This window comes from Chionomys nivalis, chromosome 12 (genome assembly GCF_950005125.1).
Source record: "Chionomys nivalis chromosome 12, mChiNiv1.1, whole genome shotgun sequence".
Lineage (NCBI taxonomy): Eukaryota > Metazoa > Chordata > Mammalia > Rodentia > Cricetidae > Chionomys > Chionomys nivalis.
This window is the reverse complement of record NC_080097.1, coordinates 72,714,778-72,858,956: the sequence shown is the minus strand read 5'-3', so window position 1 is coordinate 72,858,956 and position 144,179 is coordinate 72,714,778. Positions and strand designations below refer to the sequence as shown.

Sequence of the window (144,179 nt, the reverse complement as noted above, 5' to 3'; positions counted from 1 at the left end):
GAACAGAAAATGGCAAATTTCACCACTTTAGAATTGTCTCTCTGTTGGATTTCCGAAAACAGTGAAGTCCAACCTGTTTTAACAGGACTTTTTTTTTTTTTTAACATTGTCTTAGTGAGTGACTTCTGGAGCTCTAAATAAGATCCTGCCTACAGATTTGGTCTCTGGGTTAAAGAAGGTTATGGTGAAGTAGAGAAAATCAAAATGTTCATAATCAGCTGCAGTATCATGGCAGGCGAATGGAAATCCACATACACAGTGCTGGGAGATGGAGGGAGAAGGGATGCCAGCTGCAAAGCAAGGGGCTTAGACCTGTCTCTAAATGGCAGGAGGACCTTGTTTGTTAAGTCATCCAGACAATGAAAGCCACATGGGAAAGACACAGGTATATTCCTTCCTGTGTGGACTGTGCAAAGCATCTGAGTACAGTGTGTTCCACATATGTGTCACTGAGAGTCGTAAAATAATCCTGAGCTGGGTAAGACCTGAACATGGGTCAAAGCCATGCTACAGAAGGGGCTGTGGCAAAGGCAGCAGTCAGGAGTGAGGTGAGAACACTGGGGTTCAGAACAGTAAGAAAGACACCCCCAGGCTGATGTGGTTAGTACCAGATTTTGGAACATGGGTTCGCTATCTCTGCTTTAACAACTGTGAAAAAACAGTTGGTACTGGGTAACAAGCACCCTTGCCGCCTCATGCTCTGTGATTCCGAACGCCTCATTTTCAGCAAGCAAAGCTCTGGATGGTTTAAGTCGCCCTTCTATTAGTATAATTACTGCTGCTGCTACTACTACTATTGATTCTTTGGGAATTACACATCATGCACCATAATCCCACTCATTTCCCAGTCATTCTGTATCTACTCTCCACCCTTATAGCCTTCTCTACAAAAGAAAAAGAAACACACACACACACAAAAAAAAAAAAAAAAAAAAACTTCTTGCCAACTCCTCTAGGCAACAACCTGCCCCTCTATCAATCCCTGACTTCTCTCACACCAACCAGTCAGAGTGGTCAAGCTTCCAGTTCCGTCATACATGTACCGCTTGGCTCCTCCATCTTTCCTGCCCCTCAATCATATGTCATCTACAGTAGTGGCATTGGGAGCTGTGGTGTGTCACATAGTATCCAAACAGTGCAATGAGTCACTGGTGTGGCTTCTGCTATTTTATCAGTACTGAGCCCTTTCTGAGATCTCAGATACCCTGCTGATGCCCAGAGTCATGGCCATCCTGGGTGTGGCTCCCCGCCCTGCTCCTTCACCTGCTACAGCATTTCATCAGTGGGGTAAGTGTTCTCCTCACCCTTCTAATTCCCCAAAATAATGGGATTCTGTTTTGCGAAGTCAGATGCAGCCAAAGGTCCTTATTTATCTGGTTGTTGTTTTAAGACAGGGCTAAGATGAAATTCTTGACTTAGAACTTAATTCTTCTTTTGAACTGATGTCTGTTATTACTGCTTCCCAAGCATGACGTAAAAGCCAAAATTTATCTTACTGGGTTTACAGACATGAGAAAGCATTTTTAGAGTTCTGAAAATGTATGGGTGTCTTAGGTTACATATTAATAAACACAAGGACTTGTGTCAAGGGCAGAGACCAGATTTCATGACTATAACCAAAAATCTCAGGCAACAAATGAATCACATAAAACATCACTTCAGTCGGGCAGAAAGCAAATGTATCTTATGGTTAGTATTTATCTAGGAATGCTTAGAGAAATCTAAGCAAACTGAAGGAGCCCTCAGGTCTCATCCTGTGTGGGGTAAAATGCTCCAGCTCAGACTCCAGCCAAAACACCAACCTTTTGTTCTCTGAGGGTATGGGAAGGATATGGGAAACAAGGATCCAGCCATGGAGAAGATTCAAGGGAGAAAAATGAATCATCAGCTACCAGGAAACACCAGGAGCTCTCTAAATGGAGTGAGATCCTGTGCTGGCAGGGGGCCAGGAGGAAGGGCAGGGGAGACCCTCTAGCAATACAGTAAAGGAAAAAATCCAAAGCCACATGAGCTTTGGAAGGCCGTAGTGACTTCCCCCAGCAGCTTGCTGTCCCCAGTGTCCATCGTGGGCAGCATCATCTACTTAAATATGTGAAGAATGTTTCCACTGTTCAGACCATGTCCAAAACGGATCCATGAATGAGGAGGCAGCTCACGCAGGCTGCACATGTGCCTCCAACCAGCAGCCCGGAAATGCTAACCTCTGACCTCAACAGGAAGAGCTAGGGCCCCTGCGACTTTTTGACAGTCCGGATCTATAGCCTGGGAAGATTTTCAGCAAGCTTTGCTAACTTCAGAACCCCGGAGCATCATGGAATTTGAGCTGGATTACAAAAAGCAATTTGTTTTATTATTTTTAAATTATCCTTACACTAAACTGTCTTCATTTTGTTTGGGCCTCCTTTGGTGTTTCTAAATTAGTTCTTTTTTTTTTTTTTTATAAAATAGCCCTTAACATTGACAGTTTAAATGTATAAAGATTAGCAAAGAGATATGATGAACTGACATGTTGTAACACATTTCTTCAAGTATTCTGTGAAATTTGTTCTGCTCCTGTCCAATTTTTATCCTAGGTATACTAAAGCAAATTTCAAATGTTACATTAGGTCATCTGTAAGTGACTTGAAACTAACTGGTAGCAAGTAAAGATTTTTTTAACATAACAATATTGCTATTGTATGTAATGATAATGATTTTTGTATCATAAAATATCCAGCATTCCACTTGCTTTTAAACTTTAGAGGAGGCAGCCATGGAGGTCAGAGGGAAACTTGTAGGAGTCAGTTTCTCCCTCACCATGTGAGTTTTGGGGATTGAATTCAGGATTCCAGGCTTCTTCCTACTGAACCATCCTGGTGACCCTCTACTGATTTTGCTTGTCTAATAAATCCCTTACAGGTAGGTTGTTTGAGATCCATGTAAGGTCTACGCCAAACATTAGTTGCTGTCCTTTTGCCATGCTGTTCATTTGCAAAAGGAATCAGGCCATAGGTCATCGGAATCGCCTGCATTTCATACTGGCTTATTGCATTCTTGTGTTTTTGCAAGGGATCCTCATTCCTTTTAAATGAAAAGTGGACTTATAGATCACAGTCCTTGGTCAAGGGATACCCCTTGTTTCTAAATTGTCATTGTTTATAATTTTTTGTTTTGTTTTCAGAATAAACAGAGTTGAAAATTTTATGTTCACTTTAAATGAGAAATAAAAGACTTTCTTTTGGGGGGGACGAGGGTTTCAAGACAGGGTTTCTCTGTAGTTTTGGAGCCTGTTCTGAAATTCTCTCTGTAGACCAGGCTAGCCTCGAACTCACAGAGATTAACCTGTCTCTACCTGCCCAGTACTGGGATTAAAGGCGTGCCCAACCACAGCCCAGAGAGAAACAAGGACTTTCTGTCTTAACTTGTTTAAAAGCTTGGATTGCCTAATAGTGACAGATGTGTACTGCTTTTGTCTTACACACACCTGTAGCTTTAAAGTTCTCAGAATTCATGTCACTTACCATGAAAGTTTTAAACACAGGTGTACTGGTTAGAGTTTTGTCACCTGGACACAAATTAAGGTTAACTGGGAAGAGGATCTCAGCTGAGAAATTTTCTCTTTGTGATTGGCCTGTAGGGGCCTGTGGAACACTTTTTTTGATTAATGATTGATATGGAGAGGGCCCAGCCGACTGTAGGTGGTGACACCCCTGGGCAGGAGGTCCTAAGTTGTCTAAGAAAGCAGCACTAGCCCACGGCCTCTACTTCATTCCCTGCCTAGAGTTCCTGCCCTGACTGACCCTCATATAATGAACTGTAAGCTTTAAGATAAAATGAAGTCCCCGGCCCCCACCCAAGTTGCTTTTGATCATAATATTTATCACAGCCTAGAAACATAACTAGAACTCAGGGTAAGATTTCTTTTCAGGAGTTCTATAGAGACACTACCTTCTCTTAGCTATCCATTGATATTAATTACAGTGATTTCTTTTTTAGTAACTTTTTTTCATTCTTTAGTCTCTATTTTTTTTTTTTTTTTTTTTTTTTTTTACTTTTCAGACTTCTTTAAATTGATACTGAAACCTGGCTGTGTTTCAAAGGTAAATCATACTAAAACATTAGTGTTAGTAATAGGAAGATAATTGTAACAAGTGCAAAAATCAGAGTGACATATAACAGTGCCAAGGTGTCATGTTTATGTCTGAAATGTTGGACTGGAAAGATGGCTTAGAGGTTAATAGTATCAACTGCTCTTCCAGAGGTCCTGACTTCAATTGCCAGCAACCACATGGTGGCTCAGAACCATCTATAATGAGAACTGGTGGCCTCTTCAGGTGTGCAGGCATATATGCAGACAGAATCCTGATGGAGGAGGGTCATCTGTCTGTGTGTTACTTTCATTGGTTAATAAAGAAACTGCCTTGGCCCTTTGATAGGACAGAAAATTAGGTAGGTGGAATAAACAGAACAGAATGCTGGGAGGAAGAAGGCAATGAGGCAGTCGCCATGACTCTCCTCTCCAAGACAGACGCAGGTTAGGATCTTTCCTGGTAAGCCACCACCTCGTGGTGCTACACAGATTACTAAATATGGGTTAAAGCAAGATGTGAGAATTAGCCAATAAGAGGTTGAAACTAATGGGCCAGGCTGTGTTTAAATGAATACAGTTTCCATGTAATTATTCTGGGGCTAAGCTAGCAGTGCGGGAGCCAGGTGGGATGAAAAGCAGGCCCGCAGCTCCTTCTACAGAATCCTGTAAACATAATAAAAAATAAATCTTTTTTTTAAAAAGAGTCATTGTGACCTTGATTTTTCTCTTAATAAAAAGAACTTTTTTTTTCTGTTGTACAATGCTGTGAATTAAACTCATATGAACCAATCCCCTACTAATACCAAAGGATAACTCTGAAATCAATATGAGTTTTGGCTGGATAGCCCAAGCATCTCAGAAACTTACCTTTTGATGTCTACTGGGAATGAAGCTATTTACCACCTTTGTTGTAAGCAAGGCAAGACAGTGTGGGTGCCTGGTTAGGAAGAAGGGATAATTTATTTTTTGACAACTGTTTTTTGTTAGAAGTTTACACCCAAGTCAGGTGGCAGTGGTGGAACTCACCATTAATCCCAGCACTCAAGACGCAGAGGCGGAAGGGTCTCCAAGTTCCAGGACAGTCGGGGCTATGGCACAGAGAAACCCTGTTTCAAAACAAACAAAGACAAAAATCAAACAAAAGTTAACATCCCAAAAGAACATTTTTCTGGTGTTGTTATTAGAGAATGAGCCTGTAAACCATACTCAACATCAAAGGAAGATGACCCTCTTTGTTATCTGGAGTTTGGACTGATATAACCCTTGGGTAACTGAATTTCAAGTTCCTGAACCTGGTTGGGCTTTTTCTCCAGTCTGGGAACCAGTTTGCCTAGAGACAGATGAATAATTTCAGAACACCCCTCCAAAGGGGGAGAAAAACTTGAAAACAAAGCCAGGTCGCAGCTGGGCGAAGGCCAACCCCACAGGATGAATGCTGAGGGGCTGCCATCAGTACAGAGAGTGGGGTTCCACAGAAGCAACAAGCTTCAAATATACAGAGGCAGAAAGGGTCTGTGCATGCGTGTGCGCTCGTGTGTGTGTGTGTATTTGGGATACAGATAAATATTTTATTTTAAGTTTTTCTCTTTTTAAGCTATACTTACTAGTTGTACTGGTTGGTTTTCTGTGTCAACTTGATACAAGCTATAGTCTTCAGAGGAAGGAGCCTCAGTTGAGGAAATATCTCAGTGACAGGGTCCAGCTGCAAAGCATCTTCTCATTTAGTGATCAGTGTAGGAGGGCCCAGTCCATGGTGGGTGTTGCCATTCCTGAGCTGTTGGTCCTGGATTCTAAAAGAAGGTGGGTTTAACGAGTCATGGGAAGCAAGCCAGTAAGCAGCTCTCCTCTATGGCCTCTGCGTCAGCTCCTGTCTCTAGGATCCTGTCCTGTTTGAGTTCCTTTCTTGACTTTTTTCAGTGATGGACAGTAATGTGTAAGCCTAATAAACCCTTTCCTCCCAAACTTGCTTGGACTTCCCACAGGGCAGAGAACCCTGACTTCTCTATGGACTAGAGAGGGAGGGATGTAGCAGGAGCAGCAGGCTACGTTCCCACCCGGATCCCACATGGCTAGCTTAGCCCCATAAATAATAATACACAAATTGTATTCTTTTAAACACTGATTGGCCCATTAGCTCTAGCCATTTACTGGCTAGCTCTTATATCTTGATTAACCCATTTCTATTAATGTGTGTAGTACCACGAGGTGGTGCCCTACTGGGAAGATTCTAGCCTACATTCATCTTGAGCCGGAGCTTCATCATGTCTGCCTCACTTCCCTTCTTTCCATCATTCTGTTCTGTCATCCCCACCTACCTATGATCTGACCTATCAGGCCAAGCAGTTTTCTTTATTAATTAACCAATGAAACAACAGATAGACAGATGACCCTCCTCCATCATTTCCCCTTTTTCTGTTTAAACAAAAAAGAAAGGCTTTCACTTTAACATAGTAAAATTACATATAACAAAACAGTTATCAAGCAAGAATTACAGTTACAATATTTGTATCTACTTTATCTTTTATCATAACTAAGGAAAACAATAACTATCTATCTATTCTTCAACTCCATCAAAGACTCCAGAAGGATATAATATTACCTAAGTAAACAAGAAGTAAGCAACTTACAGAACTCTAGAAATGACAGAGACATCTCGCTGTCTGAACAGTCACTCAAAGTTCTCTGTACTGTTGGGGCATCCATCTTCAGCCTTCAGGCCCATAGTATCCAGAAGACATTTCCATGAAGCAGGAAATTTCAAAGGCAGTTCAGTCATTTTCTGCTGTGTCCTGCAGAATGTCTCTCAGACTCTTTCATGGGTCAGGAACCCCGAAAGATCATCCCACCTTTAGGCAAGTTCAGCAGTCCTCTTTCTGTGGGTTCTTTGTGTCCAGTTTATGCGTCAGTCCAGGCAAGAGCAGTTACTTGCCCAAATGGCTAACCAACTCTTTAAGGAGCCTCTTTGATACCCATCGTCCTCTTGAAGTAGCTGGTGCTGCCAGGAGCAGATGTGTGTCATTGTTATGAAAAGCCCTAAGTTATTAAAACATTTTAAATGCCATATTCTGCAGTCTTTGAAAGGTATGAAGAATGCCTATCTAACTGAAATATATATATATATATATATATAGAAAATCTAAATAACATGACTACAAGCTTTACTATTATTGATGATTATCTATTAACAACCTATATTTCTTAATTATACATTACATTCTTAAATGAACTACACAATACCTTAATCAAGATTAGAAATACATATACATATAACAAGATTGACCTTAAATTTATATCAATAGAGTAAAATTTATACCAATGTAAATTATTCATATCTATATCATATCCCCCTTTAAATGTAAAAGAACATTTATAAATAATATTTGGGAACATGGGCACAGTTTTTTCTCTCCAAACTGCTTCATGCTGTATGGGGGCACTGTTAATCAGGTCTTTTATGGTGTAAACTGTGTGTCAGATTCATCTCAGTTGGCAGTTGAGTGAAGTAATTTTTTGAGGGTCTTTACAGCAACTTTTCAGAAGGGTGCGATCTATCATACCATATTGGGATAGAAGCAATCCACAGGGTCTCATCCTCTGTGAAAACAAAAGAAGACCCTCTCCAAAGCATCATATCCTTAGACACAAATTCTGAAATCATAATACCTTTATGATATCCATTCTGGTTTAGCTTTGCAACCCATATAATGAAATGTCTCTCTGTACTTAGCTCCTTTACAGTCAAAAAATTTAAAGAAAACACAATAATACACAGAATCCAGGCTCTCTGAGAATTTTCCATTTTTAAGTGGCTTATTTTTCTTTATTTCTTTTAATCTATAACTAACTGTACTCTGTCTCTTTAAAGACTTTACCTATTTTTTAAAGCATTAACTTTATTCTCTATATTCTTTTTCTTCTCTCTTCCAAGCCTACATACACTCATCCAACACTGTGACCCATTTAAAGGTCTTTTATGTCTGAATCTGTCCTATTATGAATCTGTAATTTTTTATCATCCAGGAGCATTTCTTAAAATATTAAGCACTTCTTAAAAACTTAAGTTGCGTATGTAGAGGTAATACGGTACCGCCTGTTTACTGCCAGTCTAAACTTTAATTGTGCTGTTATTAGGATAATTACGATAGTTCCTGCCAGAGACCAGCACAGTTCAGCATGGCAGAGCTGAGCCTCTCCTGCCTCAGAGCCATTTGGTGCCCCCGAGCCGTGCACAGTTCCAGGCACACAGCAGTCCACATTGCCATCAAGCAAGCCATAGCACTTTACTCCAAATGCTCCATTCAAAAGCTCTGTCTCCCGCAGGAGCCAGACAGAGATCGCAATGGCGGCACAGCCCCAAGAAGTCGGCATTTTTAAACAACCAGTTTTTTTCCTGCTGCTGAGTAAGGAAAATTTCTTTGCGGCAAGCCACCCACAAACAGCAAAAAGCTGTGTTAAACTCTCTCTTTCTCCTTTTTAAGCCCTCTCAGGTTTTTAAGTGGATTTAGTCCATCATGTTGGAGTGCCAAATGTAGAGGGGGGGGGAGAGGGAGGGAAATGGGAGGAGGGGAGGAGGTGGAAATTTTTAATAATAATAATAATAATAAAGATAAAAAAATAAAACATTTGCTGAATTTTTGAAAAAAAAAGAAAAGAAAAGAAAAGAAAAGAAAAGAAAAGAAAAAAGAAGTCCTCTTATTATGGACCTTGGTGTGAGCTACCAATTTGTGTTTAGCAAGTCAGGGCTACAAATCAGAAATGAACAAGGAACAAAGGTAAAGAAACACAATAGAGGATTAAGTATAGCAAAGAACCACAGCACTGTAAAATAATTCCAAATAAAATATACTACTAAAAATGAGAAGCAGTCCAGGAAGTCTGTGCTCCTTTTCGGGACAAAGGAGGTTAACACAGCAGCAGAGAACAGAGCTGCGCCTCTCCGCAGAGAGCACTTCCTACAGGCTAAGCAGGACAGCTGGGATCTAGTCAGCCCCTAGTTGGGCCTTATGTAGCAATAAGAGCAAAGTCAGACTTGGGTGAGGTTGTACTGGTAAGCCCAGAGTAAGTTGGAAATACATTCCTTACATCTACCCTACATAAAACAAGAGTTTAGAAATGGGGCACCCTTCCCTTTGTGATTGTCCTGCTGACGGGGACTCACTGTTGCTACCTAGCATCAAAAGAATTACTTGTACAATTAATTACCCCTAGCCCAGAAAAAGATCAAAATTTGAAGTTTGGTTTCTATTGAATAGTGGTTATTTTACAAAAATTGTAAAGTAAATCAAAACAAAAATACACAACCAAAATCTTATAAGTCAGTTCCTCAGGAGTCTCTACTGTACATAAAATGCAGGAAGTCAGCATTGGCCTCCCCAGCAGATGGGAAAAGGGTTGATCAAAGTATACTATATGAAACATACAAGGAATAAATAAGATATAACAAGCCGATAATGACAATAAATGTGCCTCTCTATACACCTTTAGTACAGTTATTTTTTTCAGACATTTTTAGTATGTAATTGGTTAAATGTAAAGAACTGAATTTACAGATACTAAGAGCTGACGGTGTTTGTACTACAAAAGTTAGTAAAAGCTAGAAATTGGACTCTTTTCTTTAAAAGAACCAGGTATTAAATATTTACAAGCTCTAAGCCAAACCATAAAACTCTTTGAGGAAAAATCCAGGGACAATCAAGCAAGCCTGGCAGAAATTCAAAATTACGCACCAGCCACTTCCCTTCACTACCCCAGCCTAATACAGAGGAGCAGCCTCAGAGACCTGATTAGCCTGGAGCAGAAACTACCCAGGCACTCTGATTCAAACCTGAGAAGATTATGGTATATTTGCAGGATAGGACTCCTTCCATGAACTTGCCTCTAAGAACAGAAGGAAACTTGAGCTATTCCTTTAAACTTAAAATGAAAACAGGAAAGAGAATGAGATCAATGTGCCCTTTGTGGCACTTGAACTTGCAGAGGAGAGGTCTGGATTCCTTAATTATTTTTCTCCAACATCTGCAGCTGCCTTTAGTGGAATTGCAGATGGTTTGTTATCAAATTTTTAATGTCTGGAGAAATAATTCAGTTTTCAAAGTAGAATGATTAAAATAATTCATGTGGAATATAAAAATGTTTCACACTTTCTGGACATCAACTTTCCTGCATTATCCTAAATTCCATGTTTACCTAATTCACTTCCCTCCTCAGCAATTCTTGGGATAAAGCAGGCAAGCAGGCACAACTTCTCCTGAGAGAGTTTTGGTAGGAGAATAATTGTTACTAAAATAAAATAATGGTTGCCGTCTTGTACTCCACTTCCCTTCACCATCACTGCGATAGAAATATATTACCTGTTAAATAAGCACTTCAACTTTAGTCTTTCCTCTACAGTTGAGTAACTAGTTCATCCTTTCCCATCATCATTACGTTAGTGAATATGTCTTTTAGTAAAGGCTTTTCTTTCTTAAAGTTTTTAGCATAGAAAGTAAAGAATTTATGACTTTTTTGTACACATATGTCATTATATTTTGTTTCCAAGACTTTGTCTTCTTGCAGTCCTAAAAAAGGACGTTGCAATGAAGGGATACAATGTAACTGCTGTAAGTGCTGAAAGACTGTATCTCAATAGACCTATCCAAATTTTTGCACTAACCTGCATTTTGTGAAATTGTGTTTCATGCCACAGTAAGCAAAAATAACTGTATATAATGCACTTACATATGTTCTATATATGTATATTGCTGATTCTATACAGAATGTGGTACCTTCTAACTTAGTGTGCATTCTTCTCCTCCACCAAGAACCCAGCTTTGGTCTTGGAAATAAACAGAATAACACTGCTTCAAAAGGATGGCCACAGTGAACGTGAAGGCAGCTGGTAGAAGCAGGAACCCAGAAATGCTCACATTGACTGGGAAGATTTGAGGAGCTGGATACCTGAGGACAGGATGAACCAGAACCATGGAGGGGGAGGGAGGGTTAATTAGTTCTGCAAAAGCCTGAAAGGCTCTATCTGTGATGCAGAGCTGATAGCAAAAGCCTCAAACAACTGGCTCCCGAGAATGCTAAATAGGCCTGTGTTGCAGAGGACCTGAACAATTTCTCCATTTCTCTATCAGCTTTTCCCCTAATTAATCCCATCAGCTTGAAATTTCTCTTGAAAAAGAAGTTTTCCATAACCCTCTACCCTGACCTGGATCATAAATTCAACTCACAGAAGCAAGGATTCAAATTAGACTCTTATCCCATGGACCTGGGTAATAGAGTTTAAATTAAAATCAGCTTGGACAGGAAGAAGACATCAACAGGGCCAGTTGTGCTCCAGAGCCAAGGATAACACAGAAGGGGTCAGTGCTCAGTGCCCAGGCTGTTCATTATTAACTTGGAGCAAAGGGCTTCTCATATGTTCCTGTGAACACTCCATGTAGTCAAAGTTTGCAAGGCAAAAGGATGTATGAAATCTGAACTCTCATATCACTGGAGTGCACTTAGCTGCAACACTCTGTGGTGGCTGAACTTGAAGTTCTAGACTACATATGAAATCTACTGAGATGAGGCATTTTTATAGGTTGCCAGCTTCTGGAATTTGGGGTTTGAGCTTTTTGCTATGCAGGAAACTGAGGACAAGAATGAAAGTTAAAATTTGTCTATAAGGTAATAACCCCTGGCTCATCATCAGCAAGTAAGCCAACCCTAGCCTGCTTTTGTGTTGTCTGTGAGCGAAGAGGTGGTTGTTGGAAACTTAAAAGGTTGAGAAGAAATAAGAAAAAAAAAACTGCATGAAATTCAACTTCTAATGTCCACAGATCAGACTTTATCAGAGAACAGACAGAATCATTAGCCTAGGTATTATCTGAGGCTGCTTTTCTGCTACTGTTGGAGAGCTAAGTAGTTACTGTTGTGACAGAGATCTTTTGTCCCACAAAATAAAAGTGTTTGACTTCTGGCCTTTAAAAGAAACATGTTTCTAGCTGCTGATGGTCCACATGCCTGTTAATTCCAGCACTCGGGAAGCTTGAAGCAAGAAAGTCCAGCATTTGTATGTATCCATCCTGAGGTATATTAAGACCCTGTCTCAAAACAAACAATGACTGGAATGTAGTTCGTTGGTGCTTGTCTGGTATACAGAAAACACAGAGAACTCCTAGAACTTGGAAAAGAAAAATGTTTCCTGATCCCTGCATTAACACATTTAGAGATGTGGCCTCAAGCAGAATAACGTCCTTATCAAGTAACTATCCACAGTAAAGGATGAAAAGGGGGAGCAGGATGAAAGAGAGGGAAGGAGGGGAGACTGGTGGGATTTGGCACAGAGTGCTACGTAGGGCTGCTGCTGTGTTCGGCAAGGTAAAGAGAGACGTTCAATACGGTATCAGAAGAAAGAATTAAAACCCAGCTAGGTTTTACTAGCTCAGGAAGTAAAATGCCTGCCTTGAAAGCTTAAGGAACTGAGTTTGATCCCAGAACACACGTGAAAACCAAGTATGGTGGGACCCATCTGCAGTCCCAGTGCAGGGGAGGTGGTGACAGACCGGCAGTTCCTGGGGCTTGCAGGCCTGATCAGTGAGCTCCAGCTTCAGTGGGGGATCCCATTTCAAAAAACAAGGTAAAATGCAATTGAGGGAGACACCTGACTTGACACTGAACTTTGACCTCCACACACATGCATACATGCACACATATGTACACATTTACAAACATGTGAATACACATAGATGTGTGTGTGTGTGTGTATACACACACATGAAAACTAATAATGTGAAAATGGTCAAGTTGAATTAGACATTCATTGTCTGTAACAAAACCCTTCAGTTATAAAATAAAGAAGGACTGAGAGGAAGGTGTGTGGCATTAGTATTCTGGTGATATTGTTCAACTGTCATGTTAGATACTAAATTATGTCATATCCTCCCATGGACCAGCTTTAGCTCAAAAGTCATTCCTATCAACCTGAAAGCAGGTCTTCTTTACTGAAGACAAGGGTGGCACTTCTCAGTTCTCATTGACTCACCAGTAGGATGGTACCTGTATTTAGAGCTGTGTTATAAACAGACGTGGGACTGAGATTTCTACAAAGGGGGTTGTCTGTATGGTGCTTTAAAAGAAAATGGTCCCCAAAGGGAGTGACACTATTAAGAGATGTGGTGTTGGAGTAGGTGTGGACTTGTTGGGGAAAATGTGTCACTGTGGAGACAGGCTTTGAGGCCCCATATATGCTCAAGCCACACCCAGTGTCTCAGACCACCTCCTGTTGCCTATAAGTTAAGATGTAGGACTCTTAGCTACTTCTCAAGCACAATATCTTACATGTCACCAGATCGCTCCATGAAGATAATGGAGTAAACCTCTGAAAAATGTAAGTCAACCCTAATTAAATGTTTTTCTTTTATAACAGTTGCTGTGCTCATGGAGTCTCTTCATAGCATAGAAACCCTAACTAAGCAGTCTAAAACAAGACTAAACAAGCTAGTACATTTTCTGGGGATGGTAAAAGAAGCAGCTTTGACACGATGGAGCAAGGGCTGGATGTGAAAAAGAAAGCTTGATTTCAAGCATGGCTTTGCCACATACCAACCATGAACTTTAATCTTCTCAAATTTCCTTGTCTCTGAAGAAGGAACAGTTCCTTAAGTGATTCCTGAAGAACTCCATGAGATAACATTGAAACAACTTTGTAAAAGCACCTGGCAAATGAGAGACCCTGCCATTGTTGGAAACACAGACTGCTACGATAACATCTGGAGTACTGAAGAATTATCTCCTAAGTTTGGGGTTTGTAGACATTCAAAGTGCTCAGGAAAGGTCTATAAGATCTCCCTAAATTGCTCTGATTCAGATTGAACTCACCAGGATGACTATTTCTCAGCCTCGCCCTTCCCCTCACACTGCTGTATCATCTACTGGCAAGAATGCCCAACAAGAAAAAAACGCACCCTCCCCTCCTTGGCTCTCAATTTGTGTGTGAGTACACAGAAGCATTATGTTTTCCAAGGGCAGCAAAGACGATGGCACTGGATAGGTATTTCCTTTTCTACAGAGAAGATGAAATAGTGCTGAACTTGCAGAAGAAGAGGCCAGGCAGGCAAAGCTGGTGTCTGAGACACTTGGCAAGGCAATGCAATATCCACCTTGAGACATTTTTTAAGACACATTGGAAACTTTCTTAGTAAGCATTTGCTTACTATTCTTCTGATTCTCTGAGTCTGTCACTCATCCTGAGATTAAAAGACACAGATAGGAATTTTTAAATTTTTACTTAATTATCTTTGGGGGGAGGACGCCAAGGACTAAACTGCAGGCCTCATGCATTCTCTAGAATGCATGCCATATACTAAACGCATCTACAGATTTCCTTTAACTTAGGGCCTAAGTTGCCCACACAGGACTTGAACTTGAGATCTTCCTCCCTCAGCCTCCTATGAAGCTGGATTTATAGGCCTGCACCACCAGGCCTGGTTCTTCCATAGTGCCTTCCTAGAAATAAAATTGTTTCCTTGGCTTAGACAGATAAGCATTTACCAAATATCAAACTGTTCTGTGTCAGTGATAGGACGGTAGAGAAAAACTAGAAGAAATGTATCTATTTAAAGTTTTTGGCAATGTCTGTGTCTTGCAGAGATATCTAACTTATGCAAACCTTTTAATATTTTGTTGGTGAATTTATACTACTTTTTAGCTAATCAGCAGGAAGTACTTCTAGGGTGAGGGTGGTGCTTGTCTGTAGCAGTGAGAGGAAGAGGATGAGGAGGGAAAGAGTGACACAGTCTACAGACTTCAACAGTGAGGATGCTGCATAGTCAGAAGTTGAAGGACACAGTGAGGTGCCAGCTTTAGCCAAGTGTAACTGTCACTCACCAGTGGGTTCATCTCCCCTTCTGGGAATCTTGAGAAATTTGCAATGCAAACCAAGTGAAATAATGGCTCCTCTGCTGAGTACTTTATGCAGAGCACTCTGCTTCCAGCACATTATAAAACAATGACGATGATCTCATCATACACACAGATTCGCACAACAGGGGGTAGCAAACATCCAATACCTAAATGCTGCTTAAAAGGAAGGTATTCAGTGACTTACAGGGTTTCTCAGTCTCCTACCTCCTTCCTCCCTTATCCCTCCCTCTCTCCCTTCCTCCTTTCCCTTCTTTCTTTTCTTCCTCTGTTTTTTAATTTACTTTGGTTGAGACAGAGTCTTACTATGTTGCTCAGGCCAGCCTGAGTTTCACTGTGTAGCTTAAACTAGCCTTGATCTCCTGCTTCAGCTTCTTTGGTGTGGTGATTATAAGTATGCCTGACTTAAATAGTTTAAAAACAATTATTATGTATCAATTAAAATTGTTAACATTTTTTGGTAAAATTTTTTTTCAGTGGCATTAAAAGCATAGAAAAAGACAGAATTTAACCTACTTTGGTCATCCCTCATTTCAATGTGCTTAGTCTTTTGGGAACTATTTTCATCCCATTACCAGACAAATAATAGTTTCCATCTATATTGAGTGCCCACCTTCAGAAACTTATACTTAAGTCAGGAAAGCAGATCATATATATTCAGAATGGAAAATACAAGTGTATTCCGGCTGGTGGAGGTGGCTCATTTGTTCCCAGAGGCCCAGACTCAAAATAACTACACAGAAAGTCTATTAATTACAATACTGCTTGGCCTATTGGCTCTAGCTTCTTATTGGCTGTCTCTTACCTCTTAAATTAACCCATTTCTATTAATCTGTGTAACACCACATGGCTGTGACTTACCAGCAAGGTTCCAGCACATCTTTCCCCTGTGGGCACCTCCATGGCATATCCCTGACTCTGCCTTCTTTTTCCCAGCATTCAGTTTAGTTTGCCCACCTAGCTCTACTCTGCCCTATCACAGGCCAAAGCAGCTTCTTTATTTATTAGCCAATGAAAACAACACATATGATGGAGGAGGGTCATCTGTCTATTGGTTAATAAAGAAACTGCCTTGGCCCTTTAATAGGACAGAAAATTAGGTAGGCAGAGAAAACAGAACAGAATGCTGGGAGAAAGAAGCCGAGTCAGGCAGTTGCCAGGACTCTCCTCTCGGAGACAGACACAAGTTAAGATCTTTACTGGTAAGCCACACCTCATGGTGCTACACAGATTATTAAATATGGATTAAAGCAAGATGGGAGAATTAGCCAATAAGAAGTTGAAACTAATGGGACAGGCAGTGTTTAAAAGAATACAATTTATGTGTTGTTATTTCGGGTATAAAGCTAGCCATGCGGGAGCCGGGTGGCGGGATGCAGGCCGCTGCTCCCACTAATTCCCACATCATCTCCCCTTTTCTATATAAATAAAAAGGAAGGTTTTTAACTTTAACATAGTAAAATTACATATAGCAAAACAGGTATCAAGAAAGAATTATATTTACAATATTTATAACTACTTTATATTTTATCATAACTAAGGAAAACTCTAATTATAACTATCTGTTCTTCAACTTCATGAAAGACTCCAGAAGGATATAATATAGTCCTTCTGTATATGTGTTGCTTTTATTGGTTAGTGAATAAAGAAGTTGCTTTGGTCTATCAGGGCAGAGTAGAGCTAAGTGCAAAAACTAAACTGAATGCTGGGAGAAAGAAGGCAGAGTCAGTGAGAAGCCATTTAGCTGCCCACAGGAGACATATGCCTCCACAAAAGCCCACCTAAATGTTGCCAGTAGGCCATGACCTCATGGTGATGCACAAATTAATAAAGATAGATTAGTTTAGAATATAACAGCTAGCTAGAAATATGCTTAAGCTAATGGTCAAACAGTATTGCAAATAATATAGATTCTGAGTGGTTATTTCAGGCCAGGAAAGCAGGAAATAAACAAGCAATCTATCCCAACAGAATTAGAGCCAACAAGATCAACCAAATCCACCTAAAAAACTGAGAGAGCTTGGAAAGGAATTCTAGACACACACACACAAAAACAGAGTTTAATACAGCTTTTGCTCTGTTTGCTGACAGAAACCAGAGACATGGCTCCTTTGAGAAGTTTCCTGACTCAGTTTTAGCAGTCAAAATTGTGCAGCTTCTTTAAAAATGGTGGCTTCCTGGTTCACCAGCCCAAACCACTCTGACATTTTCAGGAGGTCCAGCTACAGAGCATTTAAATGTGTTTGTGAGCAGAGTGATACAACTTACCTAATGGCAACATAGACCCCCTGTGTGCCTGAAAATGGGGCTTAGCATGGCTCCCAGAACTGGCACTGAATAGACCTCAGCCATGCTGACCTGGGCAGAGCCAAAAGGCAAAGGAGCCTTAGTACTAGCTACACCACTTAACATTTTAAGACATGGTCTTAGTCTCAAAACAATTAAAACAGATATGTAATAAAGACAGATTCAGACAGAAATAAACCTCTGAATGGGTCAAAGTGTGTTAAAAAATGTATATAGGCTTGAGAGAGAGAAGAAAAAGAATATAGACAGTTATAAAAGAAAGTAAATGGTTTTAAGAAATAAAACAAAATCTTTAAAGAGGCAGAGTAAGGTCACAGATTTAAGGAGTAAAGAAAAATAAGCCATGTAAAGATAAAAAATAGACAGAGTCTGGATTATGTGTATTATTATGTTTTCTTTAAATTATTTTGACTGTGAATGAACTAAGTACAAGAGAGACATTTTATCATAAAGGCTGATAAGCTAAACTAACATATATACTTTAAAAGTATCTTGACTTTAAAATTTGGGTCTAAGGATATGTTGCTTTAGAAAAGAGGTTCTACTTTTGTTTCCACAGAGGGTGAGAACCTGTGGGGTCCTTCCAGACTAATGTGGTTTGATCAAACAAGACTGCCTGAAACAAAGGCCCAGTTGGTCCAACATTCACAACGGCTTCAGGACTGATGACTGAGATGGACATACTACACAGGACACCACATGTCAGACCTGATTAACAGCACCCCCAATCAGCAGGAAGTCTAGACAACAATACCCAAATTCCCTAAATGATTGTTTATAAAAGTTTGTTTACATTTAAAGAGAAAAATATTATAGAGATTTGCATTGGTATGAATCTTGGTATATTGATACAAATTTAAGATAAATTTTGTTGTATGTATTGTATACATATAACAATGTATACATAGTAAACAATGAATAAGTATCTTGGTCAGAGGTAGAAATGTATAACACAATATGATAAATATATCCTAAAATTGTATCAATATACAAATTGTCTTAAACAGAGATAGAAACATGTATGCATATAATCTGACAAAATAACCTTGCATTTGTGTACAAATATTGTAAACAGATATAGGAGTATATTCAATATAGCAAATACAATTTGAATTTGTATTAATACGCAAGAATCTATACCAACATAAATTGTCTCTAAATAATAGCTCACAAGTATTCACTCTATTATTCACTATTATTATTATTAGTGTACGTTCACACTAATCTACCTATTATCCCATCAGTTTTCCTTTTTTTCAAAGAGATCTCTGAGCCTACAAAATTTCCACTCCAACCCCCAACCCTATACCAGTAATAATCAACCCCTAAATGATGTTCCTAATCCTGAGGACATAATCCAAGTAGTTCTCTTTCTAAGATTAATTCTATTGCATTTGGGAAAGTTGTATTAATCTCTCCTAAAAAAAATATTAGCACAAGTTCTTTGCCAGGGTTCATTGTCTTCCCATAATTTTTTAATTTTATCATTAGTAAAAGGCAATATAATCTCTGCTGGGTCTATTCCTGCTAGTTGACAAAATCTCAATTTTCCTTTTATAATTAATTCAGAGACCTTTTCCACATAAGTTTTTAATTTTTTACTTGGTTTATGGGGTAAAAAGTTCCATTCTAAGATAATATCTTCTCTCTGCATTAAAATTCCTGTAGGGGAAGTTCTGGAAAGCAGTATGACTAGAATTAAATTAATATTTGGATCTACCCTATCAACATGAACCTCCTATAATTTATCTTCAATAACAGTCAAATTTATTTTGGTTTTTCGAGACAGGGTTTCTCTGTAGCTTTGGTGCCTGTCTTTCCCAGGCACTCAGTTTGTTGTTGAAGCTGGGGAATGAGCTCAGCAATTCACTGGAGGAGCACCAGCAGCCTGTCACAATAGCATGGTCAGTTAAGTTTTATATGCCTGACTGGGCTAAGGAATGCCTAGATAGCTAGTAAAGCATTATTTCTGGGTGGCTCTGTGAGGAAATTTCCAGAATACATAGTGTTGGGAATCAATAAACCAAGCAAAGAAGATGCCCTCACCAGTGTGGACCTTCCAATCCCTTGAGGGCTTGAGTAGAACAAAACGGCAGGAAGGGGTCCTTGGGCTGAGCAGGAGCGTGTTTCCCCTACCCTGGGGTGCCAGCACTCCCATCTCTCTTGTCTTTAGACTTGAACTGAGGATCCAGATGAAGCTGTTTCATCTGAAAAAGAATGAAAAAAAGGAAAGAAGGTGTTTCATCTGATACTCCAGATTTCAGAGAGTAGTATGTGCTGTTCAGCCTCCAAATCATGTGGCCTAATTCCTGCAAAATCTCTCCATGTCTCTCTCTATCCCTCCCTCACCCTGCTTATTCATCTCTGGAGAAACCTAACCAAATAAATTGTGAAAAACAATGTGTACAATGGGTAAGCAGACTCAGATGAGCTGGACATCTTCCTGATTGAGAGATGGTAAGAGAGAACTGTGGGCTGTGATGATCAAACACAGACTTTTTTTCTCTGGTATATTTGCTACCCTTACAATTTTACTGAAACATACTTTATTAAATTTACACATATTTAAACCATACTTTTTAATATATAGTCTTACTTTGTGAACCATGATGGCCTTGAAATGACTATGTAGCCAAGAATGACCTTGAACTTCTGATACTTTTGTCTCCACCTGAAATAACAGGCAATCTTTACCATGTTTACACAGGGTTGAAGATTCAGCCCAGGGCTTCGTGCATACTAGGTAAGCATCCATCAACTGCACAGTCTGTAACTACATTCCCAGCCTTGGATAACTGTTTTGCTTGTTTTTATGTATTTGTTTGTGTGCCTGTATACATGTATATGCCCTGCACACAGGCAGGAACCTGAAGAGCTTAGAAATCAGATCTTCTGGAACTGGACTTACATGCTGTTATGATGTGATGCTGGGAAGGGAACCTGGATCTTCTATAAGAGCAGTAAATTCTTAACTGCTGAGCCATTCTCTAGCCCCCTCAGTTTTGATATGTAGACTTTCATGAAATTAACACTACAAACTAAGCAATTAACTCACAGATAGAGGACTGGATATGTCAGTATACGGGCTATGTCTAACATGGATGGGTTCACTCCTCTCTACAATTTGCTTGAATGAAAAGAGAAAGAAAGATGCTGAGTGTAGCAGTACATGCCCTTAATCCCAGCACCCCAGATGACACCCTGTCTCAAAACAAACACACATAACCACAAAGGCTCCTGTTATATGTGTGTTGCATTCATTGCATTCAAGAACCCAGCTCAAGCTGGGCAGTGGTGGTGCATGCCTTTAATCCCAGCACTCAGGAGGCAGAGGCAGGTGGATGTCTGTGAGACCAGCCTGATCTACAAGAGCTAGTTCCAAAACAGGCTCCAAAAGCTACAGGGAAACCCTGTCTCAAAAAAAAAAAAATAAAAATAAACCCAGGTCAGAGTTAACATTATTCTGAGAGCTAGAGAGGTGACTCAGTGCTTAGGAGAGGGTGCTGTTCTTTAGCCAGGACTGCTCTCAACTTCTGACCATAGTTTTAGTAGCATTATCTGATGTTCAGAATTTGGATGTCTGATTCTTTAACATTCTTCAGCGGATGTCCACCAAAACTTGATATTTACCAATATCAGTTGGTGAGACATGCAGGATGTAAGATTTATGCTTCTTTTGTGTATATTTTGGAATCTTATGAAATAGTAGGTTTCCATATGGTCTTTTCAAACATCCTTAGCTTAAGTATCCCCATTTCTTCCTCCACCTACTCTCTTGATCTCTGTCCCCATAAGATTTATTCTTTAAACTTTCCACTCCTACTGGGAACACCTAAGAGGAACTGTTCCAAGCTGCTGACACAGGTTGGGCAGTTATGAGTCAGGTGGTACTTGCCACTTCAAGACTAGAAATTAGCCCTCCTTAGATACCAAAAAACACTCCTGGGTCAAGGTACACTGTGCAATCACACGATACCAACCCACCAGCTTCTAGCAAGGGCTAACAACAGCCAAGGGGCTCAGAATACTTCCTTCTCTCTCCAATAAGAGTGCCTCTCTTGGCTCCTTCCATCTCCTACTTTCCTCCTCTGTCTCCTCCTCCCTCCTCCTCTCCCTTCATTTTCCCAAGGATTGCAAGGACAATGGAAAAGGGTACCAGCCGAAGGAAGAGAGTTAATGGGAGCTATGTGGACACCAGCTCCCCAGAGTCAATGGTAGTGTCTGGAGCCCTGATCAAGTACCTTTGAGCAACTCTGAGTAGAGGTGAAGCTGCGATGACCCCAGGCCCAGAGTATGTCTGGACACTGTTTCCATCACATGCCACCACCTCCCTGAGCTCCTCTGTGCACTCCTGTATGATTATGCTTGTTTCCCCATTTTCAAACCCCTTGTTAATTTAGTTTGGAACATCCCTATCAGTATGTCCTGCCACTGTGCTCGGTTGATGTCCTGTTCATCATATCCCGTTCTGCTCTTTCACTATAGACAGTCTGGTATTTCCCAGTAGGAGGACACTTCCTCAAGCATGAGGTCTGGGGTGGAGAGCAGAGGTTGTAGGGACGACCATTTGTACTTTATTTATTTATTTATTTATTGGTTTTTCGAGACAGGGTTTCTCTGTGGCTTTGGAGCCTGTCCTGGAAAGGTCTAGTCTAAAAAAGACCAGAGCTATTCATGTGGGCAAACCTCTCCTCTGCCAAATCTAAAAGCTTGGGCCTTTGAGAGCTTCTGAGGAGACTCTGTTCCAGAAGGGGAAAAGAAATAGCTTCAGAGACACCCGCAGCACGAACTTCTATCTCATTGCAGGAGAGACAATAAAGGTGGCTGGTTCAAATCCTGTCCCAAAAGAAGAAAGCTTTAGAAAGGTCCTAACACAGGCTCAAACCAGTGTTTCCAAACCTCCTATGGGCTCTGCTCAGGTTCACCGGAGACATGTGGTAGTGTGACAGAACTGAAGGATTCCCAGATCCATCGTTTCTGTATGAGGTGAAAGGGACACCATTCCTGTTCCAGAGCACCTTGATGGCTTGCCACCCCCTTCCAACATTCAGGTCCCTTGGAGTGCCTATAACAGTGCATCTTCAAGAACTGGAATAACTTTGATACTAAAGAAGAAAAATATATAAATAAAAACAAAAACAAAAAAAACACTATGACATTCTCTAGCTCCAATATAAGAAGACTATAGGATGGAAGCTTAAACTATAACACAATCCTGCAGTTGAACCTGTAGCAAGGGACAAAGCCCAAGATGCCTTATATCTAGGCATTTTTATCCCTCTATCTGGATGGACAAGGGATAGGCAAAGGAAGATGAAAAAAGGATATATCTGATATCCTAGACGACCTATATTTGTGGCCGAAACTCATTTTCCAAAAGGAAAGCACAATCAACAGGGTTCAGAAAATGAACTATCTTCTCACGTGTTGTAGAATCCCAAACCACTTCTGTATACTCCTTCTATCTCAAGTTATCAGAAAAGAAGAGAGGTCCTGCTGAGCAGCCAGGAGCTTTATAGTCATGCATCTGCTCCTACACATACAGTGCTCCTCTGAAGAGAGGCTCAAAAATCCTCTGGGACAAATAAAATTCATATTTTTTTAACCTTGAACTTTCAGCAATGCTAGGATAAGCCAGAAAGCATCTCTGAGAAGCCGCTGGGACTACTAGTAACTGTCAGACTTTAACTTAGGCCTCTGATCTCACATGAAAGAACCTGTACTTGATCCTCAGTACTTGCTGTACTCTTAGGGAGAGGCAGGATGTGAGAGAAGCAAGGAGACAATCTGGTCAACTACCTGCTCACAATCCCAGTGACTATCTGCCCGCAGTAGAGACCTGAGAAGCCTGCTGCTTGTGATTGCAACACACAAACAGGGACCCACAGGGAATCCCCATGTGGGGAATGTAGAGGCCTCTTCAAAGGGAAGAAAATTGCCCCAAGAACCTGGAAAGCCTGATAAGAGCATCACTGTTACTCAAAAAAATGGGGGAAGAATCCTGCCCTGTTTCTCAACAAGCTAGCTGAAGAGAGTAGAAAATGGAGTTTGCCTCAGCTGCTCGATGCTATACTGTTTATCTCTAAACCAGAGGCAGGTCTGTACAAGAAGCTCATGTTTTGAACTCTTTATTTCTTTCTGGCTTCTGCTTGAACCTTATCAACAACTGGATTAGGCTCTGCCTTTGGGAACCATCTAAACTTTGTACCTAGTCGCTCTTTAGAGTGGTGTTTTTGAAGTGCAGTGTTTGGATGAATACACAGCCTCCCCCCCCATTTTTAAAGTTTTCTTTATGTACAACTATAGATGCATATGTATTGCTATGTATGCCTCTGTCTTTACATTATTTACATGATACCAAATTAGCTCATATATAAGTGGTCATATAAACTAAAATTAGTAAGCTAGTCCAAATTCCTTTTAGTTAACAATGTAACTAAGTTTTAAGGCAAACATCCTGTTTTAAGAAGCCCACAGTGGGCCTGAAGAAATAGAATAATGGCAAAGAACAAAGAGAAGAACTTAATAACTGTAGCCACAAAGGAGAAGCAAAGAGATCTGACGACCTCAGGGTTGTCTTTGGGTATAAGCAGGTTTAAACAGAAAAAGAGCTTCAGAGATGCTCAAAGCAGGGACTTTTATCTCATTGGAGAAGAGACAACAAATGTGATTGCTACAAATCCTGGTCTGGGAGAAGAAAGCATAGAAAAGTTATGGCCTTAAACCAGTGTTTAACTTCCCATGGGATATGCTCAATTTAAACATAATTTTTTTTTAATTTCAAATAGAAAAAAATTAAAACAGTGGGCAAGAGGTTTGCATAACTGGGACATCTTGGTGAGGCATAGTTAATCACTGTCTCTATTCTGGTTCTTCAAGATTGTCCAAAGAAGACCCTATTGTCAGAAGAGTGACCTGGTTGTCAGGTAGGAATGCTCCTGATGAAGTTGTAACTTGCAGGGGTGGGGAAGTTGGTTCTATTGTTTCTGTAATCTAAGATGTCACTCTCTGCTTTTACAATCTCATGCAAAGCAAGTAACCCAAAAGAATGGAGATGAACAAAAAATGAGGGCAGAGATTAAAAAAAAACTTTGTCCTCTTTAAAAAGATATATTGTAGCCTGGTGGGACAACTTAGCCTACAAAGGTTTAATGACAAACAGGTTTGCCCTGATCACTGGAACCCTCATGGTGGAAGGAGAGAACCAAACCCTGCAAGTAAGTTGTCTCCTGACTTTTAGATACACACCATGGTGTGTGCATATCCACACATATGTACACATACATAATACATAAAAAATGTAAAAAATATTTTAAAAAATTTCCCAAGATCAGATCTGGCTACTTTAGATACTTATTTTGCCAGTCAGTGAGCTACAGACCCTCTGAGTTAATGTTTAAATTTGGTTTTTGGGGTTTTCAATAACAAGAACCAAACATCATCCTAAAGGCCCAGGGAAGGAATGACAGGTAAAGAACATGCCCAAAGTGAGAGCCTTAGCCCTGAAACATTTCCCCAATGATACAATGGTCCACCACCTCACAGAAATCCCAGGCTGAAGAAAGGAATCTAGAAGGTCAATGTGTACCACAGCTGTGGGAAAAGAGGGCACTGGAGAATAACTGCCCTCAACAGGGTTCTGGAAACATGGCTTTGCCCCTTTTACGAAGAGAGAAGTCACACAGAGAGGATGACCTTCATCTCCGATGCCTGTTTTCCTGTTGAATAAATTTCCAGAGAACCATTGAGGAACCTTGAATAACTCTTGACATGGTAAGTCAAAATAGGAAAAAAATGTGTATTTTCATCCCAGTACTGGGGCTTTATTCTCTGCCTTAATCAATAATCTAGAACCTCATATAGAAACAAGCATATCAACAAAAAATAATATAAGTGAGCTTGTACAAAAACAAGTGTTTATAGGAATGTCCCCTAAATCAAATGAATTATTATCTCAGCTCCAGTCTTGAAGACACCCTGTATATGGCCCAATAGCAAGGCAAAACATTGGACATTGCTCTTCTTGTAATAAGAAAATGCCAATTGACCAGTAGCTAGGCAGCAAGTATAGGTGGGGCAACCAGATAGGGGAATTCTGGGAAGAAGAAAGGCAGAGACACAGTCATCAGACAGATTCAGAGGAAGCAAGGTAAGAATGCCTTACTGAGAAAAGATGCCAAGCCACATGGCTAAACATAGATAAGAATTGTGGGTTAATTTAAGTTCTAAGAGCTAGTTAGTAATAAGCCTGAGCTAAGAGGCCAAACAGTTTGTAATTAATATAAGCCTCTATGTGTTTATTTGGGACTGAAAAGCTGCAGGACCAGGTGAGACAGAAACTTCTGTCTATGAACATCCTCACTTAAAAGCTAAAAGACATTCCTAGAGCCATGGTTTACTTCTCCAAGACTCTTAACATGGATGGTTAGGATGCTTACAATTAATGGCAGCTAGGGATGGCAAGATAGCTCAGCAGGCAAAGGTGCTTGTCACCAAGTCTAGTGAGCTGAGTTTGATCCCTGGGACCCACACCATACAAGGAGAAAGCCAACTCTTTAAGGAGACCCACATCATAGAAGGAAAAAGACAATTGAGACAGAGTTTCTCTGTAGTTTTGGAGCCTGTCCTGGAACTCACCCTGTAGACCAGGCTGGCCTTGAACTCACAGAGATCCATCTGCTTCTGCCTCCCCAGTGCTGGGATTAAAGGTGTGCGCCACCACTACCCAGCTGAGAAAGACAGCTTTCTAAATTGTGATCTGTCCACCACATGCATGTTATGACATTTGTGCATGTATGTATACATATAAATAAATGCAAACATGCCATGCTGATTGATGAGCCTTGTCAAGGATATCTTGACAAGTATCTTGTGGAGACATATATACTTTCTTGGGGTTGATAGAGGATAGCCCCCCTGAGACTAAAAGAGCTAAAAGTGTTAGTCTCTATGGAAAAGCTCTCCTTTATAACTCTCCACAGTGTCCATAATTCCTCAAAGATCTGGCTGCTCACACCTGAAAACTGATAAAAGGCTAAAGAGGCTTGAAATTTGTCTTCAAACAAGAAAATTGTATTGAGTAACTTAAAATACAAAACTAAGACTTATTTATAAAGTGTAATGGTAAAATAAAAATGTTGCGGATCCCCAGCAGTGGCAGGCAGGAGAAATGCTTCAGGTCCCCAATCTGTGGCAGCAGGCTATGTAGCGACAGGCAGGGAGCCCTGAGAGCAGCCAGTCCCAAGTAGGGATGGCTGCATGTCCCCTAGCGGTGGCGGGCAAGAGACAGAGACATGGATAGGCATGCCATACAGAGTGAGGTTGGATATTTATTCAGTGAGTTATAAAGGGGGGAGGAGGAAGGGAGAAGGGGAAAAAAGGAGAGAGAGGGAGAGAGAGAGAGAGAGAGAGAGAGAGAGAGAGAGAGAGAGAGAGAGAGAGAGAGAGAACAAACAGAAGGGGGAAGAAGAGAAGTGGGGAGAAGCAGAAGCTGCCTCTTTGAGAGGAAGAGGGTAAAGAGAGTCAGGCTACAAGCTGAAGATCAGCATTTCTCATCAAATGGGGGGGAGGGAGTGGGCGTGGCTTGTCTCTTAAAGAGACAGAACAGATCATTACAATAAGTCCATCAGCAGTAGTAGCCTTGCTGTATATCTTGGTTTTCATCTTTGGGCAACATTGATACAAAAAAATATGCATTACTATTTCATATTATTTCCCTAAAGAAAAAAGGCATGGAGGATGATTGATAGGGCTGCAGAGATGGCTTGGCACTTAAGAGAATGCACTGCTCTTGCAGAGGACACAAGTTCAGTTCCAAGCAGCCACACTGAGTGACCCATAACCATCTATAACTCCAGAGAACAACATGTCCTCTCCTGATCTGCATGAGAACTTGCATTCACATGCATATACCAGTCCTTCAACATACACAATTTAAAAAATAAATTTGAATAGGTATAATTTTTTATTTTGAAAATGAGTGTGTTTATGTGAGCATGTGTGTGTACATGTGTGTTGTGTACACGTGAGAGTAGCAACCTTGGTAGGCAGAAGAGGGCATAGGATCATGCCTTAGGGTTTTTATTAATGTGAAGAGACACCATGACCATAGCAACTCTTTCAAGGAAAACATTTCATTGAGAGTGGCTCACTTACAATTTCAGAGTTTCAGTCCATTATCATCATGGTGGGGAGCATGGCAACATGCAGGTAGACATGATGCTGGCTACCTCTTGATCAGAAGACAACAGGGAGTCAATTGAGACACTGGGCAGCAGCATCAGCATAGGAAATAGCAAAGTCCATGCCCACAGTGACACAGCACCTCCAACAAAGCCACACCCACTTCAACAAAGCCACCTTTTAATAGTGCCACTCCCTATGAGATTATGGGACCCAATTACATTCAAACTACCACAGATCCTTGGAACTGGAGTTACAGAGGATTGTTAGGTATCTGACATGAATGATAGGAATCAAACTTGGGTCCTCTGCAAGAGCAGTAGTTGCTATTACCACTGAACAAAATCTCTGTTCCCCTATTTACCTTTGAATCTGCACCATGGTCATGGCTTTCCTGGTTCTTGCTCCTTTAAAGGTTGTTGATTGAAGTAATCAGTTACTCTGTGGATCTTATATTTCTAACCCATTTCCTTATAAAGTTTGTGTTCTAGTGTACAGAAGTTTCAGACTAAACTCCTGTGATTCAGGGACTGAAAGTCATTCCAATTCCAGGAGCCCAAGGCTTCCTCAATAACTCTACCATAAATTAGGGCGAGCCCTGTGGTTCCTCTCAGCCTGGGACTATGTCCTTCAACATGAAGGAAATCATTATAAAAACAGCACATCATCACACTTCAGTTCCCCCAAAATATTTCTGGGACCAAAGCTCTCAGAAAAAGTTGAGGGAAAATAGAGTAGAGTACAAGTTCCAAAAGGCACTTTTTTTTATTTTTATTCTTTTTTAATTAAAATTTCCACCTCCTCCCCGTTTCCCATTTCCCTCCCCTCCTCCCAAATATTTTCCCCTCTCCCCACTCCCCTCCCCCTATTCCCACTCCTCTTCTCCTCACCCCACACCATTCCCCCTCCCTCTCGATACTGAAGAGCAGTCCAAATTCCCTGCCCTGCAGGAAGACGAAGGTCTTCTATCTAGGTCCAGGAAGGTGAGCGTCCAAACAGGCTAAGCTCCCACAAAGCCAGTTCATGTATTAGGATTGAAACCTAGTGCCATTGTCCTTGGCTTCTCATCAGCCTTCATTGTCCGCCATGCTCAGAGAGTCCAGTTTCAACCCATGCTTATTCAGTCCCAGACCAGCTGGCCTTGGTGGGCTCCCAATAAATCAGTTCCACTGTCACAGTGGGTGGGTGCACCCCTCGTAGTCCTGACTTCCTTGCTCATGTTCTCGCTCCTTCTGCTCCTCATTTGGACCTTAAGAGCTCAGACCGTTGCTCCAAATTGAGTCTCTGTCTCTACCTCGATCCATCGCCAGATGAAGGTTCTAAGGTGATATGTAAGATATTCATCAGTATAGGATAGGGTCATTTCAGGTTCCCTCTCCTCAGTTGCCCAAGGTACCAGCTGGGGACATCTCCCTGGACACCTGCGAACCCCTCTAGAGTCAAGTCTCTTGCCAACCCTAAGATGGCTCCCTTAATTAGGATATATACTTCACTGCTCCCGTATCCACCCTTCCTATATCCCAACCATCCCAATCCCCCAAGCTCCTCCTATCCTCCCCTTCTCACGTTTCTCATCCCATTTCCCCTTAGCCCCATCCCACCTCACCCGCAAGTTCCCAGTTTTTGCCCGGCAATCTTGTCTACTTCCCCTATCCAGGCTGATGACTATACGATTTTCTTTGGGTTCACTTTCTTATTTAGCTTCTCTAGGATCACAAGTTATATGCTCAATGTCCTTTATTTATGGTTAGAAACCGATTATGAGTGAGTACATCCCATGTTCCTCTTTTTGGGTCTGGGATACCTCACTCAGGATAGTGTTTTCTATTTCCATTCATTTGCACGCAAAATTCGAGAAGTCATTGTTTTTTACTGCTGAGTAGTACTCTAATATGTATATATTCCACACTTTCTTCATCCATTCCTCCATTGAAGGGCATCTAGGTTGTTTCTAGGTTCTGGCTATTACAAACAATGCTGCTATGAACATAGTTGAACAGATACTTTTGTCATATGATAGGGCATCTCTTGGGTATATTCCCAAGAGAGGTATTACTGGATCTTGGGGTAGGTTGATCCCAAATTTCCTGAGAAATCGCCACACTGATTTCCAAAGTGGTTGTACAAGTTTGCATTCCCACCAGCAATGGATGAGTGTGCCCCTTTCTCCACAACCTCTCCAGCAAAGGCTATCATTGGTGTTTTTGATTTTAGCCATTCTGACAGGTGTAAGATGGTATCTCAAAGTTGTTTTAATTTGCATTTCCCTTATCGCTAAGGAGGTTGAGCATGACCTTAAGTGTCTTTTGGCCATTTGAATTTCTTCTGTTGAGAATTCTCTGTTCAGTTAAGTGCCCCATTTTTTTATTGGGTTCATTAGCATTTTAAAATCTAGTTTCTTGAGTTCTTTATATATTTTGGAGATCAGACCTTTGTCTGTTGCAGGGTTGGTGAAGATCTTCTCCCAGTCAGTGGGTTGCCTTTTTGTCTTAGTGACAGTGTCCTTTGCTTTACAGAAGCTACTCAGTTTCAAGAGGTCCCATTTATTCAATGTTGTCCTTAATGTCTGTGCTGCTGGGGATAAACGTAGGAAGTGGTCTCCTGTACCCATATGTTGTAGAGTACTTCCCACTTTTTCTTCTGGTCTCCTGTACCCATATGTTGTAGAGTACTTCCCATTTTTTCTTTATCAGGTTCAGTGTGTTCAGACTAATGTTGAGGTCTTTAATCCATTTGGACTTGAGTTTTGTGCATAGTGATAGATATGGATCTATTTTCATTCTTCTACACGTTGACAACCAGTTCTGCCAGCACCATTTGTTGAAGATGTTCTCTTTTTTCCATTGAATACTTTTAGCTCCTTTATCAAAAATCAGGTGTTCATATGTTTGTGGGTTAAAATCAGGGTCTTCTACTCGGTTCCATTGATCGACTTCTCTGTTTTTATGCCAATACCAAGCTGTTTTCAATACTGAAGCTCTGTAATAGAGTTTGAAGTCAGGGATGGTAATGCCTCCAGACGATCCTTTATTATATAAGATTGTTTTGGCTATCCTCGGTTTTTTGGTTTTCCATATAAAGTTGATTATTGTCCTCTCAAGATCTGTGAAGAATTTTGATGGGATTTTAATGGGGATTGCATTGAATCTATAAATTGCCCTTGGTAGAATTGCCATTTTTACTATGTTGATCCTCCCAATCCAAGAGCAAGGGAGATCCTTCCATTTTCTGGTATCCTCCTCAATTTCTTTCTTCATAGACTTAAAGTTCTTGTCAAATAGATCCTTCACTTCCTTGGTTAGAGTTACCCCAAGATATTTTATGCTATTTGTGGCTATCGTGAAGGGTGATGCTTCTCTGATTTCCCTCTCTGCTTCCTTATCCTTTGTGTATAGGAGGGCAACTGATATTTTGGAATTGATCTTGTATCCTGCAACGCTACTAAAGGTGTTTATCAGCTGTAGGAGTTCTTTGCTGGAGTTTTTGGGGTCGCTTATGTACACTATCATATTGTCTGCAAATAATGAAAGTTTAACTTCTTCCCAAAAGGCACTTTTAAAGGCTGAAAAACTAGCATGCAAAAAAATTAATGGCTTTTGTCTGTGAGGTCCTTGGCCAGCAAGGGGCCCTGCTCCTGTACCAGGAGGTCCATAAGGAGGGGTAAGCGTGTGCCCTCCCAGCAGACCAGATGACCCAGGAATGGAGTACAGGCACCTTCCAGTCCCCTAAACTTTCTAGCCATTCAGTGGGGCTTTTCCCCGGCTACTGGCTTTCACTATCTATCCCACTGCAGCTTGATCCCAAGCACCCCTTTCCATCTTCGGGGTCCTAGGATCCCCAAACTCAGCCTGCTTCAGGGATGAGGGTCTGGGGACACAGTGGTGAGTGCTAGTGCTACAGGGGTTTCTTTGTTCCACCAAGTCTACACCTACTAAGTCACCCTTTCGTCTGTGAGGTCCTTGGCCAGCAAGAGGCCCCGGTCCTGTATCAGGAGGTCCATCCGGAGGGGTAAGTATGTGCCCACCAGGCTGGCCAGATGCCCGGAGAATGGAGTACAGGTTCCCTCTAGTTTCCTAAACATTCCTGGCCATTCAGTGGGTGTGTCTCTGGCTACTGGCTTTCTCTAGTTACCCCATCCCATCTTTCCCCCAAGCATTCCTTTCCATCTGCAGGGTCCTTAGATTCACCACCACAGCCTACGTCAGGGTGAAGGGAATCTGAGAGACCACTCCAGTGCTGAGGGGTTCTAAGAGAGGGAAGACCAAGAAGAATCCCCAAATACACAGTTAGCCACAACAAAGATTGGACCAAGACACTAAGACTCTCCTGACCACATTTGAAGGAAGAGACAGGCAGGCGCCAATGCAAGAATTCCTCCAACAACCTGAAAAGCAACATGATAACACCAGAATCCAGCAAAACTGCAACAGGAAGACTTGAACACCCTAATCCAGAAGAAGTAGGAGAAAATGACTTTAAACATAACATTATGAAAGTGATAGAGACCCTTAAAAAGGATGTAAAAAAAACTCCCTTAAAGAAATGGATGAGAAGACTAAGAGAAAAGTTTGAAGAAATGAATAAATCCCTCAAAGATACCCAAGAAAAAGCGATCAAACAGGTAATGGAAACAGTTCAAGACTTGAAAAATGAAATGGAGACAATGAATAAAACACAAACCGAGGGATGGCTGTATATGGAAAATCTGGGTAAATGAACAGGAACTACAGAGATAAGTATAACCAACACAATATAAGAAATAGAAGAGTCTCAGATTCTGAAGATACTATAGAGGAAATAAACTCATTAATCAAAGAAAACAGCAAATCCAACAAATTCTTAACACAAAACATCCAGGAAATATGGGACACCATGAAAAGACCAAACCTAAGAATAATAGGGGTAGAAGAAGGAGAAGAATTACTATCCAAAGGCCTAGAAAATACATTCTACAAAATTATAGAAGAAAATTTTCCCAAACTAAAGAAGGATATTCTTATGAAGGTGCAAAAAGCATACAGAACACCGAATAGACTGGATCAAAAAAAATCCCCTTACCATATAATAATCAAAACACAAAACATACAGAATAAAGAAAGAATATTAATAGCTGCAAAAGAAAAAGGTCAAGTAACTTATAAAGGTAAACGTATCAGAATTGCTTCTGACTTCTCTATGGAAACCATGAAAGCCAGAAGGTCTTGGATTGATGTGCTACAAAAACTAAGAGACCATGGATGCAAGCCCAGACTACTATACCCAGCAAAGCTTGCATTCACCATCAATGGAGAAAACAAGATATTCCAGGACAAAAACAAATTTAAACAATATGTAGCCACAAACCCAGCCTTACAGAAAGTAATAGAAGAAAAACCACAACCCAAGGAAGCCAACAACACAGACATCTAACAACCCTCTACAAGCACAACTCAAAGAAGGGAAGACAAAGAAGAACCCCCAAATACACAGTTAGCCACAACAAAGGTGGACCAAGACACCAAGACTCTCCTGACCACCAAAATAAATAAATAAATAAATAAATAAATAACTGGAGTTAACAACCACTGGTCATTAATATCATTTGATATCAATGGACTCAATTGACCAATAAAAAGGCACATGTTAAGAGAATGGATATGAAAACAGGATCCAACATTCTGCTGTTTACAAGAAACACACCTCAACCACAAAGACAGACATTTACTCAGAGTAAAAGGTTGGGAAAAGATTTTTCAATAAAACGGATCTAAGAAATAAGCAAGTGTAGCTATACTAATATCTAACAAAATTGACTTCAAACTAAAATCAATCAGAAGAGATGGAGATGGACACTTTATACTCATAACAAGAACAATTCATCAGGAGGAAGTCTCAATCCTGAATATCTATGACCCTAATATAAAAGCACCCACATATGTAAAAGAAACATTACTAGAACTCAAAGCACACATCAAACCCCACACACTAATAGTAGGAGAATTCAACAGTCCTCTCTCACCAATAGACAGGTCAACCAGACAGTAACTTAACAGAGAAATAAGAGAACTAACAGAGGTAATGAATCAAACGGACTTGACAGACATATATAAAACATTCCACCCAAATAGGAAAGAATATACCTTTCTCAGAATCTCATGGAACCTTCTGGAAAATTGATCACATACTCGGTAACAAAACAAACATCCATAGATACAAAAAAATTTTAGTAACCACCTGTGTCTTATCAGATCACCATGAAATAAAGTTGGAATTCAACAACAATTCTACCCCCAGAAAGCCTACAAACTCATGGAAACTGAACAGTCAACTACTGAACCACCCCTGGGTCAAGGAAGAAATAAAGAAAGAAATTAAAGTCTTCCTTGAATTCAACAAAAATAAAGACAGAACATACCCAAACCTATGGGACACTATGAAAGCAGTGCTAAGAGGAAAGTTCATAGCACTAAGTGTCAACATTAAAAAGAAAATGGAGCATTATTTGTAATAGCCAGAACCTGGAAGCAACCTAGATGCCCTTCAATAGAAGAATGGATGAAGAAAGTGTGGAATATATATACATTAGAGTACTACTCTGCGGTAAAAAACAATGACTTCTCGAATTTTGCATGCAAATGGATGGAAATAGAAAATACGATCCTGAGTGAGGTAACCCAGACCCAAAAAGAAGATCATGGGATGTACTCACTCATAATTGGTTTCTAGCCATGGATAGGGGCCACTGAGTCTATAATTTGTGATCCTAAAGAAGCTAAACAAGAGGGTAAACCTAAGGAAAAACATATAGATATCCTCCCAGCTACGGGAAATAGACAAGATTGATGGGCAAAAAATGGGAATCTTGGGGGGTGGGGTGGGATGGGGATGAGGGGAGATGGGGAGAGAAAAGTGTGAAGGAGAGGATGAGGGGAACTGGGGGAATCGGGGTGATTGGGGGTAAAGGAAGGTTGGATGGGGAGCAGGGAAACTCATACCTTAGTTAAGGGAGCCACCTAAGGGTTGGCAAGAGACTTGAACCTGGAATGGCTACCAGAAGCCCAGGGCAATGTCCCCAGTTAGCTCATTGGGGCACCTGAGGATAGGGAACCTGAAATGAACCTATCCTATAATCATACTGATGAATATCTTGCATATCGCCATAGAACCTTCATCTAGCGATGGATGGAGATAGAGACAGAGACCCACACTGGAGCACCGGACTGAGCTCCCAAGGTTATAATGAGGAGCAGAAGGAGAGAGAACATGAACAAGGAAGTCAGGACCATGAGGGGTGCACCCAACTACTGAGACAGGGGGGCCGATCTATTGGGAGCTCACCAAGGCCAGCTGGACTGCTACTGAAAAAAACATGGGATAAAACCGGACTCTCTTAATGTGGTGGACAATGAGAGCTGACGAGAGGCCAAGGAGAATGGCACAGGAACTTTCATCTGGCGATGGATCGAGAGAGAGACAGAGACCCAATTTGGATCAACCGTCTGAGCTCTTAAGGTCCAAATGAGGAGCAGAAGGAGGGAGAACATGAGCAAGGAAATCAGGACCACGAGGGGTGCACCCACCCACTGTGACAGTGGAACTGATCTATTGGGAGCTCTCCAAGGCCAGCTGGACTGGGACTGAATAAGCATGGGTTGAAACTGGACTCTCTGAACAAGGCGGACAATGAAGGCTGATGAGAAGCCAAGGACAATGGCACTAGGTTTCGATCCTAATACATGAACTGGCTTTGTGGGAGCGTAGCCTGTTTGGATGCTCACCTTCCTGGACCTAGATAGAAGTGGGAGGACCTTGGTCTTCATGTAGAGCAGAGAATTTGGACTGCTCTTCAGTATCGAGAGGGAGGGGGAGTGGACTAGGGGGAGGAGAAGTGGAGTGGGGATAGGGGGAGGGGAACAGGGGGAGGGGGCAATATGTGAGAGGAGGGGGAGGGAAATGGGAAACGGGGAGCAGTTGGAAATTTTAAGTAAAAAAGAATAAAAAAAAAAAGAAAATGGAGAAAGCTCACATTAGAGACTTAACAGTACAGCTGAAAGATCTAGGAAAAAAAAGAAGCAGACTCACACAGGAAGAGTCGAAAACTGGAAATAATCAAACTGAGGTCTGAATCAACAAAATAGATACACAGAAAACAATCCAAAAAAATCAATGAAACAAAGAGCTGTTTCTTTGGGAAAATCAGCAAGATTGACAAACACCTATCCAAACTAATCAAAAGGCAGAGAGAGAACACCCAAATTAATAAGATCAGAAATGAAAAGGGGAACATAACAACAGATACTGAGGAAATTCAGAGAATCATTAGGTCTTACTACAAAAGCCTGTATACCACAAATTTGGTAAATGTAAAAGAAATGGATGTCCCCTGCTAGGTCCTTGGACAGAAGAGGAGGGTGCCTGAACTGGCCTTGTTCCATAGTCACACTGATGAATGTCTCAAATATCACCATAGAACCTTCATCTGGCAATGGATGGAGACAGAGACAGAGACCCTCATCAGAGCAATGGACTGAGCTCCCAAGGTCTAGTTTAAGAGCAGAAGGAAGGAGAAGTTGAGCAAGTAAGTCAGGACCACGAGGGGTTGGTCCATCCCCTGAGACAGTGTGTCTGATCTAATGGGAGCTCACCAAATCCAGCTGGACTGCGACTGAACGAGTACGGGATCAAATAGGACTCTCTGAATGTGACTGACAATAGGGGTTGAATGAGAAGCCATTGATAATGTCACGGGGACTTGTTTCTACTGCATGTACTAGCTTTTTGGGAGCCTAGTCTATTTGGATGCACAGCTTCGTAGGCCTGGATGTAGCAGGGGGAGGGCCTTGGACTTCCCACAGGGCAGGATACCCTGCCCTCTCTTAAGACTGGAGGGGGAGGGAAGAGGATGAGTTGGAGAGCAGGAGGGGAAGAAGTTTAATTTTTTGAATGGAAAAATAAAAATATAAAAAAAAATTTTAAAGAATGACAAAAAAAACTTTAATGGCAAAAAAGAAGGCTGGGCACTTCTGTAGAGCAGTCTGTAGTCACAGGCACAGGCTCAGTGACAGTCATGTCTATAGGTGACTCACGATAAACTACATATAAGAAAACACGTATGAGAAAGTCTGCACTATGCAAATGATTCCCAAACCTGCCCCCACCCACCCAACCACCCCACCACTGGGCCTCCATCTTTCGTGTACCATTGCCATTGGCCTTCTAAACATATCTGTGCTTTAGCCCATTTCCTTCCTTAGGAATATGTTCTTTCTTCATAAATTCTTTTGCTTTGCCTGTCTCTGTCTATGTGTCTTATCCAATTATTTGTTCCAGGAAACAAGAAACTGGAAATCCCAGTGGGTCCACAGAATTCCTGATATTGAAATAGTAATTTTCCGGTCAACAGATATCTTGAGAGAGAGAAGGAAACACATTATTACAGGCAGGCTTGCTGGACAGACTTGCGCCAAAGACAGTTTCTAATCTCTGGCAGAATGATGAATTATAAGACTTTTGGCAAGCTCCATTCTTGCAGCTGGACTCTGAATGAGCTGTGAACTACAGAGAGCTAAAAGTTGTAATAATCAGAGAAGCATGGAGTGGAAGTATCTGGATTGCTAAACAAAGTAACATTCAGATGTTTGAACAACCAGTGGAGCCAAGGGCAAGAGTATTACCCTGTTACTGACCAGCATACCTCCTTGAGAGGACAAGCGTCGTACCTCCACATACCAAAGCTAAAGTTGTGCCCAGTATGTCTGGTTTACCCCAACCTGAGAGGAAAGTCTAGACAGAGAAATAGCCTAAATAAGATTAGCCTGTGGGTATGTCTGTCCAGGGTTATCCCATGTATTAACTGACGCAGGAGTGTCCAGTCCACTGTGAGTGGCACCATCCCTAGCCAGGTGGGTCTAGACTGTATAATAAAGCTAGCTCGGTATGGTCCTGAGAGTGAGCCAACAAGCAGCATTGTGCTATGCATTCTGGTTCAAATACCTGCCTTGATTTCTCTTAATGATGTACTGTGACGTAGCAATGTAAGTCAAACACACCCTTCCCTTCCTAAATTCCTTGTTGCAGAAAAAAATGAAACTAGAGTATCCACTAACAGACATGTAAGCAACCAAGATTCTATGACTCTAAAGTTTCTGTGGTAAAAAACAAAAAAATATTTTAAATTATTATTATTATAATTAGTTTTGTGAAACATGGTCTCACCATGTAGCCCTGACTGTCCCAGAACTTGATATGTAGTCTGGCCTCAAATTTAGAGATTCACCTGCCTCTGCCTCCAGACTGCTGGCATTAAAGTCATGTGGCACCACACCTGACTAGAGCAGATCATTTTAAAAGGAACTTTTAAATGGGGGGGGGGGGATGAGAGTTCCTGCAGGACTTCTACTTTAAGAAATGAATTTCCAGCTGGGCATGCTGGTGCATGCTTTTAATTACTTGGGAGGTGGGGCCAGTGGATCCCTGAGTTCGAGGTCAGCCTGGTCTACAAGTGAGTTCCCGAAAAGCCAGTTCTATACAGAAGAACCCTGTTTAGACAAAAAAAAAAAAAAGAAAGAAAGGAAGGAAGGAAGGAAGGAAGGAAGGAAGGAAGGAAGGAAGGAAGGAAAAAGAAAAGGAAATGTATCTTCTTGGTGAGCTCAGCCATATGAATTCATTAAAAAGCTTATCTTAAAATAAGCCACTTATTGTAGCAGCTACATGAGGCTTCAATGGTAAGTAACAGAGATCCTGACTCAAGTGTCCTAAGCAGTAAATGTAGACTATGTGGAATTACATAGTTTTAGCATCTATAATTTTGATTAATATAGTGTCTAGAAGAAACATCAAGAGTTCATAGGTTTCCCTAGTTTCCACGATGCTGTATCAATCATAACTTCAGGCTGACCTCTAGTAATAATATACTGTCTAATAGTTCTAAACAATCAGGGATGGAGAGGTAAGGTTAAGAGCACTGACTGCTCTTCCAGAGGATCCAGGTTTGATTCCCAGCACCCATATGGCACCTCACAACTGTCTTGGGGGATTCAGCATCCTCTTCTGGCCTCCCGAGTACCAGGCATGTCCATGGTACAGACATACATACGGTCCAAACACCTATACACTATACACATAAAAATGTAACAAGTCCTTTTCTGTCCCATCAGCCAGCTCCCAAATAATGACAAGTAGAACAATTATTAATTATGAAGGTTTGGCCATAGCTTAGGCTCTAGATAGAGAACTCAAGACAGACCAAAGTACAAATAGCACCAGAGTCCAACTTGGTGAGCCAATGAGTTTTACTGGAGTTTACAGAATATGGGTTACTTACAGGAGCTGAAATGACACAAAGACAGCTGCATTACCAAGGTCCACCCAAGCATGGTTGACAGCTCACAAAAGCTGGGGAGTCTTGAGTACACTGCACAGTCTGCAGGCAGCACAGCAGATTGGAGCATCCTTTCCAAGTGACTCTGGTCTAAACCTCTTCCAGGCACCTGGTCTGGGCTCAGAGTTTTCTCTGCAGCTTCTCTCCTTTCAGAGTCTTCTTTGTAACTCCACATTCCTCTGACTGACAGGGACCCTCAGCTTTTAATGCTTACACTGGAAGAAGGGGCCTAGTGAATCTGGTCAGTTTCAGGAACTTCCTAAAGCGATTTTGAGCTGTTTACCCCACTACTTAAGGATCTTCTCTGCAGGTGAAATGTACAAATCTAGAAAACTGTTATACAGCACTCCAGTACCCTCCACAGATGGACAGAAGGCGACATCCCAGATCACCATCCCATATCAAACAGTTGGGTTACAAAGATAACCTTGGTGAAGCACTCTGAAAGTCTGCTGTCATCTGTTCTTAGTAGAGCCTGAGTTTATCTCCTCAGATCTGCTCAGAACCCAAGGGGAACATGATATTGTTCTCCCGATGCACCTGCTGGCCCCGTAAGTCAGAGTGGCCCTGGGGTGGAACTGGGAATGTAGCTGTAGCTGTTGCCTCTGCATTCTCTGCCTGGCTGTTTGGAGAGGGAGTCCTGACTGGGCAAACCCCTAGCATAAACTTTTCCTGGAGGGAAATACTCTTCTCAGTGTGGAATGGTAACAACCCACTCCAGGGACAGGCTTGACCATCCTCACCTGTATTCTGCTATCACGGGTGTGTTCTCTGAATTGCTCCTCAGGCTTTAAAGCCCCCAGAAGCCCCTTAGCACACAGTTCAGCTTTCTATCAATTTTTTTTTGGATTTTTCGAGACAGGGTTTCTCCGTAGCCTTTGGTTCCTGTCCTGGAACTAGCTCTTGTAGACCAGGCTAGCCTCGAACTCACAGAGATCCGCCTGTCTCTGCCTCTCAAGTGCTGGGATTAAAGGCGTGTGCCACCACCGCCCGGTTTATCAATTTTATCCCTTAGGAACTCCAGCTAAATCTTACCACATTTGTCTTTGAGGAACTCAAATAAACTTCTTCCTCTGTTTCACCTTTTTCTTATCTCCTCTAGGCTTCTCTCCCACTTATGGATACTCTTGGCGTACTGGTCAAAGTCTTTCCTACTTTATAAAGATCTTGCCCCACCAATGGGCTTAGCAAAGCTGCTAAAGCTCCACACCAGCCTTGCGGTCCCAGCTGGATCAACATTTTCTTTATCTCCTCTGTGAACACAGTTCTACCTAACTGAGTGAACTGGGGTTCAAACATGGAATTCCTTATTCCTAGTTCCCTCAATAGTGCCTTTCCCTCATCTACAGTCCTTTATTCCTGGACATATATGAGGAGTTACAAGATAGTACAGAAGACACAGGTTATGCAGCCTGTGCCTTAAGGAAGGATGGGAAGTTACACTTATCAGTTTTCCTGCCTCCACAGCCACACTGGGTCTGTCCACTCCCACATCCCACAGCCTTACAAGCCAGGCTATGACAGGCTCTTTCACTGCTTGTTTAAAGTCTTCCCTAATTCTAACAGTTTGGTTGCTGAGTATTTCCTGATCACACTAGTTTCTTGAACTGGACCATTGTAAAGGCCCCCATCTGTGTGGAGGACCACAGCTGTCCCCTCTTTTTCTACTAAAAGTCAGACTTGAGAAATGTCTTCTACTGTCTTTATTATCTCTTGTTCATCTTCTTGTTTTTCTAATTTACTTGCCAAATCTGAGGCTAACACAGGATGCTGGCTATAGCTCTTTTTCTTTCTGCAATTGCTCCTTTAACACTATCCAATTTACTTGCCAAATCAGAGGCTAACACAGGATACACAAAGAAAGACTCACTTTACACAAACAAGCTCCTGCTTGACCACCATCTCAGCCTCAGATGCATTCCTGACTACACACAACAGAGACTGGGCAACCTCTGTCACTGCTTACCAACAATCTTGATCCACATGTAGGATAAAAGTCCAAGCTCACTTCTAGGTTTGAAAAACCCACCAATCCTTGAGCTCAAAAATCCCACCAATCCCTGGGCTTGCCCCAAGCTCAGGATTTGAAATCCCACCAATCCCCACCCTGGACATTTCCATTCTGGAAAACTCCACCCCTAAGAAACTCTATATAAGCCTGTCTCCAGTTCAAGTATCCTGCTGCTCCTCACAGGGCAGAGGCAACCACTCTCTTGTGTCTCTCCAAAAAATCTCTGTGTGAGGTTTGTTGTGTGGTGTAACTTTCTGTGGCTCTTGACTTCCAGGATACCTTTCCCTTCAGAGTTGTAACACTTGTATAGGGGAAACCTTTCCCCTCAGAGTTACAATGCTTGAATTGAAGAAACACACCTGTGCACTAATCTCAAAGACTGCAAGATTTCCTCTGAATCTTTAACTCTTTTCAGGGTATCTCTGTATTAGCATGGTGGATACCAATCACCAACCTACCACACAGATGAATACTGCCACCCTGGGATTCCTCCCACACAAACTTCTAAAACTGATGACTCAGTCTTAGTTGCATGTCTCACTATCCATCACAAGAACCATGCAACTTGAGTACCACCTCATCTTTGTTCTGTCCTGTCCCTGTTCAGGCACAATTATGTTGTACCCCAACAAAACTTTTTCTGGGGAGATATAATACATACAGCTGTTGGTGGAAACTGCTTGTTCATTTCTGGCCACCCAGACCTGAAATAATCACACAGAAACTGTATTAATTAAAACACTGCTGGGCCAATCACTTAAGCATATTGCTAGCTAGCTCTTACATCTTAAATTAACCCATCTCTATTAATCTGTGCATCACCATGAGGTCATAGCCTACTGGCAAGTTTCCTGCATGCTCCTGTGGGTATCTTTCTCCTTAAGCAGCTACAAGGCATCTCTCTGACTCCGCCTTCTTTCTCCCAGCATTCAGTTTAGTTTTTCCATCTAGCTCTGTTCTGCCCTGCCATAGGCTGAAGCAGTTTCTTTACTAACCAATAGTAATAAAACATATTCACAGCATACAGAGGGGAATTCCACATCAATACATCTACTCAACTCAGAAAAGGGAACCATAACAGACCAAAGTTATGTGCCACCAAAGTCTTCCTTGGTCAACCAATAAGTTTTGGTGGGGTTATTTACAGGAATATGGGTGAGGGGTTACTTACAGAAGAAGAATATACTCAAAGCCAGTTGTATTACCAAGGCCCACCTCAGCATGGTCTCATAAAAGCTGGGAAACCTGGAGCTCACTGCATAGCCTGTCAGCAGCATAGCAGGTTGGAGCAAGTCATTTCCAAGTGGCTCCGGTCTTAGAGTCTTCCAGACATCTGGTCTGGTCTGGGAATCCTCTTTGCAGTTTTTCTCCTCTCAGAGTCTTTGCAACTCAGCTGGTCTTCTTGGAAGCTTGACTCCCAGCAGAGAGAGACTCTTAGCCTTTAATGCTTACTCTGGCAGCGAGGGACCTTGTGAGTCTGGTCAATTTCAAGGACTTCTGAAGCTATTTTGAGTTGTTTGCCTACCTACTTAAGGAGCTTCCACGCAGGACTGAATGTTTCAATCTTAGCGTAAACTATTGTACAACAGTGTACCAGAGAAATTCTATAGTAGATGCTTAGTCTATAAAGTGCCTGCTTCACACACATGAGGATCCTAGTTCAGATCCCAGCACCTATTTTTAAAAAAGCAGGCCATAGTCATATGCATCTGCAACTTTAGCACAGGGAATCAGAGACCAGTGGGTACCCAAAGCTGACTGGCCGATCAGTCTAGTCAATCTGAAAGCACTGGGTTCTTCAAGAGAACCTGTCTCAAAAGATAAAGTGGAAAGTGATCAGTGAAGACACCTGATAGCCACCTAGTCCTCAGCACATACACATACACACACACACACACACACACACACACACACGAGTGCTAGTATTTGACTAGCTTGGGGTATGTAGACTGGGTGCATTACAGGCTCATAGCAGCCCTGGCAACAAAGAGGCAGACAGCAGTAGCAGAGAGGAAGAACTAGAGCTTCCCTAATACTGGAGGGCCTTTATGTCTCGTTCCTTCCCCAGTCTTCCAGAGCCACAGCAGTGTCTAGAATCAATCTTCCCTCTCTGGCTCCTGCCACTCCCTCCGCATGCTTTAGCAACAGAGAGCAAGGACCCCCATGGCCCTTCCCAGAGCTTCCCAAATGAATGGTGTTGAGCTCCTCCAGGGATCAAGGATTCCATCAGGAGTGTGAGCTTGATGCTCTCTGCATGATGAGTGAACTGAAGGGAACACTTGGAGATGAACAGGAAGCCAGCTGTGCAGTTGTCTGGGCTCTTCTTGCCACAAGGCAGGAGTATTGCCACCAGTGGTCTTTATTGCCAACGGTGGCCTTTCAATGCTTCCTCAGAGCCACATGGCAGCATTCCCTTCTCCCAGGTCTGTTACATTGCAAGAGCTTAGCTACTTTTGTTTTTAACAGGAAAGGATGAAAACCTTAAGACATTTGCAGGAAGAAGATCCTACTGTTGGCACTGTGTCAAATTCTTTGCTCTGGGAGAGGATGGCTGTGGAGACAGGGTGGGGTGAGTTCAAAACGTTTTCTAACATGGTCTGGCTCTGGGCCCAACTTTGTTGAAAACTGCTCAGAGGAGAGACCCAGAGCACTAGCATTTGGGACTTTAAAACTATCTTTGTTTAGATGTTCAAATTTGTTTAAACAGTTTCTCAAATGGAAACAAGGGAAGAACTTGAATAGAAATGTTCCCCCACAAAACAAAACCTTCCCTAACATGGTATTATTATCTTTATCAGTGTTTATCCAAAGAAATAAAAGATGCAAGATTCAGCTGAGATTTGTAACCTCAGGGTTTTTAGCATTAACTAACAATTATCACTTATTTGCTGTTACATTTTAAGTGTTTTATGTATCTCAACCCTTCATCTTTTTAGTGATCCTTTTTAGGGAAAGGGATCAAGGGTCAGTATAAAGCTAGGCTAGCTTCAAGCTTGCAGTCTTTATGTCTCTGCCTCCTTCCAAGTGTTGGGTTTATAGCCTGACTGCTGTGTCTGACTTGTGACAGTCCTTGCATTACATATGTATTCCAAGTATGGGCAAGAAGCTGGAGTCTCCGCGGCTAAGGGAAGTGGTGCAGCACAGTGATTCTTAAACTTTCCTGCTTGCAACCCTTTTCTTTGAGAAATTTTTTTTGGGGGGGGGGCAGTTGGATTTTTGAGACAGGGTTTCTCTGTGTAGCTTTATAGCCTGTCCTGGAACTTACTCTGTAAACCAGGCTGACCTTGAGTTTACAGAGATCCTCCTTTTTCTGCTTCCTGAGTACTGGGATTAAAGGTGTGTGCCACCACTGCCCAGCTCTCCAGCTCTTTTAGAAACTTTTATATGAATTTGAACATACACATGTATAAAACAGTTATACAAATCAAACATTTACTGATAATGAATAATAATGTATTTTTAAAGCAAAGTTTTGGTTTTATACATATATCTTCACCAATTATTAAAGAAAAACAAATTTGCATGCTAATGAGATTATGTGCTTTTTTATTCTTACATAAAGAATTAAAATCCTGGGTGAACATTTAATATTGCTGAACATAGTATTTTTCATTATTTCTACATTTTTCAGAATTGATAGGTTTTGACTTTATAATACTAAGAATATTGATTTGAATAAATACTAGCTGACAACAGCGAAAGTTTAGAGCCATTTCAGAAACTGTTGGAAAATTCATTACAGGATTGCCAAAACTCATTGCATGATTTTTCTTAAGAAAGTTAATTCAGCAATTCAAACAGCAATTTTTGAAACCAGACATTTCAACAAAATGAAACCCAGAGCTGCATGGATTTGACACTTACATGCTGAGGCACAAGGGTCAGATAACAAATATTAAAAGCCTTTGTTGTCTGTAATGAGACCACTGTGTTTCCATGACAGCAGAGAGCTATAGAAAAAGCGCCATTCATAGCACACAGTAGTCTTATCTCTAAACCCAAGAGCTTCACTGGGTGCTCCTTAGTCTTGCCAACATGACATACATACTGTGCAAAATGATCAAATCTTTTATTGTTGCCAAACATTGAGTAATCTCCAATATAAGTAGCCAGGTTTAGATTTAAAAGTTGATGAGGGGCAGAGCTGGGATGCAAATCTAGATTTTTGTTTCCATTTTGGGTTCTATCAGTGTGCTCAAATGAGTGTTTACCACCTGAGGCTCCGGGAGGGAAGATACTCTGTTTCATGATGTTTGTGGCTCCTATCATATAGATACCTCGCCATTGCTGATCTCAAGTTACTAACTTGATTGCACTGAACAGACTTGTGAAGAAATGCACCAAATATACTCTTCGTGACTCAGCTGTTGTCCGCACACCAAGCTCACCTTGTATGTTCTAATATCATCAAATACCCTGAGGAGCCCGACACACTTGTGATGTCATCCGACTCTGTACTCCCCTACACTCATTCCGACAGAAGTCCTTCCTAGGACACTGCCTGCGAGAACTCAATCAGGCAGGCACTACCCTGAAGGTTTATATGGGTATTTCCAGCTTATATTGACCATAGTCATTTCAAGGAGACAATATTGTTTTCCTTATTCCATTAAAGAGAAAACAGAGGTCCAGAGAGTTTAAATGATTTGGTGAGCGTCACACAGCATACAAGTGAAGTGTCTCTCACTTCAACCTCATAGATGATGAACTTTAGAGAAGGCACTGAGAGGAAATAAAGGACTGGGGAGAAGTAATTTCAGTCAAGTGATAGATGTTGGTTTCCCTATATGATACCAACAAGAAGCACTAGTTCCCTGTACTAGTGATAGCAAACATCAGGATATTTGACTGTGTTTATATTTTCAAAAAATCTGGACTTTCCATGGGTGTAGCGACGCACACCTTTAATCCCGGCACTCTGGAAGCCGGTGATTTTGAATTTGAGGCCACCTGGTCTACACAGCAAGATCCAGGACAGCCAGGACTATGTAGAGAGGAATCCCACCCCCATCTATAAATAATAAATACATAAGACAAAAATCTGGATAGTCTAATAAAACACTTCTGATAGAGAAACAAAGATCCCTAGTTCACAGTCGGCTACCAGAAGTTTCATCACTAAAACTATGTAGTTTTGAGTTTGGCGGTCTGTAGTAGGAGCTGCGGGCCTGCTTTTCGTCCTGCCTGGCTCCTGCACGGCTAGCTTTACACCAGAAATAACAACACACAGATTGTATTCATTTAAACACTGCTTGGCCCATTTCTATTCATGTGTGTAGCACCCCAAGATGCGCTTACCGGGAAGATTCTAGCCTACGTCCATCCTGGGTCGGAGCTTCATCGCATCTGCTCTGGAGAGGAGAACATGGCGTCTGTCTCTCAGAGGAGCTGCCCTGTATCTGCTCACTTCCTCTTCTCCCAGCATTCTATTCTGTCTACTCCACCCACCTAAGGGATGGCCTATCAAATGGGCCAAGGCAGTTTGTTTATTGACAAATGACCTTCCTCCATCATTTCCCCTTTTTCTGGGCACCACTCTGGTGTAATAAGAGCGGCAGGGCTGCGTCCCCGGCACCCGGCCGCCTGCATGGCTTATGCCCCAAAATAATTACACGGAAACTGTATTCTTTTAAACACTGCCTGGCCCATTAGTTCCAGCCTCTTATTGGCTAGCTCTTACATATTGATCTAACCCATTTCTAATATTCTGTGTAGCACCACGATCTGGTGGCTTACCAGGGAGATCTTAACCTGTGTCTGTGTCTGGTGGGCGAATCATGGCGACTCCTGACTCGGCTTCTTTCTCCCAGCATTCTGTCTGTTTACTCCACCCACCTAAGGGCTGGCCTATAAATGGGCCAAGGCAGTTTCTTTATTAAATGAAAGTAACTCCTCCATCAGCGGTCTGAAAAGATAACTAAGTTTATTATTTTTTTTTTTTTTTAATTTTGAAATAGGCCTTGACTATGTAACTCTGCCTGTCCTGGAACTCCCTATGTAGACCAGGCTGAGCTCAAATTCATAGAGACCTGTTTGCCTCTGCCTCCCAAATATTGGGAGTAAAAGCATGCACCTGTACATCCAGCTTATGATAACTGACTTTTAAAAGTGTTTTTAGATTTATTTTATGTGTATGAATTTTACATATTTATACTGTGTGTGTGTGTGTGTGTGTGTGTGTGTGTGTGTGTGTGTGTGTGTGTTGCCTATGGGAATCAAGAAGCGGGAGTCTGGACTCCTGAAACTGCATTTAGGGATGGTTATGAACTACCACGAGAATGGTGGGAACTGAATCTAGGTTCTCTGCAAGAGCAACAAGTGTTCTTAACTGTTGAGTCTTCTCTCCAGCCCTTATAACTAAACAAAATTCAGAGATCTTAAAAAAAAAAAAAAGGCACGTCTAGGGCATGTCAGACAATCCACCTAGAAAAACAAAAACAAAAAGAAAGACAGACAAACAGGTGTGATGGCGAGTGACTGAAATTCCAACACTGAAAGATAGACCTTAGAGACTCTCTGTCAGCCAGCCTGGCTTATGAGCTCTAGACCAGTGAGAGATCCTTTCTCAATAAAAAGAAAAAAAAGGAAAGCCACACCTACAGTCATTGTGCCCACCTACACCTACACCCATACATGAAGAAAAGAGAAGGAAAGAAAAGCATACCTGCAACCTACAAGAGTGGTGTGGGGGTGTATTCCTGTAACCACACAATTGAGAAGCTAAAAAAAGAAGATCAAGAGTTTGAGGCTATCTTGGGCTATACAACAAGACCTTATTTGTTTGTTAAAAACAAAAAACAAAAAAAAACAAGGGGTAAGGGATGTCTCAATTATTTGTTCCCATGGCACTGAGAAGATGGGCTTGGCACTCCTGTCCTTCCACACAGCTTGATCTAGTAGTTTCTCCTGTTTCTTAGGCTTTTCTGATTTTTGCTGATTTTAGCATTTCAACAAATGAACTAAATATAGCTCAGGCCCCTTCGTGGGGTCCTCATGCAGCATGGAATTGGGAGCATCCATAAACGGGTCTAGGGAAGTTTTTCTCCTTCATAGCTACACAGAAACCACAAGCACTCTTAGGTTAAGAATGTCTGTGCAAGAAATAAAATCCTTCTCATTTTCATCTGACCATAAAGAATGTTGAGAAAGAAGAGCCTGGTTTTGCATCCCTGTGGATGTGACTTGCAAACGAGCTTAAGTAGTACAACTTGTGTAAGAAGAATTCTTTGGGTGTGCTTACTATAAACAAAGGGTCCTTGGCACAAATAGAACTGAACAGCTGCAGCTGCAAGAGATTTGCTTAGACAACCAGAACATTAAATACTCTTGAGACAGGAGACAGGAAGAGAGAGAGAGAAAGAGTGAGAGAGAGAGAGGGAGAGGGAGAGGGAGAGATTTAGTGATCCAACCCCACATTTTCATTAGAATATACTAGAAGAACAATTGTTATTATTTTAAACCATGGAATTGTCAAAATTAATTTAATTAATTTAATTTTCAACTTAAAAATAGTAAATTTATGCTCTACTAAAAATATAATAAATAGATTATTGAATAAATATTACAAAGTCACCAGAAAAAATAGATTGGATCTATTCGTTCTAAAATAAAAATTTATATGAGATTATTATGAAATGATTTTTAAATATTCTCAAGTAATGTATACAGAATGCCATCACTGGAAAAAAAAAACTTTTTTAAGGAGTAGATGCTAATGGGGTTAGAGTGTTGGTTCAGAGGTTAAGGGCATTTACTGCTCTTCTGGAGGACCCAAGTTGAATTTCCAGAGCACACATGGCAGCTCACAACTGTCTTACCTCCATTTTCAAGGTATCCAACTTCCTCTTCTGATCTCCAGGCACACGTGTGGTGCACAAACATACATGCAAACTAAACAATCATACACATAAAAGTAAATAAATAAATATGCTTAAATATAAGCTAGTGTATAAAACACAAGAGAATCTGTTAACCAGTAGCTAGAACCAGAACCTGAGAAAAAGTGGTTATGGTAAACTTATATGTTCTATAAAATAGTTCTATAGCTTATTATCATTGGGTTGTTTTCTTGTTTTTGTTTGTTTTGTTTTCTGTTTGCTTTTCGAGATAGCGTTTTTTGTTTCGTTTTGTTTTGTTTTGTAGCTCTGGTTGTCCTGGAACTCAAGCTATAGAACAAGCTGGCCTCTGCCTTCCAAGTGCTGGAATTGAAGATGTGCACCACCACCACCCAGCTTTTATTTGTTTATGTAAGAAAGTGTCTCCTGAGCCAGCATGGAACTCACTGTGTAGCCCACACTGAACTCAAACTCCCAATTTTTGGGGCTCAGCTTCCTGGGTGCTGATATTAAAGGCATAGGTCACTGACTCTGGCAATACGTTATCGTTTAATTTGAATAACAGGTATGTATCACCTTTGAAATAAAATAATCATTTTATTTTAAACATCTGAATGTAGAGATAGCAAGTAGTCATATAATAATAGTCTCAACATCAATTCATCACTAATTATTGCAATTAGAATAGTACAAGTTAAAATCAAAATGTAATACTATTCCATACCTATAATCATGACAGGAGGATAAAGTAGTGAATACACCCAATGCTGGAGCAGATGCACCAAGGGCAAATCATTTACACAATACTGGAGGCTGTAAAGAGGGTACAGTTACTCAGGCAGGTTTTGTTAATAATAAACATATAGTTAGTAAATGACCCAATTCCACTTCTTGGAAAAGGGAGATACTTATTTTTCACACAAAAATCATACATAAATATTTGTAACTGATTTATTCACAAATATTGCCATCTGGGAAGCAGCTCATGTCCTTCAACTGGTGAACAGATAACTGTGACACATTCATGTAGGACAATATTTGGGGGCAACGTAGTAAAATAAGCCACCCTTATCTGCAACTCCATGAATGAAGGACAAAGGATTATGCTAAGTGAAAGAAGCCAGATGTCAGAGACTGTATGCTCCCATTTATATGATGTTCTGGAAAAGAAAAAAACACTGTGGAGGACTGGAGATCAGAGTCAGGATGGTGTGGTAAGAGGAAAGTTAGTCAGATACTAGTTAAATTGTTCAATCATGACTGAAATTGTTCAGTCCTTCAACTTCTTCCACCTACAAACACTCTGAAAAAAAAGCCACTTCACAGCCAGAGCAAGGTACTTCTCCTCTGACAGATTCTGGACTGAACTCGGTGTATCTGCAAAGGCACTTCACAGCCAGAGCAAGGTACTTCTCCTCTGACAGATTCTGGACTGAACTCGGTGTATCTGCTTAACCTCAAAAGCATGACTGAGAGAGCCACACCAGAGTCTCTGAGAGTGATCTCCTCGGTTGTTAGCATGTCTGCAGTAAAGTAAAAGTGTTGTTTCGGGTTGCATGTTTCCTTTTACATTCATGTAGAGTATAGAGTGGCAAAAAGAGCAAACCAGAGCAGGGGAAAGGGAGAAAGGGAGCCCTAAATACAAAGCAAGGAAAAGGGAGAAGGAAAGGGGGTCTCTAATAACAATACAGAGTGAGAAAAGAGAAGAGAAAAGGGGGTCCCTAGTAACAATACAGAGTGAGGAAAGAAGAAAAGAGGGTCCCTAATAACAATTCAGAAGGAGGAAAAGGGAGAAGGAGGAAGGGATCCCTAGGTAACAATACAAAGGGATCTGCTGAGCCCAAGGCTCAGCATCCTTTTTCAGACTCTCTACAGAAGAATCACATGACTTATTAAAGATTCATGCCTAAGAAATGAGGTCTTGCAAATAAAAGAGGCAGAAACCAGCTGTTCCATGTAAATATGTCTTCAAAATGGAAGCCTAGGTAATGATTATGGTGTACCACATTTTCTTAATGAATTGTCCATTTCAGACAATTACACACTCAAATTCAAAGCTAATGGAGCTATGGTTCCCAAGTGCCTCCTACCATTGTCTACCCTTGTCATAAACCACTTCTTTCTTCCTGCCAGATACCAGCAGCTGGAAGTTTGTCCTGTGTTCTGTTCCTTTGAGTCTGTAATTGTTTATCATGGTTGCCAAATGTGTCAAGGAGCTGCTGAAAGGGGTCTGTGCAATTTCAAAGATTCATGGCTCCTATGCATCAACTACAGCCACTGACCAGCTGGGTTGCTCTGAGCATATCACCTGATGTTTCCACTGAGTTACTGATGCATATCGCTCTACAATGTTGAGATGAGTTGTGTGAAGCAATACGCATCAAAGTGTGCATAAAAATCACTAACTCGGGGCTGGAGAGAAAATTCAGTAGTTATGATCACTTACTGCTAAGTGGCCTCCCCCAAGAGACGGGTTTGTTTTCCAGCATCTGTATGCACGACAGTTCATGATTGTCTGTAACTATAGTTTCAAGGGATCCAATACTATTTTCTGACCTCTGGGAGCACCAGGAATACATGTGGTGCAGGTTAAACACTTACGCACATAAAATAAAAAGTAAATAAATCCTAGATCACAAACTCCTCTACCAATGTACAAATTGTTATAATTTTATAAGATTTTGAACCAAAATCTTTGGCAGAAGTATTTCTAAAGTGAGACAGCTTGTTGTGGAATATTTGTTTACATTATAAAGATGTATCTTTGCCAATGTGCCTTCTGATTGTTTTAATAAAGACCCGAATAGCCAATAGTTAGGAAGAAAGAAGTTAAGTGGGACTTTCAGCAACAGAGAGGACTCTGGGAAGAAGAAAGGTGAAGTTGCCAGCCAAATTTGAAGAGGAGACAGGAGGTGCCAGATGGAAGAGAGGTAATGCCATGTAGCAGAGCATAGATTTAAAAATATGGGTTAAGTTATAAGAACTAGTTGCGGCAAGACTAAGTAAGCTAAAGGCCAGGTTTTCATAATTAATAAGTCTCTGGGTCATTATTTGTGGGTTGGCAGTCCAGAGACAGCTTGCTACAAGAGCAGCTGTCATGACATGCTGAAACACTTTGCCTCTTAGAAAATGACTTGAGGTTGTTGTCATGCATGTCTACTGAATGTGCCCATCTGCGACATTTTGCCCTTTTAACCTGCTTTCATGTACATAACCTCCACTTCTTCCCATACTCTGAAAGCGCATAGGCCATGTACCCCACACTGACCTCGCCCTTTGTTCTTCATAGCTGTCAAAGGCTGACCTCTGACCTCTTTTCTCTCAGATATGTCCTGAATGCTAGAGCAAGGGCACCCTCAAGCAAGGCAGAGGCTGAAGATCTGTAGAATAAGTAGTTAGCAGCACGTGAACTCACAGAGACTGGGCCATGTGGACTTCATGAAGAGAGAGAGATTGGAATGAGGCAGACACTCTGCCTTTATGACAGGAAAGGTCCTGAGAACTCACAGCTGTGCAGTGACAGTGAGATGGAAAGGGGTGAGAACCTTGTGGAGAGAAAGTCTGTGACCATCATTCATTCAACATTTTTTGAGCAGTTTTTGTGTTAGAACTGGGAATGTCTCAGTGAATAAAATAGGATAAATCTGGGTCTCTGAGTATTTAGGATCTGAAGCCCTTGTAAAGTAACTGAACACCAATGAAATGGAAAGTAGGAAGTCATAACACTATTTCCAGTGGGTGTTTGGGAGCACAGTGGTGCAACAGAAAACAACAAAAGGCAGGTGACAGAAGGGCAGGGAAAGTGGCACGAACACATCAGTGATCGACACAGTGAACGTGAAGTGCCAATGGGTAGTCCAAGCTTTGTTCTCAAATGAAACAAGCTCTATAGTAAACTCCTGCATGATTTATGTCAAGTTCCAGTTTCCCAAAGCCTAATTCAGGGGAGACCCATTTGATTGAAACGTTCACCAAGTGCAATCCTTAATGTTTGGGAGATTTTTTACCTTTTACATTAATATGAGAATAGTCATTAAAATAGTAATGTACTTGAATATACCTTTCCAAAAAACTGTCAAATCAGTTTTCCTCATGAAGATCTGTTATAAGATTGAGGGCCAGCAAGTAAAGGCATTTGCTACTAAGCCTAGCAACTTGAGTCGATTCCTGAATCACACATTGTAGAACAGGCCAACACCCACAGTTGTCCTTTGACATCTTCACCTATACATGTCCACACACACACACACACACACACACACACAAGTAATTAATAAATGTAATGGAAATTTAAAATTGAAAGCCTGAAAAAAAGTAATCTTAACTCAGGCAACATGCTTTTCTGTAGGTGATAAAATAGTGTGATCTAAGTGTCTCATCTTCCTCTGACCTAACAAGACAGAGGCAGAAGGAGCAAAAGGGTGCATCCTTTGACTTTGTCCCAAACATCAAGAACGCCCAGAAAACTACGACTACTAGCTAGACTTTGCTTAATTTCTGACCAAATTCTCCACTTGGTGCCTGACACGTCGTATTAGTGTGGTGCTTGACATGGCAGTATGAAGTGAGTCCCATCAGAGGTCACTCTGTAGGTCATAGATATGTGCTAACAGTTAAAATATTATTAGCAAAATGGAGAAGCTTTTTATTGACTTCTACAGAATCAGACGTAGGCTGAAAATCATCATATGACATATGACAAAAATCATATTTTCTTTGATCAGAAAATTTCATCAGTTCTGCTCAGATTCTTAAAGAATTAACTTAAATCTTACTGCTTTGAATCCATCATAAACTTTTTAAAAAGGACTATCTTGGAAAATATTTTGAAATTATATTCTATCAATTAATACTTTGACCAAAGAAATCCTATATATCAGGCTTCAATATAACAGTGGCTCCCAGCTTTGGCTATATTCTGAATCATCTGAGGAATTTGAAACTCAACTAATGTCTGAAGTTCTGATGGAACTGATTTGAGGTTTGGTCTTGATTTTAGGATAAAAGTTTTACTAAATGGTTCTCACTTACACCTCTTGTCCAAGTGCAAATTGTCTCTGAGGTCTGCTGTAGTGTCTTGGTGATGAGGAGCACCTTCGACATGATAGGGAGAGCTCTTCCCCACTCACATTGGCAGTGGGAAGTAAGGCTTCTGTAACTCATAAAGAGTCTTTCTCAAGTGCATAGCTCTTTCATTTTCTACCTCAATTAACAACCAGATAATCCCCTACAGTTGACCACAGACCAACTTAATCTAGATAATTCTTCATTAAGACCACTTTTCTAGGTGATTCTAGGTTGTGTCAAGTTGACAGTTAAAACTAACCAGCACAAACTGGGTGTGGTGGTGCACATTTTTAATCCCAGCACTTGGGAGGCGGAGACAAGAGGATCTCTGTGAGTTTAAGACCAGCTTGGTCTACAGAGTGAGTTCCATAATAGCCAGGACTATTATGTAGAGAAACCCTGTTTCAAAACAAAACAAAAAACCCAACAACAAAAAACCAAAACAATAACAACAACAAAATTAACCAGCACAATCTCACCTTTGTCAACTTGACACACAAATATATCACCATAACCTTCCTATATTTGTATATGTATGTGTATGTATATATATGTGTGTGTATTTATGTATGTATATAGTGTGGATGTATATATTTTTTATTCCAACTCCTGGTACCAATTTCTGTTCTAGTTTCATTTATATTGCTGTGATAAAAATATCCTGACATAAAGCAATTTAGGGAAGAAAGGATTATGATGAGAATGTCCCCCATAGGCTCGTATGTTTGAATGCTCAGTCACTAGGAAGTTGAATTATTTGGGAAAAATTAGGAGATGTGGCTTTGTTGGAGTAGGTATAGCTTTATTGGAGGAAGTGGGCTTTGAGGTTTTCTTAAAGCCCATAGTAGACCTAGTGTCTCTCTCTCCCTGCAGATCAGAAGATAAAGCTCATAGCTACTGCTCAGTATCATACCTGTCTGCTTCTCACCATGATGATCATGGGCTAACTCTCTAAAGCTGTAAGCAAGCTCCCAATTAAATACTTTCTTTTACAAGAGTTGCTTTTGCCATGGTGTCTCCTCACAGAAATAGAATACTAAGATTGGGTTTATTTGGCATATATTTTCTGGCAATAGTCTACCATTGTAGGAAAATCATCGAAGCAGGAACTTGAGACACTTGGTAGAAACATATCCATAGTCAAGAGTAGAGAGAGAATATATGCATGAATCCTTGCTTGCTAGCTTTCTTTACTTTTATACAGTTTTTTGAGGACCAGCCCCAACATAAAACATTTCTTACCAGTATAGAGGCGTGGGAAATATGAAGACACAATTCACACAACAGTATCAGGAGGGAGTTTCGGGGATTATTCAGCTGAAAACAACAGAAGGAGCAGAACCACATTAGCATATCCCGACCACTTTCAGGATGGCACTGGGTTTGCTTTGTAATCAAAGGAGCTAGGTGACCACCTCCTGTGTCGGGGATGCACCAGTTAGTCTCACAACTATTCTGTCAGATGAATGTGGGAATTATGGCTTGCATTCTTGGCTCCCACACAGTCGAGGGCTTAGTCTTGGGAGTGATGCTGCCCACAGTGGGCTGGGTCTTCCTACTAAGCATTTAAACAGAAGAGCCTATGGAGACCATTCTCATTCAAACCACAACAATCCCTTCTTCCCTAAGTTGTTTTTGGTCAGGATATTTTATCATAATGATATAAATGAAGCTAGAACAGAAATTGAGACCAGGAGCAGGATAATTGTTGGGTACTGGAATAAAAAAATTAATCAAGCTAATCTCCCCCCCCACCCCCGCAACATGCCTATAGTCCAACATAATCTAACCAATTCCTAACTAAGACTCTCTTTGCTGGTGATTCTCAGTTGTGTCAAATTAACAGTTAAAACTAGCCAGCACAGACCAAAACAAAGAAGAAGAAAAGCAGCCTTAGAACACAGCCCCTTTCCATCACTGAGAAGGGTGAGAACTCACTACTGCCCAGGCTAATCCTGGCAATAGTATTTCAGTAGGAGGAGACATAAAGAGTGTATGATGCGACTATTCTACTGCCGTGGAATCTGTCTACATCAATAAAACCGAGCACTGTGCAGTGTGTGGAGCCTTAAACCACTCCCCATTTATCTGTTATTTTAGGGTTTGGTGCTTTGTCTGATGTTCATGCTTGGAGGAATTCTGAGAATTTTGAACTTTGTCATCCTGAGTGGCTTACAAATCAGATTTCTACTTCCAGATAAATGAAGGATAGTTATGTTTATGTGTGATGTGGCTCTTTGTGGCCATTTAGATCCTCATTTAACTACTGCTAGTCTTTGAAGACTCAGCAAGCCATTTAAAATTTCAGAATCTCAATTTTCTACCTCATAGGTTGTGGTGAGACATTGCAAATGTTTTGTAATGTTTGTTGTTTTTTTAAAAAAAAAACATGTTTTTTATGATTTTTTTAAAATTTATTTATTATTTATACAATATTCTGTCTGTGTGTATGCCTGCAGGCCAGAAGAGGGCACCAGACCTCATTACAGATGGTTGTGAGCCACCATGTGGTTGCTGGGAATTGAACTCAGGACCTTGGGAAGAGCAGGCAATGCTCTTAACCTCTGAGCCATCTCTCCAGCCCCCTGTAATGTTTATTGTATAATACATTTTCAATATTTATAACAATATCATCAATAAATCTAGAGTGCAGACTTTTATTGTTTGTTTGTTTGTTTGTTTTTGAGACAGGGTTTCTCTGTGTAACCATCCTAGCTATACTGGAACTAGCTCTTGTAGATCAGGGTAGCCTTGAACTCATGGAGACCCGCCTGCCTCTGCCTCCCAAGTGCTGGAATTAAAGGCGTGTACCACCACTGCCTGGCTGATTACAGGCTTTTAAAGGACACAGTGTCATACTTTCTCATTCTCAGAATTTAGATAGTTACAGTTCTCTAATGTTTATGGGGTACATCCAGTCAAGAGAACATAATTCTAACTTCATGACTAATAGGGAACACAAGAACATTCCTTTACAGACCAGCAGAATGAGTGGTTTTGCTGATGCCCATGTTTTTGAGGAAGGTCACTGGCTGATCACAGCATCACAGTCAGTCTTAGGAAGTTTAGAAGTCTGGATCCTTGGAAGTTTAGACGTCTAGATCCTAGATTCAGATAGCTTGGGCTTGAATTTTGCTTTTCACTCTTGCTTTTCTTGATGAAGTCACTTAATCCTTCTCTACTTCATTTCTTTATCTGAAAACTGGGCATGTTCACTGGATGAATAAAACAGCCAACAGCCCTCAGACTGAACCCTGTATATTACTGAAGGCTCAGTTAAAACTTGCTATTGTTATTGTTGGTTTCAGGAGCATAGTTCTGACTCAGGTACCAACTTCAAGAGAAAGTGTCGGTGTCCAGCAGGTCAAGTGCAACAGAAATGAGGTGATCTGATGATGGAGGAAGGTCATTGGCTAATAAAGAAACTGCCTTGGCCCATTTGATTGGCCAGCCTTTAGTGGATGGAGTAAACAGAATAGAATGCTGGGAGGAAGAGGAAGTGAGCTCAGATACAGGGCAGCTCCTCTCAGAGGCAGAAGCGATGAAGCAAGCCGCCAGGTCAGACATGCTGAATCTTTCCTGGTAAGACTGATGCTACACAGATTATTAGAGATGGGTTGATCGGGATATGAGAATTAGCCAGTAAGGGCTAGAGCTAATGGGCCAAGCAGTGCTTAAAAGAATACCGTTTGTGTGTCGTTATTTTGGGGCATAAGCTAGCCAGGCAGCCATGAGCTGGGCTGTGGGAAGAGGCCCGCAGCTCCCTACTACAATCTGATTTGGTGAGAAGTGCAGCATATCTAGGAAAGCAGCACAGATAATCCAAAGACAGCGGGAAACATAGCTGTTCTCACTACCCAGTGCAGACTCCTCGCACTGATGTCACTTTTGGGCAATCACTCAACTCATCAGAGGTTGACCAGCCCTTGTTTACAGAATACTTCACAGGATAGCTGTGAGGTCTTAAAGGAAGTGAAAAGTAAAACCTCTGAGGAACATGGAGTCCAGGACTGGACATGAAATCTTTATGGAGGACATAGAGGCTGATGTAATATGATTATGTATAATTTGTATGTGTTTGCATATTCTTTCTTTCTTCCACAGTCCTATTTTTTTCTCCTAATAACAATCAAGAATGTAACAGGAATGCAGAGAATCAGGGAGTGGATTATTCAGGAAAAGCTGTGGGTGTTAAGAAAGCCTTCTTTGTAGTATTTTTTTTCTATTTATGGCAGTAGAGCTTACTGAACAGCTCTGCTTGGCAGGTTCTGTGCTAAGTCTGTGAAACGTAAGACAAAAAGATACTATGTGTCTGTGACTGTATTCCAATGACCATGCAGCACCATTAAGGAATACATTTATAAGGCCCTTTTCTTATCCTGTAATCAGAAGAAGAAGCATTCTGAAGTAGAGATAGAAGGCAGATAAGAGCATTAGCGAGAGGACAGTGGTACAGCACTATGAAAACAAAGAGAAGGGGAGGAGGGAAGTGGGGAACAACAACGGCACATCCTCAGGTGAAAAGTGCACTGCAGGGTGGCTGAGGACGTAAGGCCGGAAAGAACAGGACAGGACAGAGGTGATGAATCTCTTCCTAGGACTGAAGGACAGCGTCCGTCTTCCCTGAACATGCTGGTTTCTCCCAAGCATGCAAGACAAAGATACATCATAGACAGATTTGTTTAAAATTCATGTAGAACATGGATTTAGGGGTAGAGTGTGTGAAAAGTGGAAACTGTTCCATGTAACAGTAGCTTAAGCCAACTGGGTGACAGAGAGTCAGTGCCTGGTTCAGATATTCTGCTTTCTGCATTTTGGCTGTCTCATGCTCCATTCTCATAGCGACCATCTTACCATTAGAAGATGGTTGTTGGGCTCAACACATTACATTTGTGTTAGAGCTGCAAGAACGGGGAAAGAGCCAACGATTCCTTCATCATCGATTTTAAAAGCCCTTCCACAGACTCTCAGCAGATTTTTGGCAGTAAAACAGATACTATCCCAGATGATCGCCTTTGGCTGTAAGAGAAGCTAAGCAAGCAATAAATCTCCTTCTATGGAAGGTATGGATGTGGAAAGTTGGAAAGAAGTAATGAACAGGTCAGGTGTCGTTTCTTCCACCAAAGTTAACAGGTGAAAGACAATGAGGACCTGCAGTGGGATAATTGTAACCAAAACAAAACAAAACAAAAAATGTCTATTGCCTTTACAGGAAACTCGGAACTTAGACAATCTGATCCAGTTCTTTCTGATGTGGTGATCAGGAGCCATCTCAGAAGTCTCAGGAATGGGAGAAAGGGCCATTAGAAGAGTCTGGACACTCAAGGATGGCACGGGAAGGGAAGAGTAGTAGCCTACTATAATGACACACTTCTGGGCACTGGAGGCAGAAGATGAAAACCTTAAGGGATACTCTGTAAGGATATGGTCAAAGAAGTCAAGGGAGCAGAGAATTTCTAGAAAGAGATCCCAGCAGGGCCAGAATACCAACAAGGCCCCACACCAATTCTCGCTGTGTTTAAAATCTACATCTTCAGTAACAGATGACAAGATTGTAAGGCTCAGAGTCTTTATACACTGTACATTTACATCAAATACTTTCTTACTCCATGGTATTTCTTAAACCCAACATAATTTCCTTTGATCCTGAGTCTGGGAAAACATGGCACTTTGCCCACTTCTATTTTTTCGCAAACTAGCACACCCACCTTGGAATATAATGGGTAGTAAAGTTATGCAAAGAATCCCTGACTGCTACAAGAACTGGGCTATATATAGAGTATGCTCATCTGACCATACATGGAGCATGCTCATCTGGCTATGCAGGAAGCATGCTCATCTGATTATGCATGGTACGTGCTCATCTGACTATACATAGAACATGTTTGTCTGCCTATGTGTGGAGCATGTTCATCTGACATCTGACTATGCACAGAGCACGCTTATCTGACTATACATAGAACATGCTTACCTGGCTATGCATTGAGTATGCTCTTGAGTACTTGCATCTATCTGCACACTGAGGAGTGAATGTGCTTTTATTTTCCTGATCAAAATAACAGGAAGTATCATCATTCTTGAGATCTTGATGTTCATAACAGAAATGCAACCATAAAAAAAAAAAAACAACTGGGAAAGTTACTGGAGATCTATAGGGAAAGCATGGTATTTAGTACAATCCCTAACTTGAAACAGATACAATAATCTCCATTCTCAAACAGTGTTCAGTCTACTGTAAGAATCCATTGCATGAAGGCTAAACATTTCTACAGGAGTTCTTTACAACTTCAGTTTGAAGGGGCCTCTACCTTTTCAGCCAGCTGGGGAGGTCATGGAAATTCTACCCTTGCAAAGGGAGTGATACAAGAGAAGCATTTTTTCCTTCTTCTCTGACTAGTGAAACAGCTATAACGCTTTTTCTTTTCCCCAACATACAAAGTAACCTTTTAAAAAGGGGAAGCCACTCTCTTTCAGTGCCAAAGTTGTTTAAAAAAATAAACTGAATAAAAGCTCTAAGGAATGTCTGTTTAAGCACAGTTGTCCAAAGCCTCATATTTTAAGAATTCAGGAAAATAGGGCTGTTCATTTCAGCCATTTCTCTCCTAAATCCACTTCCTTGTACTCAGATTGCATTAGATTCAAAGCTACTGCTATCTTTAGTTTCTAAGGTCAGGTTTGCCCACATTGCTGGTGTATGCATGGAATGTTGTACTTGTGCTCTTTTTTCTGAACCTGATAATGATCATGAGCTTGTAGGGTCAAGGGCCAAGTCATGAGTGTTATGGTAAAAACAAAACACTGAGGTTCTCTGAGGGGTACAACAGCAGGCCACAAGGGGCAGTGGGTCCCAGGCAGGGAGCCATGTGGCAGATGAGAGACAGAGACCTATTAGGCATGCCATAAAGAGAAAGTAGGTATTTATTTAGTGGGTTATGGAGAGGAAAGGGGGAAGGGGAGAAGAGCAGAGAGAAGGGCAGAGAGAGAGGGGGAGGAGGGAGGTAGGAGAAAGGAGAGAAGTGAGGAGAAGGGAGAGAGGCAGAAGCTGCCTCTTCAGGAGAGAGACAAAAAGGAAGAAACTCAGGATGGAAGCAGAAGGAAGATCTACTTGCCTCAGTGCATGGGGGAGGGAGTGGGCAGGGCTTGTCTCTTACAGGGACAGGACAGACCATTATATTCCCATCTCTTTTTTATAATAGAAAGGTGAGAGGTTAGGCACAACAGGTTAAAGGTACTGGGATGGCGGATTCTCAAGACTACTTCCTGCTTATTTGTGGGCATCATCTTTGGGGGGAGTCTGAGAAGGCTGGGTGCTGGTCACAACCTGGGGTAGGTGGTCTCTTTGTTCCTGTCTGGTGTTTGTGATATGGAAATGTCTGGTGTCTCTTACACCTGTTTAAGGTATTGGCAGAACAGAGGACAAAGTTAAGTTTAGGGGGAAAAAGTTTAGGACCAGGGAATTGAGAGCGGTGTATCTGACCTGTTTAAGGTGTTTAATTGGGCTCCCTGGAACTCACAAGAATTTTGGGGGTTTGTGAAAACATAAGTTTTAAACAGTAGTATATTTATATCAGAATGAAAGTATTCTTAAGACCATGAAAGGCAGCATGAGAGAGAAATTTAGTTCTTGTATTTGTCCTCACACGTTTCAAACTTGCAGGTACACATCTTAGTAACTTATATTTGTATTTTACTGAAATTTACTTGGTGAGGCTGTCCTTTTAAACTGACAAAACCTCTTAGCTGTCAAACTGCATCAGAGATCTTTGATAAGGATAAACTTTTACTTGAGTTATTGATTAAAAAATGACAGTGAACTTACTTGGTTGGTACCTAGTCCTCCATGGTGACTGAGGGTCATAATTTCCTTTTTTCTATTTAGTGCAGGGCCTGCCAGGCTCCAGACAATCCTGTGGGCTAAGAAATCTGTAGAAAGACAAACCTACCTTGACCTGAGCAGCTAGGCTGTCAATTTCAGCAATTCTGTCCAGTGTTTAGAGATCTTCAGTTTAGATAAAAGGCAGTTTTTCCCAGTGGTCAGCACTTAGCAGTTGAAATGAATTGTGAATGGACGTTGTTCTGTGCCCATTTGTCTTCTGTCTTCTTTGGAGAAAATAGAGTGCTGCTGCTAGAAGCCAACCTGTCTCTTTTTGTTATGAAAAGTCTTTTAATAATTAAATATTTAAATGCCATATTTCCCAGATCTCTGAGCAGTTGAGGGCTGTTTATCAGGTATAACTACAATAGAGAATCTACCTGGAGAGCTGGGTCTGAGCTTGACTATAATGGCTTTCAACTTAACAGGTAAGATTTATACTTGTAAAAAGACAGAAAGAAGAAAAAACTGCTTGCAATAAAAGGATAACAGCAGAACTGACAATAGTAGAGAACAGCTTCATATATTTTAAAGCAGGGTTGGATTAAGAAACTAAAAAGTACATTCCAATTTAAAACGTGAGGCTTATTGCTTTGTAGTCTGGAATGAGATACAATTATAACATTTAAGTTAAACACAGGTGCATTTAAGTTACATGTATGCACACACACACACACACACACAGTGAAGAGCAATTGGGTGAAGTGGATGCTCTTGGTGGATCCTACCAACAGCATGCCACTGCCCAAAACACACATGTAATAGAGTCAACAAGAGGAATTTAGAGACAAAAACATAGGTAAACCAGAGTATACCTTAGCAAACATGGTGGGACTTGGTCACCCGACCTGGCTCTCAGTTAAGATGGCAGTGAAGTCACCTGACCATAGTCAAAATGGCAGTGGCCACATGTTATATGGAAAAGCCACGTTTTTTGAGCTGTGGAAGTTTTAAACACAATAACAAGAGAGACCTAGAGGCGTGATTTGCCCTGTCCCTGAGCCACCATGCCACAAGCCACGGTGGGGAACAGAGGCTAGAACTGAAAGCTGCTGCCTCACGGATCCAGCTAATCTTGTCACTTTCTGTGAGACCAGCAGTAGCAGTGGCAGGGACAGTTTGAGGAAAAGCAGAGCCGGCGGGACACGGGCAGAGCATTCACAGGTGGGCGGCTGATATTTTGAGGGTTTATACCATAGCTAGAAATGAAAACAGCAAACAAACCCAGCAGGGCCTACAGAAGGACGTCTCCTCTCTACAGGCAGGGTGTTAATGAAATAGTGACACAGCAGAGCCTACAGGAAAACGTCTCCTCTCTACAGGCAGGGTGTGGATGAAATAGTGACACACAAAGCCTACAGGAAAATGTATCCTCTCTACAGGCAGGGTGTGGAGGAAGCCTTAATGGCTCCAGGTCCAGGCGACTTGGAAGCCAGAGGCTAGAGGTCATTCTGAACTGTCTCTCACAGCAGGGACCACTTATAAGTAATTGAGAAGAAAAGAAAAGGAAAGAAAAGAAGAGAAAAGAAAAGAAAAAAAGAAAGGAGAAAGAAAAATCCGAGGGACCCTGGGCCCCAAATTGAATGCACCATACAGCATGTGCAGTGCTAGCATGGGAGGAAAAACCCGCTTAGTCCAGTCATGTTTTTAGCTATGGAAAGCAACCAGAGATGAATGTCAGTGAAGGGCTCAACCATAGCTGTGAAGGTTGTGGTTGGGGGCTGGAAGGGGAAAACTCACCACCGAAGCCACTGGTGTGTACAGAGGTCGGTGTTCAGGCAGATAGAATGCAGAACTGATTGGGAATACTCACTGTAGGGAAGGGAACTAGCATGTGAGTTATTCTATATCAGGAAATATAGAAGGTGGCATTTGAGAGGTGGTGGCCATAGCCAGAGATGAATCAAGAAAAGTAACCCTAGCTACTTTGCAAAAGTAATAGTGCCATTGCATCCATATGATTAGAGATTAGACAAAACTGGGTTCAAATCTAAGCTCTGATACACACCTGTCAAGTGGTAATAATCACTGTTGAAAACAACTCTCCAAGCTTCGTTTCCTCAGCACAATGTCTAGCTGATTCTGTAATCTAGTGCTGTACAGCAATCTTCCTTAAATGTAATGGCTTGAAACAATACATATTTAGTATGTCTCAGAGTTCTTATGGATCAGGAATCTGGGTCAGCTTAACTGAGGCCTCTGCTTCAGGGTCTCTTACAAGGCTGCACCCAAGGCAGTAGAGGCTGCCCCAAGTTCTTTGCTTTATATCGCCTTCCGAATTCAGTATCTGGCTTCCTCAGAATCAGTGGAGACATGGGTGTTGGCTGGCAAGACAGAAGGGTCATCGAAGTGAATTCTCTCACTATGGTTACATTCTGTTGGTTAGAAGGCACAGGCTAGCCCACCATTCCAGGAAGGGCTTGCACAAGAGAGTGAGTATTACAAAATCAGCATGTGGGGATTTCTTCTTGGAGTTTGCCTCACCGATAATTTGTAGGATAGACCACCAATCAATGTTAGCTGCTGTTAGGCTGAATCAAGAGATCACAAGCCAATGTAGGAATTTGTGGGGGACGGGAGAGTAACTGAAGGTGACCTTGGAGAAGTCAAATCATCTCGCATCTTTGACACATCATTTTGTCCTCAACAAAAATGTAAATACTTGATCCCAGAAAAAAAAATGAGAAAAAATACGTGCAACTGTAAGTTTTGTTTTGTTTTGTTTTGCTAAGAGCAAATATAGTCCCTCTCCAGTTTGGGAAAACAATCTGCTTTGGGGCCTTTTCTGTTGTGTTGAATTTTGAGTCTTACAGTCTGTTGTCTTAACGGATTTTAGTATTTGACCCCTTGAGTCTTAAAGAATTACTTAGCTGGGATAAACAAAAAAGAGAAAGCTGTTTTCTGAGAGTTCCTTAAAGTACTTCTAAGCCCCCCTCCCACACACACTTTGTCTTTTAAACTACCTTGGCTTTTAAGGGGGCGGGGCAGAGCAGCAGGAGAGAGAGAGAGAGAGAGAGAGAGAGAGAGAGAGAGAGAGAGAGAGAGAAGACTATGTGAGAAATTTCAAGCTCCTGATAATAAAATGGTAATAAAATCTCTGCGGGCTCCCGAGGCTTCCCAGAGGGGATGTTTACACCGGGCGCAGCTGCTTTCCAGGGTTCTAGACCTGCGGTGCAGCTCGGGTTACCTATTCTGCGGCCTCCTGCTAGGACAATTCCTATACTTGGAGCCTTCGAGGAGAAACACTTAATTGACCCGCCCTGCCTGGCGCCAGGCCGCTTCACTCCAGGCAACAATTCGAGGGGTTCACAGACACAGTGGGATTTACCGCCTGCCCTGGGCAGTTTTCCCCAGGGAAGGCAAACAACTGGGGAGGACATTTCAGAGGGTGGCAGAGTCATCCCAGCGCTTTGCAGTGCTTGGATGGAACTTGGGAGTCAGCCTTTCACAAAGACACGCTTCTCAGCAGGAAGTTTGGGTGGGGCGTGGCTGTCACGGGATAGAGACAAAGCTCCTTTGAATCTTAATCCGAGGGCCTGACCTCTAGCAAGAGGGGTAACCCGGACCCTAGCACAGGGCGTGAACCCCAGCGTGTAACCCCATCAGGCTCCCTTGCTCTGCCAGTCAAGAGCGCAGAGTCGTTCCAGCTTGCAGCTGCACTAGCACCAGGGGTCCCGCCAGGGCGTGAAGTCACCTCCTGCGGAGTGGTAACCCATACTGGAGGATGGGGGAAAGCCTAGTAGAGCAAAGGGCCAGCAGCCTCACCTTCCCAGGCCCTCCGCTCCAGCGAACTACCGCTGTCTCAGAAAACCTAATGAAAACCAGATGTAGTGGCAGCTGGCAAACTTTCTCAGAGTTGCTGATTGGCCAATGTTCAAGAGTCATAGCCAATCAGCGCGCTGGGCGGGCCCGCAGTGCGGACTAGAGGTCCAGGTTGGAGACAGGCCGGCAGTGCGGGCCGCAGAGGAGCGGTGAGTGAAGGGCAGAGCCTGGGAGGAGCGAGCATGTCTCAGGACCCCATTGCCCGGCAGCTAGCACCGCCATCGCTGTGGTCGCTGCTGCTCCTGCTCCTGCTATCGCGAGTCGGGGCTCTGCGTCCTGATGAGCTCTTCCCTTACGGAGAGTCGCGGGGAGACCAGCTGCTACTAGAGGGCGACGACGAAAGCTCAGCAGCAGTGAAGCTGGCAGTACCCCTACACTTCTACGATGCCCAGTTTAACGACCTCTACGTAAGTTCAGCTCCCGGAGGTGCGCGACTGGGTGTGAGTCTTGTAGCTTCTTCCCGGGGTGTCCACGAAGTGGAACAACTAGCCCAGGCTCAGCTGTCGTCCCTCTGGGGACCAGGCTCTGCCGTGGTGCTGCAGCTTCGTGACCCCTGCTGTTCATTAATAAGGATCATCTCTCAAGGGGGCGCAAAGACGGCACCCTTCTGCTGTGGCATCCTACGCAGAAAGGCTTCAGGGGAGTTCGCGTTTAGAGCGGTGGGAGGCTGTTCACGCCGGTAGAGCTCAAGGACTCGGCGCTAGTGGAAAGATGGACGGGTTCGAGGGAAGCCGCATCTGCTGGTCGCACTACATTGGAGAGGTGGGGTAGGAGCAGGACCGTCGCCGAAGTTGAGCTGGTTGTCCTAACTGTGTTTCCTAATCAGCTAGGAGAGGGAGGTTCCTGGCTCCAGCAGAGCTTCTCTCCCAGGGACGGTAAGCGTAAATGACTTGAGAATGGTGGCTTTCCTTTGGGTTTGAGCGACCGCCACTATTTTGTCCTTTTAAAAATGTTTATAGGGAGCGAGGCTCACTTGCCACCTCCTGCGTGTGAAGGTTAGAGAACAATCATTTTCCCCTTCCAGCATGTGGGTTCAGGTCCTAGAACTCAACTCGTCAGGTTTGGAAGCAAGTGCCCTTACCCGGTGAACCACCTCACCTTCCTCGTGATCCTTTTTGCAGGTGGGCACCAATGGCATCATCTCCACCCAGGACTTCCCCAGGGAGACTCAATATGTGGATGATGATTTTCCTACTGACTTCCCAGCCATCGCCCCCTTCCTGGCTGACATAGACACAAGTAACGGCAGGGGCCGGATCCTGTACCGCGAGGACACCTCCCCTGCTGTGCTGGGTCTGGCGGCCCACTATGTGCGTACAGGCTTCCCGCTGTCTGCATTCAACTTTACCCCCACCCACGCCTTCCTGGCCACCTGGGACCACGTGGGCGCTTACGAGGAGGTCAGGCGTGGGGCTGCACCCTCGGAAGAGGTAAGGGATGGGCTTGGCTTTGAGTGGTAACTAAGGGATTGGCTTGGAGTTTCTTCCCTGCGCATTGAAGCGGATGTAGTCTAGTGGTCTAGCCAGTGCTTAGATGGTTTGGGAGTGAAGTCTGTTGTCTCTGGGCGTGTTCTAAGGGTACATCCATAATGTGAATAAATCGGCAAAGAAAACTGAAATGAAGGACGGACGTACAGATACCGAAGACCTTTGGGACCTAAGTCACTTTACAGTTTATTTCTGGAGTCACCTATAAGCATACAAATTTCTAACGATATGTTCCTTGATGAAAAAATTGAAAAATTCAGGAAATTCAAAAAGAAACAACTACCGTTAAACATTTTTGTAAGTAGATTTCCGGTCTTCCAACCCCACCACCACACCCACCACACTATACCACACCCGAGGCAGGGTTTTTCTCTGTAGTTCTGGCTGCCTTTGAACTCTTTCTGTAGATCAAGTTGGCCTCGAACTCACAGTAATCTGCCTGCCTCTGCCTCCTGAGTGCTAGGATTTAAGGTGTGGGCTACCATCACCTGACTAGATTTCCAGCTATTTCTTACAAATATCATTATTGCCATTAACAATAGTGGATTCACATTGCGCATATTGGTGCTTCAGTGCTTTTTCTGTTGAATAGTATATACCCAGTCACTGTTTTTATGTAACATTTATAATGACTATATAAGATCTCAACCAGTGCATTTACGACAGTTCCTAGTGTTGTTTCTGTGTTTTTATTATAGTTCATACTGTGAATCACTTTTTAAACTTTTTATTTATTTTATTCACATTTATATGTCTCTGTGTTTGCTGGTGTCAGTAGGACCAGAAGATACAAGTTCATGGACTCCCTGAAGCTAGAGTTACAGGCAGCTGTGAGCTGCCTGACTGACAAGGATGCAGGCATTTGATTTACCATCCTGAAAAGGCCACAAGGGCTCTTGAGCCACCTCTCCAGCCCCATGTAAGCTTATGTATAGCCTTAGCTTATGTCCCAGAAAGGTTGTCCACTTTTATAAGCACTTTGCCACATTGCCCTTAACGTAACAATGTGCTTACTTCTGCTCTGCAGGATACTGTGTTCTGCAGTCTCACTGGAGAAAGCACCAAGAGCCTCAGTCTTGGGACTTGGCATCCTGTGAAATGGGCATGGGTGGAGTCAGGGTAGATTGCCTCATTCCTGGTATACTCCTGTGAAACTCCCCCCTGGGTGTAAAATGGCATAGACCAGGAGCAAAGCCTTGTTTACTTTAACTCCTAGTGTTTCTTGGCTACAGAAATAGAGATGTCTTCCCAAAGAGGTTAAGAGCTTGCCCACTGTCACTGATTTCTAACCAACGGTGGCTGTGTTTGTTCCATGTTCTTTAAGGAAGAGACTAGCAAAGGTCTAGAAATAAACATCATTTGAAATTATGGTTCCTTAGTTGACAGGTAACATCTAGTTTTGTTTACTAATTAACCTTGTAATGTATGGGTTTGACATTTTTATTATAATTCAACAGAGTACAATAGAATTCAAACTAAATACTGTACTTTCTTTGTGCCCACTGTGCCCTGGGCCAGCTAAAGGGCTAGAGAAGACAGGCACAACTGTTAGATTTCATCACTCACTCACTCATTCATTCATATTATATTTTTTAACATTTACCTAAAATCAGGACTAGCAAGCTTATAGTAGAAAACAAAATAAACACTTTTAATACTGGTAATTAAGTCATCAATTCTTATATTTCGTCACATTTTCTTATAGGATACTGTTTTCTAGATACAGTCCTATAAGATAATTGCAAGTGTGTTTCTATCACAGATAACAGAAGAGAAAATGATTTCCAGATCTGCCTTAAATGAGGCAAAGGCAAGTTTTTCAACTCTGCATTTTCTCTTTCTTATGCTTTTCATGCAAGACCCGTTTTTTCTACACAAATCATGTAAATAGCATAACAGTTATGCTTCTTATCCAGGGAGAAGTGACTCCTCCGTCTCCATTTTCTAAGCTGTAGAATGAGGTGACAATACCGGCTTTATAGGATTGTCATACAAATGAATTGAAGGGAAGTTTTTTTTTTTTTTTAAGATTTATTTATTTATTATGTATACAGTGTTCTGTCTGTCTGTATGCTTGCTGGCCAGAAGAGGGCACCAGATCTCATTACAGATGGCTGTGAGCCACCATGTGGTTGCTGGGAATTGAACTCAGGACCTCTGGAAGAGCAGTCAGTGCTCTTAACCTCTGAGCCATCTCTCCAGCCTGAGATGAAGTTTTTAAGTATCACTGCTGAAATTTAAGATGTGCATGCGGGTACTCAGTCATGTACTTTCTCACGCTGGCTTGATAAGACCAGGTGCTAGTTCTTTTGTTCCTGCCGTGTAACAGTGCTGTCCTAGCTCTGTGTAAGGATTTGGTTGTTTTATTTCATTTTATCCTTTTGTGTATATGTATCTGCCCATCTGTCTGTCTGCCTGTCTGTGTATGCATGGTATATGTGTCTGGGTGTAATTTGATGTGTGAATGCATGATGTGTGTGTTGTGTTTTTGTGTGTGCATGGTGTATATATGATATATGTGTATGCATGTGTATGTGATATATATATATACATATATGAGTGCATATGTATGTGTGTGTATAAATTTGTCTGTATGATGTATGTGTCTGTGTAGTGGGTGTATGATATGTGTGTATGTGTCCGTATGTATAGTGTTTGTACATGGTATGTGTATGATGTGTGTATGGTGTCTGTGCATCATACATGTGTGGATGGTGTGTGGATGATGTGTATGGTGTTTGTGTTTGTATGATGTGCATGTATACATTCCAAGGTACACATGCAAAGTTCAGAAAAAGGGCCTGGCGGTGGTGGCGCACGCCTTTAATCCCAGCACTCGGGAGGCAGAGGCAGGCGGATCTCTGTGAGTTCAAGGCCAGCCTGGTCTACAAGAGCTAGTTCCAGGACAGGCTCCAAAACCACAGAGAAACCCTGTCTCGAAAAACCAAAAAAAAAAAAAAAAAAAAAAAAAAAAAAAAAAAAAAAAGTTCAGAAAAGAACCTCCTGATGCCAGTTCGTCCCTTTCATGTGGGTTCTTAAAATTGAACTTGGATTTCTAGGCAAGGGTTTCACCTTCAGAGCTGCCTTCCTCTAGCCCTCCTTCTGTAGGGACTCTGATCTTTGTCCTGATGAAGGGATTACCTCATTTCTATTTTTTTTTAATCATTTTGGTAAAGTCGGATAGGTATGTCCCTGGTGGGAAAGATGGCATCATATTGGCTGATATTTTGCTCTTGCCAAATGGTATGTTTTTTTCTGTCAGCTTGGTTCTGCCAGTGTTGTATCAACACTGAAAGGCCATATTCAATATCGGGAAAGGATATGCAGGCTTCTGCATGGTTTCTGCTAAAGCTTCAGGTTTTCTGTCTGAGCTGAAGCTAGGCAGCTCTGTCTTGCCTCTCTCTATACTGCTCTTGATCCTGTGGATCCTGGGAAAGTTGAAAGCCAGTGACCCTTGCGTAGCCTTTGCCAGTCCATCTGAGGGATTCCCTTCAGAACCTGTGTGGAGGGCTCTTAGAAAGCTTATCTCTGGGAATGTGAAGGCCTTTCCCTTTGGAAACCAGTTAAAGGGTATCAGTGAGGAGGGCCCTTCAGGACCTGTAAGTGGCCTCTTAGCGGTTCTGTGTGGAAGTCTACAGCCTGACAAGGGGTCTGTTCATGTGTAGAGTAATTTCCAAGCAACTCAACTCTTTTGGAATGTACTTTGGGATCATGAATTTTATTAAAAGGAGTTTTGTTGTTTTTTTCTAGTATTTGCCTATTTTAGTGAAGACAAGGTAATTAAGCCTTTGAATACTTGTTGAAAAGGTGACATAGAAAAGACACTGAAGGCATTTTAGTTGACATAAATAAGCAAAGCACTAGTTGTACAGATTCCTTACCTAAAAGCCAGCCTCTCCCATCACAACCAGCCTTTCTTACTTCTCCACAGGGCTGCCTCCCTCCCCCTTCAGTTCTCCAAATGTAGACAACCCTTATCTTACACAATTTCTCTAACTTTAGAACCTGGGTTCTCCCTTATCTTGTGAAGTTGACTGTGGCCACCATACCAGGAACCTCCACAGTTGGTTATTTAAGGATGGGATTCTCAGCTCCAGCTCCACTCCTTCTATCTCCTGAGTTGTGACAGAAATAAAACTTATGCAGTGACTGGCCCTGAAATAGATTAAAAATGCTGCAGATCCCCGAGTAGCTGCAGTGGCAGAAACACTGCAGGTCCCCAAGCTGCAGCTGGCAGCTGGCCTTGTGGTGACAGGCAGCGGGCAGAGGTCCCGAAAGCAGCCAGTCCCAGGCAGGGACAGCATACCAGACCATGCCACAGGTCTCTGAAGGTGGCTGGTCCCAGGCAGCAGCCATGTGGTGGTGTTGGGCAAGAGACAGACAGATAGGCACGCCATGCAGAGTGAGGTTGGATATTTATTAAGTGGGTTATGGAAGGGAAGGGGGAGAAGGAGAAGAGCAGAAAGAGGGGCAGACAGAGAGAGAGAGAGAGAGAGAGAGAGAGAGAGAGAGAGAGAGAGAGAGAAAGAGAGAGAGAAGGGGGAAGGGGAGAAGTGGGGAGAGGCAGAAGCTGCCTCTTCAAGAGGAAGATGGAAAAGGGAGAAAGACTAAGGGTGCAAGCAGGAAGGAAGATCTGCCTGCCTCAGTGGACGAGGTATGTGTGTGTGTGTCTTGTCTCTTAAAGAGAAAACATCATTACGGGCCCCACCCTGACTGGTGACATGTGTTAGGCATCTACCTGAAATAGAAATGTGGACAGATTCTGGCCTTCTGAGGAAAAGTCAAGCTTTGTTCATGGGATGTAGTGGGGAGGAACTGAATAAACAAACTTTTTTTAAAATCAGGGAAGGCAAATAGACTCTTCCAGTTAGAGAGCATAGATTTGGCGTTTCACATATTAATATCTGCATTTCTTTGTCCAGTCAGCCCAGCCTCAGTCTAATCAATAGCAATAGATGTTGAAAAGGTAAAATTAACATTTGAGAAATTCTAGAATAAGACGGAAAAAAAAAAACACAAGAACACATTCCTTCCTTGTATTGATATCTGAAGTTCTTCTCTGTGCCCAGTTTTGTCATTTTGAGCAAAATGGCGAGGTAATGGTGCCGATAAGTGATTTTTCTATCATTCATCGTCTTTATAAAGCATATATTCCCATTTTCCCTATTAAATTGTAAATTCTTATATGAGAGAAGCAGACTGTAGTCTCTAAGACAGTTGAATATCCCTTAACTAATTGTTTGGTGGAAGGAAGTGCTGAAGGCAGGAAGTCCTGTTGAAACCAAGTAAATGAAATACCAGGAGTTACTCCGGAGTCAGCGGTGTTAATTCAGCTCCTTCTCTCCTCTGTCTGCTTTTGGCTCCTGCAGTGGTTTATCTACATTCACTGGCTGCCCCTGTGACGCCACCCCACCCCCACTCTGATGTCCTAAACACCTCCTCTGTGACCTCTGCCACCATGCCTGTCCCCAGTAACTCTCCAGAAATTCCAGTCATGGCTGTTTCCTTCCCCTTCCTTAGCCTGCAGCATCAAACATAATGTTTCGGCTCAGCAGGTACTGTTGAATTAATATTCAAACGATTCAGTGAGTGGAATTTAAAACCAAATCAGGCAACCTGAGCTGAATGCATACCAGAAGCCAGCAAAGAGGGTGCTGGAGAATCAGAAGGAGTTCCATATAGAATCACACTGCTAAGCCCCTCAGGGGCCAGTACTTGGAGGTTAGGGTTTTCTAGGTGCAGGGAAATAAGAACACAACATCAAAGCGCATAGTGGGAGTGGGGACAGTCAAACACTGTGCTGAGGGTGTAGTGAAGCCAAACGTGGGAGAGGAGTTCAGATGGCTGACCATTGCAGGGCATGAGCTCTGGGGTGGCTGGCTGCCACCACTACTCATTTCCTAACCTCAAGCACATTTGCAAGTCACTAGGTCTCTTCCTTTAAATGCAATGTGACAAGATAAAAAGAGAATTTGACTGTGAGAGCAGTAAAGAGACCTTTTGATCAGCTCCTAACGGAGGCTTGCCTGCAGTGAGCATTGAATGAATTGATGAATGAGGGGATGGATGGATGGATGGATGGATGGATGGATGGATGGATGGATGGATGATCCAAATGAGAGATGCTGAGGCACAAGATTACAAACTAGGACTCGGGGGATGGGAATGAACAAGTTAATTTTGCTCCTTGTTCCACCTCTCAAAAGAGTTTGGACTGCAGCACTAGGCTGAGCTCCTAGAGTCCAGATGAAGAGAGGGAGGAGAGATGATAAGAGCAAGTTTGTTCAAGACACAAAGACAGCCGACCTGAACTAGTGGGAGCTCACGAGCTCTGGACTGACACCTGGGGGACCTTCATGGGACCAAACTAGGCTCTCTGAATATGGGTGACAGTTATATGACTTGAACGGTTTGAGGGAGGGTTCCTGGCAGTGGGACCAGAATTTTCCCTGGTACATGAACTGGTGGCTCTTTGGAGCCCATAACCTAAGGTGGGATACCTTGGCTAGCCTGATTCGGGGAGGGGGTGGGCAGGGGAGGGTTGGGCCTGCTTCAACTTGGTATCCCAGACTTTGGTGTCTCCCTGGGTGAGGCCTTACCTGTTCTGAGGAGTGAATGGGGGGGGGATGGTGGAGGTGGAGGGGAAGGAGAAGGAACTGGAGTTGGAATGTAAAATGAAAAAAAAATTAATTAAATTTAAAACAAAGGAAAAAAAGATTCTACTGGAGAAATTTGCAACCTTAAAAATTTTAAGGACTATTTTAAAGTTATTTGAGAATTTCACACATTCATACAATGTATTTTCAATATATTCCTCTACTCCTGTTCATTCTCAACTTTATGTCCTTTATTTGACCCAGTAAGTACAATTAGTGTAGCCCATATGGGCATGGGTGAGGGGCCACCCACGGGAGCCTGGTCTTCTCACCCACCAGGGACCACACCCTTTAAGAAAACCATCAACTGTCCGTGTCGCTCAACTGCAGGTGCAGGCTTCTGTGCCCCTCCCGCATCCGTGCTGGAGAACTGAGTGGAGTTTGGTAGCTCCATCATGTCCACAGGTCATTGTTTTGACCTGTTCCTTCTGACCTCTGGCTTTTAAACTTCCACCTCTTTCTCTGTGATGTTCCCTGACTTTGAGGGAAATAGATGTTGTGGATGGGATCACCCGTGGCTGAGCACTCCACAGTTCTCTGTACTTTGACTAGTTTTGAGTCTATACATGATGCTCCCATGTACTGAGAGATGGGTTTTAAAGTATAGGTATTTAGAAGGCAATTTGATATTACATCCATTTAACAAAATAATAGCCATAGGTTTACCCATAAGGCTTAAGAGCATCCCCAGCCGTGAGTTCTTGGCCAGATTTACAATACCAAGCAGAAGTTGTCTCTTGTTGAGCAGGCCTTAAATCAACCCAGAAAGAAGTTGATTATCCTCATAACACTCATGTGTATCTCTTTACCCGCCCCCCCTCCCCAGTCAGGGTTTCATTGTGTAACAGGCCTGGCTGTTCTAAAACTCACTTTGTAGACCAGGCTGGCCTCAAACTCACAGAAATCCACCTACCTCTGTCTCCCAAGTTCTGGGAATAAAGGTGTGCACCACAACTGCCCAGTCCATGAGTACATCTTGTCAGAGCCTTTGTTTTGTAGTATCTCAGTGGTCTCAGTAGGGTGAGACTGTTGATGCCTTTTCTCCCTCAGTAGCCTGTGCTAACAGGTGGGAGCTTGTGGTTAGTACCAGGTTGATTCCTCCAAGTTCTTTGACCTACGTGTGTAGTGTCATCACTTGTAGGACCTTCCTTTTGTCACTTTTTGGTAGGGAACCTGAGCAATGACCAGAACCAGCATTGATATGGGTGACACCCTTGACCAACTTGTTGGAGAGGTATCTTACACCTGGCACTAAGCTCTCTATTTTTGTTTGTCTTTTTGAGACAGGGTTTCTGTGTATTCCTGGCTGTTCTGGAACTTACTCAATAGACAGACTGGCCTCGAACTCACATGCCTCTACCTGCCTCTGCCTCAAAATGCTGGGATGTAGCAGTGAGGATGCCAATTGTTGGTTCCTGGCCACTTAGCCCCAAAATAATCACACAGAAACTGTATTCATTAAATCACTGCTTGGCCCATTAGCTCTAGCTTCTTATTGACTAACTGTTACATATTAATTTAACCCATTTCTATTAATCTGTGTATCGCCACATGGCTGTGGCTTACCTGCTGAAGTTCTATCTGGCTCCAGCAGGGCCACATGGCTTCTCTCTGATTCTGCCCTTCTTTCTCCCAACATTCAGTTTAGTTTCCCCTGCCTACCTCTATTCTTTTACCCTATCAGGCCAAGCCAGTTTTCTTTATTAATTAACCAATCATATTCACAGCATACATAGGGGAATCCCACAATACCTCCCCTTTTCTGTTTAAATAAACAAGGAAGGTTTTAACTTTAATGGAGTAAAATTACATATAATGACCAAGTAGTGGTGGCACATGCCTTTAATCCCAGCACTTGGGAGGCAGAGGCAGGTGAATCTCTGTGAGTTCGAGGCCAGCCTGGTCTATAAGAACTAGTTCCAGGATAGGCTCTAAAACTACAGCAAAACTCTGTCTTGGAACCCCCCCCCCAAAAAAATTACATATAACAAGACAAGTATCAAGCAAGAATTACAGTTATAATATTTATACCTACTTTATCTTTTATCATATCTAAGGGAAACTACAACTATATCTATTCTTCAACTCCATCAAAAACTCAGAAGGATATACTATTACCTAAGTAAACAGTAAGTGCATTGTAAGCAACTTCTAAAACTCTAGAATTGACAGACTTGTCACTGCCTGGACAGTCACCCAAAGTTCTTCTGTACCATTGGAGCATCCATCTCCAGTCTACAAACCCATAATATCTGGCAGACTTTTCCATGAAGCAGGAAATTTCAAAGACAGGACCGCCTATATTGGCAGTTTGTCAGTCACTTTCTTCTGTATCCTACAGAATGTCTGGCAGACTCTTTCATGAAGCAGGAACCCTGAAGGATGGTCTCACCTTTAGGCAGGTTCAGAAGTCATTTCTCTGTGGATCCTGTATGTCCAGTTAGTTCATCAAGCAGTTCAGGAAAGCAGTTTCTTGCCCAAATGCTAATCAACTCGATAAGGAGACTCTTCAATACCCATAATCCTCTTGAAGTAATTGGTGCTGCCAAGAGCAGATGTGTCTCATTGCCCTGAAAAGTCCTAAGTTCTTAAACATTTTAAATGCCATATTCTGAAGGTCTCTGAAAGATTTGAAGAATACCTATCTAACTGAAATGTATCTCTATATATCTAGAAAACCTAATATGACTACACATTTGACTATTATAGTTGATTATCTATTAACCTATATTTCTTAATTATACATTACATGTTTAAATGAGTTGCACAAAATACCTTAATCAAGAGCCGAAATATACATATAACAAAATTGACCTTAAATTTGTATAATAGAGCAATATCCATACAAATGCAAATCTCTAAAGCATATCTCCCTTTAAATGTAAAACATTTATAAACAATATTTGAGAATATGGGTGTAGTTTTTCTCTCCAAACTGCTTCCTGCTGTTTATTGGATGAAGCAATTTTTTGAGGGGTATTCAAGGTGACCCATACAATGAAATGTCTTTCTGTACTTAGCTCCTTCACAATCAGAAAATTCAAAGAAAACACAATAATATAATAATCTAGACTCTGTGTATTTTCCATCTTAACATAGCTTTTTGTTTTTTATTCTATTACATTTTAATATTTACTGTCTCTTTAAAGACTGTGTTTTATTTTTTATAAACCGTTTACTTCCTTTTATAACTTTCTATACTCTTTTTCTTCTCTCCCCCAAGCCTATGGACATTTATCCAACACTGTGATCCATTTAGAGAACTTTTTTTTATCTGAATCTGTCTTTATTGCATATCTGTAATTATTTTATTATTATTATTATTATTATTATTATTTTGATTTTTTTGAGACAGGGTTTCTCCATAGCTTTTTGGTTCCTGTCCTGGAACTAGCTCTTGTAGACCAGGCTGGCCTCGAACTCACAGAGATCCGCCTGCCTCTGCCTCCTGAGTGCTGGGATTAAAGACGTGCGCCACCACCGCCCGGAGCATATCTGTAATTATTTTCTGAACAGAAGCACTTCTTAAGATGCTAAGCACTTAAGAATCTAATTGTGACATTGCTAGGATTTATGTGGTACTGCCTGCTTGCCTTGACCCTTCCAACATGGTGGAGCTGCTTGCTGCTTACAAGAGCCACACATACGGCCCCACTTCCAGGCGCACACTCAGTCTACATTGCCATCAAGCAAGCCACAGCAGGCTTCTCACAAGCCCCATCCAAATATTCGGTCTCCTGAAAGAGCTAGAGGTCGCACTGGCAGCATGGCCCAGGAAGTCAGCATTTCAAAATGGCACGTTTTTTTGTTTTTTTTTTTTTTTCCTGCTAACACTAAGTCAGGAAAACTTCTCTTAAAGGAGCTGCAACATTAAAGCCTGCTTAACTCTTTTTTTTTTTGTTTTGTTTTGTTTTGTTTCCCTAGAATTTCTTCCCAACCTCTCTCAGGTTTTAAGTGGATTTCAGTTGGTCATGTGGGCACCAATTTGTAGCAGCAGGGAGGCTGCTTGTTGGTTCCTGGCTGCTTAGCCTCAAAATAATCACAGAGAAACTGTATTCATTAAATCACTGCTTGGCCCATTAGCTTTAGCTTCTTATTGGCTAACTATTACATATTAATTTAACTCATTTCTATTAATCTATATATTGCCACATTTTCTTTATTAATTAACCAATCATATTCACAGCATACAAATGGGAATCACACATCACTGGGGTTAAAGGCATTCCCCACCACTGCCCAGCCTTCACTGGGCTTTTTATTTGACAACTTGTGGCTGATGGGAGGAGCATTACCCCCATGTAAAGTAATTCCCTTTAAACTTTTGCTGTGTGTATGTTTTGACAAGTGGGGTTCCCTGTGGCTTTTTCAAGCATCCCTAGTGTTAATTTTCCCTTCCTTATCCCCCTCTTCTTCCCTACAACCCTGGAGTTTCTTAACCCATGTTTTACTTGTGAATAATTCAACTGTTGATCTAAATCGGTAGAAGAGGTTTAGAATAGCAACATGTATAGCTGAAAAATTAATATTTGTAGTTTGGAGAGAAAATTCTAAAAGAGAATGTGTTTTAAACCAGTAGGTGGAAATCCTAAAAAGGATTTTGGACTCTGGCATCTCGACTACATTCTGTTTTCTTCTTTTGTTTGTTTGTTTAAGGATGTTTGAAATTCCTGTTTGTCCACAGCTGAACACTTTCCAGGCAGTTCTGGCATCTGATGGATCTGATACCTACGCTCTCTTTCTCTACCCTGCCAATGGCCTTCAGTTCTTTGGAACCCGCCCCAAAGAGTCCTACAATGTCCAGTTGCAGCTTCCCGCTAGGGTGGGCTTCTGCCGAGGGGAGGCCGATGACCTGAAGAGAGAAGTGCCATATTTCAGCCTGACGAACACTGAGCAGTCTGTGAAAAATCTCTACCAGTAAGTTATGTGGAGTGTGTGCCTGTGCTATTCCATCGGAAGGACATTTAGAAGGTACACAATCGCAATCGGCCAGAGATCATTTAATAACGAGCTTGGTGGCTTCTACAAAAGGCATTGGGTCAAATCCAGATGCTAAGCTTGACCCTGGAGCTTCAGGCTCTCCAAGATATTCTTTATTTTCCTGTGCTGTTAGGCATATGAACCAGAACCAGCAGCGATTATGTATGTGCTTGCAGAACCACTGGTGCTTGCTAGGAAAAACATTATTCTTGGAGCCACATAAAAATATTTAGTAATAACTGTCTCAGCGGAGGCTTTCCAGGTTAATTATTACTCAGGAGGAAGCATCGTGATTTGGTGTTTCAAATAAGTATTGTTGAAGATTAAATTATGAGTAATATAATTTGCGGGAAGAGTGAATGGGGCTTTTGGAAATCTCAGGATTTCTCCTCTGACTTCATTGCCCAAAATCATGGTGATAGGTTTGCTCACAGCATTGCCAGAAGCAAGCCTGCATCTTACTCTTCCCAATGGCTTATTCTGTTAGCAGAGCACTAGGCCATTTTGCATTTGTCTGTCCAATTAGTGCTCAAATAAATTTATTGACTCCAGGTGGGCTCTTTTGGTCTTTGCTTTCTGAAACACTGGCTTAGCCCACAGTAGCTATTTCATTGTCTCCCTTAGCTGCTTCTCAGTCACACTGAATCCTCACTTATAGGAAAACCTTATTCTTGTGCATGTATCTCTTGTTCTTAGCAACTAGAGAGAACTGGAGAGAACTCAGCAGAAATTTATTGGTCACTTATTATCTGCTAAGCATTGTGACAAAACATTTGCAGATGTTATCTTAATTAAATCTCACTTGACTTATAGGCAGTAAGTAAAGCTATTTTCTCAATTTTTGAATCACCTCACGGAAATTTAGTAAGGTGCCTGTGTCAGAGTATAATGGCCAAACTATAGTCAAGCCCAGATCTGTAGCACTGAAATATGGATTAAATTTTATACAGAGCCTCTGTGTCCTTTTGTGACCCATGAGGGGCATGTGCAGGTCCCCTCACCTGCTGTATAGTCTAGACTCTAGAACAAACTTAGCTACATGCCATTTGCCCTCTCTTTTCATCTCCTAACCAGGAGCCCACTCCCAAGGTTGTGTGTACAGCCCTTGGAAGGAGGGTAGAGCACATTACTATGATTTTTTTTTCTTTTTTCTTAATTTATTAGATTTTTTTTTTTTTTTTTTTTTTTTTTGGTTTTTCAAGACAGGGTTTCTCTGTAGCTTTGGAGCCTGTCCTGGAACTAGCTCTTGTAGACCAGGCTGGCCTCGAACTCCCAGAGATCCACCTGCCTCTGCCTCCCGAGTGCTGGGATTAAAGGCGTGCGCCACCACTGCCCAGCTAGATTTTTTAAAAAAAAAAAAAAATACCAATTCAAGTTCCCACTCCCTCCTCCCATTCCCTTCACACACCCTTCCACTCCACTCCCTTCCAGTCCTCAGAGAGCGTAATCATGGCTGCGGCAGACTGCAGGGCCACTGGCAGTGGCACCAGGGTTTGTCCTTACTGCATGTAATGGCTTTTTGGGAGTCTATTCTCTTTGGATGGATACCTTGCTCAGCCTAGATATAGTAGGGAGGGCCTTGGAACTTTCTACAAAGCTATGTGCATTAGTACGATTTTTAAGGCACAGGCCCTACACACCAATGAAACCTGGGAAAGAGGGACAGGAATCACAGAATCCTGGAAAGAGAGTTGGCATCTGCATGGCCACAGGAAGCAGATGCATGTGTGTGAGAGAGTGTATGTGCGCACATGTGTCTGTGTGTACAAAGAGCCTATGAGGAAAAGCAGTTGTGTTTCCCTAGCAGAGCTATAAAGGCCCTCACACATGGGTGTCATACCCATGCATGCACATGGACCCACTCCTGATATTTCATTCCTTTCTTTGATACTTTCCAGAAATAACCAGAGTTGCCAGAGAAGAGCAGAGTGAGATGTGACCAGAATTACTGATAGGTTTGGTGTACTTCATGCTTAATAAAAATGAAACAAAATGCAAACAACAGAATAACATGAAATCAGTGTCAGAATTGCCTATCACCTCTTTGAGTGACAGCAATGCTACCTGCTCTTCCAGAATGGGGTTTGCCTCCTCTTCAGTATTTCCATGTTTGACACTATCTTCTAGGCCTCCTTACTCCAGACTTCATCTATATTATCATTGTGTGGGTTTAAACATTGTATCATATATGCCCAATACTGTGGGGACACCATTTGTAGTTCCCAAGCACAATCCTGGTTCTCTCTGAACACTCTACTGTGAATCTCCAAAGAGAAGATCCTTGTCCTAGAATCTCCTCCTCAAACGAAGGTCATACATTATTCATGTTTTCAGTGCTCCTTTGAATATCTAGCTATCTGCATTTAAGAAGGGAAGAGAGGGTAGTTATTAAGTGTTGCCCTCAGGGCCTGTGCTGGGCCTTTAATGTGGGTTTTCTAATGTGTTCTTCCCAAGAACTGAGGCAGGAAAGTGCAGTCATCCCATTTACAATCCAGTTTTCTTTCTAGGAGACAAATTCCATCAGGAAGCATTCCAAACAACCTCAAAGTGTAGGATAACTAATTGTTTAGTTTCCCATCAGGCACTGGGGTAAACTGCAAGATGTTGACTTATGTCTCATTAAAAGGCATTTATTTAGCTTTACTCTTCCATAATTTGTAATTTCTACTCCTTGAAGCTTTTATAGCTGTCCATTCCCAAATTCGAGAGGCTTCCCAGTTGCAACACCTTGGGGGGTGAACTCCAGCTCTAGTGATTTCTCTTACTGATGGTTTTCAGTTTTTAAAATTACACTTACTGTGTGCTGGGGGGGGCTTGGGGGAGTATCTGTGTTGGAGAGCAGATTGTGGGAGTTTTTGCTGCCCTTTCACCTTGTGGAATCTCGGTATAGCTCTCAGCTTTTGTTGACAAGCAGGTTTCCCCACTGAGCTATTTTATGAGCCCGGATTTCAGTCTTCTTTGGTGTTGTTTATTTACAACACTGATTTCTCTAAACATTCTGAGTGAGGGCAGGAGGGAAGTCTGTTGTTAGAACACTCGCCTGGTGGACATAAAGCCCTTGTTTGATCTTCAGTACCACAGTGGCTCAGTAGGCTCTCTGTTGCTGTGATAAAATCATGACCAAAAGCAACCTGTGGGGGAATGAGTTTATTTGGCTTGTATATCCTGGGTCACAGTGCGTTGATAGAAGCCAACACAGGAACTCAGGCAGGACAAGAACCTGGAGCGAGACAGGAACTGAAGCAGAACCTATGGAAAAACATCACCATTGGCTTGGTTCCCATATCTTGTTCAGCCTGCTATATATAGCTCAAGTTGGTACCCTAGGGTGGTACCTCCCACAGTGATTACCCCATCAGTCATTAACCAAGAAAATGTCCCGCAGACTTTCCTACATGCCAGTGTGATTGAGGGGATTCCTTAATCGAAGTTTCCTCTTCTCAGATATGGCTAGGTTTGCATCAAGCTGGCAATAAACAATCAGTACAGCAGTAACAACACATGTGCACTTGGGCATGAGATGAAAAGACACAGAAATAAAAAGAGCCTCAAACTGTACCAAACATTACTGCTGTAGAAATCTAGATTAGAGTGATGAATACCTGTCCAAAAGGACAAAGATCTCTTGTGCAATTTAGTGAATTTTTAATTTTCTTTTTTATTATTATTTTTTTAATTAATTTATTTTTTTATTGAAAAAAAAAATTTCTGCCTCCTCCCCGCCTCCCATTTCCCTCCCCCTCCTCCCGCCCCTCTCCCCCTCCCTCCACTCCTCTTCTCCTTCCTCTCCAGCCCCAAGAGCAGTCAGGGTTCCCTGCCCTGTGGAAAGTCCAAGGTCCTCCCCACTCCATCCAGGTCTAGGAAGGTGAACATCCAAACTGTCTAGGCTCCCACAAAGCCAGAACATGAAGTAGGATCGAAACCCCGTGCCATTGTCCTTGGCCTCTCATCAGCTCTCATTGTCCGCCATGTTCAGAGAGTCTGGTTTTATCCCATGCTTTTTCAGTCACAGTCCAGCTGGCCTTGGTGAGCTCCCAATAGATCAGACCCACTGTCTCAGTGGGTGGAATCAATGAAACAAAAAGCTGGTTCCTGTTTGACATACATTAGGGAAAATCTCACTTTTGTCTTTATAGTCTTGGTTTCAAAATGAACTGTGAAGGAGGGTGAGTGAGTGGACATGTCACAATCAGCTCTTTCCTTTGTTCTTAGACTAAGTAACCTGGGGATTCCTGGAGCATGGGCTTTTCATGTCGGCAGCAGGGTTCCCCTGGACAGTGTCAGGCCAGCAACAGCTGAAGGCGACCTTTCTGCAGCCCACTCTTCAGCTTCTCTGGAGCACTCCTTCAGCCAAGCTGCAGCCCTGAAGAGCTATTCTGAGGACAATTTTGATTACTACGATGAGAATGAAGAGGACATTGAATACCCACCAGTTGAACCGGGGAAGGCTTTGGATGGCCACAGCAGAATTGATGTATCATTCAGTTCAAAGACTGATCCAGGCCCTGTCAAGAGTGGGACCTTGTCTCCAGATCCTGGTCAGGCTTCTCCTTTGCCACGCCGTGGTGACTGGTCACCCTATTGGGAAACAGAATCAGCTTCCTTGGACCTTCAGACCAAACAGGGAGCATCTGTGGGAGAGGTAGAGGTCCTGGATTTCAAGGACCCAGTGAAGCTTTTGGATCATATGGGTACCAGAACCCTAGCTCCTCTGAAGGCAGATGCAGCTTTCCTGACTCCAGGCAAGGAAGATCTTGGGAACAAAAGCAGTCAGCCCTACCCCGATGCAGGGCCGGATGTTCCTGTCCCTCCTCTGGAAGGAGAAGTCCTTCCAGATTACCCAGTGTCTGGTCATGTGCCTACCCTTGGAGGGAGGTATGTGGTAGGAGTGGAGGACCGGCTTGGTTCTAATGATCAGGGTAAGTGCATTGGAAAACCAAATATTTGAAGTTTTCGTTAAAAAAAAAATGTAGAATTGTCAAGCTCGATGTGGTCACTCACATATGGTAATCCCAGCACAGGGGAGGCTGAGACTGAGGGCCAGCCTGAGCTATATAGAGAATTCTAGGCCACCCTGGATTATAGAGTGAGACCTTTTCCAAAACAAAACTAAAATAGAGTTGTGGTTTTTCTCTTAAGTGAATAGGTGAAAAATTTAGCAAAAAGATGGAACTAATTTTTTTTTCTCCTTGTGTTTAAGGAGATAAATTCCCTCTGCCAAGTAAATCTTGGCAGGAGAGTTCTTCTTGGAGTCTCCTGACCATTAATAATGTGTTCTAAAAATTAAGCCTCATGGAGTGGGGAAAGAACTGGGCCGCTGTGCCAGCTATCCTCCCAAGTGTAATGAAACATTTTAGTTTGCAAGTTCAGGGAAGGTGAGCCATTTGGAGGCTTAATAGACGATAAAGGGTGGAGGACCAGGCCATTTGGCCTTGACTGTGTTGAGTTGTGCAGGCTGAGACAAACATGCTGAAGAGCCCATGGGGAGGACATGGTAGACACCTGTGTCTGCTGTTTTGTTTTTTGGGTTTTTTTCTTTTTCTGGTTCTGGCCCCTTCGGCTGTGGCCTTTGCCTCCCTGAACCCTATTCTCATTGCATGACTCACTGGCCAGAGCTGGAGGGAGGTGGGAAATGCCCAGAGGGGACAGCACTTCACCCACACTGATGAACTGGGAAACCGGCAGTGGGCTCATCCCTCTTGTTCCATGGCCTTTTCACTGATCTTTGCCAGGAGGAAAGGGTCAGAGGTGACAGCCTCTCCATTATGTTTCACCTTTTCTGTTGTTCCACCAATGTTTTGACAAAAACATCCTAACCTAACAAAGAGGACCCTCTGGGTGCTGCTATGATATTTTTTTTTTCAGGAATTTGTTTGGAGAAATATTTCATGAAGAAAGAAAACCACTTTGTGTCTAACAGAGCATTAAGTGATAGTTAGTGGAAGAGAACCGATGTTATTTTTGAATCTTGGCTATATTGAGGCAACTTATTTCACCCCTAAGCCTCTGATTTCTTGTAGATAAATTGCCAGAAATTGATGTAAATATATATGAAGTTCTCAGTGCCTACATTAGTTCTTTAAAGAAAATAGTGGCTGCCATTAATTTTTGAGGATTTAAGACATCGGAAGTAGGATGGAGGACAGGTGAAGAATGGACAACAGGATGGAAAACAGAAAAAAGGACTTATTTAAAAGCTTTTAGCCCTGATTCCCTTCTCCATGATGGAGTCAGATGATTTCTGACTTTTCTGATTTATAGACTTCTGTAAATCCAAAAACAGATTTTTTTGAAGGTTGTAGAATTTAAAGATCCTTCTAACAGTCTCCAAAAGTTTCTGTGTTACTTCTTTCTGCCTAAAGAGACTTACAGATATGAATGAATCAAAGGTTTTCTCAAAGGGATTTTGTTGGACAGATGTGTTTCTGAGTGGCCTTTTGTTGGGGGCTGGTTCTCCTGGCCCAAAATTACTGAAAAGCCGGTCTGTGTGCAGTCGCCTGCTCGAGGTGGATGTGGATATGGCCCAACACAAAACTGAAAACATTATGAGATTTCTCTTCTTTTGTAACTCAGTTGTGGTTCTCAAAATGAGAACTTTGTAGATAACAGTGAGTCACAGTGTCAAAGGTTGGCCGTGGCTCTTCAGAAGGGACTGAAAAGGAACTGGCTGTTGGGAACTGAGGCAGTGGCATAACCCAGGAGGGGCATGAACTGTGCTGTTTACCAGCTGCCAAATGTAGCCAACTATTGACATCTTAAATGACAGAACATTTATGGAATATGCATTCAGGGGAAGAATGTCTAATTAGAAGTATTTAAATCAGGAAATTAGGATTTTGTTAAAGGCCCCAAAAATCTTTCTGTTTAGTGTTTCTTTCAATAGGACACACATGTGTGCACAAGGCATATGTTTGCAAGTGTGCCGAGGATGGAGGACAACCTTGAATGTGTGTCATTCTCAGCAGTGCATCAACACTGGCACTTGCTGGCCTAGAATTTGACACATCATCTAGACTGGTGGCCAGGAAGTCCTAGGGAACTGCCTCTCTGTTTTGTTTTTGTAACAGGGGTTCTGGAAATTAACCTTGGGTCCTAATGTTTACAAGGCAAATACTTTCCTGATTAAACCATTTCCCCAGTCCTATAGATTATCAATATATCTGTCTACCTACCTTCTTATCTGTCTGTCTACCTGGCTGACTGTCTTTGTTTACTTATGAGATAGGGTCTCACTCTGTAACCCCAGGTTGCTTGGAACTTGTACATCATCGACCAGCCTGGCCTTAAACTCACAGATATCCACCTGCCTTTGTCTCGTTAGGTCTGGGATGCTGTTGTGAACTGATATGCTTGGCCACCTATAGACTACTTTTTTAAATTCAGAATTCTAGATTCTTTTCAAATTTTTACGTCTGCATCAAGCACACTCAGGTTCTGGCCTTGTATCTTTTGCTTCTTTGATTTCATAGCTCATAGAGCCAGCAATACAGGGAGTGTGTAAGCATTCTTCTCTGAGGTGACTTGTATTTAACAGTAGTTTGTTGTCATGCCAAGAAATTACCCAAGCGCCCATATGCTTTACTCTGTGTGGGAACCATGGGGGAAGATTGCTTGAGATGCATTGTGCTTGCTGCTGCCCTAAGAAGAGACTTTAGATTGCATTGTCTTGGTTGATGCTCAGGGTCGACTGGAGCGAGTTGGTGTCAGCCTTCTCGTTTTGAAGACTGGAAATAGGTGCTGTCTCTGTGAGTACAAGACAGACATTGCAGCAGTGTCAGGGATTCCATGGAGGGGTTACATCTGTGTTTGTGGCTGCACTCAGGGAAGCCTTCCTGAAGGAGGGCATGCTTGGAGTAGGTTGTGGGGATCTGAGTCTGAGGCAAGAGAAGGTGGGATTTTGAGAACATTCTGGAAAGATGGGTACAGAAGTGGAAATGGAGCTGGGGATGAAGTGAGATAAGATTTGTCAATGAAGCTTCAGCTAATAGAGATCCGACTGCCTCTACTGTGAGGAGCAGGCAATGAGGCAGGTAAGGGGTTTTAGTGCTCTTGAATCTGTTGAGGTTCTTCTGTAAGAACCTGGGTATGGGGGCTGGAGAGATGGCTCAGTGGTTAAGAGCAGGCAATGCTCTTCCAAAGGTCCTGAGTTCAATTCCCAGCAACCACATGGTGGCTCACAACCATCTGTAAAGAGGTCTGGCGCCCTCTTCTGGCCTGCAGGCATACACGCAGACAGAATATTGTATACATAATAAATAAATAAAGAATTGCTTCCCCGTGGTCCCTGCTTCAGTTCCTGTCAAAAAAAAAAAAAAAAAAAAAAAAAAAAAGAACCTGGGTATGATCTCAGGTAACAATATGAACTAGAAGGGAGAGCACCTAGGCTCCAGATGCCTTGTGTGTTCTGCCCCACGCACGGGTCCTGTTCTTTCTGTTTGGAAGTCAGTCATCCTGGAAAAGCCCAAGTTCCTCTCTCTTTCTGACCTTCAGGGTGGGTTACTAAAGCGTACTGCTCACTGGAGGTTCATTCTTGAAGAAATTCTAGCAGTCTGTAAACTCAACCCAGCTCGCCAGGCCCCAAAGCCTCACACTCATGGCTACCCTCCAGGTTGCCAAGACAGTCTGTGAGTAGAGGCTCCCATACCTCTGAGAACACCTGTGTGTAGAGATTCCTTGATGGATCCTGTCCCTTGTCCAGAAGGTGAGAGGGAGCCTATTAGTGTCCTGATAGCTGAGCTGATGTCAGCAGTCACAACGAAGTATTAGAGGCAGTTTGCCACCGACATTGTCATACACTCTGTATATACTTAATGACATGGAGACCAGAAGGGAGTGCTTGCCACTACTGCTGCAAAAGAGGGTATGCTGTTCCTGAATGGTCTGTCATTCTGGGGGTGAGAAAATCTGGGGGGAAGAGATCTGTTCTGAAGTGAAAACGTTGATTCTGGTTCTTAAGGTGTTTTTAAAGGTACAAGTGTGCCCAGCTGCTTTGGGACAGGCTCGAGAAACCCTGTGTCCTCTATGATGTCCACTGTGGGGCCTCCTCTCCCGAGGCTGCCCTCTGTAAGGAGGGCAGGCAAGCCAAGGACTGAAGACAAGTGCTTAAACCTTTCTGGGGGAAAAAAAAACACACACACAAATTGAAAGATGGATTGGAACAAGTAAAGAGGAGAAATTTCTATTTTTGTTTAAAACTCCCAATTAGGATAAGACTCAAGTGCTCTGGCAGCGTCCTTGCTTCATTTTCTTATATCCTCACCCCATTTTTTTTCTGTTAAAGGACATGAGAAAGGGTTTTTTTTATTATTGTTGTTGTTTTAGTTAAGTGGGGGGAAAAGTGAGACTTAAAAATCCCTAACACTAAGCTGCCTTTGCCGTTATCCAACCTCAGATGGCAAGTCTATGACAAATGGATATTATTTAAACCTGGCAGCCTCTGCCCACTGCCCACCCAGCTTCAGCAGCATAGCGTTTTGATCATCTGTAGTTGGTGGAGGCTGAAGCATAGATTCCTGGCAATTCATTCCCATGGAGAGTTGGGAAGGAATTGGTGGGTTTAAGGTGGGCCTCAGAATTCGTCTTTTTAACAATTACCTCAGTGTTTCTAATGTACTAACCCTCGCTGTAAGGGGTAGATGGTGCCATGCTGAGGGTGGCCAATGCTGTCAGGGTGGAGATGGGTTTCCCCAAGCAACCCTTCACAGCTGTCAAAGCTGCCAGTCATCTGGCTCCTGGTTTCCCACACTGACCCATGTTGTGCTCTCTCCCCTTTCTTGCACCTCACATTCATCAGCAGGACCCTGTTGGTTCTGCCTCCGGCGTCTCCTAGATCAGAGTCTCCTAGATCACTTCTTTCTCCTGCTCTTCCTTAGCACCTTTTACTACCAAGGTCCCAGCTCACTGAAGTCAGCCATATTTGTTTATTGGCTGCTGCCCAGGAGAATATAAGCTCCAAAGCAGCTGTTTGCTTGACTTCTGGATTCATGGCTCAGGGAGGGCGTTTAGTAAATACTTATTTAACTGGTGGATAAAAGAAAGGAAGAAAATTGTGTGAGATGTTTGCTATCACCAACACATTTCCATTTTAGGTGTTAAGTGTTCAAGTGCGTGTGGATGTGGAAGAGGGTATCAGTGAAGTACATCTTCCTGAGTTTGGGGTTGCCATGTGACTGAAAAGGGTGTATGTGATTGGTTCAAGTTCCATTCTCAAAAAACAAATTTTCATAAAAATCTGAGGAGAGTCTCAGGTTAGCTTACCAATAAGTACTTGACCCATTGTAGTTATGGTTTTAATCTTCTCATAGATTTTATAAGGAAGCTTTTGCCTATTCTGGTTTCCACTTAACTTTAGAACCCTTGTCTGGGACCTGAGACATGGACACCATGCCTGATGACCTGAGTTTGACCCCTGGGACCCATGTGGTAGAAAGAGAGAGCTGATTCCCATGGTTTGTCCTCTGTCCGCCGCACACACTCTAACCCTTTCTAATACATAAGTGAATATTAAAACAACCCTCTTGCATGTAGTCTCCTGTGAGTTACTCAGCAGGCGCTGTGACTCACGCTGTGATCACACCTAGTGTTTTAGTTAAGTTAACCTAGCTCTCCCATCTCTAGTTACCTCTTCATCCTCACTTTTCATTTCCTGATGAGGCTTAGAACGACTGGGGCTGTAAGTCTTCACAAAATAACAAACAGCAGGGATACAGCACAAACCCATCTATTGCTTACTTAATTTGCAAGCCAAACCATAAGTGGAAACTGGTTTTCTTTTGATCGGTCATAGCTGAAAATGGCTCCGCAGTATGCTTACATTGCTGCACATCTTGGAGAATTCTTAGGTGAAGGAGTGCAGATGGCGCTTGCCTGTGGTCTCCCAGAGGGACTGAAGATGACCCAGCTTGTGACCTTCCAAAGTACCACCTGTGCTGACTCAGGAGCACACTTCTTTACATGTGCACCAGCTTGAGCGGGGGAAACTTTGCTCTTTGACACACTCGAGTTACACTAACATCTTTTTACTTGCCCTGATTTTTGTTGAGGTAGGGGCGTAACTTAGTGAGAAATTTCATGCTCAGTGTATACACGAGGCCCTGGGATCCATGTCCCAACCCCCCCCCCCCACACACACACTCCTCACTCCTAAACCACTGATAACAATACGTAGTTTTCTACATAGGGGCCATGCTATCTTGTCACAATCCATTCTTCCCCTTTTTCCCCTGCAGTGAATTTTGTTGCTATTAAAAAGAAAGTTATGCAAAAACAGTTTTTTTCTTGTCAAAGAAGTTGTTATGCCTAATTTTCCATTTTTATAAAGCTGTAATTTCTCAGACAAGTCACTGACTCCATTCTTCAGCTCCTCACCAACTTTTCCCTTTAACTAATGTTGTAATATGAGCTGCGGGGCTGCGTCCCCGGCACCCGGCCGCCCGCATGGCTAGCTTATGCCCCAAATAATTACACGGAAACTGTATTCTTTTAATCACTGCCTGGCCCATTAGTTCCAGCCTCTTATTGGCTAGCTCTTACATATTGATCTAACCCATTTCTAATATTCTGTGTAGTACCACGAGCTGGCTTACCAGGAAAGATCTTAACCTGCGTCTGTCTGGAGTGGGAGAATCATGGCGACTCCCTGACTCGGCTTCTTTCTCCCAGCATTCTGTCTGTTTACTCCACCCACCTAAGGGCTGGCCTATAAATGGGCCAAGGCAGTTTCTTTATTAAATGAAAGTAACTCCTCCATCATTTCCCCTTTTTTTGTTTAAACAAAAAAGAAAGACTTTAACTTTAACATAGTAAAATTACATATAACAAAATGGTTATCAAGCAAGAATTACAGTTACAATATTTATATCTATTATATCACTTATCATAACTAAGGAAAACTATAACTATCCATTCTTCAACTCCATCAAAGACTCCAGAAGGATATAATATTACCTAAGCAAACAAGAGATCCAAAACTCTAGAAATGACAGAGACATCTCACTGCCTGGACAGTCACCCAAAGTTCTTTTGTACTGTTGGGGCATCCATCTTCAACCTTCAGGCCCATAGTATCCAGCAGACATTTTCATCAAGCAGGAAATTCCAAAGACAGTTCAGTCACTTTTTGCTGTGTCCTGCAGAATGTCTCACAGACTCTTTTAGGAGTCAGGAACCCCGAAAAACCATCTCACCTTTAGGCAAGTTCAGCAGTTCTCTCTCTGCGGGTTCTCTGTGTCCAGTTTATGCAACAGTCCAGGCAAGAGCAGTTTCATGCCCAAATGGCTATCAAACTCCATAAGGAGCCTCTTCGGTGCCCATCTTCCTCTAGAAGTAGATTGGTGCTGCCAGGAGCAGACGTGTCTCATTATCATGAAAAGCCCTAAGTTATTAAAACATTAAATGCCATATTCTGCAGTCTTTGAAAGATATGAAGAATGCCTATCTAGCTGAAATATATCTATGCACATCTAGAAAATCTAACTAACATGACTAAAAGCTTGACAATTATCGATGATTATCCATTAACAACCTATATACATTACATTTTTAAATGAACTATACAGTCACAATACCTTAATCAAGATTAGAAATACGCATATACATATAACAAAATTGACCTTCAAATCCACACCAAAGCAAATTATTCATATCTATATCATATCCCCCTTTAAATGTAAAAGAACATTTATAAACCATATTTGGGAACATGGGCGCAGTTTTTCTCTCCAAACTGCTTCCTGCTGAATGGGGGCGCTGTATTCAGATCTTTCATGGTGTAACCTGTGTGTCAGGGTCATCTCAGTCGGCAGTTGAGTGAAGTAATTTTCTGAAGGTGTTCACAACAACCTTTCAGGAGGGCGTGGTCTATCATACCATATTGGGATAGACGCAATCCACAGAGTCTTATCCTCTGTGAAAACAAAAGAAGACCCTCTCCAAAGCATCATATCCTTAGACCCATATTCTGAAATCATAATACCCTTATATCCATTCTGGTTTAGCTTGGCAGCCCATATAATGAAATGTCTCTCTGCACTTAGCTCTTTACAGTCAAAAATTTTAAAGAAAACACAATAATACAAAGAATCCAGACTCTCTGTGAATTTTCCATTTTTACGTGGCTTATTTTCTTTATTTCTTTTAATCTATAACTATCTGTACTCTGTCTCTTTAAAGACTTTACCCTTTTTTTTAAGACATTAACTTTATTCTTTATATATATTTTTTTCTCTCTCTCAAGCCTATGTATATTCATCCAACAGTGTCTGAATCAGTTCTATTGTGAATCTGTAATTTTTTTACTATCCAGGAGCATTTCTTAAAATGTTAAGCACTTCTTAAAAACTTAAGTTGCACCATGTACAGATAATACGGTATCGCCTGTGTCCTGCTCAGTCCAAACCTTAACTGCGCTGTTATTATGGTAATTATGGTAGTTCCTGCCTGAGACCAGCACAGTTCAGCATGGTGGAGCTGAGCCCTCCTGCCTCAGAGCCATTTGGTGCCCCTGAGCCACACACAGTTCCAGGCACACAGCAGTCCACATTGCCATCAAGCAAGCCGTAGCACTTTACTCCAAATGCTCCATTCAAAAGCTCTGTCTCCAGCAGGAGCCAGACAGAGATCGCGATGGCGGCACAGCCCAGAAAGCCGGCATTTTAAAACAGCCAGTTTTTTCCTGTTGCTGACAATTTCTTTGCCGCACGCAACCCACAAACAGCAAAAAGCTGTCTTAAATTCTCTCTCTCTCTCCTTTTCAAGCCCTCTCAGGTTTTACGTGGAGTTCATTAGCACGTTGGGTGCCACTCTGTTGTAATAGGAGTAGCGGGGCTGCGTCCCCGGCACCCGGCCGCCCGCATGGCTAGCTTATGCCCCAAATAATTACACGGAAACTGTATTCTTTTAATCACTGCCTGGCCCATTAGTTCCAGCCTCTTATTGGCTAGCTCTTACATATTGATCTAACCCATTTCTAATATTCTGTGTAGTACCACGAGCTGGCTTACCAGGAAAGATCTTAACCTGCGTCTGTCTGGAGTGGGAGAATCATGGCGACTCCCTGACTTGGCTTCTTTCTCCCAGCATTCTGTCTGTTTACTCCACCCACCTAAGGGCTGGCCTATAAATGGGCCAAGGCAGTTTCTTTATTAAATGAAAGTAACTCCTCCATCAAACTAAGGTGTTCTGACCCGATGACCCCCTCAACTTGCAACTTCTCAAGGATGCTTTAACTGCAAAAGGAATGCTTGTGCTACTCTCAGTATTTCTCAGTAACTGTCTGGGCTTGGGAATGTGCACGTGGGTGTAGATGCCCAAAGAGTCCAGAAGTGGGCATCAGATCCTGTGTGGCTGGAGTTACTGGTGACTATGTTGTCACCCATGCTGAATGCTGGGAACTGAACTCCGGTCCTTACTATTCCTCACTGCTGAGCCATCTCCAGTCCCTTTCACCTCTTCTTACCTGTGTGTTTTTTTCAACATGCTGCAAGCATCCAATCGCACCCTTAGCCTTAGTTGGGTACCACTGGGGGGTAGTAAGGACCTTCAGAGTTCTGTCCCAGCTGCTCACAGGCCTTGTGACTTCAGGTGAGTCATCTTAGTCCTCTTTGTTTCCATTTCTTTCTCTGGAAAACAGATGAAAATGGTACTCGCTACCCAGGGATCTGGTGCAGATGGAGGGTTAATGTTAAAGCTGGCGAAAGAGTGTCTAGTCTATATCAAGCCAGCTTAAATTTTATCTCTCTTGTCCTTGTGTTTGCTGATGTAAGTGGTTGTGCCGGTTACATTGTTATACACGGGGAGCTAGATCTTTTCATTGTCTTGGTTTTTTATTCTCACCTGGAATACTCTAAGTAAATATTAAATTTTTGATTCCTTCCACCCATTCCTTATTTTCAGACTTATTCCTGGAAGGCCACCACAGTCTGCTTTTTCCTATGAGTAGCCAGAACTGGTACTTACAGCACCAGTGGCTAGAATGCACTAGAACTTTTTGCCCTTCCTGCTTTATCCAAAATCTCTTGGTATCTCTCTCTAGCCTTCTGACTCTGGTGGCTGGGAGGTAGAGCATGCATAGCCAGCCACCCTGCCTCCTGGTGGCCATACTTAGAATTGGTGCATTGCTCAGCATCCTGGTAAAAAGAATTTATCAAGCCGGGCGGTGGTGGTGCACGCCTTAAATCCCAGCACTCAGAAGGCAGAGGCAGGAGGATCCCTGTCTGGTCTACAAGAGCTAGTTCCAGGACAGGCTTGATAGCTACATTGAAACCCTGTCTCAAAAAAACCAAGAAAAAAAACCTGTGCCTCAATTTCAAGACATACTTTGACCATTTCTTTTATAAACAATGACATGATGACATTGGCTCCAGGCTCCTCTCTTTCTTATGTTCCTCCCTCCTTCCCTTATCTCTCTTACACAAATATCTCTCTGTAATAGGTAGAGTATGTGGGAAGTTTGGACAACAATCCTTGGAACATCAAGCTTCCTCTGGTTTACTGTGGCTTTGTAGAGCATCTATGGCTGTAGCCTACGTTGTTTCTGGTGCATGGAAATCATACTTGTGTTCGAAAGGACAAAAGCTCCTTAACCCTGTTCCTTGTTCTCTCTTTCCCCCGCAACCCTTCCGCATGTGAAGGCAAGTGTGTGTGCATCCTTTACGTTCGGGTTCCTTAAGCGGTAGACCCTGGATCTTAGCTCCCTGAAGATCATTACTCTTAAGTCAAATCATACAAAATTGCTAGTGTTTGGTCATTTTCTTTTACTAACCAAATGGTGATTTCATAAAGCACACTCTAATCTGCAAGAATGTTTTGCCTTCATGACTGCTCTCAGCCAAGCTCACCCATGTTGTAATCAGACCCAGTTGGCAGCGATGACCTGAGCTTCTTGCCAGAAAATATAAAGCAAGTTAATCCCCCAGGCTGCATGTTATTCCTGTACCCTCAGCATCAAATCCTATTTGTTTATTACAGTCCAAGCTGACTTTGCAGAGCAGATGTGGTGTCTGATGCAGTTTAGTGGTGACAATACTGAAATCCTTTGGCCATTCTAATGCTTGTTTGTTTAATTTTGCAGTCTTCACGTATAATAGTGCCAACAGGGAAACCTGTGAACACAGTCATGGCCAGTGCTCCCAGCATGCCTTCTGCACCGACTATGCCACTGGCTTCTGCTGCTACTGCCAGTCCAGGTTTTATGGAAATGGGAAGCACTGTTTGCCAGAAGGTGATTGACAAACAGGGGCTGCTGTGTGAATAGCGTCACCACTTGCCTGTTTCTAGTTACCGTGTGGGCTGTGATGGGTAATCCTTATATCTGTACTATGTGAATCATAGCGCTAATGATTGGATGCCTAAATATCAAATATTTATTTACTTATTTATTCTCAATTTGAGAATTAACTAGAAATGATTCCACTTGCCCATTCCTAACTCTGTAGAGCTACAGGGGAGGGAAAAGAAGGAGGATAGGAGATACTACAGACAGGCTGGGTTATTAAGTGAGTAGTTGATTGGTTAGAGCTTCATCAAAGGTTCTTGTTAAGCTAGATATGGCGGTACATGCCCATAATCCTAACACTCGGGAGGGAGGCTGATGCAGGAGGGTCGAAAGTTGAAGGCTAGCCTGGATTTCATAGTGAGCATCCATAGAGATCTTATTTCAAGAAAACTAACATCAATAATGATAATAATAATATTAAAGTGATTTTTCCAAAAAATAACCATTAGATGTAGTCAGGGGAGTTCTTTTATCTGTGTACACCTGTCCTGATCTTGATGCGGGAAAAAACTGAGAAGATTCTCTTTGCCTTTCAGGAGTACCTCACCGAGTCAATGGGAAAGTGAGTGGCCACCTCCGAGTGGGTCACACTCCTGTGCACTTCACTGATGTGGATCTCCATGCTTACATCGTGGGCAATGATGGCAGAGCCTACACTGCTATCAGCCACATCCCACAACTGGCCGCCCAGGCCCTTCTCCCTGTCATCCCAATCGGAGGCCTGTTTGGCTGGCTCTTTGCTTTGGAGAAGCCGGGCTCTGAGAATGGCTTCAGCCTCACAGGTGAGTAGAGCTCAAATTTGGCAAATGAGAATTCAGAAGTGGTACCTGAGGAACACCTACAGATCTTTTCCTAACTCTTCCTGCACACCCTTGACATACATAGATCATAGCTTTTTAAGTTGAGTCATGGCTACAGAGAAGGCCATGTAACTGAATGTGGAACTTGCTAAAAAGGTTTCTGGTTGCTCAATAAAAAAATGTATAAACCCACAATGAATACAGGTGTTTCTGACAGCACGTACCTGTGGTGTGACTCCAAAGCAGCCTTGGCTCTGAGCACACAATGCACACAGTTTGTAAAAGGTTGCCTGGGACGCCTGTGCTCAGACTCCAGTCCATTGGAGGTTTTGAATTGCAGCGTTCCTGCTGTACATACAAAGCTTTCTGCTCTACAGAAACACGCTGCTTTAGTGGCTGGTAGCGTTTTCTTGTCCTCTACTGTCATGCCTTAGCAAGTAGGTATCAAGTTAATGTAGCTTTGGATCATTCTCTGCTAATATGTTAGATTTAAAAAAAAAAAATCTGTTGTCTGAGTTTCAGACTTTCGATTCTTGAAAATTGTTCACTGATTTGTAGGTTGTAAGGATTAGGGTGCACTTTCCAACAATTGCTGAGGTGTCCCTAAACGTACTTCTACCATTCTGTGACATTTTCAGCATCAATGATTCCAAAGTCAAAGCCTGTTGACTCTGAAAAGACTGAAGATACTCATTCTCCTGCGGTGTGAAATCTTCAGCTAAGAGATAATTCTTTGTATAAAATAACGAGCTAAATAAATAAATATAAAATGAATAAAACAAGCAAGGCCATCTCAGTAAAATGCAAGCTTTCTTTCACTTTTAAAAAGTGGTAAATTTATATGAATACCAAAGCATTGCTTTAAAATACATTTCTTTATGGACTGTTATCTGTAAATGTGTCCATATCTTACACCTATATATCCAGGCAGAGTAAGGAGGTCTTGGTAAAAGTCATGAGTAGAAGAGTTTAAAGGCTCTGGGAGATTGCTACTGCTCAGACTTAACTGCACACAGATCAGTTAAGTGGCTGTGAGACCGTAGAGGGCCAGGGTGAAGCTGTGACTTGCCGATGAGTCCTCAGTAGATGTCGGCAGGGAGCGTGGGTGAGGGGTGGCTTCTCATGTACCTGCTAGCAACACACATCTCCTTTCTTGCACACAAAGGCCGGTACTGTGAGACAAGTTCTTTCCCCACCTCTTGCTACATGGCTCAGCTGCCATTTAAAGGATATATAGTAGGTCTCCTTTTCTCAAGACTTAAATGAAATCATGTGTCAAAAGTAGCTAAAATATAGTATGCAAAGTTAAACTTGAATTTTGGAAAAAAGTTTTAAAATATAAGCATGCCCATATTATATTACATAGGATATATGTGACCAAAGTATTCGTGATTTATCTGAATTTTAAATTTACTGAGTATCTTGGTTTATGTGGGATTTGCTAACCTGGCAAGCTGAGAAAGAAAGTCCTGCATTATCTCTTACAAAATCTAGACTCCCATAAAGAAAACAGGGCAGGGGCAATTGAAACTCTTTGAGTGATGCTGAAAGTGTCAAATGGGGGTAAACACAAGCCAAATAATCACAAGCTAACTCTGAACGGAGTATTCTAAGGTTTTTCTTTATTAAAAGGGAAAACTCATGGAACAGGAGTGGGGGTACAACATCAAGCTGTGGAGCGTGGGAAGAACAGGCTAAGCTGGGTGAGATCGTGATTTTTGGTACCCTAAGTCATGCCCTGTGGGCGCCATTTGTAGTGAGGAGGTGAGCAGGCCTGCTTTTCGTCCCACCCAGCTCCTGCATGGTTAGCTTTGCACCAGAAATAATTACACAGAAACTGTATTCTTTTAAACACTGCCTGGGCCATTATATCTAGCCTCTTCTTGGCTAACTCTCGTAACTTGCTTAACCCATTTCTAATAATCTGTGTAGCACCATGAGGTGGTGGCTTACCGGGAAGATTTTAACCTACGTCCATCTTGGGCCAGAGCTTCATTGTGTCTCACTCACTTCTCTTCTTCCCAGCATTCTGTTTTGTCTACTCCACCCACCTAAATCCTGCCTTATCAGAAATCCAAGGCAGTTTCTTTATTAACCAATGAAAGTAACAAATAGACAGATGACCCTTCTCCATCAATGCCCCAACTAGGTCCATCCTCTTAAAGGTTCCCCATCACCTCCCCCTTTTGTCTCAACAAGAGAGTTCCAACTATGTACACTAAGAACAGATATGATATCAAGTATAAAAAATAGAATTACAACCAACATAAACAATATTAAGCAAGGAATATATGCTAAATGTTTTAATAATCATTCTATCCTAAGGAGTTTGAGTCTTGTATTAGAAATGGCTTGGCTAGATCATAAGAAGAAGGTAACTAAGACTATCTAATCTTCAAACCTATCAAAAGCCTGAGAAGGAAGATAATAATATTTCTTGAGTAGGCAGGAAGTGCAATCAAGTAGCTTCCAAGATGTGTAGTAGATAACAGACAACTGGCTACCTGGGCAATCACCCAAAGTCTCATTTGCAATGTTGAAGCAACCAACTTTGGCTAAGGCCTAGAGTAACTGACAGACTCTTTTTCCGAAGCAGGAAACTTTTCATAACCATCTGACCTTGTCTTAGCAAGGGTTAGCAGTCTTTTTTCCTATATCCTGCTTGTTCTGTTCAGATACCATGTATTTTATCAGTGGTTGAGGTAGGGGCAATTCTTTACCCAAAGGCCAGTTTTGCCAAGAAGAAAACAAGCTCCAAGTGAAGTGTCCTTAGTGCTCAACATTCTCTCGGGAATAGATTGGTGCTGCCAGGAGCAATCATGTCTGATGTCAACAGAACCCTAAGTTATTTAAATACCATGTTCTACAGGTCTTTGAAGTGGTTGAAGGTCACGTATTTATTCAGAGTACAATCTCTATGTATCTAAAGAATCTAATTAGTCTGACTATAAGTATGACAAACATGAATGACTATTGACCTATAATACTTAATACCTATATAACTTAAAGACCAAGACTTCATATTAGAATATTAAACAATCTAAATAACTGTGCAGTAAATAAGGGCAATGACCTCAAAATGTAAACAGTATATAAGTATCTTGATCAGAGGTAGGAATATATAATGCAATATGATAAATCCTAAAATTGTATCAATATGTAAAATGTCTTAAGCAGAGATAGAAACATGCATGCATACAATCTGACAAAATAAATTTGCATAGTTATTTGTAAAATAACTTTATAAATATTGTAAACAGAAATAGGAGCATATTCAATATAACAAATATAATTTGAACTTATATCAATATATAAGAATCTATACCAATGTAAATTGTCCATAAATAGTAACTCACAATATTCACTGTTACTCACTATTATTACATTATATTATATTATTATATTAGTGTGGGTAAACTCACAAGAATCATCCTCCATGTCATCCAGAACAGCACGGTTTTTTTACAGTAGGCAATGGATTTTTAATTTTTCTGGTGAAACATGTTCTCCACAGTGACTGGGAATGACTTGACCATGTTTGACATGGGGGCCTGTGAAAGGTCCCCCAAGAAGTTTTCCAATGGTATCGGGTTGCCTTGTCTGTCTTTTGTTGATCTACATTTATTGGCCTAATGTCAGCATTTGCCACATCGCCTACATATCCCAGAATGCTGAGACCACCTATTCTTGTCATTTCCAGAGGAGACATTATTCCTAGGAATTTCTTGTCTATAATCCCTTCTCAGATGTCCTATTCTACCACAATTAAAACATTTGGCATCTTGGTGTCTCCTCATACCAATGGAAATCACTTCTCTTACCCAAGCCTCAGTACTGTAGTCAAATGTCTCAACATTTGTTGTTTGCAAGATCCATTCATCTATGGATGCTGATCTGACCTTTAAAGGCCCAAGGATCTTTCTGTATTCTAAGTTGGCATTTTTAAAAGCAAGAGATTTAATAAGTACTCATCTAACTTCTGACTCTGTTACACCTACTTGTATAGCCTTAGTTAATCTTTGTAAACAGTCACTAAAGGGTTTTCTCTGGCCCTGTTTAACCCTAGTATATGATTAATTCTCTTTTTTGATTCCTGAATCCTGTCCCAAGCCTTAAAAGCTGCTGGGCTACACAGGAACAAGGTGTGTTTGTTGTAGAGAGCCTGGTCCTGAGGATCAGAGTAATGGCCCTCGCCAAGAATTTGATCTTGGGAAGCCTCAAATCCTTTTGCATTTCCGTGTTGTTCTAAAATTTTCGCCTCTTTTCACCAATAACACTTTCAAAGCAGCTGAGGTCCGTCTTCTAGGACAGCTGAGATTAATTGAAGCCAATCATGTGAGGTAGTCTTATTGTTTGAAGCCCACGTTTTCACCATTTTCCTAACAAATGGTGAATGTGGGTCATAAGATACTACTGCTTATTTAATTTCTTCTAGATTGCTCATACCTGTAGGTTGCCATGGATATTCTTTGACTACCTTAGGGTACTTTGTGCCAGATGGTTTCTCAGATGAAATTACTGGATAGGCAGCTAACACTCTGGGAAAGTCACCCTGGAGTCTGGAACATACTAAAAAAGCTAAATCCTGTCCTTGTGCCTTCTGTCCCTGCTCATCAGTTTTGATCATTTCCTCAATCTTTTTAAATCTCTTTACCCCTGCTTTTTGTAAAGTCTAAATCTCCTGGCCAGTGTTTCATTTTAATGCCCTTATTGAGGATTCCCAGGTATGAAATTTGTTCAGTAAAGATACATCTCATCTTTGGACATAATTTTGATGGAGTGCATATTAACTTCTTGGAGAGATACCTTATCCATTAATCTATTAGAACTTTTTATAGATTTCGATTAAATTCAGCAGCATGAATTCTTTCAGATAATGTCTCAGCACCCTTCAACATTGACTGGATTTTGTCTATCAAATTAATGCTATTCCTCTCCATATTGTTAAATTTTCCAACTAGCTGTTCATTATTAGTCTGTAAAGACTGTATCATTTTTAAAAGTGCCTCATTCTTGGCTCTATTATCAAACCATTTTCTTAACAAGGTAATATTAAAAACAAAACTAATTTCCAAAATCAAATAAATGGATGTATAAGGAAAACCATATAAGCCTTGCAGAATACCATCTATGGCATAAGCAAAATGATTATTAAATTCTTAAATGGTAATATTGTTAGTCATAATTTTTTTGATCTTCCCTATTGTAAGGCAATTGCAATAAATTGGAGTATGTGTAATAATCTTAAAGGCCATTGGCTAAAGGAGGATTTGAGAACTTTGGGAGAGCAGGAGGTCTGCAGCTAGGATTGAACACAAGCTGGCATGCTCTCCTTAGGTACTGTCTCCATCAGAAACCAGAAGAGGACATACACACTAGTGACTGGCTGCTTGAAGCCATGCCTCTTCTACGATAGGGAGGTAATCTACCACCCAAGCCCCAGCCAATCCTCAGAATGATTTATTTAAACAAGACCTCTTGTCACCCATTTGCTGAGTTTTTGTTCCCTGCAGGTGCCACTTTTGTGCATGAGGTGGAAGTTACTTTTTACCCTGGAGAAGAGAGGGTTCATATCACTCAAACTGCTGAGGGGCTTGACCCAGAGAACTATCTGAGCGTTAAGACCAACATTGAGGGTCAAGTGCCCTTCATTCCGGCGAATTCCACAGCTCTCATTGCTCCATACAGAGAGCTTTATCATCACGGGGACTCAGGTATGTGTGAGTTTCCACAGCTGTAAAGTGGACATGGTGTCTGCCTCAACGAGATAGTGACAAGGCTTAAAACACAGGAATGTCCTGGAACACAAAGTGACACTGATATAATTTTGTTCTTGTTTTTTAGAAAGTATTCACCATGTAGGTAAGCCGAGAAATGACTCCTGAACATAAGGATGTCAATATCTTTGCACATTATTTTCTGGTGGCAATAACTGATAAAATACTACCCTCTCAGGCATGGACTGCATTGACAATTAAGATTCATGACTGTCCTATAACTGTTTCAGCTGATGATTTTAGTTTACTTTAAACTAAATGCAAAGATGCTTTTACAGTGCTATGAAACGAACCTGGAATTTGGAGTCAATGCAAAATTTATTCACATCCTAGATTTGCCATTTAAAGTCTATGGAGAAAAAAATCAACAGAGAGCCTACTTTCTTCTCTTTTAGCATGAGAATACAAACATCTTTTCTGATTGCCTAACACAGTTGGTAAGGTTCATAAGGTGTAATAAGCTGTATGTGTGTCCAGCCTGCAGCCTGAAGGCTACATCTGTCCCAGAGTAACTAGCTATAAATACAGTCCAACACATTTGTAGATGATAGTGTTGTGTCACAATGTCAAAAGCCTGACACATTTATATGCCGTACTAGCCACATGCAAGATGTCCAGCGGTCACTTTTGTCATCTTGAATTTGATCTGGCCCCTAGCTTCCAGCATGAGAGTTGGATACAGGGAAAAGTCTAGAGCATAGACCCTGACTGTGACCAGAATATTCTGGGGCCAGTCCTGGCATGACTCCCAGCCAGAGAGGAACAACTTTTTCCTCTGCTGGTGTCTTGCCAGCTAACCAAAGTGCAGAGCATTTGGAGTATTCCTTTTGTGGAATGTGTCTCAGATCTTGAGACATACTGAGTGATAGTTCTATCACATCCAAGCCCCGCGTCTTGGGCTGTTCATCTAAACTCTGTGGTCTCTGCACACACTGTCAGTGCCTGTCTTGCACAGCTACGAGGAGCAAAGCAGGTAGTGTGTAGATAGCGCCCAGCACACCGGTGGCTTTCAACACACCAGCACATCATAATGCTTGTTCATAGTGTAGCGGTTGTTGTTTCTCCTCCTCAGCAGTATGGCTTTGTCTCCACTCAGGTTCAAGGGGGTTCTAGGTCTTTCCTTCCAAGCTTCCTGTAGAATTCAGGAAGTTCTCTGTGTAACCTGCTTCAGGAATGGGCTGAAAAACTGTAGAAAAAAATACTTCTAATATGCACATTTTTGGTTTTGGTATTTTAAAAGTTTACCATTTTGCTTGTAAAATGTTCATTACAGCTGTGACCTCTTCCAGTTCCAGAAGTTTCTCTCTCACTTCTGGTTCTATCAACCAAACATGGTCCTACCACATAGACCAGAACATCACTTATAAGGCATGCCGGCATGCCCCCAGACACTTGGCCATCCCTGCCACCCAGCAGCTGACTGTGGACCGGGCTTTTGCTTTATACAGTGAGGATGAGGGTGTGCTGAGATTTGCTGTGACCAATCAGATTGGCCCTGTGGAAGGTATGTATTTTATTTTTGTTGGGCAAAAATCATATCTTTTCTTAGAAGCCATCAAACAGTTTTGGTGTGATTAAAGTTCTATGAGTGCCAGATATAAAGTCAATAAAGCATGGCCCTGTGTAGACAGGCGAGTGTAGAACTTTGAGAACATAGCCCCTGCCAAATGTCAGAAACTAAAGTATGGCACCTGGGGCTGGGTGGTACCAGTCAGCCTTTTCCCCTGATCTGTGAATAGAGATTTAAATCAGTGGAATTTAAGTGAGAGTCTAAAAGTTAAATACTCATGTTTGCAGTCAGTTCAACACAAATTTTAGTAATTATTGTGTATAATGGGGTAGGTGTATGTGTATTGTGGCATGTATGCATTGGTGTTCACAACAAGTTCGTGGAATCCATTCTCTTCTGCTTTTACATGAGTTCTGGGGATTGGACTCAGGTTTCCAGACTTTCTCAGCATGGCCTTTACCTACTGAGCCAGCCTCAGATTTTTTTTTTTTTTTTTTGACAAAGACATCAAAATAGTTCAATAGGAAAATAAGTCTTTTAAACAGGTGATGTTGAAACAACTTTCCAAATGCGAAGGAGTGAAGAAGTGGGACCCCTATCTTGCCCCAGGCGTAAACAAAACCCAGCTCAAAGTGGGCCAAAGACCTAAATGTAAGACCTAAACTTATATGTACTAAAGGCTTTGTCTTCAGATGGCCATGCTATTTTGGAAGGTTCCAGAAACTTTAGGAGAAGGACACCAGCTGGAAGAAGTAGATCATGGGGTCATAACCTCATGGGTTATATCTTGTCCTATCTTCCGCAATCGTTAGTGGCTTCTGCCACATACTACTGCTGTCATGGTCACCCTTACCACAATCAGAAGCAACGGAGTCAGACTGTAGACTAAATCCTGAGCTAGAATAAGTCTGTTCTTTCTGTATTTTGTGACAGTGATGATAATACTAACATAACAGCATTATTCAAAATAGCCAACAGGTAGATGCAACCTAGATGAATATCAACCAGTGAACACATACAAAATAGTCCTAAAGCCACACAATAGAATACTGCTCAGTCGTTAAAAGAAACGAAGTACTCATTCGTCCTACAGCTTGGGTTGCACTTGATAGCATTGTGCTAAGTGGAAGAAGCCACAGTGCATGATTCCATGGACATAGGCGTTCCCATGTCATGATTTGGGAGCTGGTTGGTGGCCCAGAAGAAAGCCTGCAAATGAAGAAGGAAGAGCCCAACTGTATTTCATAAGGAGAGAGAAAAGCACCTGTGGAACACAGCCCCTCCCCACCACGTCCGCCCTTGCAGACGGAGGCCTCAAGACTACAAGACCATTAGAGTACAGTTCTCCACCCCAGGGGTCCATATCAAATATCCTGCATATCAGGTACTCACGTTACAGTTTGTAACAGGAGCAAAATTACCATTATGAAGTAGCAATGAAATAATATTATGGGTGGAGGTAACCAGCAGATGAGGAACTGTATTAAAGGGTCACAGTGTTAGCAAGGTTGAGAACCACTGTATTAGAGGATGAACCACCAATACCATTGAGTCCTTTGGAATCATTTAGGGAAACAGTTTATCTTTGGGTCTCTTTTTACAAAAGCAGCGTAAGCCAGCAAAAAGTACCAGTTGCTAGTTAGTTTTATGAGCTTCTTTCTCACCCAGGCAAATAATAGTTAATAAATAGCAGGGTATATTGCCATGCGTTGTCCTTAGTACCTTACATGAATTGACTAGTCCCCATATCAATTTCTACTCAACCAGGACTGTATTGTTATCACCCCTTTATAGATGTAAAACTCGAGGTGTTGAGGTAAAACAGTTAGAAACGCAGCTGGTAAGCAGCAGGCTGGGACTCAGACCCTGGCTCTGGGTACCACACAATGCAGCTGCAGCATGTGGGCTCTGTCAGCTTCACAGAAGCCTCATAGGATAGTCTGAGATTTCATGGGAGTGTGGGGTTCAATCTTTTGTGACTGAACCATGTTTTACCCACAGAGGTACCATTCATTGTTTGTGAAGTGGAACAATAGAAAAGCACACACAAGACACCAGAAGTAAACCCTCTTCCTCCTCTGTCACTGCATAGGAGCATTTGAAGTCTTAGGCTTTTCTAAAAAGAGGGACAGCTGTCAGGCTGGAAGGCATGCTAAGCCACATAACGGTGCAGCAATGCGGGCACTGTGTGGTTTTGCAAGGTGCAGATCCAATTAGTGTGATTCCCAGCGAAGAAGAGAAGGCTGCAGCCCTTGCTGTCCTCCAGCCACAGTCGTCTGTTCTTTGTAGTGTGTTTGTGGTGTTGTCAAACCCAAGCTGCCATCCTTCCTCTCCAGGGATACTTGGGGAGATGCTTGGGCAGAGGGCCATTGAATTCACATCAGTGAATTCAGCCGTTCAGTGATGGCTCCTTTAAGGAAACCATTCTTCCCTTTCTAATTGAGTCAATGGGTTCCAGCTCTCGTGTCAGAGAGCCACTACTTTAAGTGGGTGAAATATGAATGGCTTAAGAATATCCTTGACTTAACTACAAGAGGAGAGAGCCAGCAGACTTAGAAATTATGAATAATAAAGTGGTTTTAGGAATGTTTTCTCAAGATGTTACTGGAAGCCACACTTAGTGGCTGTGTGCAGGGGGGCTCACTGAAATAGCTGATTTTTAAGTTTTTGTCTTTTTTTTTTGTCAATTTTCTTAATAACGGGTTCTGCATTTTCCCTTTGCACTGGATTCTAAATTATATTACTAACCATATTGCTTGTGATTATGGACATATTTGTGTTGATGTAGGTACAGTAGTTTAAGAGTACAGGTGGCGCACACCTTTAATCCCAGCACTCGGGAGGCAGAGGCAGGCGGATCTCTGTGAGTTCGAGGCCAGCCTGGTCTACAAGTGCTAGTTCCGGGACAGGCACCAAAGCTACAGAGAAATCTTGTCTCAAAAAACAAAACAAACAAACAAACAAAAAAAAAGAGTGGCGGTCAACTCTGGTCTGCTTCTAAAATTCTTGCTTTATTTAATGCCTAGCAGGAAGATAAACTCTAACTTGAATCTTTCCTGGAATATGCTGTGGTCAAAGTTTAATGTTGGAAAAGGCTGCTGTATAACAAGGTTAAGTGTTAGCATTTATAAATTAAAGCATTTTGAAGATGACTATTTCCTTTGGAATGTATTTTAATATGAGGAAATGATTGTTTGGAGAATGGGGTTCTTGTCTTTCATGGGGCCTTCAGTGAGGATGTGACCCTGTTCTTAGTTAAAATCTGGCTGGAGACTGACTTCAGGAACCCTTGTCTGTGTGCCCAAGTTAACTGAGCGCTGCCTCACTAAGGCTGGGTTTTCCTCCCTGGGCCAAGAGGTCGAGAAGGAGGCATTCCCAGGATAGCTGTCCCACTCTTTTGTCAGAGATTCCCTTCCCTCTGCCAGCATTGAGCTGAACTAGGACAAACTCATAGCCAGCCTCATGTTCGGGTCCTGACGGGGAAACTGATAATGAATTCTGCAGTAGAATGCACGTCGCTCTTTCTTCTAGTGTAGATGAGAGGAGTTTCCCAGAGAGTGGAGCTGTCTCGGTCAAGGCACCTCAGTTTACAACAGACTGTTAAAGAAAACCAGAAAAATCTAAGTTGGGCAGCAGGAAGGTGAGAGTGCTAGGGAGACAAAGTCACAAAGGCCTGGGAGGAAGCTCAGCCCTGGAAGCAGGCTGCAGAAACAAGCACTCGGGGTACAACTAGCAACTACTTTTTGAACAAGTCCCAGCTGTAGAAGGTGGCTGGCGAGTCACGAATGAGAGAGAAGTGACAGGGAATCCTGGTGCTAAGTGCAGGCAGAGGTCCTGCTAAGGGGTGTCTGTAACTGCTAGGATTCTGGCATCTACCAGTGAGAGAACCGAGGCAGAGTTCTGACACAGACTTCAGAGGCACAGGCCCTAGTTACTATATTTTGCATGGAGTATTGTAGTAGTCAACAGTTCCACAGACTAATGTAAAGGAAAAACTTCAAGCAGGGAAAAAGAGCTGTCCTGTTGAAGAGGAAGGAGGGAACTATTCCTTGAGATGGCCAGGCCTGCCAGTGGGAACACTAACTTTGGAAATATTTTATGTTGCATGTTTAAAAGCAAATCCAGCAGATATAAATAATTTTATTTGGATTTTGCACTGAGGAAATAGGAGTCACTCTGCATCTGAACCTCATCCCTGTTGGCTGTGTCTTTGCCTTAGATAAAATCTTTCTGAGGTTCCTCTGGTGACAGCTGCAGCAGAGTGGGGGTGGCATGGACCCTGGCCTGGGGTTGATTGGGTTTTTAGCTCATTCCGACTCTACCACTTCTCACTATAACCTTGAGTTTGTTACTTGGCTTTCATAGCTATTGCTGTAGTCTGCAGTCTGCACCTGTCCTTGTGTGAATTTAGTGGGGTTGGAGGTAGACCAGTGCCTGGGAGGGGGTGCTCGACAAGTGGCAGCGACGACTGCATGACACTCTCTGCAACTTACTTAGAGATGGATCCACAAGATTAAGAAGTATAGGGGACTGGAGAGATGGCTCAGTCGTTAAAGGCTAGGTACAGGACCAAAAATACAGTAAGTGTAGACATTGGGAAGCCATTTCTATTTATTTGGTTCTATCTTTACAAAGGAAGTTTTAGGGACCAGCAAGATGACTCAGTGGGTAAAGGAGTTTGTCATATGTATCAGTTTACTTTCTATTGCTGTGATAAACACCATGACTGAAAGCAATTTGGGGAGGAAAATGTTTACTTCACTTTATAGGTCTGTGAAAGGAAGTCAGGGTAGGAACTCAAGGCAGGAGTCAGAGATAGGAACTGAAGCAGAGGCCACAGAGGAGTGCCGCTTGCTGGCTTATTCCTCCTGGCCTGCTCAGTTTGCTTTCTTGTACACCCCAGGACCATCTGCCCAGGGATGGTACCACCCACTGTCAGTTGGGCCTCCTTACATCAATCATTAATCAAGAAAAGGCTTGCAGACTTGCCTGTAGGCCAGTCTGATGAAGGCATTTTACCAGTTGACGTTCCCCCTTCCCAGATGATCTGGGACTGTGTTAGGTTAACAAAATCTAACCAGTACACTGCACAAACTCAGTTACCAGAGTTACCCTGCAACCCATGTAAGTGTGGAAGGAGTGGACGCACTCCATGAAGCTATCCTCCGACAAGTGCACTGTGGCATGCACATATACTCACATGTATGAACACACACATTTACATTAATAATAGAGTCTTAATTTCTTTTCTAAAAGAGACTTAGGATTCCAAACTTATCCCCCTGATAGAACGCTCCAATCTTCAGTAAGATAATGAAATATCAACGGTAGTAGAAACTGTATGTGTCTATCTGTTGAGTACATGTGTTGATCTGGGGGAATAAAAGCTTTTTCCAAGGTCTGTTTGGATGACTTATTGTTGTGCCTAATAATTGAAACACCAACACACTAGCACTTCTCAACTGTAACACACATATGAATTCTTGAGCCAGGAATCTTGCTAAAATTGAGATTCTAACCCTGTGAGGTGTTAAGTCAGATTTAACCCACAGAAATGGTGAGTTTAAAATGGAAGCTTGACAAACGCAGAGCCAGAAATTTGGAGGTTGAGTCTTTGCCAACACACATGCTGATCGATCCTGTATTCAAGTAATTTATCCCTTGTCTTGCTCACTTTTCTTATGGGAACAGCAGTGTGGCCCAGAGTTATCCTGAGAATCCAAGGAGATGCTAGATGCTTTCTTCCCCTGGAGGCAAACCTACTGAAAGCCAGAACCCTGCTCTACAGAGTAGGCACAAGGAAGCTGTTGAAATTAACCTTGAGATGCAAGTAATCCACCTTGGCTTTGAATTCTTAACATAGCAAGGACTCCTGTCTCCTTTCTTTTCTTCATATTCTCTCTGTGACAGTCACTCTGTCCCCTTTACTGTTTCCTGTACATGCACAGTGGACTCAGCCCCTGCACCAGTGAGCCCTTGCTATGATGGGAGCCACACCTGTGACACGACAGCCAAGTGCCGCCCAGGGGCAGGTGTAGACTACACCTGTGAGTGCACCCCTGGGTTCCAGGGAGACGGACGGAGCTGTGTGGGTAAGAGACATGTCTGTTTCTGTCACGTACCCCTTGCTCTCTCCAGCACCATGTCTGTGAAGGACAAGTATGTGTAGAATTTGTGGTCTTTATCAGGCAATGATTTTAACCTCTGCATATCTAGACACAGTTATATGAAAACTGAGGCAGAGTCTGGCTAAATTTGAGAAAAGATAGATTGGAGATGGGTATTTGCGGTTAGGGTTATAAAGAGAAATCATCTTTTGAAAATTGATTGTTTACTTTTTAAAGAATTCCTGAAGTAGTCAAAAATTATCTTCTTGGCCAGGTGGTGGTGGCGCACGCCTTTAATCCCAGCACTCGGGAGACAGAGGCAGATGGATCTCTGTGAGTTCGAGGCCAGCCTGGTCTACAAGAGCTAGTTCCAGGATGGGCTCCAAAACCACACAGAGAAACCCTGTCTCAAAAAAAAAAAAGAAAAGAAAAGAAAAAAGAAAAAGAAAAAAAATATCTTATTATGACTTAACTGGAAAGATTTGAACATGTTTTTCCTTATTTCTGATGAACTGCAACTTGGACTTTTACCCAACATTTCACATGTCCATGGTTTCCATTAGTTAGCCATTAGTTCCTCTGAAGCATCATCGTGGTGGGAACACTGAGTTGTCGGGTCTTCCGTTTCCAGAACCTTCTGTTTCATCCATGCTTTTGTGTCCTCGTTTTTCTTAGATGTCAATGAATGTGCCACCGGCTTTCACCACTGTGGCCCCAATTCCGTGTGTGTCAACATGCCAGGAAGTTACAGATGTGAGTGTCGCAGTGGCTATGAGTTTGCAGATGACCAGCACACTTGTGTCTGTAAGTATCAAGATCTCTCTCCCTTCCACTAGAAAGATGCTGAACCCTACTTTGGGATTCCCTTATGTCTCTCTACTTGCTGTCCAGAGGCTTTGTTGTGTGTCTTTCTTAAAGATATAACCCTCTGCTGCAGTTCAGTTCAGTCCTACACTGATGGTATGTTACCACTGGGTTTTTCCCAGCTAGATTACATTGAGAATGTTCTCAGTTGGGATTCCTGGCCTTGTTACAGACCCAGACAGTGACTTGTAACACCTCAGCACTATAAAGAATTCATGTTGAGGGGGCTGGAGAGATGGCTCAGTGGTTAAGAGCATTGCCTGCTCTTCCATAGGTCCTGAGTTCAATTTCCAGCAACCACATGGTGGCTCACAGCCATCTGTAAAGAGGTCTGGTGCCCTCTTCTGGCCTGCAGTCATACACACAGACAGAATATTGTATACATAACAAATAAATAAATAAATAAATATTTTTTAAAAAAGAAGAATTCATGTTGAAAGGTGCCCGTCTCATGCAATAGGCCAAAGATCCCACCCAAAATAAATACACCATCTAGGATTCTAAAACACACTAACTTCAGGCTGAATAATTGATTGAAAAGACCTAGAATTCCAAATTTATCCCACTGATGGAGCTAGCTGATAATAGAGAATTACACAATCCAACCTCCAGTAAGATGACAAACTAGCAATGGTTAGTAGAAACTCTGTGTGTGTGTGTGTGCACGTGTGCATACATGCATGCACACATGCTTATGTATATCTGTTGTGTGTACACAGTACTATGAGGAATTACAAGCTACAACCAGAATCTGTTTTAATGACTTATTGTCATGCCTAATATTTTAAGCACAAACACACACTAACACGTTTCAACTCTTTTTTTTTTTTACTTATTTATTTATTTTTATTCTTTTTTAATTAAAATTTCCACCTGCTCCCCATTTCCCATTTCCCTCCCCTCCTCCCAAATATTGCCCTCCCCCCACTTCCCACCCCCATCCCCACTCCTCTTCTCCTCCCCCCACTCCATTCCCCCTCCCTCTCGATACTGAAGAGCAGTCCAAATTCCCTGCCCTGCGGGAAGACCAAGGTCCTTCTATCTACGTCCAGAAAGGTGAGCGTCCAAACAGGCTAAGCTCCCACAAAGCCAGTTCATGTATTAGGATCGAAACCTAGTGCCATTGTCCTTGGCTTCTCATCAGTCTTCATTGACCGCCATGCTCAGAGAGTCCGGAATCAACCCATGCTTATTCAGTCCCAGACCAGCTGGCCTTGGTGGGCTCCCAATAAATCAGTTCCACTGTCACAGTGGGTGGGTGCATCCCTCGTGGTCCTGATTTTTTGCTCATGTTCTCCCTCCTTCTGTTCCTCATTTGGACCTTAAGAGCTCAGACCGTTGCTCCAAATTGAGACTCTGTCTCTACCTCGATCCATCGCCAGATGAAGGTTCTAAGGTGATATGCAAGATATTCATCAGTATAGGATAGGGTCATTTCAGGTTCCCTCTCCTTAGTTGCCCAAGGTACCAGCTGGGGACATATTCCTGGACACCTGCAAACCCCTCAAGAGTCAAGTCTCTTGCCAACCCTAAGATGGCTCCCTTAGATAGGATATATACTTCGCTGCTCCCGTATCCATCCTTCCTATATCCCAACCATCCCAATCCTCCGAGCTCCTCCCATCCTCCCCTTCTCATATTTCTCATCCCATTTCCCCTTTGCCCCGTGCCACCTCACCCGCAAGTTCCCAGTTTTTGCCCTGGAATCTTGTCTACTTCCCCCTCTCCATGCGGATGACTATATGATTTTCTTTGGGACGTTTCAACTCTTAATACGCATATAAATCATCTTACTGGAGGTTGGATTGTGTAATTCTCTATTATCAGCTAGCTCCATCAGTGGGATAAATTTGGAATTCTAGGTCTTTTCAATCAATTATTCAGCCTGAAGTTAGTGTGTTTTAGAATCCTAGATGGTGTATTTATTTTGGGTGGGATCTTTGGCCTATTGCATGAGACGGGCACCTTTCAACATGAATTCTTCTTTTTTAAAACATATTTAAAAAATATTTAAAAAAGCTAGGACTCTTGCCAAGATTGAGATTCTGAGACCCCCACATTCTTTAAGATCCTCAGGTGTTAGTCTTTGGGTGGGGCTGGGAAAAGAAAGGCTCACGCACACACATTTCAGTACTTGGGACACTTTTTTTTTTTTTCAGTGATCGCCCCACCTTCCAATCCTTGTCTTGACGGTAGTCACACCTGTGCTCCTGAGGGGCAGGCCCGGTGTATTCACCAGGGAGGCAGTTCATTCAGCTGTGCTTGTCTGCCAGGCTTCGTTGGCACGGGACATGAGTGTTCTGGTGAGTGCCTGTGGGTAAGTCTTGACTGTTCCCTTTAGGTATGCATCCTCATAGAGACACAGCCTCTCCCCTCCTGTTACTCACACAGCCTTGGAGTTGCCAAGAAAGCGGGCATCTTTAGAATCAGAAAGAGCCCAAGGGTGATCCCTGGCACTGGAATGGTGAGCACCCATGGTCCTGGAGTGTGGTGCCAGCTTGAGATCTTGTGTAGACTGGAGGGACTCAGGCTACAGTGTCTTCCTACATTCTCCCACCCTCATAAAACACTTGGTGAGACAGGATCTGGTGTCTGTGTAGCCCTGGCTAGCCTGGAACTCAGAGAGTCACCTGCCTGTGCCTCAGGGATCTAGGGGTGTGTCACCATATGTGGCAGTTTTACTGTCTTGTCCTAACCTGTTAAGTTATCTGGGAGGAGAGAACCTCAGTCAAGGAACTACCTAGGTCAGTCTACTGGTATTACTGCTGGACTGTATAAGTTAACTAGCTAATCGCGAGCCCGAGAACAAACCAGTCAGCAGCATTCATCTCCAGAATCTGCTTCTGCTCCTGTGTAAGATTCTATGACTGTCCTCAGTGATGGATTGTAGTCTAGAAGTGTAAGCTGTGAAATAAACTCTTTCCTAAATTACTTTTGGACATAGTGTTTTTTCTCAGCAACAGGAAGGCAAAATAGAATGGGGTTTGGAGTGAAGGGGCTGTTTAGGTAATGAAGTCCCAGGAAGTTGCAAGGCTGCCCTAGAACGTTTACCCTAGAAGGCCCAGGTATGTGGGGGCAATGGAGAAAAGATTGCCGTTTACATTTCTATTTCCAAAGCAGGCTTTTTCCATTTTAAATACTTTCTATTCTTTATTCTCTCACTGTTTCCTTTTACAATAACTGAGACAATGTAGAAGTTCATATAACTTCCCTGAATAACCTTTATATTGATGCATTCTTCAGGTTCCTAGACATTCCTGCTATTGAGTGTGGGTCTGATCTTTAAATAACCTCACAAGGCCCCGCTGCTCCCTGTGGGTGTGATGTAGATACGATGGCATAGGATGCCCAGTGGGGCTGAAGACAAGGGTCACCAGAAACCTTTGCCACTCAGTATGGACAGGTACAAGAACTGTTGGACGCAGCCTCAGTTCCATGATAGCATGTTGTGCCCTTTGGTTTCTTGTCATGTGTCCCTCTCATTAGACAAGGCTGTTCTGAGTCACAAAACAGCTTGCTTCATTACAGCCTACCAGCAAGATGGAAGTCATCATCTCAGAGACGCTTGCAGTGTTGTTTTACTGCATTTGTTATGAGCATGTCTGTAAGGAGAGGACTCTTCGAGATGATGCATATTCTGAGACAGGGGTCATTGGGAGCCATTTTGGAGACTCCCTAACATAACCACAGCCTGTATGTAGTGTGTGGTAGTCTTCCAGGGTTGAGATAGAAGGCATTTTCCTAAAGGTTCCACACAAGTTAGTCTATGCTAATCATGAAAGTAGCTAGCAGAATAAAACTACAGCATGGTAGCTATGTATATACATTCTGATTTAGAGGTGTTTCAAGTGTTCATTATGTCTGTGAGTGAAAGATCCTTGACAAGAGGCTCTGTGTTGTGCGAACTGTGTGATCGTGAAGTGCACACATTTTTACTCTATCGGATGAAAAGGGGATTTGTGGATTTTCCTCCAGCCACCATTTGTTGAGAACCAGCCATCCTGGAGAGGCTGCACTTGGATTTGGGTTCTCAGTCTGGTTTGAGTCACTAGCAGGAGGCTTTGGTTCAAAGAGAGTGAAGTCTTCTCCACTTTCCTCTGGAGTGGTTTCAGTTTTGTAATAGTGTGAGCTAAGTAGTTCCCAGGCATGCTGTCATTAAGAATGTGGGTAACTTTGCAGGAAGAACAGATTGTCGTGAGGAGTTCCAAGTGTGAGCTGAGGGAGCCAGGGTAGAGAGGGTCTGTTCTATCTTTGCTCAGGAGGCAAACGTTATGGTGCAGACATTATAGTCAGGATGTGTGTGCTCAGAGGTGTGGGGTAAAGCATGCACAAGAGGGTGTGGGCGTGTATTACACGTACAGATTCCAGGGAAGCTCACCATGCCACACAGACACAAACAGCAGACATTTGCTTGTGACTGGACAGTTAGGGAACAGAGAGACAGCAAGGGCATATGGACCAAAGCATAGTGTTCTGGATAGTATAGAGGTTAATTGGCATCATTGGGTCAGAAAGCAAGTCAATCATTCAATGGTTGAATTTACCTCCAGCTGCTTCTATTCAGAATGAAGACAGGAAGGGACTTCAAAGTCCAAAGCATAAGCTTCAAACTGGGGGTTCCAGACATGGTTTTCTAACAGGTTTTTGACTTTAGTGGACGAATGGTAGAGGTGTCCATTGTGCTAGAATGAGTTGCCATTTTTCTGTTGTCTTTGTGACAAGGGGCTGTCCTGCTGTCTCAGCCCTCCTGTCCCCAGTCTTCCGGCAACCCCCTGTACAAGCCTTCCACTGGTCAATTGTTATTAGCATACTCCTATCAGTGGGGATTAAAAACAGAGTTCCTGCCTTGAGAAGAAGCCAAAGTCCTTCCCCATCTTCTGTCTGAACACTTGCTGTCCAGGGAAATGAACTCTGACTTCTGCAAACCCCACGGTGGTGTTTGTGCTCCTGAGGGAGAGGCTGAAGCCAACTCTGAGCTCAGGCCCAGGAGCTGCTGACTGGCCCTCCAAGAACGAATTGGATTACAATTCTGGGATCCTACAATTCTCCAGTTTCAGGTCCCGGGATTCACAGGTGTGATGTATTAAACTTCTTCCCGGGCTTTTTTCTACTTACTGATCATTCCTAACAGCTCCTGTCTGCCATAACCATGGCACCCACAAAGAGGAGCAGGGGAAAGTGGTTGTTTCGGGTTTGGTCACGGCTTTAATAATGCCAGAGGTTTGCCAACCTTGGGGAATTCCTTTTTTGCCATTGCTTGATTGGGATTCCTGTCCCCACTGGAATACTTTTGGGGTGAGTTTGGCTGGGTGTTCATTTTTACAGCTTTGGCTCCACAGTCAGTTTTATAGTTCCTCTAGCCCCGGCCAGCTCCCTACTTAGCTGTGCCCTGGAGCTGGGCTTTAAAAAGACAGAATGAGCTACTAGGCTAAAGAGGATGGTTCTGTAGTGGCTATCTATCTAGGATGCTCTTTAAATAGCTCCTTTCTCAGTGTTGGGAGGTGAAGGTAACCAGAAAATCAGCTGCTTGCCCAGGAGTGGAATTAAGCTTGATTTCATTAAGCGTGCAGGGGGTTTCGGAGGATAAGCATACTGCTCACTAGGTGAGCATAAGGCATTCCTGTCAAGGGAACAGAGTGCCTGTGTGTGAGGCACAGTGGCCTGACAACCCAGAAAACAGCTGACCTGGGGGAGGACCCCCTGGAGAATGCGGGCTGCGTGAAGGCTTGGCGGAGTCTCACTCTGACTGTGCGCCTGCCATGGGTTGCACCATGGACACAGCTCCTTCTTTTCTAGGCTTCATGCCATTGCTTGGTCACATCACACATCAAAAACAACTCTGGCTGTTACGATGGCTGTGACTCGCATTTCCTTTTGTTTTTGTTTTCCCTTGTTTCCTCTGGAAGACTTCCTGTTGTCTCGGAGCTTACCTCACCCCCTGGCATCAGCTTTAGCGGTCCTACTGCTAGAGATCCTTGGGGGTCTTTTGAGTGTGGGGGCGGGGGAAGAGGTGACTTGCTCTTGACTGCATGGGCCAACTTTAATAAGCAAAATAAAAAGGCACATTAATTGGCTTTTGCTCAAACTGTAGGAATTGGCAATTTTGAGTATGAACTCCTCAGAGAAGCATGTGCTGAGTGCAGGGGCCTGAGCGGTTTGTGTTATTTCAGAAGTCCTCATAACATTCTTCTCTTTGAGTAAATGAGAAGTAAGTTTGGGTATGACAATCTCTAATTAGAGGTCCTTCTAAAAAGAAAATGTGTTCGGGGCTTCATCGGATTCCTGTATCTCTACAAGAACAGAGAGGAAACTAGTGCCAAACTCACATGGAAAAACTATTGTTACCTATCTTTATCTTTGTCTGTGACATCACTGACGGAATGAATGAAAAGGTTAGTAGTTGAAGGGAAATAATGTCTAGGATTCAGTGTAGCAGAAAGACGCTCCAGAGGTACACAGCGGGACATTTCTACTCTGAGCACTCATTTCATTGATTAATGCACGTGCTCCTGGATTTGTTTCTGTCTTTGTTACAGTTACTGTGGCTGTGATGAAACACCATGACCAGAAACAACGTGTGGAGGAATGGAGGAAAGGGTGTATTTTACCCAGAGTTCCATTTAACAGTGCATCATCAGAATTAGTGAGGGCAGGAACTCAAGCAGGGTTCAAACAGGCTCCTGGAGGCAGGAGCTGATGCAGACACTATGGAGGGGAACTGCTTACTGGCTTGCTCCCCATGGCTTTGCTCAGCCTGCTTTATTAGAACCCAGGACCACCAGCCCAAGGATGGCACCGCCCACAATGGGCTGGGTCCTCCCCCACTGATCACTAATTAAGAAAATGCCCCACAAGCCGGACAGTGGTGGCACACGCCTTTAATCCCAGCACTGGGGAGACAGAGGCAGGCGGATCTCTGTGAGTTTCAGGCAAGCCTGATCTACGAGACCTAGTTCCAGGATAAGCTCCAAAGCTATAGAGAAACCCTGTCTCAAAAAACCAAAGAGAGGGAGAGAGGGGAAGAGCGGGAGGGCAGGAGAGAGGGAGAAAAGGAGAAAAGAAAATGCCCCACAGCATGGTCTTACGGAAGCCGTTTATCAGTTTAAGCTCCTTTCTCTCTGACGATTCTAGCTTGGGTCAAGTTGACCTAAAACTAGCTAGTATGTGTTTTTTCCTTTCTTTTTTCCCCCCTTTCTGTTAATGTTTACTCCTAGCTCAGCTCTAGGGATGTTCTAAAGTTGGTAACTTGTTGAGCCATGTGCACTGGGGCCATGTAGTCGCACAGCTGTTTGTGGTGAAGTCATGGTCTTCCTTCCTTTCCTAACCTCTCTGCTCCTGTCTCTGACCTCTGCAGATGTTGATGAATGTGCGGAAAACAGATGTCATGAGGCAGCTACCTGCTACAATACCCCTGGGTCCTTCTCTTGTCGTTGCCAGCCTGGGTATCACGGGGACGGGTTTCACTGCACATCCGGTAAGTGATGGAAAACCAGCATAAACGCAGGGATCTCCCTGTGCCTTCCCACTTATTTTCCTCCTAGCCGTCTCTTGATGGAAGCTGGTTTGGGGGCCTGGTGGAGGGATTTTCCAAGCTCTGGATTCTTCTAGTAGCCTCCTGATGTTCACTCACTGCTCATTGGTATGCAAGCTTGCTAGAGTCTGCCATTCACTCTGTGGCTGCTCTGACTCACCACCTAGTAGTCCACTTGGCTACATGTTGTTTGAACTACTGAGGGGCTTATTAAGTAGGAGCCTCATGTAACAATGAGCCAGTAGTCAACACTTGTGGTGCATGCGTTAGGGGAACTTGGCCAACACATAGCAGTGTGGCTATATTGACTTGGGCTTCTCACACTTAAACTCTGGGTTCCATAAAATGAATGGAGTTAACTTGTCCTCTTTGAAGTTTCCAGAATGTTGGGCAGATGTCAATGGTTATTCTTCATGTTGCCCAGATGGTAATTGGCCCCCAAGGGCTGAGGAGCATACTGGACTAGCGTACATTTATATTCATCTGGGGTGTATAGGGTGAGTGGGGGGAATTAGGAACAACTAGGTAGATGGTAGCAAAGCTAAAATAAGAATTCGAGACTCTAAAATCTTAGTGTCTTGCTATTTCTCCATGTCATGGTAACTTGCAATTGTAGGGAAGAAATTCTCAGTATGGAAGACTTTATGTGAACTGCTAAGTATGAATGGGTTGTGAAATAAGAAATTTATTTCTTATTTCTCTTTTGTCTCACTCAGCCATGGTTCCGGAAGATTCCATCTCAAGCCTGAAGCCCTGCGAACATCAACAGCGCTATGCCCAGGCACAGCATGCCTACCCTGGGTCACGAGTCCACATCCCCCAGTGTGATGACCAGGGCAACTTCATGCCACTGCAGTGCCACGGCAGCACTGGCTTCTGCTGGTGTGTGGACCAGAATGGCCATGAAGTCCCTGGCACCCAGACTCCACCTGGCTCCACCCCTCCTCACTGTGGACCACCATCAGGTGAGTTCACTTGCCCCGAAGAAAGACTTTGCGCCAGGGTCTGGAGTCAAAGAATAGAATGGCTCTGGCAGTGGGATGATTTATAACACAGCTCAGACGTAGGTGTGACTGGCTGCTATGTTTTCATAGCTTTTTTTTCCTCCAACGAACACTTGGAAGATATAGGCACACACATGGATCCTTTATGCATTAGATTCCATTTGTTGAAAGGGGAGTGAAAGTTGAATTTTCACATCAGGCTGTGACCCATTGTGAAAGGCTTGAGGGCTAAAGAATTTTGCCAGCATAATATTTTATCTACTCCTTTCTATGTAACCATGTCACTTTCCTGTAAAAGGAAGGCTGAAGACTGCTAATGTTAGCAGGAAAAAATAGGTATGAAACTCAGAACAATCCACTGAGTTCCCTTTAACCTAGTGATGCCTATCCCTCTCTAGCTGATCGAGCATGGTGATGGGAAACCCTTCTTTGCGCAGTTGCCTTCATAGGAAGTATAGGAATCCATCCATTCAATCTGAGGTGCTCATGGCAAACATGGCCATTGTTATCTGCCTTCTTCCTGCCAAGGTTTTGGAGCATGGTCGGCAGTGTCTTACTGGCAGTGTGAGCAGCAGGCATCTTACCCTGGGCAGCTTTCCAGCCCCTTGCTGAATTATTCACAAGTGGGCAACACATGCTGCTGCTTTAGCCCAAATACTTCCTGATCTGGGAGTTAGTATCTAAAGAGCCACTTCTAAAGTTATTTTAAAATAAATAAATAAAACCTAAAAAATTCTATAGAATCAGCCAGGCAGTAGTGGGGTGCATGTTTAGTCCCAGCACTCAGAAGGCAGAGGTAGGAGGATCTCTGAGTTTGAAGCCAGCCTGGGGTACAGAGCAAGTTACAGGACAGCCTCCAAAGCTACAGGACAGAGAAACCCTGTCTCGAAAAACAAAACAAAAGACAAAAACAAGGCAAAACAAAAATTTACAAAATCACTTATCTCAGCCTTTAATGTGTGAGATAGAGTTGGGCAATTTCCAACAGTTTTGATTCTATAACGTTCATAACACGAACAGGGCTTTAGTGTTTCCAAGAATATGTACATAAAAATTAGTGCATGAATCTGGGAAGAGTTGGGGGAGAGAGGGTGAATACCATCAAAATACATTGTACAAAATTCTCAATAAACAAATTGAAAGATTCACACAGGTAAATTGGTAACGGATTGCTCCACATTGATCCTCTTTGCCGCTCCCCCCCCCCGCCCCATTACTTATGAACAAGGCTACAGACCTTAAACACTAAGATGCCTTAGAGAAGTCCTGTTCCTGCTGTGGCTTCTCTCAAAAACCTCAGCTCTGTTTGGAAGTCAGTGGTGAGGTGGGGCCTTGGAGGGATGGCTTGGCATTCTATTAAATTGATTAAAACAAACATGTGTTAAGGATAATGACTCAGGCTGAGATGTTAATGACATTTTAATAATGTTAAAATAAGGACCACGTTCTTTTGTGCAGAATTCTCATGGCCCAGACTTCTTTCTTGTCACTGTGTGGCCTGACTAATCTCATTTGTATAATGAGGTCAGTGGGAGAGAGGCTAGCATGTGTGTACTCTGGACTTGAGACTGTTTGAATCCTTACCAACCAGAAGCAGGGAAGAAGTAAGCCCATGGTTGAATGTTGCTTAAAGCAGTAGGAGATGAAAGAGGTGCCCATCTGTGAGTGATCTGAGACCCAGTTGACTTGATGTGTGTTTGCATCCACCCAGACACGTCGGCATGTTGGGTGGTCCCAGAAACAAGAGTGGCTCTTGGGGGTGTTCAGTGTGGATGTTTGAGAGAGTAGCAGCCCCTTCTTTGGTCCTGGAACACTTAGGGCTGAGCAGATCAGAGTCTTGCCTTTATCGTCTTTGCTTGCTGTGAGTCATGGGCTATAACAGCCTGAGGGGGCAGCCACTTCCCAAGATGGAAGTCTTGAGAGGGCTTGTGGAGCTTGAGATTGGGGTCTTTATTCGCATATCCCCACCTTCTCAGAGGACAGGGCCCTTGCAGCCTGTTTTGATATCCAGCTTTGTTCTTTGAAGTGTCTGGAGGGTTTTGAACAGAATATACTAAGATACCCTGGGTTTTAAGCAGCTGCTGGCTGAGTGCACGCTGGTTTGGTGGTGTGAAAGCATGGGAAGATGGGAACAGAAAAGCCAGATAAAAGGCTGTTGCCATGGTCCCGGTGTGAGATGATGCCCCTGGATTTAAGCATGCCCCTGTGGCTGCTGACTGAGTGTACACTAGTTTGGTTGGGGGTGGGGGGAAAGGAAATTCAGCCAGAATACTGTTGCCATGATCCCAGTGTAAAATGTCTGTAACCAGGGTGACACTCTCAGGAGAAGTGGCAAGAAGTTAAAATGGGTTTTTGTTGTTGTTTGGGTATTTTTGAAACAGGGCTCACTATGTAGCGATGGCTGTCCTGGAACTCACTATGTAGAACAGGCTGGCCTTCAACTCACAGAAATCTACCTGCCTCTGTGTCCTGGGTCCTGGGTGCTAGGATTAAAATCATGCACCACTGTGTCTGCCTCTAGTCAAATGCTTTTGAGGGTAAAACTGATGAGACATTTTTTACTTGACGTGCGAGAGAAAGAGGTAATCTGGTGATTGTATCTGAGCAATAGAAAATGTAGTTGCTGTTTAGTGGAGCTAAAGGCACGGGAGCCAGTTTGGGAAAAAGCAGGAGCTCAGCATTTACTTTGTGCTGAGAGTTCGTTTGTGCATCTAGGTGGTGATAGCAAGGAGATAACTGGCTGTGTGATTCTGTGGACCATAGGCTTTGAATTGCAGGAATTAAGACAGAACCAGAAATGCCTTTAGGATAATCCAAGCTCAGTGAGCAAGTGATTTCAACAAGTGGAGCCTTTGTAGATAGAACCGCATGTGTAGGGGAGAGCCTCCATGGCCCTGGGGCAGCCGCCTAGCAGGGAACTGGCATATGTCAGAAGCCAGCCGGGCTTTCTTTAATCATGGTGTGCACCAAGAGTCTGAGGGTAGGAGGATTTGGGGGAAAGGGGTACAGGAGAAAACAGGACAGCATTGTGGCAGCAGGCTGGAGCTTGGAGAAAAGGGTCAGTTTTGAGATAGCTCCTAGCAATGTGATGGCTGTGGTTTTCTTGAAACTGGATAGTCCACGAATCAGTTTCAGATTGCTCAGTGTCATCTCTGCTGCATTGTGTACACCACCCTGTCTCTCTCGCTCCATGTAACTTTCCAGTGGAACTGAGAGCTCCACAGCATGATTTTCAGCCTTTTCTTCTAGACACACAGGCCAGCCTGGAGATGGATCTTGTGGTAATAGGTTCAAGAACTTGAAACAAGTGGGAAAGAATAATTGTTTTTAAGTGTCATGTGCATCATTGAGTCTCCAAAGAGTCTCTCCAGTGTTGTGTCGTCAGATGATCCCTGGGCACAGACCAGGGCCATGTGCATCTCCACTGGACTGAGTGATGAGCTTGTCTCCTTGTTATTTTCTGAAGTGACTGGGCCTCCATGGAAAGTCCTCCTGGCCTCGGGAGATAGGAACATCACGGATTCCTTTTCTGCGTTTCCACAGAGATCTTCTGAGAACACGTGTGTTTCCCTGGCCCAGTGTCCAGGGGCGTGTCCAAGAAAGTCAAGAGATCGGGGATTGGGACCTGAAGTTGTGCTGATCTTGGTTGGCCATCTAAGGCTTTGTTTCCCCATCTTAGAGCCCACCCAGAGGCCTCGGACAGTCTGTGAGCGCTGGAGGGAAAATCTGCTGGAATACTATGGGGGCACACCCAGGGATGACCAGTATGTACCCCAGTGTGACGACCTGGGCCACTTCATACCCCTACAGTGCCATGGGAAGAGTGACTTCTGTTGGTGTGTGGACAAGGACGGCAGAGAACTGCAGGGCACACGCTCACAACCAGGCACCACGCCTGCATGTAAGCATGGAATGGCTTAGTCTTCCCTCTGCGCCACTGGGGGCTTTCTGTCGGGTTTTTTCTTCCCATGGTGGGCAGGGTAGGAAGGATAAGGGTTACCAGTCAGAATATGCTGTGTTGATTTGTCATCAGAATGTCTCAGGATCTCAATCTGGATTTAATGTTGGCATTGCCACAAGCAGTTTCTGCTATAAGAACAACTGATCTCAAGCCCTGCGTGAAAGGAGCACTGTCACCCTGGGGCCCAGTAAGCTTCTGGCCTTCCAAAAAAAGACAACAAAAACCCTCTACTTTGTTTGGAGACTAGTGTTTTGTTGTCTTTATGTCCTGAGTATTGTCAACAATTTAAATAACTTTGAAAAACACCTAGAAACCAGAATTTCTTTGAAGAATATCTGTCCCATGAAAACACTGGGTAGTTTTGAAGGTTCTTGTGTACAACAGTAACTTTTTCCTCTCTCCACCTTGTTCCCACAAACAGGTATCCCTACTGTCACTCCACCTATAGTCCGACCCACACCCCGCCCTGATGTGACTCCTCCGTCTGTGGGCACCTTCCTGCTCTATGCCCAGGGCCAGCAGATTGGCCACTTGCCTCTCAACGGCAGCAGGCTTCAGAAGGATGCAGCCAAGACTCTGCTGTCACTGCATGTAAACTGGATTTCTCCAGGGAGCTGAGCTACATGAGAAAAATGGGGCTTGGAATGGGGGTGGGCCTGCATGTTAGCTAGGCTAATGGGGTTGTTGGTGTGAGGAGCTGTGCTTTGTGGTTTTCAGAAGCCTCTGCTGGGTGCCACAGGGTAAGGAATGCAGTGCAGGGAATTCCAGCATGCTTCTGGGCTGCAGTCTGCTTAATGGAGTTCAGTTGTTGCAAATCATACCTGGCCCATTCTTGCCGCTTTGTTCTGAGGGCTCATGGAAGTTCAGATAGACAGTAAGGAATTTCAGAGTCATCGGGTGTTTATGGGAAGATCATTGTAGTTCCTGGGGGTTCTGTTCAGGTTATAGACATCTTGGAAGTTTAAAAAGCAGGAGGTGACCCCTGTGGTCATTTGAGACAATAGGGTGGAAATCCACCCAGGACCACTTGTCAGCCTGTCCCCTTTCATTTGGGTTCTGTCACTCTGATGCACTTCTTAGCCTTCTTCCATGTCCATCGTAACTTTATTGCACCCCCCCCCCCCAGAAGACAAGTTTACTTCTTGAGCTAGCACAACACCTACTTGTGGAAGGAGGGGTTTCTCCTTCACAGTGGGCAGGAGAGAGGCATCACCAGTTACTGTGAAAACTGCTCTGACCCTTTCTTCACTGCACAGAGCAGACTGCATACAGGGCAGGGTTCACTATATTTACTTCTGTTAATGAACTACTGTTTCATTCCAAGGAAGCTTAAAAGCAGCCACTGTCTTTTTTTTTTTCTTTTTCTTCTCTTTAAGATTCAAGGCTCCATGTCCACTCTCGATCTGAGTGTACTGTTTTTGAAGTTTCCTCATGCTAACCATCTTGTATTCTAGATATACTGGATGGCTTGCTTGCATCTCTGAACATGTCTAATGGGCAGGGTGGAGATGGCTATAGCAAAACTGACGGAGGAAGGAGACATGAATTAAAGCACACTTTAGAGCAATTTACCTAAAATGTGACCTTTATACCGAGAAGCTTAGTTTATGAATCCCATGAGCCCCTGGGTTCATTGCTGTCTGTATGAATGTGTACTCTTGCCTCAGAGAGAGGGCCTTTTAATTTTGATTTTCAAATAAAAGTACTGAGACCTTAGATTCCCTCTCCCGCCCCCGCAAATAAATGCCAGCTTCTCTGCAGGCACCGAATCCTGCTTCATACAGTGTCTCCTGGTGACCACTGCATCAGGCACAAGCCAAGCTCCAGGCTTTGCTAGACGACATGGGGACAAGGCGTGGCCTGTGTCAGTCTCTGCTGGGGGTTCTCATAGCAGGAATCTGGGTTAGAAATGGAAAGTCCTGTGTGAAGTTCAAACAGGAACATCCCAGATTTGGGGTTTTCAATAACACTGTCACTCAGAAGAAAGGGGAAAAGCTATGCTAGCTAGCCAAAGGCTGGGTGACCACAGTTCCTTAATCTATAAAATTATAGGTAACACAGCTGAATGCTTGTATTAAGAGGCAGGGGTGATTGCACCTCAGGTTGGGGAGGATTTCACCCAGTAGAGGAAGTTTTGTTGGCATGTGTTGTCAGATTTTAGAAAGGCTCTTTGAGAAGATGCCAGTAATACTTGGAAGCAGTCATCTTTTGCACCATTGAGCACTAAGGACTTATTTTGAGGAGATGATCCTCTCAATAGTGAAAGGGCTGATTTTCCTCATGAAATTACTGTTTTTACAGCCAGTTCGAATAGTGCTGAAGGAGCTTGCTGTATGGTAGTTGCCATTAAGACTATTTTATAAACGCATTACTGTTTGAAGTATTGAAGGAGGTTAAGTGGCCTCCCTGGCTTTGACCTTAGGGAGGAGTCACTACCTCCCTTGTCTAACCACTGGGCTCCATGCCCTGCACCACCGTGTAGCCATGAATTTAGTGTTCGGGATTGAAGGGAATCCTAATCCTTCTGCTGTCATGATTGGTTCTGCAGGGCTCCATAGTTGTGGGGATTGACTATGACTGCCAGGAGAAGATGGTCTACTGGACAGATGTTGCTGGTCGGACCATCAGCCGTGCCAGCCTGGAAGCAGGAGCAGAACCCGAGACCATCCTTACCTCAGGTCAGCAGCTTCGTTCCATGGCCCCTTGGCAATGCATTTTATTTTGCTGTCATTGGCGTGTTTCATCCTGGTTTCTGTTTTTAGCCAAGGGGGAAGGTTAAGTTCTATTACTTTTGAGCTGTACAAGCCTTACACCTCTGTTAACAAATGCTTCTATACAGCAGAAACAGGTGATTCTAGGATAAGGCAAACTGTCCGCAAAGATGTGGGTGGCAGTAAGAGTCCAGGGATGCTGGGGACTCGCCTTTAATCCCAGCACTCAGGAGGCAGAAGCAGGTGGATCTTTATGAGTTCAGGATCAGACTGGGCTACAAAATGAGTTCCAGGACAGCTAGGGCTACAAGAGAAACCCCATCTTGAAAAATTTATAAACAAACAAACAATCCAGGGTCTGGCAGTTTGGGCAGTTTATATTGCCTGTCCCCAGCACCATGGATGCGAGGAGCCACCAGGGTAGTAAGGTCTAGTACAGAAGATACCAGGTACAGTTGACAAGGCAACAGAAGGTCAATTCTACAAGCCTCCGTTTTGGGATCTTCAAGGCTCTGTAAGCGGCTTAGATAACTTAAGTTCACCTTTCACACCCTGCTGATGCTCTCCCCGCTTTCATTTCCAGGTCTGATAAGCCCTGAAGGACTTGCCATCGACCACGTCCGCCGAAGGATGTACTGGACAGATAGTGGCCTGGATAAGATAGAGCGGGCAGGACTGGATGGTTCCGAGCGGAAGGTCCTCTTTCACACAGATTTGGTGAATCCACGAGCCATCACTGTGGATCCAATCCGAGGGTTAGATGGCTTCCTTTGTTCTCTCAGTCCATCTGTAGATTTGTTTCTGAGCTCCTAGGTCTTATATATGGCACAGGAAGGTCCAGACCAGAATAAAAACTCAAATACCTAATTTACTGGATATATGTCAAGGCGCTGTTAGGTATCAGGCATCTTTGAAGGCAGAAGCGGGGTTTTGCTTTGTTTTTCGAGACACGGTTTCTATGTGTTCCAGGACAGTCCTACCTGTCCTGGAACTCACTGTCTAGACCAGATGGTCTCGAATGCACAGAGACCCATCTGTCTTTGCCTCTCCTGTGCTGGGATTAAAGGTGTGTGTCAGCACAGGTTTGACTTTGTTTTTAAGGAGCTCGCATTGTATGAGGGAGGATGTAAGGGACAGGCAAGTAAGAGCTAATGTGTTATCTTGGAATGTAGTGTGTTCTGCAGAATCTGGGAAGTGCCTGCATCAGAGGATCACGAAGCAGGACCTTGAGAAAGCCTTGTTAAGGTCACAGCAGTGTTGTTTTGTTTCTCCACTCCCCGTCCTGGATGGGGAGTGTACAATCTAGGTAAAAGTGTTCCCTCTCCATGACAACTACTCTGTCACCTGTGGTGTACCTGCCTGGGCAGGGATCTCTGGGATTACTGACGTGCAGCTTCCACCAAACTTAATTACAGAGAAGCCCTTTAAGGTAGTGAAGAAAGCCTCAAATTGGTTTGGACTTTACACATGAAGAAACCTTATCTCGCAGGACTAAGTATCTCCTAGGGCCACTCCTCATAGTCCTTGGTGCTCAGTCTGAAAGGGTGGGAACTGAACAATAGCACCTTGTTGGGTCATTATGCTTCCGGATTTAGATTCTAGAGGAAAATGTCAAAGTCAAGCACCCTGACACCAAAGTGAGATACACATAACTAAGTCTTCGCAGGTTCTCAGAGGCTTAGTTGGTCACGGACGGACTGGAACCTGGACTCTGGCTCTTACTGTCACCAATAAGGAGTGACGTTCACAGCAGAGAAGACTGACATTTCTCTCCCTTTTGCTGTGGTTCTCTGGGTTCAACTGACTAGTACCTATAGCTTTCATGAAGTTTCAGTATTTCTTCTCTTTTTGCAGATTTTAACAAGATACTGTTTAAGTATTTTTTTCATGTTAGGAGTGTCTCTGTCCTGGTAGCCAAGTGTAGGACAACTAAGTGTCCCGGACCTTCAATACTTGGGTACTTTTCCAAGAAACTCTCCCTTTATTCCTCAAATCCCACCTTGTTCCTTATAACATGACTCATTTTCTACCACACAAATGCCTCTAACAAATATATTTCTTTGGATTCTAGGTCCAAGATCCAGTTCAAGATTTCAACAAATTAAGGGTTTTTGGGCAACTACATCAAGTGTCTGAGAGGCAAGGGTCTAGACAGTTAATGACTCCCCACAGTTGCAGTTGTCAGAAGGCCTTGGCAGCCCAAGACAACATTTATTAACCGTAAGGTATCTGGGTGAAGCAACACAAGTTCGTAATGAATAAATGTTAAGATGCAGCAACCAAGATACTGGCCAGGCCACCATGATCAAGGCTTGGCTGAAAAGGTCTAAGTTCTCACGTGGACCGCTGGCAGGCTTATGGGTCTCTTCATAGGGTAGCTTGCAGTAAAGTATCTAGCTTCCCCTGTGAAGCAAGAAAAGGCACCAACAGAAGCCACTTTTAAAAAACTGATAGTGAGGAGCAAGACACTAAACCTGGATAACCAAGATTAAGACTGTGAAAACCAGGAGGTGGTGATCAGTGGTGGCCACTGTGGCTGCTACATACCCTAAGCTGCATGGCTGTCCTTTTGGGGTGTTGTCGGGGGGAGGGGCTTGTATGCACAACCCCTGCACAACTGTTCATAACTCTCCATTAACATTTATCCATAGCAACTTGTACTGGACAGACTGGAACAGAGAAGCTCCTAAAATTGAAACATCATCTTTAGATGGAGAAAACAGAAGAATTCTAATCAACAAAGATATTGGATTACCCAACGGGTTAACCTTTGATCCCTTCTCCAAACTGCTGTGCTGGGCAGATGCAGGTAATACTGGTGACGTTGAGAATGATGGCCTTCCTCGCAGCAGTGCAAGCGATCTGGGGATTTGCCCATCTTTTAGATCTTTTGATATAAATTTCTATCATACTTGCCAGATCTGTAAGCTTTAAAAGAACACTGTGCAGTGATTCTTACAGTGGGATTCAAAGGGGCCTGACTGCAGCATGTCTGTCCTGCCCCTGCCCCTGCCCCTTTTAAGTTTGCATGAACTGAGGTTGGTCTACCTTCTGGGCCATTATTAGTTTAACTCTAAGATTTTTCTCACTTCGTGTGCTATGATCCTTTGCCACGTGCTGTAAGAGAACGGCCTCCTTCAGGAATGCATTAACGCCAGGTTATCTATTTTGCGGCATACTGTGCATTACTAGAAAAACTCAGATACCGTATCTCATTCTACTAAAGAAAATAAAAGTTGCTGAATTTGCTGAATACGCAGCTGGGTGTTTTACAATCCAGTTGTCTAAACATTACATTTTTTAAAAGGTATTATTTAGACTTCTTATTAAGAAATCTGGAACATGAAAATTCCTTATTTTTCCACTGAATTCGTGTTTCCATGTAAAACTACCCACTACTATTTTCATTTTCTTATGTAGACTTTATAAATATGTAAGCATTTTGGCCAAACTGGATGTTATGTTTTCAACCTATAAATGCAGGCCCTTCTTCTTGGGAAGAAACTGGAAGATTTCGATAGATTGCATTGTTTCTTCCATAAAAGGATTTAGGCTTGAAACTACTCAGAACTAGAGTTCTGCTGCACCGAGTGGACATGGATTTACAGTAGCTAACGTGGACCATAGTGGGAGTAAAATGCCCCATTTTTAAATTCTGCCTCTGTTCTCCTTGAAGACTCTATCTGGCATCTCATTTTCCCCCTTGGGTATCTTAAAAGGAACCAAGAAACTGGAATGTACACTACCTGATGGAACCGGACGGCGTGTCATCCAAAATCATCTCAATTACCCCTTCAGCATCGTCAGCTATGCAGATCACTTTTACCATACCGACTGGCGGAGGTGAGCCCCCCAGTCAGCAGCTCTAGTTGGGAAGTCCTGTTGAGCTGTCTGTCCTTCAAAACAGACACCTATTGTTGAAGTCACCCTTCCACATCAGCCTGAAGTTTACTAGTGATGCTTGCAGAGAGCATATAAGTCTAAGATATTTGGTGATATACTACTTAAAAAGAAGCATTTATTTAAATCTGTTCTTAGAGAATTAATACTTTTAAGTGGTATAAAGTTTAAGTTTTTCTTTTAAAAAATTACATTAACAAGATGGGTGTGGTGGTACATGCCTTTAATTCTAACACCAGGAAGCTGAGACAGGTGACTCTCTTTGGCTAGCCTGGTCTATAGGACAGTAAAGGCTACACAGAGAAACCGTGTCTTGAAAATCCAAAAAATAAGAAAAATAACATCAACTGTCTACCTTAAAGACCGAGACATACTGTTTGGCTCTGAGCTTAGAAGACCTTAAAAAGAAAACAAAGTTGCATGTCTGAGTACTTTTCTTCAACTCCCTACTATTTCACAAGTGCTGTACTTTAGTCCTCTGGGACATAGCCATCAGCTCTTATGGCTACAAAATGTTAAAAAAAACTACATTCTGCATGCTGTTCCAGGCTTTTGACTTAGAAGGGCCAGGGAGGGTAAACAACATTTGCATTTCATGGATGGTGTAGGAGCTATGTCGGGAGTCACTGGTTTTAGACAAATTGAACCAAAACTCATTTGGCTGAATTGTTTGCTTGCTTTTATGTATACGGAAAACTGTCAAATTGTTGCCTACTAAAAGATTATCTTGTGACTAGCCCTGACTGCCTCTCCTCTTACCAGGGATGGTGTCATATCAGTGAATAAAGACAGTGGTCAATTTACCGATGAGTATCTCCCCGAGCAGCGGTCTCACCTCTATGGGATCACTGCAGTCTACCCCTACTGTCCAACAGGTAAGGTCATCAGGGTACATCATGTCCTTCGCCCAGTGGGTGGAGAAGGGATGGGAGAGGGCAATGGTAACTCTGCCAGCACTGCCTTCCTATGCTGCTTAACTAATGAAACATTCACTGCTGTCCACTCCCTCACAGGAAGAAAATGAACATAAAATGTATAGGAGGATTTCAAGTTTACAACAAGAATCTTGATCTAAGAACATTTACTACAAAGGCAAAGGCAGTGGAAAAGGAATTGGTCGTTATGAGCTCTGGGCACACAAGATGAGCATTTTTAGTGCAACGAGACTAAGTATATTTTGTGAAGTGTATACCTCAATCATTACTACTGTATTTTTTAAAAACAAACGTTATCAGAAGTTTAAAGAATTTTAGTCATTGCTTATTAAAGCAACTTTTTGTAAACACTTATTTAAAAGACCAAATTTATTCAACAAAGACCCAGCAAGAGCTTAAGACACTAAATCTGATTTTTGCCATGGATTCTACCTACCCAAGAAAAGTAAAACACATGGCTAGTTATGAAAATTTATTCCTTAAGTCATCTGAGAGCCCTGTAACAGACTATGATGATCACCAGGATGACCCAGCCTGCTTATACTTCCCAGCAAAAGTCCTCACTTTATTTATATTAAAGGTGCTAACTGATTCCCTAAGTGCCTCTACAGAAGCATTCCTCAAAGTACTCCATGTAAAACACCAAAGATGTAGCAGTTCTTAAATTTTCTATATAAATCCAATAAAATATTTTAAAGCTTTCTAATGGTCTATAGATCGATACTGTCTCCAGGACGAAGTCATGGTTGGGATGAATCTCTAACCATAAAGGAGGATGCATGAGAATTACAGAAACAGGGTACATTATTTCAAAGCAAAACAAAAAGTTACTTTCCCCAACTTTATTAAAGAAAAAAAAGCAATGGTGGTAAATCTCTAGAACACGGCCAATTTCCTGGGATTCCTCCCTCGAAAATGTGACATTTGATTTCCAAACACATGCCGATGCACATGGTTCCCATCACACTAGGCAGGTGAGAAGCTGAAATCCTGATGTGCTCATCTTCCGACTTTCCCCAGTCTGTGGTCTGTCTTTGGGTCAGCAATGATTGCCTGAACAGCTACTATGGCTTCATTAATTTTCGTCTGTAGCTCTCTGAGCTCTTCTATGTGCAGCAATCGCAAGATCTGAGCAGCTTCATTCAGAACTGCATCTGTTATAAGACAAGAACACTGCATCTTTCTGTGTGTGTGTGTGTGTGTGTGGTTTCTGTGCTTCCAGCCACCCGCGTACACCTCAGAACAAGTCCCTCAATATAGCTTAACTTAAAGCAAAATAACTTACCTCCTGTGTCAAAGCCAAGAATATGTTTGTCTAAAGCAACAGGTAAGCCCTTTTAAAAAATAATGACAAAACAAGACTATTTAGTTAAGAGTCACTTTTCTCATTTGAAATTAAAGAGTTGCTTGCTATTCAGGGACTGTTACAAGTTACCCTGCGAAGAGCTGGCTTTCCGTGCTATAACCATCAAGGAAAGACTGCTCTTCAAATGTACCAGAGACATAAAGTCCACCCAACTTTTTAAGCCAGGCCTGTAAGGGTCCTTAACTGCAAAAGGCACTTGATGCTATTCAGGAAGGAGGATCGAGAGCTAAGCAAGTACTACACAAATTAGACTACAAATGATACTACAAAATATACACACATTTATAAAACACAGTTTTCTTCAGTCAACTTGTTTAACAGATTATATAGTTAATGTTTTATTACAAGAAGTTACTTTGATGTGATCTTAATCAAACAGCTTAATTTTCCAACTCATTAGCACCTGCATCCAATAACAGGACTAATAACTTATACAAAGTAGGAGTAGACTTGTCCTGACTGACTGTATATCACCTGGTACCACAGACTGGCGTTCTTTGCCTGCCAACAGACTAACAAGGAACAGCTACCCAGCCCTCAACTATAGTTGACATCAACTATAGCCCTCAAATATTAGTCGGGAATGGCTACCCAGACAAGTTTGTAATCTGAAGTTACAAACTGTAGTGCTCAAGATGAAGCTAGATTCTACTTTGCAACAGAAGCAGAACTGAGGCTCAGCACTGTTTCACACTGCCATCATTTTGGTGAATGAATGACTATTATGCCAGAACAATCTGCTGCTTGTTCTATAGTGTGTGTGAAATAGGCTGGTCTTTGATCCAATTTACAGTGGCCAATTTATACATAGTTACACTAGTAAGAACCTTTAGTAGGAAGTGGAGTGTCTTTCAGAGGCACCTACACTGCACTGCCCCAAGATCAGCAGCCCCTCATTACTGCCGCACTTGCTAAAGGGGTCAGAGGACGAAGGGCATTCACTGCAGGACTTGAGAGAGGGAATGGGGGTGGGGCAGGCACAGAGCATTCATTTCAACATCTGTGTAGTAAGAAAGGACCATTATTGGCAACGGCAGCTCCTATCCCTTCCCAAGAACATTCTCTGCATTGTCACTTTGGAGAGATTTCCTTTTTTTGAGAGAGGGTCTTACTACATAGTCGAGGCTGGCCCTGATCACAGAGATCTCCTGTCTCCCTAGTACTAGGGTTAAATGCTTACACCTACACCTCTGGCATTATCAGGGATTTCTGAATTGGCAGCATGGTCAAAAAATATTCCAGTAGCATTCTTCATGGGGGAGGTTGTCATGGCATGCTGAACAAAGTGAGTTAAATGACAAAGACTCACAAGTGTGAGGATGGGATCTAGACTTAACAGGACAGTAGTGTGTCCTGCCTTTCTTACCACGCATCGAAACAATCCAATCCATTTCACAAGGCACATTTCTAGTGGGCACATGTCTCAGTTTGTAGACTGAATGGATGACTAAGATTCTCTAGAATGTGAAATGTGAACTGACAAATTCTCTGCTCACCCATCTGTCTGAACCTCAGTCACTGAATACACTGAATTTGCTTAAGAATCAAATTCAAAGCTGGGCGGTGGTGGCGCACGCCTTTAATCCCAGCACTCGGGAGGCAGAGGCAGGCGGATCTCTGTGAGTTCGAGACCAGCCTGGTCTACAAGAGCTAGTTCCAGGGCAGGAACGAAAAGCTACAGAGAAACCATGTCTCGAAAAATCCAAAAAAAAAAAAAAGAATCAAATTTCAAATCACACATAAGCCAGCTACTCTTTCTCATGTTCCAACAGAATGAATATCTTTTTCTTTTGGTTTTTCAAGATAGGGTTTCTCTATGTAGCTCTGGCTGTCCTGGAACTTACTCGGTAGACCAGGCTGGCCTCAAACTCAGAGATCTACTTGCCTCTGCCTCCTGCATGCTAGGATTAAAGGTGTGCACTACCATACCTGGCCCAGAATGTGTTATCTTAAGAAAACACTAAGTTTGAATGCACCGCAATACCAGAAGGAATTTCCATTAGATGGCTTAGTATCTTAGAAACACACATACCTCTTTCGTTTGATTTGCTTTAGCAACTGCATCCTGTGTTAGACGCTCCTGAACCAAAATGCGAATTGCCTAGAAAGCCCAAAAACACCTTGCTTACTATTTTACCAGACCACTAATACACAAACGCTCACCCCTGCCCCAATGCTAGGATTGGATCCAAGCTCTAATGCATACCAAGCAAGCCCTCTACCACTGAACTACATCAGCCCTTAATGTGCTGACTTTTGTGCCTGTCAAATCTAAGAAAGCTTCTACAGTATCACGACTATGTGAATGCCTAACAAGACAAACATGTATCTAGACCTAGGACTTCACAAGACTTTTGTTACAGCCACATGCTCCTGGATTTTCAATGTTTGGCAAAAGTACCCCAAATACACTGCATTATCTGCTTCTCCTCTCCCTTAGTTTATGACTAAAGCTGATGCAACCACTGTAGGACTGCCCCAATGAAATTTGCATACTGGACTAAGCAAATAAAACTTTGAAACAGCTAAATTTAACTAGCAACAACTTGATGTCTTTGGCATCTAAGCTGGTCTGAGAAAATCCATTCAGATACAACATGAATATTCTAATAACCTAAGAATACTAATTTCTTTGTGGAAACTGTCTACGTAACCCATATATTTCTAATAAGTAGGATAAATAATAATCCCTTCTGCATAGAGGGAAATTTATTCAACTTACTACAAAGTGATTTATAGAGACCTTCACTCTCAAAGCTTTCCATCTCCTACAACAGCAGTTATCCAACAGTATCTAATCAATCCTCCTGCTCCACTCCACATCATGTTTACAGCAGTAACTTTATGGAATGCTTTTCCTTTCTCAAAAACAACGCTCTTTCAGGGAGCTGTGTTTCTTGATGGAAGAGTATAACTTGCATAGTTTATCTAGAAGTGGAAGATGCTGAAGACGAGAGCATTGTTTCTTTCTCAAAGAGGACTTGTAGTGTGGCTAAGTTCACCATTAGTGATTTCCCCCTTCCTCAACAACACACACTCTCACCCGACTGAACAAAGATGGCTCTACAACTGTCTATGTCTTAGATGTTTGTTATCTTCTTCTAGGTCTTAGTTCCTTTTTTTCTTTTTCTTCTTTTGGTTTTTCGAGACAGGGTTTCTCTGTGGTTTTGGAGCCTGTCCTGGAACTAGCTCTTGTAGACCAGGCTGGTCTCGAACTCACAGAGATCCGCCTGCCTCTGCCTCCCAAATGCTGGGATTAAAGGCGTGCGCCACCACCGCCCGGCCTTCTTTTGGTTTTTTGAGACAGGGTTTCTCTGTAGCTTTGGTGCCTGTCCTAGAACTAGCTCTGTAGACCAAGCTGGCCTTGAACTCACAAAGATCCACCTGCCTCTGCCTCCTGAGTGCTGGGATTAAAGGCGTGCGCCACCACTGTCCAGCAGGTCTTAGTTTCTTAATAAGCTTTTTTCTTTTGCTGTGAGGTATATGTGTGTACACATTCATGTGTACTTGTACATATGGGTGAACATCACGTGTGGAGATTAAAGGCTGGTGCTGGGTGTCTCCCAGTTGGTCTCAACCTTTTTCCAGACTAGCCTTTCTCTACTAAATTGCCTTTATATATCTGTCAAAAGTAAAAGTAGGGCAATGACCAGTGTGAGATGGCTCACATTCATATGGCTCAAATGGCTGGCTAGCATGCCCCAGGGATCCACCTGTCTCTGCCTTCCCAGCAGAGATTTTTGTGCTTGTTTATTAATGTGTGTATTGAGTTCCAAAATCAGTCCTTAGGCTTACGTGGTAAGGACTCTACCAGCCGAGCCAACTCCACTTTTTTTTTTTTTAGTATTTCTCAGCAAGATTATTACTAGGATTGAGTGAAATTTTTATTTCTGCAAAGACAAAACAATTGGTGTGCATACATCTAATGCTGGGATACCAGCTTCCTACTAGACAATGTGAAACAGATAAAATAATGATGTGTGCTCTCAGTCCCACATTCTTTTGAATTTCTATTTATCAGCCCATCATAAACTTAGGTAAAAATAGACAGCTTTCAGAAAAGTGAAGATTCTTCTACATATGTAGTTTCTGTCAAGAATAACATGGGCACCTTACCTTAAGCATTACCAAGTAATCATCATGACGCTGAATCTGAAGGAGGTTAGCCAAAGCCATGACACCAGCCTTAAAATCAGGATTATTTACTATAAAAGATTAAAAATGAATAAACATAAACCTTACAGCTCTGCAAACATCATAATTACTTATCTGAACATATGAGCTTACAAAAATACCAACTTTCTGGGACAGACTCATCCCCAGTCTTTTTGCTGCTTTCAAGGAAAGCCACAAAGCAGTGCACCATGCCAACAGTGAGGAAAACAGGTGCAAGGTCTCCTTACCAACCGCACTAGCCTGATCAAGCCAAGTTCACAAATGGCCAATTTAACACTAAGCCTGCCCTTGAGTGGTCTGCAAGGCCCATTTACAGACACTTTTAATTAATGTTTCTTCCCAAAGCTATTAATTTTAATACAGATGCCTTCAGCCAGGTGGTGGCGGCTCACACCTTTAATCCCAGCACTCGGGAGGCAGGGGCAGGCAGATCTCTATGAGTTAGGGGCCAGCCTAGTCCACAAGGGTTAGTTTCAGCACAGGTTCCAAAGCTACAGAGAAACTCTGTCTCAAAAAGACAAACAAAGAAATAAACAAAAACAAAAGTAGATGCTTCAGTGGGTAGTTTTCCCAATGCTTTTCTGTGTACAGTGGCTCTGGAGTGTGTAAGAAGCTCATTCACTCTCAAGAATAACTTATATCGCAGGTCACAGGCAATCAGTCGATGAAAGCATATTTAACACACCACACTCTAGGGAATTTTTAAAATGTAACACCTTAAAAGGGAATTACTAAAAGTGCACGTGGGACTTGAAATAATGAAACATTTTATCATTTGTCACTGTATTAAAAAAAAATTATACAGTCAGGAAGGTGACCAATAACTGGCACAATGAATAAGAAATCAAAATCCAAATTATTTGGAGCAAAAAAACCACCTGCATTTTAACATTCAAATATTCAATGGTGAGTGGGTTGGGGGAGAAAAAACAGCATACTATAACTGACAACAAAATACAAAAAAGAACACAGTTAGTGCCACTCATCTCAAGCATTGACTTAAGTTACACCAGTCTTCATTCTAGAAGTAGAAAGCATTTGCAAAACCAAGACTGTCACCTGTGGGCATCACATACTCACCGTCCAGGTTGATCAATGGCTCTGCATTTTTAGCTGTGTTGTCAGTATTTTTCCTGTTATCGGGTACTAAGTCCTTGTATTTTTCAGCTATAAAAAACAGGCAACTTAAGGTTAAAATAACTATTGTTTACTGAATTTAGCTGAACCATTGTGACATCCACTCAAAATTATACTTTACACACAAAAACTAAAGAAAGAGAAGTAACTTTTTTTTTTTTTTTGGTTTTTCGAGACAGGGTTTCTCTGTGGTTTTGGAGCCTGTCCTGGAACTAGCTCTTGTAGACCAGGCTGGTCTCGAACTCACAGAGATCCGCCTGCCTCTGCCTCCCAAGTGCTGGGATTAAAGGCGTGCGCCACCACTGCCCGGCGAGAAGTAACTTTTTGATTCACCTAAAACACTTGATACAAGTTTCTGAGCTAAAGCTGGCCCTGAACCCTGACCCTCTCAAATGCTTGGATTACAGAAATAAGCTTTGCAAAATATATAGCAACATCTAACGCTTAGGAAATAAAGTCTTTTATACCTTGCTCTTAAATTTAGGACAGAAGAATAGACGGGGACACACATACACATGAATTACCTAAAATTAAACAGAAGCAGGGCAAGGTGGCAATATACCTGTGACCTCAGTCACAGAGGTCAAGCAGGAGGGTCACAAATTGTAGGACTGCCTGAACTACAGATCAAATTCAGTGATACTATGGGCAACTTGGCCAAAACCTGTCCCAAGCTTTAAAAAAGAACATTAGGTGGAAAATAAAATTTTCCCCCAAATCTTTTCAATACTGAAATACTGCTTTCTACTCAAAACCATGAAAAGTGTAGTATCATACACAAATTTAAAACATATCATGAAAATTAAAAATTCTAAAGGCATTTTGTTTTCACTTCAAAATATTTAAAAGAAATAATGAATAAACTTAATGCCAAAAATGGCTTCTCAGATCTTCATATAAGAAAACTCTCTGTACTATTATAATTTTCCCATGAATCTAAACTTTAAAAAGTAGTGAAATTGAAATCAGATATTAATCACTTTGGCATGTGATTGAAAAGGTTTTTAGTAATGGCAAGGCACACAAAAAATCGCAATGATTCAACAGATTTAAGTCCTAAGTCAAGAACGCCAATGCCTCCTGCTGATGAAGGTCAGTATTGCTGCCTTAGTTAGCTTGGAGTCCCTGCTCCTGCAATGCTGAAAACTGAAAATTAAACAAAGCTTGTTGTGTAGTTTAGATGTTTAATACACTTTTGATACTATTTGTCTTTCAACTCTTTCCTTTTTGAAATATAAGACTATCATATTTTACACATAAGCTTTTATTTGAGAAACGAATGCATATGCTAATCAACTGTGGGTATACAGCACAAGCCACCAACACTGAAGGCAAGTATAAATGGAACAAACGCAATGAGAAAAGGCAAGGGGAATGAATAAGAATCTACGTGGGAGCAGCCGAAGATCAGCTTTGATAAGGTCCAAGATCCTAGGATAATCTATTGCTAATGACCTCCCACACAGTTGCTAACAACCCAGAGAAGGAAACAGAAAACACTCTAAAGACCCTAAACATTAGCAAGATTGAGTTTGCATGGTTTTTAGTCCCAAGGAAGGGAAACTGGTAATGCTTGAGAAGGTGTGACTAGAGCTGGTCTTTAGATAGAAGCTGCATTCTAAGCACATTTCACAAATTAGTCAACGGACCATGCCGCTGAGAACAGAAGGCAGGACCTTTAACACTAGTTCAAAAGGTCACAATCAGAAGACTGACAGAAGCTGAAGCAAGTGACAGCAGCAGGAACGCGGGAGACGGGCGACACAGCACACAGAAAAGGAGAGACAGGAACGCGGGAGACGGGCGACACAGCACACAGAAAAGGAAAGACAGGAACGCGGGAGACGGGCGACACAGCACACAGAAAAGGAAAGATGTCTAATGAAAGGCGACAAACATAATGGCCCTAATACTCAAAAGTGTCCAATACACGTGTAGTGGCTTTTAGACATAAAGCAAAGAAAAACCAGCCTACAGTTCACAACCCCAGAGAACCTAGACAACAAAGAGGACCCTAAAACAGACATACATGGATCTAGGAAGGAGAAATAGGCAAGACTGGGAGCATGGGAGTCACAAAAGAGGGTAGAAGGGGAGAGGGGAGGAAGGGAAGGGAGCAGAGAAAAATGTATAGGCCAATAAAAACAACAAAAAATTTTTTTCAAAGTTGCCAATAATAGAAGGACTAACATAATATAAACACATTGGCCCATACTGTCTTAATGTGCACTGGCATTGGACACACTAGTATGTCTTTTCTCCTGTGAAATAGCAGCTGCAACCAATACTCCAAACCCCATGGGTCCTGAGGCTGGCAGCAGCATCAAAGGCTAAGCCATCCACACAGCAATAAGCTAAACATGGGCTGGAGAAGAGCATTGGCCGAGGACCTGGGTTTGATTCCCAGCACCCACATGGCAGCTCACAGCTGCTTTCAACTCTAGTTCCAAGAGTCCTGATGTCCACTTCTGGCCTTCACAGACACCAGGAATGTATAGGATACATATATAACTAAAAATAAAAATCTTCTAAAAAAAATCTCACAAGCCCACACCCACACTCACATTCCCCACAAAACATACCATTATCTCCATATTCAAGTCTAACAGCTAAACCAAGAAGCCAGTCAATTGCTTCCTGTCGCTCCTGAATCTTGAAAGGACAGTTAACATCTCTGAGATACTGTGAAGGGAAGGAGAAAAAATGGATTTCATTATCATACAGCCACAGAACTAAAGAATAGCAGATTTGACACAGGCCTCAATATGGATCTTTAGGAATTTCTTATAACATCTCTATCATTAATTTTTTGAGATAGTGCCTTATGCAGCCCAGACTGGCCTTGGAGTCCAGATACACATGACTGGCTTGGGACTCCTGATTCTCTCTCCTCCACCTCCCAGGGACTAGGATTACAGTGTGCATCCCCACTTCTATTACTATTAAACCTCTGATGTGATTACACAGCTCAGAAGAAAACATTTAAGATTATCATTTTAAGTGAAACAATGAAATATTCCCTTTAAAAAAAATGTTTGTATTGGGAGATCCCAGGAAGGACAGCTGGATTCAAGAATAACATCATTTAGATAAGAAACCTGTGGTCTAGAAAAATCTGATACTCAACAGTGGCTATACAACTTAGATGTGAGACCAAAGCCAAATGTGAGGCCTAAGTCTTAAATTGATTCCAGGCCCAGTGCACAGGGCAATTAGATAAAATGATAAAATCCTTTAAAAGAAGGACAGACAATTCAGTCACTTATTAGAATTTTAACTTTCATATATGAACGTCATAACAAATGCTTAACAGAGCAAGTTATGGAACATGTGTGTTGGCTATACCAAGTATTCGCTAGGCAAATGAGAGGACCCTTCAGACTCTTAGAAGCGGAAAGTGCATCCTAGCAACAAAGTTTTCAGTCAAAACTTCAGGAATAATTTATGAATTGATACTTTTTTGTCACAACTCATTTTCTAACCAAAGATTTTATTTCTTTAATATACCAACTAATTCTCATTCACAAGATTTGACCAAGATCAAAAAACACTTGTCAGAGTTGGGCGGGTAGTGCACACCTTTAATCCCAGCACTAGTGGCAGGCAGATCTCTCTGAGTTGAGGCCAGCCTGGTCTACAAAGAGAGTTCCAGAACAGCTAAGGCTATTACACAGAGAAACCCTGTCTTAAAAACCAAAAACAAAATAAGACAAACTTGTCAGTACTAAAATATTTTAAAAATACAAGTTGCAACTTAAAATCTAGAGGTTAACCACCCAATAGATGTTTTCAAATATGTCTTAAACAATGACGTTCCTGATAGTCTTTCGGTGAATAATGATTTATCTTTATCTTACTATGAGTCTGGGTCTTTTATATAAGCAATTATCTTTAATCTCTGCATACTTTCCATCATTTGTACCTTTTACATGAAGGAGCAGGTGCATAGGACAAGTGAACAAACAGAAAACACTAGCATTATATTTTAAAATCTTTTTTAAAAATTGAAAAAAAAAGTTTAATGTTAAACAAAAACAAACCAACAGAAGCAGTGGCAGTGGCAATACGCATGTGGGCCCTGCTATGGGTGAGCACTTGTAGGAACAGGCCTGTCAGGTATATGGCTCACGAACAATACAAGGAGGCTGGTGCCACTGTCACTCCCATTCGCTGGCATTATAATGATGTGATTTTTTTTATTGAGTTTTCAAAACATTTTTTTTCTGCAAAAATATTATTAAAATTAAAATAAATCAATAGAAAATCTAATTCTAGTCACAAAAACATCCATACAGAGCTTTTTAGAACCATTTCTATCAAATACAGGGACTTCTGTACACTAACTATAAGAATAAGCGTGACAGTTTCAAGTGTTCGGGCACGTCACTTACATCCTTTCATAAGAGTACTGTGGCAGTTTGAATGAGAATGGCCCCACAGGCTCATATATTTAAATGCTTGATCCACAGGTGATGGAACTGGTTTGGGAAGGATTTATTAGGCCACACCTTGTTGGAGGAGGTATGTCACTGGGGGTGGGCTTTGAGGTCTACCCCACAATGCCCAGGAAGCTCTGTCTGTCTCCTACTCGGGGATAAGGAGGTGAGTTCTCAGTTACTGCTCCAGTGCACGGCTGGCCGCCTGCTAGCATGTTCCCCATTCTCCAAAACTGTAGGCAAGTCCTCAAATAAAAGCTTTATTTTATAAGCTGCCTCAGTCATGGTGTCTCTTCATAGCACCAGAAAAGTAACTCAGACAAGTTCTCAAAAGTATCCCAGCACTTGGAAAGCAGAGGCAGGTGGATCTCTGTGAGTTCAAGGCCAGCCTGGTCTACAAGAGCTAGTTCCAGGACAGGCTCTAAAGCAAAAAAAGTACATTCCTGTATTTTTGTGTCTAATAGAACTCCAGCTCCAGGAGATCTGATGCACTCTTCTGGTCTCTGTGGATACCTAACAAACACATACACATACATAAAAATTAGAGTAGGTAGCCTTATTAAGGAATATCTTCCCACCAAGTTTTGAGGACTTAGGTTAAACATGGTGGGAGATAATATAATTTGCTTTAAAAATCAAAAGAGCAAAATTTGAAATCCATGAAATTCGCTTTACTGATACTGATCACTATTATATCTTGAAAGAATATAAGAATTTTCAACTGAACTTCATGCTTTCTTTTTCTTCCTGGTGCATTACCTTTTCAAAGAACTTGGGCCAGTCACTGCTGTGGATATTTCTCAGGTTACCTCTGTCTTCAATCTTGTAGTGTCTAATTTTCTGGTCTTCAAGCCAAACAATGAAGTTTCTAAATTCTGTTTCATCTGTAACAAAAACATCACATATTAAGTCACTGAGTCCTACCACCTGCAAACACTAAGCCAACTGACCTGACCCACCCCACCCCACCTCAACCCCTACTCCCAAAGAGAAGTAAGCAAGTGTTCAAAGTTCAGACTCTGGAGCCACAGATTCACTGCAATACACTCAAATTCTGGGTATACTTCAGAAAACTGGGTACACTTTCTAAGTTTCAGATTCTTCAGATAAAATATGAGGATAGTAATGGGGCTTATTGCATGGGGCTGTTTTTAGTATTAAATGAACTAAACATGCATGAAACAGTGTACCTTAGTTCCTTCAGAGTATGAGGGGCACTGGACAGGTAAAAACTTAGAAGCAAGTCAACACAGGAAACAAGAAATAAACATTAGAGCACCCCGAACACAAATATTTAAAAACTGAAAGCTAGGAGACAGTATACTCTTTCTAGGATGCGTTTGCTTCCTTAGATTTTCCCTAACATACTCAGGAAAAATTCTCATTTTACATGCCAGAGAGCTGAGATTCAAACCCCAATTTCGGACCTATCACCACACCGCCCATTAAGCTTTGTGTCAAAAACCAAGTACAAAACCAGAATAGACCCTGATACGCTTCCAGAGACCAAACGTTGACCCGGCTTAGAAACTGCCTTCTACCTGTGCGTCCTGTACAGCGAAATAAGGCCCTGGGCCCCGCCACACTCCCAGTCTCCCCCTGGCCGGCAGGACTTTAAAACCAAGTGTCTTTTTCTGGACCATTCCACCCCTGGCAGCCGGCCACTAACTTTCTGCACGCCCCATAGGTCTCCCCGGCCCTGCCCTGCTGCCCCATAAGGTGCCCGCCGAGCAGCCGTCGGGCCGGGAAGCGTGCCGCGGTCGGCGGGGTAGCGGCCGCCGGATCCGGGCGGACTGGGAAGGCACCGTCTCCGGGCCCCGCGGCCGCCGCCCACCTTTGCAGTTGAAGCCTGCAGGGTTGTGGTAGTCCAGGGCCGTGAGCTTGCGTCGGAACATGGTCGTCGGTGCTCGTGCTGGCCGCCCGGGCCTCTGCCGGGACACAAGAGAGAGGCGGGCGGCGCAGGCACCGGCGACGCGGCGAGAGGGCGGGGCGGCGCCCGACGCTCCGGACGGACGGCAGCTCGCGCCAATCGCGGCTTAGGAAGGCCTGAGGCCTGCAAGCTCTCGCCAATCAGCGCTGCTGCTGGGGAGGCGGGGCCACGTCGAGGCACGTCGACGCTCAAATAAACTTTATTGTCAGCTTCCTAGTTGTACAATGGAGCGAAAGCAAGTTGGGAGTATCGCTTTTTGGTCTAACTCCTTTTCTTGTTACTGGAGGCAAAACCAAAACTAAAATAATAAACAAACAAGAAGTGGTGTCTGTAGGCTTTCTGAGATTGGCCATAGCTCTCATTGGCTCAGAGTTGCTGCTTAGTATTTTGAACGTATTAATTTTAATTGCTCCTCTTTGAACGCTGATAAAGACCGAAAGGAAAGGTCGGTCCCTGAAGGAGATCTTTCGGACTAGTTGAAGGATACACAGATAACATACAACCCCAATGCCGTACTTCGATTTGTCACCAGCCAGAGTGAAGTCAGAAATCAGGAGCCGGCCTTTCCTTCACCCAAACTCTCAGTCACTGCCTACAGTAGGCTGCTTACTCCTGAGGTCTCTCCTGTGCCATGTCCTTTAAATCCTTTCTAGTCCCACAGCTATGACCTCAAATCAGGTCCGAGTCACTTCTACTGATTCTAAATACCTAACTAATTGCCTAGAGTCAGTTTTGTCTTGTCTTCTTTTGTTTTATGTACATTGGTGGTTTTGCCTGTATGTATGTTTGTGAGGGTGTTGGATTCCCTGGATATGGAGTGACAGACAGCCATTTCTAATCTATTTCCTCACTCTGCAATGCGACTGATTGTCGAAAATGTTCATTTAAAACTTCCCACTTTTAGCAGAGCTGTCAGTGGGTGTGGTCTGAGCTGGGTGTTTCTTGGCCTCTTATCCAAAAAATTGGAAATATGGCTCATGCAAATTTGCAGAAGCCAAATAGTTTTATTTTGGAGCAAAGCTATAGTGCAACTTACAGAGGAACAGCAGGCCACATGAGTGAGAGTACCAAGGACCTCAGTCTACAGCGTGGGTCTCTGATTTCAAGAGGTCCAAAGATAGGAGGGGCAGGTTACTAGTATGGGTGATTCTGTATTTTAATTGATAGGTTACATAATCATTTCTCTACTTCTCATGTCCTTTCCTGTAATGCATCTGGTTTAAAAT

The 144,179-nt window shown here is 42.6% G+C and overlaps 2 protein-coding genes across 2 annotated transcripts; one reads left to right on the top strand and one right to left on the bottom strand.

Moving 5' to 3' along the window:
- The first annotated feature begins 65,529 nt into the window (after positions 1-65,529).
- On the top strand, positions 65,530-130,610 carry Nid2 (nidogen 2). The gene is made up of 21 exons (XM_057785975.1): positions 65,530-65,819; positions 66,534-66,842; positions 78,240-78,472; positions 82,748-83,454; positions 94,605-94,754; positions 95,345-95,590; positions 101,122-101,322; positions 102,659-102,889; positions 108,844-108,987; positions 109,678-109,806; positions 112,026-112,169; positions 117,221-117,340; positions 118,114-118,362; positions 122,081-122,302; positions 122,784-122,953; positions 124,911-125,040; positions 125,657-125,828; positions 127,725-127,882; positions 128,793-128,916; positions 129,736-129,848; positions 129,987-130,610. The coding sequence occupies exons 1-21, from the start codon at positions 65,595-65,597 to the stop codon at positions 129,995-129,997; spliced, it is 4,188 nt and encodes a 1,395-aa protein (XP_057641958.1). The 5' UTR covers positions 65,530-65,594; the 3' UTR covers positions 129,998-130,610.
- A 98-nt stretch (positions 130,611-130,708) lies between these two features.
- On the bottom strand, positions 130,709-143,007 carry Rtraf (RNA transcription, translation and transport factor). Its single transcript, XM_057785976.1, has 8 exons — positions 142,858-143,007; positions 141,783-141,907; positions 139,170-139,269; positions 136,531-136,617; positions 135,391-135,479; positions 133,307-133,375; positions 131,194-131,242; positions 130,709-131,062 (listed from the first exon to the last, which is right to left on the bottom strand). Exons 1-8 carry the CDS (start codon positions 142,916-142,918, stop codon positions 130,908-130,910), a joined length of 735 nt encoding a protein of 244 aa, XP_057641959.1. The 5' UTR covers positions 142,919-143,007; the 3' UTR covers positions 130,709-130,907.
- Between the last annotated feature and the right edge of the window lie 1,172 nt (positions 143,008-144,179).

Coding starts and splice junctions, on each gene's coding strand:
- Nid2 (XM_057785975.1), top strand. CDS start 65,595: ATGTCTCAGGACCCCATTGCCCGGCAGCTAGCACCGCCATCGCTGTGG. Junction 65,820..66,533: donor CCCAGTTTAACGACCTCTAC/GTAAGTTCAGCT, acceptor TCCTTTTTGCAG/GTGGGCACCAATGGCATCAT. Junction 127,883..128,792: donor GCTGTGCTGGGCAGATGCAG/GTAATACTGGTG, acceptor GTATCTTAAAAG/GAACCAAGAAACTGGAATGT.
- Rtraf (XM_057785976.1), bottom strand. CDS start 142,918: ATGTTCCGACGCAAGCTCACGGCCCTGGACTACCACAACCCTGCAGGC. Junction 136,618..139,169: donor ACTTGAATATGGAGATAATG/GTATGTTTTGTG, acceptor TGTTTTTTATAG/CTGAAAAATACAAGGACTTA. Junction 133,376..135,390: donor ATTACTTGGTAATGCTTAAG/GTAAGGTGCCCA, acceptor TGGGCTTTCTAG/GCAATTCGCATTTTGGTTCA.